This window comes from Argopecten irradians, chromosome 12 (assembly GCF_041381155.1).
Source record: "Argopecten irradians isolate NY chromosome 12, Ai_NY, whole genome shotgun sequence".
In the NCBI taxonomy this organism is placed as follows: domain Eukaryota; kingdom Metazoa; phylum Mollusca; class Bivalvia; order Pectinida; family Pectinidae; genus Argopecten; species Argopecten irradians.
In genome coordinates, this window is record NC_091145.1 from 35462512 (window position 1) to 35606690 (window position 144179).

At 35.9% G+C, this 144179-nt stretch overlaps 9 protein-coding genes across 12 annotated transcripts; 4 read left to right on the forward strand and 5 right to left on the reverse strand.

Annotated features, from left to right (window-relative positions):
* Positions 1-8484: 8484 nt before the first annotated feature.
* LOC138304780 (glutamine--tRNA ligase-like) lies at positions 8485-62264 on the reverse strand. Its single transcript, XM_069245052.1, is given in 24 exon segments — positions 8485-11411; positions 27432-27557; positions 27731-27797; positions 33626-33753; positions 34304-34396; positions 34652-34811; positions 36913-36935; positions 37036-37098; positions 37542-37629; positions 37933-38070; positions 38296-38388; positions 38802-38932; positions 40055-40242; positions 40430-40529; positions 40847-40933; positions 41404-41489; positions 41937-42008; positions 42400-42457; positions 42738-42797; positions 43128-43192; positions 43458-43533; positions 46074-46183; positions 60473-60626; positions 62094-62264. Coding segments are annotated over 24 exon segments (2373 nt in total). The 5' UTR covers positions 62250-62264; the 3' UTR covers positions 8485-11360.
* A 1655-nt stretch (positions 62265-63919) lies between these two features.
* Positions 63920-71236, forward strand: LOC138304782 (E3 ubiquitin-protein ligase TRIM9-like). Of its 2 annotated transcripts, XM_069245054.1 has the most exons (8): positions 63921-64659; positions 65624-65719; positions 67017-67259; positions 68148-68170; positions 68476-68618; positions 68929-68967; positions 69142-69423; positions 69929-71233. In XM_069245054.1, exons 1-8 carry the CDS (start codon positions 64033-64035, stop codon positions 70579-70581), a joined length of 2106 nt encoding a protein of 701 aa, XP_069101155.1. In that variant the 5' UTR covers positions 63921-64032; the 3' UTR covers positions 70582-71233. The 2 variants fall into 2 exon arrangements, with proteins under 2 accessions (XP_069101157.1, XP_069101155.1); XM_069245056.1 differs by lacking the exon at positions 65624-65719 and having other exon boundaries at positions 63920-64659; positions 69929-71236.
* Positions 71237-79573: 8337 nt separating this feature from the next.
* On the forward strand, positions 79574-80449 carry LOC138305080 (zinc-binding protein A33-like). The gene has a single exon (XM_069245481.1). It carries the CDS (start codon positions 79574-79576, stop codon positions 80447-80449), a length of 876 nt encoding a protein of 291 aa, XP_069101582.1.
* Positions 80375-84018, forward strand: LOC138304783 (uncharacterized). The gene has a single exon (XM_069245057.1). It carries the CDS (start codon positions 80521-80523, stop codon positions 81565-81567), a length of 1047 nt encoding a protein of 348 aa, XP_069101158.1. The 5' UTR covers positions 80375-80520; the 3' UTR covers positions 81568-84018.
* On the reverse strand, positions 84009-85960 carry LOC138304784 (uncharacterized). Its single transcript, XM_069245058.1, has one exon. It carries the CDS (start codon positions 85119-85121, stop codon positions 84459-84461), a length of 663 nt encoding a protein of 220 aa, XP_069101159.1. The 5' UTR covers positions 85122-85960; the 3' UTR covers positions 84009-84458.
* Positions 85961-88508: 2548 nt separating this feature from the next.
* LOC138304786 (uncharacterized) lies at positions 88509-110394 on the reverse strand. Of its 3 annotated transcripts, none has more exons than XM_069245061.1 (6): positions 110244-110394; positions 99302-99345; positions 97574-97810; positions 94663-94864; positions 93244-93340; positions 88509-91892 (listed from the first exon to the last, which is right to left on the reverse strand). In XM_069245061.1, the coding sequence occupies exons 2-6, from the start codon at positions 99324-99326 to the stop codon at positions 91575-91577; spliced, it is 879 nt and encodes a 292-aa protein (XP_069101162.1). In that variant the 5' UTR covers positions 99327-99345; positions 110244-110394; the 3' UTR covers positions 88509-91574. The 3 variants fall into 3 exon arrangements, with proteins under 3 accessions (XP_069101162.1, XP_069101161.1, XP_069101163.1); XM_069245060.1 differs by having other exon boundaries at positions 110158-110264; XM_069245062.1 differs by lacking the exon at positions 110244-110394 and adding an exon at positions 110029-110144.
* A 12173-nt stretch (positions 110395-122567) lies between these two features.
* On the forward strand, positions 122568-126949 carry LOC138304787 (uncharacterized). The gene is made up of 2 exons (XM_069245063.1): positions 122568-122725; positions 123880-126949. Exons 1-2 carry the CDS (start codon positions 122661-122663, stop codon positions 126515-126517), a joined length of 2703 nt encoding a protein of 900 aa, XP_069101164.1. The 5' UTR covers positions 122568-122660; the 3' UTR covers positions 126518-126949.
* Positions 126950-130329: 3380 nt separating this feature from the next.
* Positions 130330-135565, reverse strand: LOC138304789 (uncharacterized). The gene is made up of 2 exons (XM_069245064.1): positions 135328-135565; positions 130330-133933 (listed from the first exon to the last, which is right to left on the reverse strand). The coding sequence occupies exons 1-2, from the start codon at positions 135390-135392 to the stop codon at positions 131431-131433; spliced, it is 2568 nt and encodes an 855-aa protein (XP_069101165.1). The 5' UTR covers positions 135393-135565; the 3' UTR covers positions 130330-131430.
* A 4667-nt stretch (positions 135566-140232) lies between these two features.
* Positions 140233-144112, reverse strand: LOC138304790 (uncharacterized). Its single transcript, XM_069245065.1, has 2 exons — positions 143960-144112; positions 140233-143019 (listed from the first exon to the last, which is right to left on the reverse strand). Exons 1-2 carry the CDS (start codon positions 144022-144024, stop codon positions 140526-140528), a joined length of 2559 nt encoding a protein of 852 aa, XP_069101166.1. The 5' UTR covers positions 144025-144112; the 3' UTR covers positions 140233-140525.
* Positions 144113-144179: the final 67 nt, after the last annotated feature.

Consider the following 144179-nt stretch of genomic DNA (forward strand, 5'->3'; position numbering starts at 1 on the left):
ATCCAATTGTTTATAGTTTTGTTTTTATTGCCGTAGAAAAGTTACATATAAATATAAGGTTTCATATTCATAAACAGTTGCAATGCCAACCACAGGATGCGGGGACGAAACCATGTTTTACAGCTCGTTGTCACGTTTTGAACAGGAACATACCACGATTCAACATAACGATAGGTTATGTGTATTCTATATAATACACTGTTAAACACTGCTATATGACAGATCTGGAGCACTACGTGGAACATTTCCAAAACCATGTTAAATATACGTGCCTCTTTCCCGACGAATTAATTGAAACTGGGTTAAAGCAATATTTAATATCATATAAATATTGAAAGCTGCCAAATTCTGTACGTGTGGTAAATATATAATGGCACACGTGTCGTAATAACTGTGTGAAGGATATATCTACTGGCACACGTGTTGGTATAACTGTATGTGGGGGATATATCTACTGGCACACGTGTTGGTATAACTGTGTGTGGGGGATATGCTGGTACACGTTTTGTTATAACTGTGTGGGGAATAAAACACATGCTTATTTCTGAATCCTTCACTTAATTTTTCTTACTCCTACCATGCTTACATCTGAATCTTTTCACTGGACTTTTCTTTACCCCTACCATGCTTACATCTGAATCTTTTCACCTGACTTTCTTTACTCCTACCATGCTTACATCTGAATCTTTTCACCTGACTTTCTTTACCCCTACCATGCTTACATCTGAATCTTTTCACCTGAACTTTCTTTACTCCTACCATGCTTACATCTGAATCTTTTCACTGGACTTTCTTTACTCCTACCATGCTTACATCTGAATCTTTTCACTGGACTTTCTTTACTCCTACCATGCTTACATCTGAATCTTTTCACTGGACTTTCTTTACTCCTACCATGCTTACATCTGAATCTTTTCACTGGACTTTTCTTTACTCCTACCATGCTTACATCTGAATCTTTTCACTGACTTTCTTTACTCCTACCATGCTTACATCTGAATCTTTTCACTGGACTTTTCTTTACTCCTACCATGCTTACATCTGAATCTTTTCACTGGACTTTTCTTTACTCCTACCATGCTTACATCTGAATCTTTTCACTGGACTTTCTTTACTCCTACCATGCTTACATCTGAATCTTTTCACCTGACTTTCTTTACTCCTACCATGCTTACATCTGAATCTTTTCACTGGACTTTTCTTTACCCCTACCATGCTTACATCTGAATCTTTTCACCTGACTTTCTTTACTCCTACCATGCTTACATCTGAATCTTTTCACCTGACTTTCTTTACTCCTACCATGCTTACATCTGAATCTTTTCACCTGACTTTCTTTACTCCTACCATGCTTACATCTGAATCTTTTCACTGGACTTTTCTTTACCCCTACCATGCTTACATCTGAATCTTTTCACCTGACTTTCTTTACTCCTACCATGCTTACATCTGAATCTTTTCACCTGACTTTCTTTACTCCTACCATGCTTACATCTGAATCTTTTCACTGGACTTTCTTTACTCCTACCATGCTTACATCTGAATCTTTTCACTGGACTTTCTTTACTCCTACCATGCTTACATCTGAATCTTTTCACTGGACTTTTCTTTACCCTACCATGCTTACATCTGAATCTTTTCACCTGACTTTCTTTACTCCTACCATGCTTACATCTGAATCTTTTCACTGGACTTTCTTTACCCCTACCATGCTTACATCTGAATCTTTTCACTGACTTTCTTTACTCCTACCATGCTTACATCTGAATCTTTTCACTGGACTTTCTTTACCCCTACCATGCTTACATCTGAATCTTTTCACCTGACTTTCTTTACTCCTACCATGCTTACATCTGAATCTTTTCACTGGACTTTCTTTACTCCTACCATGCTTACATCTGAATCTTTTCACCTGACTTTCTTTACTCCTACCATGCTTACATCTGAATCTTTTCACTGGACTTTCTTTACCCCTACCATGCTTACATCTGAATCTTTTCACCTGACTTTCTTTACTCCTACCATGCTTACATCTGAATCTTTTCACCTGACTTTCTTTACTCCTACCATGCTTACATCTGAATCTTTTCACCTGACTTTCTTTACTCCTACCATGCTTACATCTGAATCTTTTCACTGGACTTTTCTTTACCCCTACCATGCTTACATCTGAATCTTTTCACCTGACTTTCTTTACTCCTACCATGCTTACATCTGAATCTTTTCACCTGACTTTCTTTACTCCTACCATGCTTACATCTGAATCTTTTCACTGGACTTTCTTTACTCCTACCATGCTTACATCTGAATCTTTTCACTGGACTTTCTTTACTCCTACCATGCTTACATCTGAATCTTTTCACTGGACTTTCTTTACTCCTACCATGCTTACATCTGAATCTTTTCACTGGACTTTTCTTTACCCCTACCATGCTTACATCTGAATCTTTTCACCTGACTTTCTTTACTCCTACCATGCTTACATCTGAATCTTTTCACTGGACTTTCTTTACTCCTACCATGCTTACATCTGAATCTTTTCACCTGACTTTCTTTACTCCTACCATGCTTACATCTGAATCTTTTCACCTGACTTTCTTTACTCCTACCATGCTTACATCTGAATCTTTTCACTGGACTTTCTTTACTCCTACCATGCTTACATCTGAATCTTTTCACTGGACTTTCTTTACTCCTACCATGCTTACATCTGAATCTTTTCACTGGACTTTCTTTACTCCTACCATGCTTACATCTGAATCTTTTCACCTGACTTTCTTTACTCCTACCATGCTTACATCTGAATCTTTTCACTGGACTTTCTTTACCCCTACCATGCTTACATCTGAATCTTTTCACCTGACTTTCTTTACTCCTACCATGCTTACATCTGAATCTTTTCACCTGACTTTCTTTACCCCTACCATGCTTACATCTGAATCTTTTCACCTGACTTTCTTTACTCCTACCATGCTTACATCTGAATCTTTTCACTGGACTTTCTTTACTCCTACCATGCTTACATCTGAATCTTTTCACTGGACTTTCTTTACTCCTACCATGCTTACATCTGAATCTTTTCACCTGACTTTCTTTACTCCTACCATGCTTACATCTGAATCTTTTCACTGGACTTTCTTTACCCTACCATGCTTACATCTGAATCTTTTCACCTGACTTTCTTTACTCCTACCATGCTTACATCTGAATCTTTTCACTGGACTTTCTTTACTCCTACCATGCTTACATCTGAATCTTTTCACTGACTTTCTTTACTCCTACCATGCTTACATCTGAATCTTTTCACTGGACTTTCTTTACCCTACCATGCTTACATCTGAATCTTTTCACCTGACTTTCTTTACTCCTACCATGCTTACATCTGAATCTTTTCACTGGACTTTTCTTTACTCCTACCATGCTTACATCTGAATCTTTTCACCTGACTTTCTTTACTCCTACCATGCTTACATCTGAATCTTTTCACTGGACTTTCTTTACTCCTACCATGCTTACATCTGAATCTTTTCACTGGACTTTCTTTACTCCTACCATGCTTACATCTGAATCTTTTCACTGGACTTTCTTTACTCCTACCATGCTTACATCTGAATCTTTTCACTGGACTTTCTTTACTCCTACCATGCTTACATCTGAATCTTTTCACTGGACTTTCTTTACTCCTACCATGCTTACATCTGAATCTTTTCACTGGACTTTTCTTTACTCCTACCATGCTTACATCTGAATCTTTTCACTGGACTTTCTTTACTCCTACCATGCTTACATCTGAATCTTTTCACTGACTTTCTTTACTCCTACCATGCTTACATCTGAATCTTTTCACTGGACTTTCTTTACTCCTACCATGCTTACATCTGAATCTTTTCACTGGACTTTCTTTACTCCTACCATGCTTACATCTGAATCTTTTCACTGGACTTTCTTTACTCCTACCATGCTTACATCTGAATCTTTTCACTGGACTTTCTTTACTCCTACCATGCTTACATCTGAATCTTTTCACTGGACTTTCTTTACTCCTACCATGCTTACATCTGAATCTTTTCACCTGACTTTCTTTACTCCTACCATGCTTACATCTGAATCTTTTCACTGGACTTTCTTTACTCCTACCATGCTTACATCTGAATCTTTTCACCTGACTTTCTTTACTCCTACCATGCTTACATCTGAATCTTTTCACTGGACTTTTCTTTACTCCTACCATGCTTACATCTGAATCTTTTCACTGGACTTTCTTTACTCCTACCATGCTTACATCTGAATCTTTTCACTGGACTTTCTTTACTCCTACCATGCTTACATCTGAATCTTTTCACTGGACTTTCTTTACTCCTACCATGCTTACATCTGAATCTTTTCACTGGACTTTCTTTACTCCTACCATGCTTACATCTGAATCTTTTCACTGACTTTCTTTACCCCTACCATGCTTACATCTGAATCTTTTCACCTGACTTTCTTTACTCCTACCATGCTTACATCTGAATCTTTTCACTGGACTTTCTTTACTCCTACCATGCTTACATCTGAATCTTTTCACTGGACTTTCTTTACTCCTACCATGCTTACATCTGAATCTTTTCACTGGACTTTCTTTACTCCTACCATGCTTACATCTGAATCTTTTCACCTGACTTTCTTTACTCCTACCATGCTTACATCTGAATCTTTTCACTGGACTTTCTTTACTCCTACCATGCTTACATCTGAATCTTTTCACTGGACTTTCTTTACTCCTACCATGCTTACATCTGAATCTTTTCACTGGACTTTCTTTACTCCTACCATGCTTACATCTGAATCTTTTCACCTAACTTTCTTTACCCTACCATGCGTACATCTGAATCTTTTCACCTGACTTTCTTTACTCCTACCATGCTTACATCTGAATCTTTTCACCTGGACTTTCTTTACTCCTACCATGCTTACATCTGAATCTTTTCACCTGACTTTCTTTACTCCTACCATGCTTACATCTGAATCTTTTCACTGGACTTTCTTTACTCCTACCATGCTTACATCTGAATCTTTTCACTGGACTTTCTTTACTCCTACCATGCTTACATCTGAATCTTTTCACTGGACTTTCTTTACTCCTACCATGCTTACATCTGAATCTTTTCACCTGACTTTCTTTACTCCTACCATGCTTACATCTGAATCTTTTCACTGGACTTTCTTTACTCCTACCATGCTTACATCTGAATCTTTTCACCTGACTTTCTTTACTCCTACCATGCTTACATCTGAATCTTTTCACTGGACTTTCTTTACTCCTACCATGCTTACATCTGAATCTTTTCACTGGACTTTCTTTACTCCTACCATGCTTACATCTGAATCTTTTCACTGGACTTTCTTTACCCCTACCATGCTTACATCTGAATCTTTTCACCTGACTTTCTTTACTCCTACCATGCTTACATCTGAATCTTTTCACTGGACTTTCTTTACTCCTACCATGCTTACATCTGAATCTTTTCACCTGACTTTCTTTACTCCTACCATGCTTACATCTGAATCTTTTCACTGGACTTTCTTTACTCCTACCATGCTTACATCTGAATCTTTTCACTGGACTTTCTTTACTCCTACCATGCTTACATCTGAATCTTTTCACCTGACTTTCTTTACTCCTACCATGCTTACATCTGAATCTTTTCACTGGACTTTCTTTACTCCTACCATGCTTACATCTGAATCTTTTCACTGGACTTTCTTTACTCCTACCATGCTTACATCTGAATCTTTTCACCTGACTTTCTTTACTCCTACCATGCTTACATCTGAATCTTTTCACTGGACTTTCTTTACCCCTACCATGCTTACATCTGAATCTTTTCACTGGACTTTCTTTACTCCTACCATGCTTACATCTGAATCTTTTCACTGGACTTTCTTTACCCCTACCATGCTTACATCTGAATCTTTTCACTGGACTTTCTTTACCCCTACCATGCTTACATCTGAATCTTTTCACTGGACTTTTCTTTACCCCTACCATGCTTACATCTGAATCTTTTCACCTGACTTTCTTTACTCCTACCATGCTTACATCTGAATCTTTTCACTGGACTTTCTTTACCCCTACCATGCTTACATCTGAATCTTTTCACTGGACTTTTCTTTACCCCTACCATGCTTACATCTGAATCTTTTCACTGGACTTTCTTTACCCCTACCATGCTTACATCTGAATCTTTTCACTGGACTTTCTTTACCCCTACCATGCTTACATCTGAATCTTTTCACTGGACTTTCTTTACCCCTACCATGCTTACATCTGAATCTTTTCACTGGACTTTTCTTTACTCCTACCATGCTTACATCTGAATCTTTTCACCTGACTTTCTTTACTCCTACCATGCTTACATCTGAATCTTTTCACTGGACTTTCTTTACTCCTACCATGCTTACATCTGAATCTTTTCACTGGACTTTCTTTACTCCTACCATGCTTACATCTGAATCTTTTCACTGGACTTTTCTTTACCCCTACCATGCTTACATCTGAATCTTTTCACTGGACTTTTCTTTACCCCTACCATGCTTACATCTAAATCTTTTCACCTGACTTTCTTTACTCCTACCATGCTTACATCTGAATCTTTTCACCTGACTTTCTTTACTCCTACCATGCTTACATCTGAATCTTTTCACTGGACTTTCTTTACTCCTACCATGCTTACATCTGAATCTTTTCACTGGACTTTCTTTACTCCTACCATGCTTACATCTGAATCTTTTCACTGGACTTTTCTTTACCCCTACCATGCTTACATCTGAATCTTTTCACCTGACTTTCTTTACCCCTACCATGCGTACATCTGAATCTTTTCACCTGACTTTCTTTACTCCTACCATGCTTACATCTAAATCTTTTCACTGGACTTTCTTTACTCGTCCCATGCTCAGTTCTGATTCTTACACTTGATTTTTCTTAACTCCTCCCATGCTTACTTCTGAATCTTTTCACTGGACTTTTCTTTACTCTCTCCATGCTTCTGAATCTTTTCACTTGACTTTCTAAACTCCTCCCATATGCTAACATTAGAATCTGTTCACTTGACTTTTCTTTAATCTCCATGCTTAGTTCTCTGTAGAACCACCTGTACTGATAGGTCATTGCATGACTTTCCATATTACATAGTTCACCATGCATTTATCCGATGACATTGTTCTGCTATGACCATAGGTATTGGTATTGCCAAGACTGTAGTGTTCTGGACAGTGGTAGGTTATATAACTATTCCATATGAAGGTTCTATGAAGGATAGTGTACAGGTTTATTGTCTATCTGACAGAGAGAGATATAAAATAAAGTACGTGTGCTGTGTTCACCTCGTGTTGTTACTGTTCCATGTCCTCCTTGTATTATTGATATAGATGTTCCCTCGACATATATTTGCAATGGTATCTAAAGCGTTCCATTTCTACTACTACATACATTTTTTATGTTTTTATCGTTCCAATGCCGTCCTACTGGTGTTGCTTTTCTTGCACTTTGTTTTGTTTCAAATCGACTGTCATTCGCAGTTTGTCCTTTCGTCGTTAACAATTAATTCTGGTAACTGTTCTATCTCAAAATTAAGTGATCACTGCCTGTTATCAGCTGTTCGGCTAGATGTCTTATCCTCATTGCAAGTACCAACCCCTGGTGGTTTTGCAATCTGATTAAAATACAGATTCTTATAACCACTCAGTTAAATAGAGGATCTGACTACATCCCATCAGGGGTCATTTTCGGATGACCTTTTACCATGTGTACTTCAGATCAAATACATTTTCTACACATTGCTGCGTCCATTGATAACTCCATTTCGTCCCAGTATATATATACATTTAGCTTTGTTGTGCTCTTTGGGCGAGATGACAACGTAGGCGAAAATAACTCGGACAGCTTTTTTCAAACTATTTTGTCCCCTGTCAAGATTCTGGCAGTGCCAATTTGATTGGCCATTTCCATAGGTCATCTGGACGTGACCCCTAATGGGATGTTGTCAGATCCTCATATCAAACGTAATGATATTAAGGATCTGTATTTTAATCAGGTTGGGTGATATTGTTTATTGTGAAGGTGATGTAATGAATTGTATATATTTCCCTTTCCGAGGCTGAGAAGGGAAGGAGGGAACATTTCGCTTCCATTATTTACACTATACATTATGTTGCTTTTTATCCCTCTACTATTTTGTCCTAATGATGAAAACTTTCATCAGGGCATACTGCGTCCATGACCAAATGGGTCTCAAGAGCTCACTTGCTTCTACAAAAGACCAATGAAAGTTGACTATATTTAACACTAGTGATTTTAAATGAAGCTCAATCTTAATTGATCAAACATTGTGGTCCTTTGTCCCAGCATGCTTCAGGTTCAATATCAGGTCTCTAGACCTCTTTGTTATTGAAAAGAAGTCCATGGAACACTTATATCAATTTGACTTCTTTGACCATGAATATATATCTATATATCTAGGTCATTTATTTGGCCAAACTTATTATCCCTTAGAGCCATGATAAATTAGCTAAGTTGATATCTCAATATCGGAAATATACATGACTTAGCAAAAAAAAAAAAAACAAACAAACCAACCGCAAACATAAAACTACAGCTAAAATACGTATGTTTACAGTATCTGGTCACTAGGCTTATTGATAATAAACAAAGACTAGTTTTTTTTTTGTGGCTAACATGACCTTGAATGAAGGGAATGTCATTCATTTAGACACAATTAGAACTCTCAGCAAATTATAGGACAAATATCAGATGTCGACATGCCTACCCTATTATAGATGTCCAGCACTTGTTGAATGACACATGTTCATGTGAAGATCAATGTCATCCATATGTGCATGATACAGGCTCAATTGGAGTTTCCTGGCCTATTAGAATGCTTTTGTTAATTTATAAACCAATATTCTGTGTCTTATGAAGAAGAAAAAATACCAAAATCTTTAGATAGGGTGAGCTATGATGTATTTTTCTTTTGCTCAGTTTGAAGTGAAAATTTAATATATATATAGGAAAACATGATAGATAAGTTAGTACTTAAATAAATCTGTTTGTTTCAATATCACAGCTGACAATCCATAGCTAAACACCAATAACTTATAACAAGAGGCCCTAAGGGCTTTAACGGTCATCTGACTACCTTGGCAATAGTAAAATTAATTTTAAATGGTGTCTCTTTGTCAGGACCATGTCAGGATCATTTTCAATTTCTTTCAACAAATTTTATTTCAAATAAGAGGCTCAAGGGCCATAACATGTAGTAAATTAATTAGATATAGTGTCATGGTAGCCTTCTTCGATTTGGGATCAACCAGAGATGTAACAATACTTTGTCAGGACCATGTCAGGATCATTTCATGCAAGTTTCAGCCAAATCGCACAGGTAGAACTTGAGAAGAAGTTCAAAATGTGTTTTCAAGATGGCGGCTGTGACGGCCATCTTGGATTTCGGATCGACACAAAAATAACAACACTTTGTCAGGACCATATCAGGATCATTTCATGCACGTTTCAGCCAAATCGCACAGGTAGAACTTGAGAAGAAGTTCAAAATGTGTTTTCAAGATGGCGGCTGTGGCAGCCATCTTTGATTTCGGATCGACCCAAAAAATGACAACACTTAGTCGGGACCATGTCAGGATCATTTCATGCAAGTTTCAGTCAAATCGCACTGGTAAAACTTAAAAAGAAGTTCAAAATGTGAAAAGTTAACGCACGGCGGACGGCGCACAGCGGACGACAACGGACGAAACATGACGACTATAGGTCATCCTGACCCTTTGAAGGGTCAGGATGACCTAAAAAGCTGTTTGCCTGTTATTTTATTTCATTTTTTCTTATTCAAACTTATTTTTTGTTCTCTAAATGGATTAGCAATAATAAATGATTTTCCTTCTCTCCATTATTTGATGAAGTTTAGTAGGGTAGAATTCAACACATTCTTTTTCTCTCAATGCATTTACAAGAATAAACAAGAGATCCAAGAGGCACCCATCAAAGAATGATCTATGGCTGACATTGGAAAGAGGGACCTTTTCTCTGCTTTTCAAAGTTCAACTATCAAATTCAAAGATGCTGGATTGACGGCCATCTTGTTGACTAATCGGTTCTAAAATGCATTATGCAAAACTAGGCCTATGTGGAGCCTATACCTATGGAATTTGAGAAAAATCCCTTCAGTACTTTCTGAGAAATAGCAGATGATGGTGGGCTAAAAAGGTATTTTCCTTTTCTCCATAATACCATACAAATTATGTGTAATTTCAGATATAAAGGTTGAGGACAAACATTTCCCACAAGACCTGGCATACCCCCAACATTGAGTAAGACCTTTTAGTATTACCTTTTGGCTATTGAATATAACTTACAAGAAGCAATTTGCATATCTCGGAATTTCCTATGTTTCTGGAATATACACTATTTCAGTAAATACATATACGTCTGCTGTAAAAAAAATGGCTGAAAACATGTTATTCAAATGAAGAGGATGATCTGTTATTTAAATGTCTGCTATGTAGATGTGTATATATCTATACAGAACCAATTTACCCAAGTCAATCAGATGTGAAACGCATCTGTAACGCTGTCTGTACCAAACAAACAAAACTATCAAGGAATAATCATTGTGTATTTGTGTCTGATGCTGTGGAGTACAGATTTTACATGTTACTGTGACAGCCCAGTAATTATGAAGGAATTGTAATATTGTATAGAGACTGAGGAAGATATCATCATGTAGTTTAGAACTGTTGGTGGCCTTCCAAGTCTCCATTACAAATCTCAGGGGCAGGTCCCTAGCCTTCGCTGTGGCTCAGCGTGTCAACAACTTACATAATGGCCATCTAAATGTTCTACAGGCTTGTGTTATGTTTGGTATGTGGTAAGGAAAACAAACAGGCTGATAAGACAGCAGGCAAATCAGTCATTATCAGTGGTAATACACTACACAAATATTGCCGGGTCATATCAACCTAAAAAAACATCTCAAAACAACATGTTCCACCTGAAAATTAGCTGCTTTAAAATAGCACTATAAAAAACACCACTTGCATTTTTTTTAAATGACACACAATGACACACAATAAACAATGACAATGCAATGTCAAGTAGATTGTTCACTCTCCTGATCGTTAGAGGTTGTACATTTAGAGCTATGTTATCTAATTCCTGAATGAGCCTCTTCAGATCTCTGATTAAACTGCTTGTTTTCCTCAACTTCTATCTGATCAAACATCACTAACATGTGTAGCTGTTCACTGGTCGGTGAATGATATTCCTGATGTGTTACGGGAGCCAGCTGTTGATATGGAATACTGACGGATTACTTTTTACCAGGGTCCTCTTTTAGGGTGACAGTTCGGTTAAACACCATCTGTAAAGACAAAATCAAGGATAGACACTTTTTATATCCATATAAACCATAGAAATATAGACTATCACAAAAAAGATGTCAAAAAACATGTATGTGTTATATTTCCAGGTGATATCTGATGAAAACACTCGTACATATTCCAGATATGTAAGTAACAGGAGAGGAGAAAATGTAGCGGCCAGACTGGGATTCGAACCCGGGACCCTCCAAACACTAGCCAAGCGCTCTACTGACTGAGCTACCTGGTCACCGATGATCGACCCAGTTCAATCCCGCTACATGTACAATCTTAAATGTAATTCTACTGATTTCTTTGGTAATCTCCCTTTTAAAAGCCTGTGTTTTCAAACTTGATTTTAAACATCTCCTTTCCTGCAGAACACTTCTACTAGTGATCCATTTCACTAGTTTGACATTTTCTAGTAAATACTATTCAACACCATTGTTAGCTTCCCTAATGTTAAACATCTCTGTGTGCCCCTACTTATATACCAAGTGTTATCTCCCTTATATCAATGTAGCTTCCCCTGATTACAATCTACAGTGCTTATCTCCCTTGATTAAGCCTCTATACAATGCTAATCTAACTGGACTAAGTCTCTATACAGTGCTTATCTCCCTTGAATAAGCCTCTATACAGTGCTAATCTAACTTGACTAAGTCTCTAAACAGTGCTTATCTCTCTTGATTATACCTCTATATACAGTGCTTATCTCCCTTGATTAAGCCTCTATACAGTGCTAATCTCCCTTGAATAAGCCTCTATACAGTGCTAATCTAACTTGACTAAGTCTCTAAACAGTGCTTATCTCTCTTGATTATACCTCTATATACAGTGCTTATCTCCCTTGATTAAGCCACTATACAGTGCTTTTCTCCCTTGAATAAGCCTCTATACAGTGCTAATCTAACTTGACTAAGTCTCTAAACAGTGCTTATCTCTCTTGATTATACCTCTATATACAGTGCTTATCTCCCTTGATTAAGCCTCTATACAGTATTTATCTCCCTTGATTAAGCCTCTTTACAGTGCTTATCTCCCTTGATTAAACCTCTATATAACGTGGTTTTCTCCCTTTTTTAAGCCTTTATACAGTGCTTATCTCCCTTGATTAAGCCTCTATACAGTGCTTATCTCCCTTGATTAAACCTCTATATACCGTGGTTTTCTCCCTTGATTAAGCCTTTATACAGTGCTTATCTCCCTTGATTAAACCTCTATATACCGTGGTTTTCTCCCTTGATTAAGCCTCTATACAGTATTTATCTCCCTTGATTAAGCCTCTATACAGTATTTATCTCCCTTGATTAAGCCTCTATACAGTATTTATCTCCCTTGATTAAACCTCTATATACCGTGGTTTTCTCCCTTGATTAAGCCTTTATACAGTGCTTATCTCCCTTGATTAAGCCTCTATACTGTGCTTAACTCCCTTGATTAAGCCTCTATACAGTTTGGTTTGGTGTGTCAAGTGTGAGGCGCGTGTTCTGAGAGACCGTGGTATATTCATGTTGTGTCTTTTTGTATTGTGAAACTCTTGCTCTTTTTATACGGCTACATCTCTGAAGTATGCTGCCAAAGACACCAAGCAACAACAAACCCCCCCCCCCCCTCCCCCAGTCACATTATACTAACAACGGGCAAACCAGTCGTTCCACTCCCTTAAAGTTGAGTGCTAAAAAGAAGCTGAAACTACCACTTTTATTGACTATGGTGTGTCTCTTGTCAGGGGACAGAACCCTGTATACTAGTGTTATTGGTACATGGAGATCTACAGAATCATGTAGGGTATTTCATTCAATTAGCTGCTTTGTCTTTAATATTTTTTTATAAAGAGTATGTGTCATTGAAATTTACCATGATTCAAATATAATGAAGAATTAAACGGATTCTTAGAGAGATTCTTAAAAATGTTTGAAGTGCCTTGAGAAATAAAAGGCACTTGTTGGTACATGCTATGAATAACCTTCATGGACACAAGCACCTGTGTCGCTGGTTACAGGACCAAATTGGACAACCTTGGAAGCAATTAGGCACATTTGACATCAGAACAACAAGTGCAACAGAGATCTGTAATCAATCTAAAAGAGGGATAAAAAAATCTAGTTTCATTAATCAGGACTTCAAAATAATTTGGTTGTCAATGCTTGCATTAGATTAAAATTGAATGCTTAGTCAGTGCTGCAATTAATTTCCATGTAAAAAGTCCTGAGAATCTCTTCTTGTCAACAGTTAAAAGAGTATTTGGGGAAAATGAAGAGGGCGGAAATCAATGTTATTAGAAAGAGTTATCTGTCCTTGTGTGGAAGTTTGGGAAATATGGAGAGCAAATATCACAAGAATTCCACGGAAATGGATGTGTCGCCTGTACAGCAGTTTAAAACATCACAAAAAATAGTTAATTAGGTGAAGTTATCAAGGCCCGTAACTCTTGCAAATATTCATGGATTTTGACCAGTATCAAACCACTCACTCTGAGATCTCATTAATATAAAGCAATGTACCAAATTTGGTAGAAATGGGATGATAAACACTAAAGTTATTGAGCGAAAACCATGGATTTATCTGGTCTGACGATTTCAAAGTCATGTAACTCTTGTAAATATTGACGGATTTTGACCATTATTGAACTCATCCAAGATCACAATGATATTAAGCAATATATATATACCAAATTTATTTGAAATCGGACAATAAATACTTAAGTTACCACACTGAAACCTTATCCCGGACGCTGACGCAGACGACCTACATAATGACACCTAAGTGTCACCCCATCCTCGATACTCCAGGGGTTTCCATCACTTATGATCTCTACACCCCTGGACTATTTCATAGTGAAATTGAAGGCAACAGAATATAACAGGTAATTTAGTTATTTGATGTACATCAAAAGAGCCGTATAACGGTACACTGTGGTTGACTGTGTGGCTTTGATGTTAGGCGTCGCTCTCTCTGTAGTCTTCAACGGAAGTCTTTGCTAGCCTGTGATTGGTCAAATGTTTTCCGCTGAGCTGCCTTCAATTTTACTATGAGATAGTCCAGGGGTGTAGAGATCGTAAGTGATCGGAAGCCCTGGAGTATCGAGGATGGTGTCGCCCTTGTGTTCCAGGCGACACAAAAATAATGTGTGACAACAATTAATGTTTTGAATGTACAAAATATCTGGTGTAAACAGAATTACTATCAAATAAACATGTCCAATTTCTTATTTATATCTACCATGATTATTATTCATCAATTAAACTAATAAAATTCCTGTAGGCATTTACGTGCCCATCAGAAACAGGAATGTACAAAAAGGTTTACTGAAACACAAGGAACATGTGAACTAGGCATTGGAGACAGGGAGAAATAAGCACCAGGAATGGGCAGTATATATAGCCCAGCCAACATTATAAAACAGAGGTTTATATATGTCATCACACTCACAGCTGACATTCAGGAGCCCTATAAAACATAACATTGAGCTATATACCCAGTAAAATGGCCGCTGTAACCTGTATTTATGTAATAACCAGGTGTAACTGTCAGAGATAGTTTGGTTGGGTAGAGAGAGGTGAGGGCGAGTGTCTGACAGTCATACTGGACAGAACGGAGAGGTTTTAGGTAATCAACATTAAATCAAGAGGAGTTAGGTTCTGACATTGACAGTCACAGCTCACAACCAAGTGTCGGTCTGACCTTGGGAATTTTTCAATTCACAGTTAATGTCAGTTGTGTTAGAAAGATCGCTTTGTATCCTGGGAAGGACTGCCACGACAGCCATCATGTAATGGAGGAGAATATTACCACTTTGGACCCCCAAGGTGGATCCAATTTATATATAATTTAATACATTGGTTACTATAGGTTGTATTATAAAGTCTAGTATACAAATTAATATGGCAGCACTTTTCTGGTTTGGCAATGTTATAAGCTAAACCATTTCAAGACTATGCATCGTTATGAATCAATTTTACAAGGACATTTAGCTGCTGTTTATAGAATTACTATCTTAGATGTCATTCACGAACACTTTTCAGACCTGTATTATTATAATTATACATTTAGTCCAGTTAAAGGTTTTCCAACAAGCATTAGGAACACTGATCTGAGGATGTAAGCCTCCCGCCCTGTAACAGTGACAGAGAGCTGACAGTATACAATGATCTGAGGATGTAAGCCTCCCGCCCTGTAACAGTGACAGAGAGCTGACAGTATACAATGATCTGAGGATGTAAGCCTCCCACCCTGTAACAGTGACAGAGAGCTGACAGTATACAATGATCTGAGGATGTAAGCCTCCCACCCTGTAACAGTGACAGAGAGCTGACAGTATACAATGATCTGAGGATGTAAGCCTCCAGCCCTGTAACAGTGACAGAGAGCTGACAGTATACAATGATCTGAGGATGTAAGCCCCCCCCCCCCGTCCTGTAACATTGACAGAGAGCTGACAGTATACAATGATCTGAGGATGTAAGCCTCCCGCCCTGTAACAGTGACAGAGAGCTGACAGTATACAATGATCTGAGGATGTAAGCCTCCCGCCCTGTAACAGTGACAGAGAGCTGAGAGTATACAATGATCTGAGGATGTAAGCCTCCAGCCCTGTAACAGTGACAGAGAGCTGACAGTATACAATGATCTGAGGATGTAAGCCTCCCGCCCTGTAACAGTGACAGAGAGCTGAGAGTATACAATGATCTGAGGATGTAAGCCCCCCCCACCCCCCCCACCCCCCGTCCTGTAACAGTGACAGAGAGCTGACAGTATACAATGATCTGAGGATGTAAGCCTCCCGCCCTGTAACAGTGACAGAGAGCTGACAGTATACAATGATCTGAGGATGTAAGCCTCCAGCCCTGTAACAGTGACAGAGAGCTGACAGTATACAATGATCTGAGGATGTAAGCCTCCCGCCCTGTAACAGTGACAGAGAGCTGACAGTATACAATGATCTGAGGATGTAAGCCTCCCGCCCTGTAACAGTGACAGAGAGCTGACAGTATACAATGATCTGAGGATGTAAGCCTCCCGCCCTGTAACAGTGACAGAGAGCTGACAGTATACAATGATCTGAGGATGTAAGCCTCCCGCCCTGTAACAATGACAGAGAGCTGACAGTATACACTGATCTGACTAAGTATGGAGATTGATGGGGATGACATGTGGAGAACTTTACACAAACTCTAATGATATGTTGTCAACACACATGGACGCAATAACTTTCAATTACATAACAAGCAGTGTAAACTTGAGGTACAAATGTTTGCCCGCTGGAAGACTTGTTTCATTTCTCACAAGATGAACATGAACGACAGAACTCGGTAGATGTAAGTGCTCTCAGCATTAGAGTACTTCTACTTTAAACAGCCACCCAGAAAAAACTTTCGGCTAATATAGAGGGCGCCACTCACCAACTATGTGGCGGTGAGATAAATTGTCATGTTGATATAAGAGATATGTCACATGTCATTTTCAAACTTCTTCTCCAACACAATGACAGCGTCTAGGTAACATAACAGGTGAAGTCTGTTGTCTCGCCAACCAACCGCTGGCAGCTCCAAGTTTATGCTTTCAAGATTAATATCGAGAGACTTTCAATGAAAAAGAATAATATAAAACCGAGAGACCTTTGAAGAAAAAATCATAGTGTCAAAAACCTGATAGCTTTGTTAATATAGAAATGTCGCTGTGATATGTGTTTTTAACATTGTCTGACAGAGAGAAATGCAAAAATGTTGGTGTTTTGACTAAGAATAATTTTGATAGAGACAGAATTCCTGAAGATAGTGGAGACATACTGGAGTATTTTGTCTGTAATTGTGATGGATGGACAGGAAACTTCATACCGTTGATAGGCAGACTGTATAGACATGGATATATGTCATAATGGAGATAGGTTAGGCATGTTATCAGTATAACCCTGGAAATATTCCTCCATGGGGGGTGACTATTAAAAACTTTTTTTTTTCATGAAACCTTTATAGTTTTGATGAAAGAACACTTTCAAACAATTAACAAAATTCAAGAGAGCATTTCCAGTTTATCAAAGGTAGCTGAAAACAAAATATAACATAATCCTAAGTCAAAGTCATTCATTTGAACGAATTCAGCAGATTTTGATTCATGGTAATATATATATGGGACTAAAGACATACATGTACTATCTCAAGTTTGCAGAATTCTTGGATAGATCCTCACCATTTGGGTGTATTTTATGGTCATGACCTTATATGAAGGAGTAATTGGTAGCCCTTCTTCTGAGCATGGTACAAGTTTAAAATCATACAACTATTGTAAAACTATTCAATAATGAGAAAAAGTTATAAAAGAATGTAAGTCATAAGCTGTTTTACTTTCTGCATTTTTGTACAAATGTCAATATCTTTCTTTTTAACGATTGCAATGGGTAGCTAGCTAGTCTTCTGTCAACTGAATGCTTACACATCTTAAAAAAAAAAAAAAAAAAAAAAAAAAAAGCTAGCTAGTCTTCTGTCAACTGAATGCTTACACATCTTAAAAAAAAAAAAAAAAAAAAGAGTTCTGAATAGAAAAGTTAAAGCCTGATGTACACCTATCTACCAGCAGCATTAGTAAACATTTAGTTAACTGATAGGACTTTGGTGAGGTGCAAGACTGTAGCTTGATGCATACGACTTAAGGATTTGAAGGCTTTTGAGGAAGCTAAATCTAAAACAGAGGATCCAAAAAAGGGGTCATGGCAGACATCTAAAACAGAGGATCCAAAAAAGAGGTCATGGCAGACAATGGCGGTACAATAGAAGTTATTTAGTGTAGATACCATTGTCATTACGGGCAGCTAGATTAACAATTTACCAGGGGGTACTGCACGTCCTTGGAGAGGAATGGATGGGGCTCCCCAATGTGTAGTGCAGTATTTATGGTGATAATAATCCCAGAAAATCAGCGGTATGTTAATTCCTCATATCAGCCTAGGTGGTGCTGATCCATACAGCTTAGGAAGGTGTTGCACACGGGAGATTCATGACTCGGGTTAGTGTCAGAACGATGGAGAATGTCATAAGTACAGACAGATTGGTAACTACAAATATATTTAAACCTCAAACTACAGCCGAGGTATTCCAGATTGGCTGTCAGCCCTCAGAGGCCAGAACCAACAATTTGTTCTGGCTCAAGATTACGGGGCTCATCAGACTGGCGTCGGAAATAAATTTGACACAAATGATGTTTTTAAAGAGACAAGAAAAAGACTTAAGACTGTGAGTGTATTATCAGCAGTGAGCTGGAAATCTATTTAGATCCCAATATCATCACACTAGAAACACATCCAAAACTTCCTCTCTTACGAGGATTTGATTTGGTGGGATTTAATGATGATGGTTCTATTTCTAAGGAATAAAATATTCATAAGCTTTAATGTTGTAAGATAGATATCTCTCATTGGTGGTTGCAACAAAAGTACAATACCATCATCCCAGCCAATTATCCTACCGTTTGTCTAATTGTAGCAGGCCAGTCAAACGACTAATGAATTGCACATTTTTATAAATAGTTTTTGCCAATTACTTCAGCTACTTCATTAGCAGTATGATTAAGCTAATTTAAACTGGTTTGAAGAAAACATTTCATTGTGTTCGTTTCAAATTAAAAAGCTTTAAACTTCTTTTAAGGATCTCATCTAAAATGCAATAAATAATTTCATATTACTTGAAACATTTACTTGTAGATGATCATTGCATTCAATTCCTTAAAATTGTATTATACACTTTGGAAAACAAGAAAAGGCTCTTGTGATAATTTCCGTTCAATTAATGCCATTGCCAACATTTAATCAATTACTTGTCTTCATATAATAGGAGGTATTAATTCCATTTACAAAGTATAACAATGCAATATACCTTTGGTTACCTCCTTTACTTTGAATAGTAATGTTTCACATCTGATTGAAATAAATCTTTCTAACAGTGTATATGTGACACTGTATAATGGTGGCCATAGTGATTCATCTATTTTTCTCAAAGTCAAGGCCCGCGAAACTCTAGGGTCCAGTTTCATCATATCTATATCTGTCTTATTTTTTTCATAATTTAGAAGAATGTTGAAAAACAAATCCTGTTGTAAATCAAGCAGAGATAGGACTAAATTGAAGTCAAGATGAGCGATAATGATTCCGAAACTTTTGATAAAATCAAATAAATATTGAACATCGCTAGGTGGGATCCGATTTAGTCAAACAAGCTGAAGTTAACCGACATTGTAACTTAGTTGTCGAGAACGTCATGTGACTGCCGTAACTACGTAATGTCTGTCCGAACTCTTCCGAGAGCAGGTCATGAGAACTTTCCGACTTCCGTTCAGCAATAATCGTAACTTCTATGGTGACTAGTTTAAAATGAAGGCATGTTTACAAGTATTGACTTTCAACAACTGCTGTACCAAAGTTATTAAAAAATCATTATAAATATTCTTTTATATAACATAACTTCAACTACATCTACAAATACTAACAATATAAGATTAGAATCTAACTTGACGTTTTGTTGATAGTTACATATAGTGTGGCTTTAACTTTAAGGAAATCTGTCAATTAAAACTTTCAGAGCATTATAGAACCTAATCTGAGATTTCCCTACTATTTTTAAAATGCTTTCCTGTCGAGTAATTCCTTAAAGTTAAGGTTGATGAAGAAAGCTGCACAAGGTCAGCCAGGTATTCTAGCTCACCTCCACTACCAGATCTTGTTTGATTTAACCTATTATCTTCAGCCTTTTTGCTGGGTAGTGATCATAATTTAAATAAAGCAAAGTGGTAAAAATTCATCTCCGATTCCTTATCATAAAATATTGGTTTCTCTATCTACAGAATAAAGATTAGTTTATAAAACAAGGTTTGAACAGGAAAAACACTCTAAAAAGATTAGTTGACTGGAGGCCAAGTATCTTACAAATTGATAGAAAACGTACTGGGACGCGACCTTGACAATGCTATAAATAGATCCATTCACCCTTGGCAACATCTCCATAAAGAGTGACATACCTATTACTGACCTTGACCTTGGACTCAGACAGTGTCTGGAGATTTTATATATGTAAAATGACATAAAGCCCTGACCAGAGATATAGGGAGGGAATGATCTAAGTAATGATAGGCCAGATCCAGAACAATAAGGCCCACACAACCAGGATATACGTAATATATAGACCCTAGAACAAGACACACAGCAGACAATTTTCTGACTGGTACCGTATAATCTATGGAATCATCTGAAGCATTGCATGCCATGTATGATTGCTAATTCTATAAAACTTATCTACAGCCCCTCACAGCTTTGATTATGTCAATAGCCTCTAAATGTCTGATGAAAAAGAAGCAGGTTGATAGTGCAGGATGATCTGACAGAAAGATACGAAAAATGTGCATCTTAAGATATCCTCCATACTAAAAACAGCCGAAAGAAATACAATCTAAGAAACATTTCTAAAATAATAATGAAATATTATTTAAGGCCAGAGACAAACAACTAAATTGGAAGGCTGATTAAGGGATTTTGTTTGCATACCAAGTTTTATTGAATGTTCTTGTGTAGCCATAGTGATATATTTCATAAATTGAAAAAAGAATTGAGTTAAAATATTTGATGTATGGGTAGACTGCTATATTACAGCAAGGCTGCTGGGACACCAAAGACCTTTCTGGCTTACACAGGTACATACACATTACATGCTGAGAGGAAAACACCAATGCTCTCTAGTTGATGAGCTTCCCTTTGATTCTAACTCCAAGTTTCTACTGTTAAATCCAAACTCCTATACATCATCCCATTATAGGTTTATACTCATTACATGCTATCCGTATTTCAAACAAACATCGTTAGCCGTCCAGCGTCATTGATGGTTACTGCACAGTATAGCAGTGCTGCAGAATCTGTACCCAATGCCACGTGTACCGGCTTCTATGAAACCATTAAAACATCGCTGACAGAAGCGTCCTCCTCCGATTTTTTATCAGCAAAAAGTGAAAAAGCTTTAGTAACATGAAGATTTAAAAGTACAAGCAACTTATGTACTTATACAAAGAATAATGTACTTGGGATTGCCAGGAATCTCCCTAAATTTATGTTGACTTTAGTCAAGTTCTACACGATGACGTGTGAAGAGCAGGCTCTGTAAATTACTGAAATGTATTTGTTTCTTTTCTGTGGTTAGAAATTATTTTCTCGTTTATTCTATGTTGAAAACAACAATTATCAGAAAGAGTTTGAGTGAGAAATGTTGTTACTTGATTTACACTGCACTGCAGGGATCGGGGATCTCTCAGAATATAAAGAATGTGTTGAGTAACTTCTTTATTCCCTGTATACTGTACTCTATTCACCGTAATTAGCACCCATCACCCCTATAAGAGGCTGTCCCCTCTTCTGGAATCTGGAAAAGGAGTTGAGTTAAACGCCTCCCCCATCCCATTCATTTAATGATGTTTTTTATCTGCATGATCCAAAAAATAACATTGCCAGGTATTGTATCCAATATTACATGAACTTGTGAGTCTCTTAAATGTGAATCACGACGTAATAATGTGACTCAAAAGAAAGAAGTCATTATTGCATGTTTACTGTGAATGATTAATGAGCTATGAGTACAGAAAGAGTTAAAATAAGGCTGACTCTTTTTAGAGTTTTCTTTTTGTCCACAACTGATTCCCACCAAAGTCTCAACCTTTGCTTAATTCTAAAAAGCCGAGGCTTGTAGAACATTTTGTGACCCTCGGGTAGAATATTCCTTTCCTTCATATGAAGTATATTGTATTAACATCTTACAATAAAATATCCTGAGATGAAATGAAAGAGTATATCTTATATCTATCTTGACCATGTGTAAGACAGGCTCAACATGTAATCAAGTTTAAATAAAGTCTATTATTATCTGAAAGAAGGAAAACAGCAGAATTTGTACAAAATATCAACTATAATTTGAAGAGAAGACAAGATTGTATCCTTCCATTTCATGGTAGGGCACGAGAAATAGAAAGATTCTAGGGCACAGCTATCGACTGTCTTTCTTACTTAGAGAAATGTGCATGTTTATTATACAGAGGTTCTGAATTCTAGATCTAGAAGATAACATGAAAACATGCTGTTTATGAATAAATAAATCTTTTTATGCCACGGCTCATATCAAAACCAACGACTCTAACTGTTGCTTATGACAACCATCATAAATATCTGGGAGGTATAAATAAGTTAGATGCAGACCAGGACCAGGGATAGTGACCTTGAGCTGACCTTGAGTCAGCCCTGTTTCCTGTTTAGGAGCTAGGGTTGTGTAGTATCATTTTTAACCCCTAACATTCTGCCATCATAAATCAGATTATGACACAGCAACAGTCACACCAATATGCTGATGTCTGCTATGGTAGTACCCCTATTGTCAGAGCAAGCCTCCTGTAACCTGTAAATATAACCCATCTACACCTGTAGATACAAGATCAGCCTTGTTTATTACAGTCCTGCCAAGGAATATGGGGCCACTCTATATAATCAATACAGATTACCGTTTTGCTTTTTCCATTGAAATCAACGTTATTCATACACTTTGTCTACAAGCCTTGAAATAAAATCTAGGTATTTGTCAGTTCTGACAATCTGACTTATCAAATTTACATGCATGTTTACTCTCTCATAAACAATTGATAACATCAAAGGTTGACATTTAATATACAAATACAAGTCAGTCAAACATCCGAATCTCTGTGTGGTATTGATAGGGGCGATGTTATGATCATTAACTTTGATATTATATCTTTATTTTATCCTTTTGTAATTTTTAAATTTTTCTTGTTGATAATTTAAAGATGAAGGAATGGTGCCATCATAAAGGCACATATCTCTAAATGTTTAGACCAATCACATTGGTATACATTTCTGAATATTTAGACCAATCACATTGGTATACATTTCTGAATGTTTAGACCAATCACATTAGTATATATCACTGAGTATTTAGACCAATCACATTGGTATACAAATTACTGAATATCTAGACCAATCATATTGGCACATACATCTCTGAATCACACACTGCTGACACCTATCACTGACTTAACAGCAGATCATTGCTTCTAAGCTTCAGGTTATGTAAGCATACAGCAAATTTTGTAAAGATACCTTCCATATTTATGAGAAAAAAAATTGTTCTCAGACTGAGATTAGAGTCAGAACAACATGAGGAATATTCAGTGATAATATCTCACTTAATTTATTCATCCCTGAAATTTCATAATGGACTGGTCTGGTCTTTGAATTCAGGCAAGTCTAAATGTGTCTTTAGGGGTGAATGAGTTTATATCATGCTTGGGAGAAAACTGAATCAGACCCCTGGTACTTTGTTGCTCTACTGTATCTTTATTTATCAATAATATGTCACTTGGCAGTCATTTCATGATCTCAATAAATGAAATCAAATGTATTTGTATATTGGTATCAAGTGCTTTGTCTTCTGGCATACAGGTATATATATGCAACAATTGTAATTAAAAGTACAGGTAACATTATAGCTTTATACAGGTGACCTCACAACACCTAGACAAAGATGTGGGATGTTTTAAGATCTAGACAGTGATAAGTATCAGAAACTGAGACCTCTAAAGTTTAAATGTCCAAACAGAGTATAACAGGAGATTCTGAAGCAAGTCAATGGACTTTATCTCCACTGACTCAGAACCCTCTCTGAGGATGTTCGGATATGGATGTTATATAACAATGGAACACACACTATGCAGGAAACAACCAATATCAACAGGCATCAACAAAGGAACCAGTCACAAAGAACAACATTACTGCACCAGCGAGTACTGCTGTATACCTGAACAACACAGTCAACAATAGCTCGAACAATTAAACAAACAATGCACTCTCTGGACAATTTCACACAAAGTGTTTACAATAGTTCTGTATTTAATGGCTACATGTATCACAAAGGTTCAATAGATTTCAACTTTCTATTTCTCTGATGTCCCATTGTATGCCTATTCATCCGATTAGTAAGACCATCACATCAACTGTCTTCTGTCTCAAACTTCTTTTTATCTTCTAACAGTCGTGACAAGGCACTGCCCAAGAGTATCACTAAATTGCACAATTGATGGCTTAATGCAATGAGTCAATGACAATCAAATTTGCAGTTTAATTGGAAATGCTAAATGATGCAACGAGTTATCAATTAAATGAACTATTGTTTCTTTAAAGATGCTCCACCGCTGACAAATGGCATTTTTTCTGTATGAAACATAGGAGCAGACGAATTAGTATTTTTTCTTCAGTTACCAAAGTTACCTACTTTACACCAATACCACCATTGAAAAGTTTGAGCTTCTAATCTTATTTCAAGATAAAAATATTAAAAACAATTTATTGCATCCTGAAAAAATTCCATGACACTATGTCCTAAATGGAATGAAGTTCTGATTCTGAATGCAACAAAAACAAAATAAATTATTTTATATTATTTTTTGTGTTATTTAGACATAAATACCAATTATTGTTCAAATGATAAATATCATTTATGCTCTGTCTGCGGTGGAGCATCTTTAATGATGCAATGGGTTATCAATAAATGAACTATTGCTTTTATAAATGAGGGAAACTCTTGATAGTGGACATACATGGTAAATGATAAAATGAGTAAACCTTTATATAATGATGAATGGAGATAACACATTCATCCCTAAAATTCCATAATGAACTGTTCTAGTCTTTGAATTAGACGGGCCTAAATGTGTCTTGGAGTGTGACTAAGTGAAATCAGTAAACATTGTAATAGCTAGATAATCAACAGAGGGGGCAGCAGCCTTCCCATTTAATGAGGAAACCTCTTACTTCAGCGACATTATATATGTCAATGTCATTTCTAAATTCAAGAATTCAATTAAGAAATATAGAGCCGTTAGGAAGTTTGTTGTATGCATGCAGGTTTTACACAGGATGTTTATTTAATGTATGATTTAATCTAATCTAATTTCAGGCAAGGTTCAGCTACATGTAAATTGCCCGAATAGAACTTGAGAATTTCAAAATAAATTTTCAATTTGGTATACTTTGATTTTGGAATGACCCAACAAATTAAAACACTTGGTCGGAATCATGTCAGAATCATTTCAGAAAAGTTTCAGCTAAATCACACCTGAAGAAGACGTTTATCATAATGCATTTTCAAGATGGCGGCAGTGGTGGCCATTTTCTTTTTAACCAAGGTATATTCCCTCCTTTTTTATTTACTAATTAGAGAGTCCCTCCAACACCAAACTTTGCAGTTTGGGAGTCCCATACTAAAATCTGTCCATCTCAAACTTTTGTAAAGTCAAACTGGTCAAACAAATATGTACATTCTGTAGTGGTCAAACAAAGGTGTACCTTCTGTAGTGGTCAAACAAAGGTGTACCTTCTGTAGTGGTCAAACAACGGTGTACCTTCTATAGTGGTCAAACAAAGGTGTACCTTCTGTAGTGGTCAAACAAAAACAAAGGTGTACCTTCTATAGTGGTCAAACAAAGGTGTACCTTCTGTAGTGGTCAGACAAAGGTGTACCTTCTATAGTGGTCAAACAAAGGTGTACCTTCTGTAGTGGTCAAACAAAAACAAAGGTGTACCTTCTATAGTGGTCAAACAAAGGTGTACCTTCTGTAGTGGTCAAACAAAGGTGTACCTTCTGTAGTGGTCAAACAAAGGTGTACCTTCTGTAGTGGTCAAACAAAGGTGTACCTTCTGTAGTGGTCAAACAAAGGTGTACCTTCTGTAGTGGTCAAACAAAGGTGTACCTTCTGTAGTGGTCAAACTAAGGTGTACCTTCTGTAGTGGTCAAACAAAGGTGTACCTTCTGTAGTGGTCAAACAAAGGTGTACATTCTGTAGTGGTCAAACACAGGTGTACCTTCTGTAGTGATCAAACAAAGGTGTACCTTCTATAGTGGTCAAACAAAGGTGTACCTTCTGTAGTGGTCAAACAACGGTGTACCTTCTATAGTGGTCAAACAAAGGTGTACCTTCTGTAGTGGTCAAACAAAAACAAAGGTGTACCTTCTATAGTGGTCAAACAAAGGTGTACCTACTGTAGTGGTCAGACAAAGTTGTACCTTCTATACAGGTCAAACAAAGGTGTACCTTCTGTAGTGGTCAAACAAAAACAAAGGTGTACCTTCTAGATCTGTAGTGGTCAAACAAAGGTGTACCTTCTGTAGTGGTCAAACAAAGGTGTACCTTCTGTAGTGGTCAAACAAAGGTGTACCTTCTGTAGTGGTCAAACAAAGGTGTAACTTCTGTAGTGGTCAAACTAAGGTGTACCTTCTGTAGTGGTCAAACAAAGGTGTACCTTCTATAGTGGTCAAACAAAGGTGTACATTCTGTAGTGGTCAAACAAAGGTGTACCTTCTATAGAGGTCAAACAAAGGTGTACCTTCTGTAGTGGTCAAACAAAGGTGTACATTCTGTAGTGGTCAAACAAAGGTGTACATTCTGTAGTGGTCAAACTAAGGTGTACCTTCTGTAGTGGTCAAACAAAGGTGTACCTTCTGTAGTGGTCAAACAAAGGTGTACCTTCTGTAGTGATCAAACAATGGTGTACCTTCTAATGTGGTCAAACAAAGGTGTACCTTCTGTAGTGGTCAAACAAAGGTGTACCTGCTATAGTGGTCAAACAAAGGTGTACCTTCTGTAGTGGTCAAACAAAGGTGTACCTTCTGTAGTGGTCAAACAAAGGTGTACCTTCTGTAGTGGTCAAACAAATGTGTACCTTCTATAGTGGTCAAACAAAGGTGTACCTTCTGTAGTGGCCAAACAAAGTTGTACCTTCTGTAGTGATCAAACAAAGGTGTACCTTTTATAGACACAAGTAACCATATTGTCAGGGACAAAAGAAGTGATATACAAACATGCAAAACAGGTTTAACGGAGGCTAAAATCTGTAAGACACTAATTCTCTGATGTCCTTTTATAAGACATCCATGGCCATCATCAGAAATCCTGTTTACATACCAAGTCATTAAAATGAAATCTCTTACCTTAGTTGATGTAGTATCTTTGTCCACTGTGAAAAATCCTACACGTTCAAACTGGAATCTGTTGTAGACCTTAGCACCCTTCACCGAAACATCCACATACGCATGAGGTATAACCTGCATAGAATTCTGAAAGAAAAATACAACTGTATTACATTTTCAAATATTTTTTGGGGTTTTTGTTATAATTTTTTCTCCATTGACTTTTTACTTAATTTATAACAGTTTTGTCTACTCTTGTTAAATTGAGATAAATTTTACTGACAATGGGTTAAAAAGAAAAGAAATGAAAACATAATTACCTTGTTGGTATCTGTAATAAATCCTCCAGGAACAACATTCTTATCCTCAGGATTTTTATGGTTAAACCTGCAAAAAATATTCTTCTGTTAACCAGATAAAATGATTAAAGGGAAGTTACTCCTTTTAAAATCTAACTTTTAAAGCCTTAAAGGTTTGTTTTATTAGTTTAACGTCCTATTTACAGCCAGGGTTATTTAAGGACGTGCCAGGTTTGTTGGTGGAGAAAAGCTGGAGAACCCAAAGAAAAACCACCGACCAGCGGTCAGTACCTGGCAACTGCCCCACATGGGATTCGAACTCGCGACCCAGAGGTGGAGGGCTTGTGGTAATTTGTCGAGACATCTTAACCACTCGGCCACCGCGGCCCCTCATAAAGGTGATATGATGTGCCAAAGGAATTTATAATAGATGAAAGACGAAGTCAGATCAAGAAAAAAGTATGAAAGAGATGGCAAAGATAACCTCCTAATTCAGGAAAAAATACATATTGATTACAACACATTCTTTTGTGGTCTTTTAAAATCCTAACAAGAGCTGTTTGAGAACAGCAAAGCTCACATCTGGCAGCCTTTTATGACCTAATAGCTCAACCATGCCAATACAATTTAAACAAAAAACATTCTTTGGTTCCTCTTAAACCCCTTAAAATGATTGCCAATATTCATAACAGCATATGCCAACATATATCAAGGCATAAATCAATGTCTTCTGTAAAGTACAATTGACCTCTTCTTGAAATTCTAAAAAAATTTTTTAAGCAATCTTAATACAATTCTATAGCAAAACAAAATTATCAAAATCAAGCATTTTTTAATATGCTGGAAACTACCGTTCTTTCATAGTTACTAAATTTTGTGATTTCTATTTTGATACAAGTTCATGAAGACTAATATTCATGGATTTAAATGTTTAATGGTAATCCCTATTGTATAAGCGATGTTTATATTATTTAGCAGAGATTGCAAAATTATTCTTGAAAGTAAATCGCACACAAAAGAAAGTTGGTATACAGTAATTATAATCCTACCATACATCAATGCAGAAATCAGTATCAGTTGTACTTTTGAATTTCATACAACCATAAACAGTATGTATGTCTGTATAAACCTTCATACAACCATAAACAGTATGTATGTGTGTATAAACCTATTACACTGAATACATACAGAATTTCATACAAACGTAAACAGTATGTATGTGTGTATAAACCTGTTACACCAAATACTTACAGAATTTCATACAACCGTAAACAGAATGTATGTGTGTATAAACCTATTACACTGAATACATACAGAATTTCATACAACCGTAAACAGTATGTATGTGTGTATAAACCTGTTACACTGAATACTTACAGAATTTCATACAACTGTAAACAGTATGTATGTGTATAAACCTGTTACACTAAATACTTACAGAATTTCATACAAACGTAAACAGTATGTATGTGTGTATAAACCTGTTACACTAAATACTTACAGAATTTCATACAACTGTAAACAGTATGTATGTGTGTATAAACCTGTTACACTAAATACTTACAGAATTTCATACAACCATAAGCAGTATGTATGTGTGTATAAACCTGTTACACTAAATACTTACAGAATTTCATACAACTGTAAACAGTATGTATGTGTGTATAAACCTGTTACACTAAATACTTACAGAATTTCATACAACCATAAGCAGTATGTATGTGTGTATAAACCTGTTACACTAAATACTTACAGAATTTCATACAACCATAAACAGTATGTATGTGTGTATAAACCTGTTACACTAAATACTTACAGAATTTCATACAACCATAAGCAGTATGTATGTGTGTATAAACCTGTTACACTAAATACTTACAGAATTTCATACAAACGTAAACAGTATGTATGTGTGTATAAACCTGTTACACTAAATACTTACAGAATTTCATACAACCATAAGCAGTATGTATGTGTGTATAAACCTGTTACACTAAATACTTACAGAATTTCATACAAACGTAAACAGTATGTATGTGTGTATAAACCTATTACACTAAATACTTACAGAATTTCATACAACCATAAGCAGTATGTATTGTGTGTATAAACCTGTTACACTAAATACTTACAGAATTTCATACAACTGTAAACAGTATGTATGTGTGTATAAACCTGTTACACTAAATACTTACAGAATTTCATACAAACGTAAACAGTATGTATGTGTGTATAAACCTGTTACACTAAATACTTACAGAATTTCATACAACCATAAGCAGTATGTATGTGTGTATAAACCTGTTACACTAAATACTTACAGAATTTCATACAACTGTAAACAGTATGTATGTGTGTATATAAACCTGTTACACCAAATACTTACAGAATTTCATACAACGTAAACAGTATGTATGTGTGTATAAACCTGTTACACTAAATACTTACAGAATTTCATACAACTGTAAACAGTATGTATGTGTGTATAAACCTGTTACACCAAATACTTACAGAATTTCATACAACCGTAAACAGTATGTATGTGTGTATAAACCTGTTACACTAAATACTTACAGAATTTCATACAAACGTAAACAGTATGTATGTGTGTATAAACCTGTTACACCAAATACTTACAGAATTTCATACAACGTAAACAGTATGTATGTGTGTATAAACCTGTTACACTAAATACTTACAGAATTTCATACAACGTAAACAGTATGTATGTGTGTATAAACCTGTTACACTGAATAATACTTACAGAATTTCATACAAACGTAAACAGTATGTATGTGTGTATAAACCTGTTACACTAAATACTTACAGAATTTCATACAACCATAAGCAGTATGTATGTGTGTATAAACCTGTTACACCAAATACTTACAGAATTTCATACAAACGTAAACAGTATGTATGTGTGTATAAACCTGTTACACTAAATACTTACAGAATTTCATACAACTGTAAACAGTATGTATGTGTGTATAAACCTGTTACACTAAATACTTACAGAATTTCATACAACCATAAGCAGTATGTATGTGTGTATAAACCTGTTACACTAAATACTTACAGAATTTCATACAACCATAAGCAGTATGTATGTGTGTATAAACCTGTTACACTAAATACTTACAGAATTTCATACAACTGTAAACAGTATGTATGTGTGTATAAACCTGTTACACTAAATACTTACAGAATTTCATACAACTGTAAACAGTATGTATGTGTGTATAAACCTGTTACACTAAATACTTACAGAATTTCATACAACTGTAAACAGTATGTATGTGTGTATAAACCTGTTACACTAAATACTTACAGAATTTCATACAACCATAAGCAGTATGTATGTGTGTATAAACCTGTTACACTAAATACTTACAGAATTTCATACAACTGTAAACAGTATGTGTATGTGTGTATAAACCTGTTACACTAAATACTTACAGAATTTCATACAACGTAAACAGTATGTATGTGTGTATAAACCTGTTACACACTACAGAATTCATACTTACAGATTTTACACTTACAGAATTCAACACTGTAAACAGTATGTATGTGTGTATAAACCTGTTACACTAAATACTTACAGAATTTCATACAAACGTAAACAGTATGTATGTGTGTATAAACCTGTTACACGAATACTTACAGAATTTCATACAACTGTAAACAGTATGTATGTGTGTATAAACCTGTTACACTAAATACTTACAGAATTTCATACAACGTAAACAGTATGTATGTGTGTATAAACCTGTTACACTAATACTACAGAATTCAACAACGTAAACAGTATGTATGTGTGTATAAACCTGTTACACTAATACTTACAGAATTTCATACAACGTAAACAGTATGTATGTGTGTATAAACCTGTTACACTAAATACTTACAGAATTCATACAATAAACAGTATGTATGTGTGTATAACCTGTTACACTAATACTTACAGAATTTCATACAACGTAACAGTATGTATGTGTGTATAAACCTGTTACACTAAATACTTACAGAATTTCATACAACGTAAACAGTATGTATGTGTGTATAAACCTGTTACACTAAATACTTACAGAATTTCATACAACTAAACAGTATGTATGTGTGTATAAACCTGTTACACTAAATACTTACAGAATTTCATACAACTGTAAACAGTATGTATGTGTGTATAAACCTGTTACACCAAATACTTACAGAATTTCATACAAACGTAAACAGTATGTATGTGTGTATAAACCTGTTACACTAAATACTTACAGAATTTCATACAAACGTAAACAGTATGTATGTGTGTATAAACCTGTTACACCAAATACTTACAGAATTTCATACAACCGTAAACAGTATGTATGTGTGTATAAACCTGTTACACTGAATACTTACAGAATTTCATACAAACGTAAACAGTATGTATGTGTGTATAAACCTGTTACACTGAATACTTACAGAATTTCATACAACCGTAAACAGTATGTATGTGTGTATAAACCTGTTACACTGAATACTTACAGAATTTCATACAACTGTAAACAGTATGTATGTGTATAAACCTGTTACACTAAATACTTACAGAATTTCATACAAACGTAAACAGTATGTATGTGTGTATAAACCTGTTACACTGAATACTTACAGAATTTCATACAAACGTAAACAGTATGTATGTGTGTATAAACCTGTTACACTGAATACTTACAGAATTTCATACAACCGTAAACAGTATGTATGTGTGTATAAACCTGTTACACTAAATACTTACAGAATTTCATACAAACGTAAACAGTATGTATGTGTGTATAAACCTGTTACACTAAATACTTACAGAATTTCATACAACCGTAAACAGTATGTATGTGTGTATAAACCTGTTACACTGAATACTTACAGAATTTCATACAACCGTAAACAGTATGTATGTGTGTATAAACCTGTTACACTAAATACTTACAGAATTTCATACAAACGTAAACAGTATGTATGTGTGTATAAACCTGTTACACTAAATACTTACAGAATTTCATACAAACGTAAACAGTATGTATGTGTGTATAAACCTGTTACACTGAATACTTACAGAATTTCATACAACCGTAAACAGTATGTATGTGTGTATAAACCTGTTACACTGAATACTTACAGAATTTCATACAACCGTAAACAGTATGTATGTGTGTATAAACCTGTTACACTGAATACTTACAGAATTTCATACAACCGTAAAACAGTATGTATGTGTGTATAAACCTGTTACACTAAATACTTACAGAATTTCATACAACTGTAAACAGTATGTATGTGTGTATAAACCTGTTACACTGAATACTTACAGAATTTCATACAACTGTAAACAGTATGTATGTGTGTATAAACCTGTTACACTGAATACTTACAGAATTTCATACAACCGTAAACAGTATGTATGTGTGTATAAACCTGTTACACTGAATACTTACAGAATTTCATACAACCGTAAACAAGTATGTATGTGTGTATAAACCTGTTACACTGAATACTTACAGAATTTCATACAACCGTAAACAGTATGTATGTGTGTATAAACCTGTTACACTAAATACTTACAGAATTTCATACAAACGTAAACAGTATGTATGTGTGTATAAACCTGTTACACTGAATACTTACAGAATTTCATACAAACGTAAACAGTATGTATGTGTGTATAAACCTGTTACACTAAATACTTACAGAATTTCATACAACCGTAAACAGTATGTATGTGTGTATAAACCTGTTACACTGAATACTTACAGAATTTCATACAACCGTAAACAGTATGTATGTGTGTATAAACCTGTTACACTGAATACTTACAGAATTTCATACAAACGTAAACAGTATGTATGTGTGTATAAACCTGTTACACTGAATACTTACAGAATTTCATACAACCGTACTTCACAAACGAGCGGGTCACACACCCAGTGGATAAAGCCTTTAGGTTTGTCTGTCTCTGTCGATCGTTTACAGGTGGCTAATACCTCACATATATTCCCATCGTCATCCTGGTAAACAGATATCGGCACAACACATTGAATACTCTACAGTTGCTTTTATTCAGGAAATTTTGATTTTTTTGAAAATTTATTCACAGCCAAGTAAATTTCCACAAACTAAAATATTCATGAATAATAGAAAAAGCATGATATATACATGTATAAGATAATCTGTACAACTTGTTATGATGTCAGAAATTGACAAATGCACGAACTTTCCTCCACGCAAATTAGTATCAAAGGGGAGAAAATAAACAACCATTACATACAGTATAAATACTGACTAGGTATGATATGTCTGCAATTAGCAATAATTTACATGAAATTAACAAATTTCTTGTTTTAACACAACTGATATTATTAACATCACATGTATTTAATGACTATTCCGGTAAAATTATCAAAGCCTTTTGGCTGTGCTGGGCGATACCACCTTAGATTTTTTATACAGATTATAAAGAAGTCACAGGAAGGAAATATGTAATTTGTCATGAGAACAAGTGGATATTTTAAACGTAGAGCACTTTAATAGTGGGTCAGGAAATGTATTTGATTTTACCTTTATAACTTTTTCTACTGCTATAACATATCCAGCGTGTCGCAGTCCTACTGGCTGGTCTGTAGAAAACCGCTTGTAGTTTTTATCTGCTGTCTGAAATGTACAATTAAAACTTCATTACTGTAAACCAACTTTATACGAGTGTGATTTACCTTCGCGAATTTCGTGATTCAATGAAATACGCAAAAGTTTATATCTGCCAATTTAACATCTACATTTATATTCCATGAATGTTTATCTTTACAAACTTTTGAAATTCTAATTGCACTATTTAATAGACACAGAAGAAAGATATTTAAGGTAGATTTTAGTGGGACACAAGCTATATAGTCGGTTGATACTACTTACCTCCCTAAAGTCGTCTCTTTCTATAAATACTGTGGCTCCAAAAGGCACTTTATGGCAGCCTTTCCCTTCGTCTGCTGGGAAGTTGGGGACGCTGACTTCCTTAGGGGCATCACCGAGATTCGTTATGGTCACTTTGAGAGGGTCTAAAACTGCCATAGCTCTACAAAGAGATTAAAACTATCAATAGACAGATCTACGAGGAAAATCATTTATTATGTTGTACATAAGTAATTTTTTCAGCAAAAGAACTATGGTTAAACTGTAGCAATTCTGCTTGTGATAATTGAACTTGAACTTAAGTTTTAACTAATGCAACTTATATAGCCATATGTTAACATAAGTGAAAGTCAAGGCAAGGCAGAATTGATGGTTTTAAAAGAAAGAAATACAATATCAAAGTCTATTGCAATGTTAAACAGAGGTTTTTGTGTACAGTACAGTAAACGGGTGGCTCTATAACATCTTTGCCCATTACAGAACCTCCCTTGCAGGTATAGGTATACATTGTGATGTCATCAAATTGTGAGCAAAATTCACATTGTTTCTTCTGAAAAGCATGGCATAATTATAATTATAATGCTTGTAAATACATGATGTCACAATCAATACCTACCCGCAAGGGCAGATAAAATACAGAATAGATTTTGATGTAACGTGACGCTACCCAAATTGGAACACTTTTTGAAGATAATTGTAAAAAATTTCTTACTTGTGGTTGATGTTTTTATTATTAATTTCATGATTTGTTTACTTGTCAGCAGTGCATATATCTATAAATACAGAACTTGTAAGCATGCCCGGTCCAGCCCTGTGTTTCAGCAGGTTTGAGTACCCAAAATGGTACACCTCCTAAATAAAGTTTGATTAATAAATGCCCAGGCATGATAAAAATGTTTCAATTCATTAAAAGAAAGTTCAAACATGTTTTAGTTTATTCAAGTCACATGTCTTTCAAAAATGTTCCATGCAGCATTTACTTTCCTTATTTTAAAATATATGGTGTTTTTAGGGTTGTCGCACAACGTCGTTTCCCGGAGTTTTTCAAAATTTCATTATTTTCATTTTTAAATACAGATAATAAGCAACTGGAAAGAAAATGACAATAGTCACAGTTATTAGTCAGCACCTTATTTTTTGTTCAGGACTGTTATTGTTAGTTTAGATTGCAAACTGAAAATTCTGTATCACATATTTTAAAAGTGTTTCATTTTTGGTAGCGTTCCAAATTGGGTAGCGTCACGTTAATGGTTATCTCTCCAATAGTGCTGCAATGATAAACCGTGGGACGATATATCACGGTATAAACTACACGGTTCAGGTCAAGGTATTTTTTTCCTATATCACAGTACGCCTCAACAGTTTCTGGATAGGGCAAAATCAGGAATTTTTGAACGGTTAGCAGTACTTTCTACTAAAGATATTCGCCATTGATCCACATCGTTTCTGTAGTTGTAGATTCTAATTCAATCTAAAGAAACTTTACATTTCGGCTGCCATGATGCAATTTTGTTTACGCAGTCAGTATAGCCGCAAGTTTCATATTTTACTGTGGCTACAAAACATACTTTCTACGGTGTTTTAATGCAGTTAATACTTGCATTAAACTTTGAAATACTATCAAACTTTCGTCATATCAATAACAATACCGATCAAATTCCCAAATATGACCAAATGTTAAAGTGGGAAAGCATGGCTTGTGTACGATGTTACAAACAACTACAGGTCGGCACGTTGAAGTTTTATCATGATCATTTGCTCATTTGGACACTCTGCTGTTTATGACCGAGATTGTTATGTAAACACTGAAAATATAATAAGGAGTCTGAACGGTGATCATCTTTCCGATTCACCGCGATTGATTCATGTGTTTACTAAGACGGACAGTAACCTATTTAATACTTTAAAATAACAATACAATTATCAAAACTTTTGGATTCAAATTAATACAGATTAATGAATTATCAAGCTTGTACATTTCAGTCTCTCCTAATTCTGTTGGCACTGCTTACTAATATTAAAATAATGATGTTTGGTAGCTTTCCATGTTTTTTTCTGAAAGTACATTCTTAAATCCTCTCTCTTTTAATTATTGTAAAAAATACCGTGATATGTATCGTATCGTCAGACAAGTATCGCGATATATATCGTATCGTGGGGGAAGCGTACCGTTGCAGCACTACTCTCCAATGACCACAGATTACACATAGCTACGTGATAATATTTTGAGAGAAGATTCTGCTACTGAAGGACCAGTTTCTTACCTGGGGGCCGTCACATTGAGCTACTGAAGGACCAGTTTCTTACCTGGGGGGGGCTGAAGGACCAGTGGGGCCGTCACATTGAGCTACTGAAGGACCAGTTTCTTACCTGGGGGCGTCCGTCACCTCTCGTACACAGGCATCTAACATGGACGGGTGGAGTGTCGTCTGGGACATGGTAACACCCACCTACAACATACATGTCTCTCTTCAGCAACACAGTAATGGTCACATCAAGTACAGGTGAAACCAGTAAACTCAAACTGATCCTATTTAATTGTTCCTTTGGTCCAAACTTTTCTTTTCACTATATATTCACGTTTACTTAATTCCAATACAAAATAGCTCAAAGTGAACTTGATCAAATGAGATTTGACTGTATGTAATGTATTTGTTGCTACAACTGATGAAAGAACAATTAGTCATTCATTGAAATGAAAATGTAATTTGCAAATTATTCAGTATCATAAATATGATTATGTTCACATATTCTATAGACAAATTTGTACTGTACACAATTTAAATTGCATCTAAATAGGAGTAGTATTTGTTCTATTTTATTTTTAGTTTATTTTTGCTGTTTTTTTCCCTGATTAATACCTGGAACTGATGTTCCTGAAATGATGTTATACCTTAGCACAGAAGTAGTTGATGGCCTCAGGTGGGAATCCTCTCCTTCTCAGGGCGGTCAGTGTAAACAGACGAGGGTCGTCCCAATCTCTGTACAATCACAACATAAATACATTACATAGTCTTCATTTGATTTTGTTTATTTTTCGTAACATCTAATAAACATTTCAAAATGGCACTAAAATTTTATTGACAGCAAAGGTAATATATTAACGAATAATTTTTTACTATTTTCATAATATTGCAAAGCAAAATACTACCATTAGCTGAAGAAAGTTTGATGATACTGTTAACAAAAGGAAATAACCGTATGATTAAGTGATATGTCAAAGAAAACATAATATTTTTAATTCATACTTTGAAATTTTCCATTGAATGATATTATAGTCTTACCTGACAATGCCTTCTGTGATGAGCTTTCCAATTTTTCGTTTTGAGACGACAGTGTAGTTGAGATTGAGGCGGCCATATTCCCACTGTACAGGACAATAGGCATCCACCATGTTACAGAGCCAGTAGTAGGACGACCGTCTGAAATACAATATATATCAAAGAGTTGTCTCCCCTGGTACCAATTATCTCCCTTAATACAAATTTTTCTCTCCATCTTAATTAACAGATAACCAGATAAAGAATTGATTAATATTAGAAGTATATAACTATTATTTTTTTTTAATTGTAATTTGAATAAATCCACAAGATTTACATTGAAGTAAATGAGTACATTAAATCTGTAATTTGATTGAGCCTACAAACCTGGACTGGAACTCCTTGGTACAGAGTGAATGTGTGATGTTCTCTAGGGAATCACACAGACAATGTGTGAAGTCATAGGTAGGGTAAATACACCTGTAATCATAACAGTACCGTAAACAATTTCTAAAGTACCTTTATAATAAACAGTAAGCACTCAATCTATCAAAAGTTTGTTGAGAGTAAAAAATATAGTGTAATTATATAATGAATAGAATTACAGATAAGAATAGGCAAAACATGAAGTATTACATGTGTTCCTGTAACTTTAACCCTTGACCTATGTGTAGCGGGATTGGACTGGCTTGGTCATCGGTAACCAGGTAGTTCAGTCGGTAGAGCACTCGGCTAGTGTTGGATGTTCCCGGGTTCGAATCCTAGTCTGGCCGCTACATTTTCTCCTCTCCTGTTACACCTGTAACTTTAACCCATGACCTATTTTCCTGTAAATTTATCCCTTGACTGATTTACCAATATTTCCATCGTCATCGCCCACTAACAAAACTTACCACTTATCCCCAGTTCTATGATGAGGTGTAAACTTGATCCTATAGGCCACAGGATCCTTCTTCCCCTCCTCCAATATATGCTTCATCCTGAGAGTGGCCTCCCCTTCACCTATTTTACCAGCCTTCATATCCTGTAGACAAGAACTGCTCATTTGATATTATGCATTTTGCACTCGGGATATATAACATGCCTTGGGTAAACATATTGTCATGTTTCCCTACTACCAGGCAATAAATTGTTTATTATACTGAAAAAATAAAACATTAAACATTGTGTGAACATGTGTGATATTTGTGTCTTTTATCATAAGAACATTACTAATTTCCTCGGTCAAAGACAGACAGAAGTGTCGTCTGTCATCCATTTTATTTTATTATATGAACACCTTGGAGAGTTCTACTACACAAAGAATAACTCTTGCAAAACGTACAAGGGGCTATGCATGGGGAAACATGATGTTACAAGGGATACACAATGTTTCGTTACCCTCAGAAGTGACTTCCCTCGACCAATCAGTGACTGTGATTCATTGGTGAGGTATATCTTCCCTTGAATTTTATTGAATGTCACCATAGTGAGAAGGTAATGAAAATGTATTCAGGGGTTTAAGACTATCACAACAGACCACAACAGATCCCAGAGGGATCTTGGCACCAATCAACACAGAATGACAATTATGTCTGACAATTTAAAGTGGGATCTTTTCTCTGCTTTTCAAACTATGACTATAAAAATCCAAGATGGTGGACTGTCAGCCATCTTGTTAACCAATTGACCCTGAAAATGCAGTAAGCAAATCTAGAGCCTATATGGAGCCTTTACATATGAAATTTGAAAATGAGCTCATCAGTTCTCTCTGAGAAATAGCGGTAACAAAAATTGTTAACGGACAGACGGACGGACAGAGGATGAACTTTGGACAAAAGACAATTTGAATAGCCCACATCATCAAATGGTGGGCTAAAAATATTAACTACTATGTAAAGTAATGTGCATGTAGTTCCGAGAACTTTCAATGTAAATAAGTTCGCTCCAATATATATACAATGTATATATTTTTTTATTCCATTTCTCTGTACTCTCAACTTTTGAGAAATAAAGAATGATGATGTTTATTTTCATGATTCCTTTGCCATTTTGGTTTAATTTGTTTAATTTTGAAATATGTTGAAACACTAAAGAGAATATTATATTATGCTATTCAAACTTTGAAATAAATTGTAAATTACATTCTGTGAAGTGTATGTTTTACCTCGAACAGCTGTAGAGATTCCTCCTTTGGCCGATCTCTCCAGGGAGAATCAGGGGGGTTAAATCCCTTGATATCCTCCGACTTCATGTGACACACATAGGCAAACCCTTTCTTAATGAGGACAACAGCAAAGTCATACAACTCCTGGAAGTAGTCCGAGGCATGTGTCACCTTAAATGGCTGGTAACCTGGTAAAACCGAGCAGTTGTCAATAAACCACAAAATCATTTATATCAATGGTTATACACTGTAAATAAACCACAAAATCACTTATATCAATAGTTATAAATAAACGACAAAATCATTTATATCAATAGTTATAAATAAACCACAAACTCCAGTTTTTTTAGGATATGACTAAATGTAACATCTCACCTAGCCACTGAACCATGTCCAATATAGCTGTAAAGAATTTCTCCTCTTCTTTCTCCGGGTTTGTATCATCGTACCGGAGATATGTGTTACCACCCATCGCCTGTCAACATCAATACAACTAGTGATGGAAACATCAAAATTTAATATATTACAAAATTAATACTCGTCAGAAACAGTTTTTATTTACAATCCTCGGCTGGCGATCTATATATAACTGTCATACTCATAATGCTTGAAATAGGCTTTGTAAAGTTGCCAAATTTTCAACAGGAGTTGAAAATGTATCAATCAATATATCAATGCAGTTCACAAACAAGGACCCTCTAAAAACTGGACAAAACATCTACAAAATGAGATTTCTTATCACTTATTATCAATCAAGTCCAGTCTCGCAACACAAAAACTTAATTGAAATACCTTTGCAAATCCGAAGTTGAAGTTGATGGCCTTGGCATGTCCTATGTGGAGAATACCATTGGGCTCTGGTGGGAATCGTGAGTGAACCTTTATCAGAAAATGAAAAATTTTAATGGATTTAATTTTCATCACAACATATAGAAAGGTACATACATACTTCAGAACAGAAATAGCAAAACAATCATACATACTTTCGCTTGATAGTGATTCATTCTCTACACATGCTTTCTGGAAACAGCATTTGCATGTATCACATTGAAATCTTTCTAGAAATAATGGATATGATATTTTGCCTTTTAAATTAATGGTATGTACTGCAGTCTAAGATATAAGGTCCAATAACCTGCCATGATAATAATGTCTAATTCTTAGTATAGATTAGTACATAGATAATAAATATTATGCAAAGATATGATTTTTTTTCTTTCTGTAACTCACTGACCCCTGTAGACACATTTAAACCCTTCTAAAACTAAAGCTGGAACAGTTCATTATGAAGTTACAGGGGTGAATGAGTTTAACAATGAAACAGCGTCCAATATACCATAGTGAGATACCTTTCCATTAATGGCCTCCACATGTTTTTTCAGGCGGTCCATGGTGTGTTCATTGATCACATAACCATCAGTTTTGTAGTTCTCACCTGTCGTAACGAGTAACACAGGTGTATCAGGTATTTATACAACATGTATGTAAAATCTGTACACATTGACTTAACACAAAATCACTTATTGCAGAAACAATAATACAAATGAAGATTGTTTTAATTTTAAAATTATATTTTAAGATTTATATTATGTTTTCAAATAATCAATTATAGTTCCCAAGAAAAGACTAAGTTATGTACTTTATGTGAAAGTATACAGGAAAAAAAACAAACAAAAAACACAAGTACACTGCAAATATTTTGACAACAATTTTTGGTAATAAGAGTTATCCACTTCTTGTATGAAGAGTTATTTACATTAAGATGGTAGCAATCTTCCCTTTTTTTCTTTTTTTCTTTGGAAGCGGGAGAAGGTAGGAAAGGGAGAAGAAATAAAGTACAGAAGTTCTGTAGAGTGAATTGTTACACACATATTATACTCACCAACTTTATGGAAGTGTACGGCCTCTCCTGCTACTTGCATAAAGCTCTTTACTGATCCATCAGGGTTCATGACTGGAATGAAAACACAGATTTTAATACATGCGTGTCTTAAGGATTCGATCACTAAATTAACTGCTAATTCAACTGGAACTGACAAAGGGAAGTAAATACATGATATGTCAGGGTGATATTCGATAGCAAACTGTATTTTTTTAATCACTTGTGTCTCAAAATTATTTAAATTAGGGATAGGGTATACTGTTACCATTGGAAATTTTTAACATCTTGTCCTTAGAATCAAAATGTATAACTTTTTTAATTCCCTTTTATACAATCTCTAGTACACCAGCTGTCCTTGATCTAAACATGGCATTTCCTTTAAAAATCCCTGGCTTTTAATGGGAAATTGCAAAACAAAATCTACCCCAATCCTAGAACTAACGTATCAATTAATGTAGCTTACAGGTTTCTGTCTGGGGGGCCTCCTTAGCCTGGGCTTCATTCTGTTTGGTCTTTTCCACCTGGAAACAATCACATAAAGTGTCTAGGAAAATGTGTAATACGATTTGTAAAGTGTGTGTTTCTGTAATATTTCACTGTGTATGAAGCACAGTGGCATACAAATATTTCAGTATAGTTTTTGTTAAATTTGTTTCTACAGCTATGCTGTAACCCTATTCTGCCTGAATTATCTACCCTTGTTACATAAATAGTATCTAACTACTGTGCAAAATTACATTGCTTTTTTTCTAAAAACTTTACCATTACATTCACAATTCGTTAATGCTAAATTTATAATACCTTCTTTGTAGCTGGTTTCTGTCTGTCTGCTTCTGTCTTCGGCCCTAGTAGATGTAGTACCTAAGGTCAAAGGCAACTTGCGTTAATGAAAACCATCTGTAGTTTTAGCAAGACAAAGCATTAAAGCTTAATTTCCCTTTCAAATCATTATAATTTACGCAGAATTCACAAGAGTACTGTAACAGGTATGCTAATGGAACACTGTCATAAACTTTGGGCTAGATCGATATTTACCTCATTGTCAAGTCACGGTTATATCTTAATTAATGGAGTGCTCATCATATCAAGTTTTATGTAAATCTTAAAAAAAAATCGGTATTCAAAGATATATTAGCAGGAAAGTGGGCTACCAAAATTAACCATGAACATGGATTAGACAGTTCTTAATACCTGCATATCCACTTCATTTTTTATCATTTTTCCATCAGCAAACTTTAATTTATTCCTTGCCTCACCTGGAAAGGATATCAAATCATTGTATTATCTATGCATTGTAGTAATTTCAGTAAAAATCAATTAAAATACTTGGTAGGTTATTCAAATAAAGTTATTTTATTTTGAGAAATCACAAGAGACATATTTTTATTTATTTTTCTTTATCATTACTTTGAAGTTTATGAGAATCCAGAGATAATTACCGCATGCACTTACAATGATGATACCTGAGGCTTAATACCGCTCCTATAACCACTATAACTATACACATATATAACTGCTTACCCATTAGAATGCCTGTACTGAAGTTGTAACGTTTCTCCAGTAATTCTGATTTGTATTTCTCCATCACTTCTTCTACCTGTAGTGAGAAAGGCAACATGTTTAGTTGTTTTGACTCATTAAATGAAAATTGTTATCGTTGGTGTAGAAATTCCTCAATACAGACTACGTTATTTTGAAATACCTGACAACCAAGTCCTATACAATGCATCTTGAAATCTTATATATTTTACCTCTGAATACTAGACAGGTTCTCTACTAATTGAAGATACACGACACTGAATACCAGACAGGTGCTCTACTGATAGAAGATACATGACAATGACATACAACAACAGTAGTGAGTATTTGGTAAGCACCAAATTTTGTAACAGGAGAGGAAAAAATAAAGTTATATAAATATAGCAGATTGGGGCTCGAACCCTGCACCTGCTTACACTAGCCAGATGCTCTACTGATTTGAACTACCTGGTCAATGATATTTGACCAAGTTCAGGTGGAATAGCCCACTCTACCCGGTATTCTCCTGTTCTAGTTGAATAGCCCCTTCCACACCCCCATCCCCCAAGGACAGACAATAAACCAGATACTCACAGCTTCCTCCACCTGTTCAGGTGTGATAGCCCACTCTATTCTCCTGTTCTAGTTGAATAGCCCCTTCCACACCCCCATCCCCCAAGGACAGACAATAAACCAGATACTCACAGCTTCCTCCACCTGTTCAGGTATTATAGCCAACTCTATTCTCCTGTTCTAGTTGAATAGCCCCTTCCACACCCCCATCCCCCAAGGACAGACAATAAACCAGATACTCACAGCTTCCTCCACCTGTTTAGGTGTTATAGCCAACTCTATTCTCCTGTTCTAGTTGAATAGCCCCTTCCACAACCCCATCCCACAAGGACAGACAATAAACCAGATACTCACAGCTTCCTCCACCTGTTCAGGTTTGATAGCCCACTCTATTCTCCTGTTTTAGTTGAGTACCCCCTTTCAAACCCCCATCCCACAAGGACAGACTATAAATCAGATACTCACAGCTTCCTCCAACTGTTCAGGTGTGATAGCCCACTCTATTCTCCTGTTCTAGTTGAGTACCCCCTTCCACACCCCCCACCCCCAAGGACAGACAATAAACCAGATACTCACAGCTTCCTCCACCTGTTCAGGTATTATAGCCAACTCTATTCTCCTGTTCTAGTTGAATAGCCCCTTCCACACCCCCATCCCCCAAGGACAGACAATAAACCAGATACTCACAGCTTCCTCCACCTGTTCAGGTGTGATAGCCCACTCTATTCTCCTGTTCTAGTTGAATAGCCCCTTCCACACCCCCATCCCCCAAGGACAGACAATAAACCAGATACTCACAGCTTCCTCCACCTGTTCAGGTATTATAGCCAACTCTATTTCTCTGTTCTAGCTCTAGTTGAGTACCCCCTTCCACAGCCCCATCCCACAAGGACAGACTATAAATCAGATACTCACAGCTTCCTCCACCTGTTCAGGATTATAGCCAACTCTATTCTCCTGTTCTAGTTGAATAGCCCCTTCCACACCCCCATCCCCCAAGGACAGACAATAAACCAGATACTCACAGCTTCCTCCACCTGTTTAGGTGTTATAGCCAACTCTATTCTCCTGTTCTAGTTGATATAGCCCCTTCCACAGCCCCATCCCACAAGGACAGACAATAAACCAGATACTCACAGCTTCCTCCACCTGTTCAGGTGTGATAGCCCACTCTATTCTCCTGTTCTAGTTGAGTACCCCCTTCCACACCCCCATCCCACAAGGACAGACTATAAATCAGATACTCACAGCTTCCTCCACCTGTTCAGGTGTGATAGCCCACTCTATTCTCCTGTTCTAGTTGAGTACCCCCTTTCACACCCCCATCCCACAAGGACAGACTATAAATCAGATACTCACAGCTTCCTCCACCTGTTCAGGTGTGATAGCCTACTCTATTCTCCTGTTCTAGTTGAGTACCCCCTTCCACCCCCATCAGGACACACCCCCATCCCCCAAGGATCCCAGACAGACTATAAATCAGATACTCACAGCTTCCTCCACCTGTTTAGGTATTATAGCCAACTCTATTCTCCTGTTCTAGTTGAATAGCCCCTTCCACACCCCCATCCCACAAGGACAGACTATAAATCAGATACTCACAGCTTCCTCCACCTGTTCAGGTGTGATAGCCTACTCTATTCTCCTGTTCTAGTTGAGTACCCCCTTCCACAGCCCCATCCCACAAGGACAGACAATAAATCAGATACTCACAGCTTCCTCCACCTGTTCAGGTGTGATAGCCTACTCTATTCTCCTGTTCTAGTTGAGTACCCCCTTCCACACCCCCATCCCACAAGGACAGACAATAAACCAGATACTCACAGCTTCCTCCACCTGTTCAGGTGTGATAGCCTACTCTATTCTCCTGTTCTAGTTGAGTACCCCCTTTCACAACCCCATCCCACAAGGACAGACAATAAATCAGATACTCACAGCTTCCTCCACCTGTTCAGGTGTGATAGCCAACTCTATTCTCCTGTTCTAGTTGAGTACCCCCTTTCAAACCCCCATCCCACAAGGACAGACAATAAATCAGATACTCACAGCTTCCTCCACTTGTTCAGGTGTGATAGCCACGCCCACTCCACTCTCCTTTTCTAGGCGTACAGTATCCACAGGAGGAAGGGGATTATGTAACAGGTAGTCCATGGCAGCTGACAAAGTTATCATCTATTAGCGCAGCATGAAAAATATTTCTCATATGGCATATACATGTATATTATAAAAAGTTATGTATGTCTATAGAGCTCATCTGCAGACTATAGATGGAAAGACAGAAACTTTGTTTACCGGGTAGTTTATTGTTTTGTATAGGGATATATATTTACAAGTGGCCCACAGGCTGTGTATCACTCACTTGTTTTTTTTAGTAATTATCACAAAGACCAACTGATGTTTTTTGTTCAAGAAACAGGAACATACAACTAAAAGGTCTACCTACAAAGTTTCATTAAGTTTGGTGCATATATATATATATATTTACTCACATAACCGTGTTCACAAGGTTCTTTAATTATTATTGGAAAGGTATAAATAATTATATAACTCCGTAAATAAGCTAAAGTCGAATCAAGCTTCGATACTTGAAGCTTGAACCTTGTTCAAGTTACTTCCAATGTTAGCTATATACATGTAGTCTATATGCAATTTTTCATTAAGCTCGAATCATATTTACTCAATTTATCATATTCACAAGATTAAATAATTATAAATTGCAAAGAGCAATAACTCTGTAAGTTACAATTGAATCAAGCTGATTGCCAACTAGTCTGAGATCTTTCCAATGTAAGTCTACATATACAAAGTATTATTAAGCTTGATGCATATTTACTTAAGTTATCATTACCACACAAAATTTAACAGCTATAATTGCAAAGGGCAATAACACCGTAAGTTAAGATCTTATCAGGATGATTTTCCAAATTGTTCGAGATCTTTCCAATTTTAGTCTAAATACAAAGTTTCATGAAGCTGAGTGCATAGTTATCATATTCACAAGCTTCAATAATAATTATTAGTGCAAAGGGTAATAACTCAGTAAAATATTGTCTGATCAAGCTGCTTTTCTAACTCGTTCGAGATCTTTCCAATGTTAGTCTACATACATAAATTTCAGTAAGCTCAGTTCCTATTTTCTCAAGTTATCATGTTCACAATGTCCAATAGTAATTATTAGTGCAAAGGCAGTAACTCCATAAATTACTGTTGAATCAAGCTGATTTTAGAACTCATCTGAGATCCTTCCAATGTTAGTTTACACACAAAGTTTCATTAAGCTCAGTTTCTATTTACTAAAGTTATCGCATTCAAGAGGTCCAAAAATAATTAAACGTGCAAAGGGCAATAACTCCTTAAAGTACAGTCGAATCAAGCTGATTTTTGCACTTGTCCGAGATCTTTCCAATGCTAGTCTACATTCAAAGTTTCTTTAAGCTTGGTTCATATTTACTCAAGTTATTACGTTCACAAGGTCCATCAAGTAATTATTATGGCACAGGGCAATCACTCTGTAAATTACCGTTGAATCAAGCTGATTTTTGAACTCGTCTGAGATCATTCCAATGTTAGTATACATACAAAGTTTCATTAAGCTCAGTTTATATTTACTAAAGTTAATTCGTTCACAAGGTCCAATAATAGTTATTGGTGCAAAGGGCAATAACTCAGTAAATTACTGACGAATCATCTTTCCAATGTAAGTCTACATACAAAGTTTCATTAAGCCCAGTTTATATTTACTAAAGTAACACCAGCTGGTGACCTTAAAAGCAGGTGACCTAAAAATAGCAAAATTGACCCTACGATTTGTTTAATTTTGAATCCCAACCACATAATGATGTTACAAAGATACCATACAAATATACTATCTAAGACATACATAGTGTCAGAGAGGAAGTAATTTATATGAAAATAGTAGCCTGAATGACCCTTTTGAACCCACACCTCAGACCCCAGGGGTCAGTCCTATCATTTGTACAATTTTTAATCCCAACCCATAAGGATGCTACAAATGCATTATGAGTGCTCTCCTATGCTTATATCAGTTGCAGAGAAGAAGTTGTTAATATGAAAATAGCTTAATTGACCCTTTTGGTCCTGTCCATCAGGCCACCGGGGGTCAGCCCTATCATTTGTACAATTTTGAATCCCCACCCTATAGGGATGCTACCATTGCATTATGAGTGCTCTCCTATGCTTAGTTACAGAGAAGAAGTTGTTAATATGAAAATTGCTTTATTGACCCCTTTGGGCCCGTCCCTCAGGCCCCCGGGGGTCAGCCCTATCATTTGTACAATTTTGAATCCCCACCCTATATGGATATTACCAATGCATTATGAGTGTTATCCAATAATTAGTTTCAGAGAAGAAGTCATTTATATGACAAGAGATCCCAGAGGGATCTTGGCGCCCACCAAAGAATGATCTGGGTCTGACAATGGAAAGAGGGATCTTTTCCCTGCTTTTCAAACTTTTTCAAACACACTATATATAAAATTTGAGACATATCGCTATAGTACTTTCTAAGAAATAGCGATAACAAGTATCAAAATCCAAGATCGGTTCACAGATCGGTCCCAAAATGCAATATGCACAACTAGGGTCCTAGGGGAACCTGTATATGAAATTTGAGAAAGATCCCTTCAGCACTTTTTGAGAAATAGCGGTAACAAACTTCAACTATCAAAATCCAAGATGGCCGCCTGTCGGCCATCTTGTTGATCGATCAGTCCCAAAATGCAATAAGCACAACTAGGGTCCTTGGGGAACCTACCTATGAAATTTGAGACACATCCCTTCAGCACTTTTTGAGAAATAGCGGTAACAAACTTTATCTATCAAAATCCAAGATGGCCGTCTGTTGGCCATCTTGTTCACCGATCGGTCCCAAAATGCAATATGCACAACTAGGGTCCTAGGGGAACCTGTATATGAAATTTGAGAAAGATCCCTTCAGCACTTTTTGAGAAATAGCGGTAACAAACTTCAACTATCAAAATCCAAGATGGCCGCCTGTCGGCCATCTTGTTGATCGATCGGTCCCAAAATGCAATATGCACAACTAGGGTCCTAGGGGAACCTGTATATGAAATTTGAGAAAGATCCCTTCAGCACTTTTTGAGAAATACGGTAACAAACTTTATCTATCAAAATCCAAGATGGCCGTCTGTTGGCCATCTTGTTCACCGATCGGTCCCAAAATGCAATATGCACAACTAGGGTCCTAGGGGAACCTGTATATGAAATTTGAGAAAGATCCCTTCAGCACTTTTTGAGAAATAGCGGTAACAAACTTCAACTATCAAAATCCAAGATGGCTGACTGTCGGCCATCTTGTTGATCGATCGGTCCCAAAATGCAATATGCACAACTAGGGTCCTAGGGGAACCTGTATATGAAATTTGAGAAAGATCCCTTCAGCACTTTTTGAGAAATAGCGGTAACAAACTTCAACTATCAAAATCCAAGATGGCCGACTGTCGGCCATCTTGTTGACCGATCTGTCCCAAAATGCAATATGCACAACTAGGGTCCTAAGGGAACCTACATATGAAATTTGAGAAAGATCCCTTCAGCACTTTTTGAGAAATAGCGGTAACAAACTTCAACTATCAAAATCCAAGATGGCTGACTGTCGGCCATCTTGTTGACCGATCGGTCCCAAAATGCAATATGCAAAACTAGGGTCCTAGGGGAACCTACTATGAAATTTGAGACACATCCCTTCTAAGCACTTTTTGAGAAATAGCGGTAACAAACTTTAACTATCAAAATCCAAGATGGCCGACTGTCGGCCATCTTTGTTGACCGATTGGTCCCAAAATGCAATATGCACAACTAGGGTCCTAGGGGAACCTGTATATGAAATTTGAGAAAGATCCCTTCAGCACTTTTTGAGAAATAGCGGTAACAAACTTTAACTATCAAAATCCAAGATGGCCGACTGTCGGCCATCTTGTTGACCGATCTGTCCCAAAATGCAATATGCACAACTAGGGTCCTAGGGGAACCTGTATATGAAATTTGAGAAAGATCCCTTCAGCACTTTTTGAGAAATAGCGGTAACAAACTTCAACTATCAAAATCCAAGATGGCCGACTGTCGGCCATCTTGTTGATCGATCGGTCCCAAAATGCAATATGCACAACTAGGGTCCTAGGGGGAACCTACCTATGAAATTTGAGAAAGATCCCTTCAGCACTTTTTGAGAAATAGCGGTAACAAACTTCAACTATCAAAATCCAAGATGGCCAACTGTCGGCCATCTTGTTGATCGCTCAGTCTAAAAATGCAATATGCACAACTAGGATCCTAGGGGAACCTACCTATGAAATTTGAGAAAGATCCCTTCAGCACTTTTTGAGAAATAGTGGTAACAAACTTTAACTATCAAAATCCAAGATGGCCGCCTGTTGGCCATCTTGTTGACCGATCGGTCCCAAAATGCAATATGCACAACTAGGTCCTAGGGGAACCTTGTATGAAATTTGAGAAAGATCCCTTCTAAACTTTTTGAGAAATAGCGGTAACAAACTTAGCTATCAAAATCCAAGATGGCCACTGTCGGCCATCTTGTTGATCGATTGGTCCCAAAAATGCAATATGCACAACTAGGGTCCTAGGGGAACCTGTATATGAAATTTGAGAAAGATCCCTTCAGCACTTTTTGAGAAATAGCGGTAACAAACTTCAACTATCAAAATCCAAGATGGCCTGGACTGTCGGCCATCTTGTTGATCGATTGGTCCCAAAATGCAATATGCACAACTAGGGTCCTAGGGGAACCTACCTATGAAATTTGAGAAAGATCCCTTCAGCACTTTTTGAGAAATAGCGGTAACAAACTTCAACTATCAAAATCCAAGATGGCCAACTGTCGGCCATCTTGTTGACCTCGATCTAGGGTCCTAGGGGAAAATGCAATGAGAAATGCACAACTAGGGTCCTAAGGGAACCTACATATGAAATTTGAGAAAGATCCTAATTTCAGCCTGTTGCACTTTCTGAGGATAGCGGTAACTTTTTGAGAAATAGCGGTAAAAACTTCAATTAACAAAATCCAAGATGGCCGCCTGTCGGCCATCTTGTTGACCGATTGGTCCCAAAATGCAATATGTACAACTAGGGTCCTAGGGGAACCTGTATATGAAATATTGAGAAAGATACCCCTTCAGCACTTTTTGAGAAATAGCGGTAACAAACTTTAAATAATCAAAATCAAAGATGGCCGTCTGTTGCCATCTTCTTGTTCACCGCTATCGGTCCCAAAAAAATGCAATATGCCACAACTTGGGTCCTAGGGGAACCTGTATATGAAATTTGAGAAAGATCCCCTTCAGCACTTTTTGAGAAATAGCTGGTAACAAACTTCAACTATCAAAATCCAAGATGGCTGACTGTCGGCCATCTTGTTGATCGATCGGTCCCAAAATGCAATATGCACAACTAGGGTCCTAGGGGAACCTACTTATGAAATTTGAGAAAGATCCCTTCAGCACTTTTTGAGAAATAGCGGTAACAAACTTCAACTATCAAAATCCAAGATGGTGACTGTCGGCCATCTTGTGATCGATCGGTCCCAAAATGCAATATGCACAACTAGGGTCCTAGGGGAACCTGTATATGAAATTTGAGAAAGATCCCTTCAGCACTTTTTGAGAAATAGCGGTAACAAAACTTCAACTATCAAAATCCAAGATGGCTGACTGTCGGCCATCTTGGTTGAATCGATCGGTCCCAAAATGCAATATGCACAACTAGGGTCCTAGGGGAACCTATTTATGAAATTTGAGAAATATCCCTTCAGCACTTTTTGAGAAATAGCGGGGTAACAAACTTTCAAGCTAGATAGTCAAAAATCCAAGATGGCCGACTGTCGGCCATCTTGTTTAACCGATCTGTCCCAAAAAGCAAAATGCACAACTAGGTCCTAAGGGAACCTACATAGGAAATTTTAGGAAAGATCCTTTCCCCAGCACTTTCTGAGGAATATGCGGTAACAAGAATTGTTAACTGACGGGGACGGAGGGACGACGGACCACACAGACGCAAAAGGGCCGATTTGAATAGCCCACCCATCTGATGGTGGCTAAAAATGGCCAAATTGACCCCTCCCTCCCCCACCCATAAAGATGTTTATAACAAGAGATCCCAGTAGGGATCACCTTGTCTGGCTCACCAAAGAATGAAATCTATGTCTGAGACAATTCAAAAATGGTTCTTTTACTCTGCCTTTGTAAAACATTTTCGTCAAACATACTACATATAAAATTTGAGTCAAATCTCTTCAGTACTTTCTGAGAAATTAGTGTACCATGTGATGGCTGCCCTAGGGGGGGGGGGGGCCCAGGCCATCTTGTTGACCGATCCGTTCAAAATGCAATATGCACAACTAGTATCTCGTAGTGGAAACCTACATATAGAAATATTGAGAAAGATCCTTTCAGTAACTTTCTGACGAATTAGGAACTCTAGGGGAATCCTACTGAATGTACATATGAAATTTGAGAAATGATCTTTCCTGATTCTTCATCTGAGAATTAGCGGACCAATAGAAAATAAGTCCCCCACAAACTTTCAGGTATCAGGTGGTAACTATCAAAATCCAAGATTCATGATCTGCACTGACATTGGCCATGCCAGTGTTTGTTTTGATTGAACATGGGGAAAAAGTGCAATCGTTATTCCTGTTAGTCTGTTTGTAAAATTTTTCAGTAAGGTGCCCCTTTAGGATGCTACTAGTTCTATTGGGGGAAACATTCGTTAAATTGAGTAGAGGTTAAGAAGAAAAAGGTCAATTGTTGATGGACAGAAGGACGGACCATGTGAGCTATGTTTGGAAAAACGTAAAACTTGGTGCACTGTTTTATTTAGAGATACTTGGTGGCTTTAAAAGAAACCACAAAAACAAGGAAACGTTTCCACACAGAGAATCAGTAGTTTTGCTATATATGAGTATAGCCAGCTGTGACTTTTCAGTAGAACATATTATTTGTTATCATATTACCCTTATACTATTTGGATAGTTTAACTAATGCAGACTACTATAATTGCAATAGTATTGCATTCTGAATTCTATTTAATTCAGTCTATGAATTAGACATCATGTTGTACATCTTGTGCAGTGTCCGTTCAGAGTTACTTCCCTTTGCTAGTGTCAGTGACAATGGGATTAATTCATGTTCCACTTGATACCAAATAATGGTCGTGTTGAAATGACTTTTAGCACAGGATGTCATCTTTTGACATCATCCATCACCAATAGAAACAATAGTCGCACACACCTTGTCAGGCATCACATGGTACATGAATTTAAAAGTCCCATTCATGATCAAACGCACTGACATTGAGAACAATGTCAGTTTTTGTTTTTGATTGAATAGCATGGGGGAAAAAGTGACTTTTAATTAATAGTCTGTTTTCATATCAAACCTTTGCAAGTACTTCATTTAAGACCAGTTCAATCCATTTCTGGTAATCTTGACTGGTGTTCAATGGTACATGTAGGAATACTACTGCAATACTATTTCTATTGAGGGAAACACTACTGAGATAGTTTAACTAATGCAGGCTACAATTGCAATAGTATTGCAGTCTGATTTCTATTAAATTCAGTCTATGAATTGGACTTCATGTCATTCATCTGGAGAAGTTTTGGTTTAAAGTTACTTCCCTTTGCTAGTGTCAGTGACAATGGAACTAATTCACGTACAATGTGATACCCGATAATGGCGTTAAAATGGCGTTAGCACATGATATTCGACGTCATTCCATCACCAATAGAAACAATAGTCCCACAAACCTTGTCAGGTATCACATGGTACATGAATTTAAAAGTCCCATTCATGATCAAACACACTGACATTGAGAACAATGTCAGTTTTGTTTTTGATTGAATAGCATGGGGAAAAAGTGACTTTTAATTAATAGTCTAGATCTGTTGTCATATCAAACCTTTGTACATGTAAGTACTTCATTTAAGTCCAGTTCAATCCATTTCTGGTAATCTTGACTTTTGTTCAATGGTACATGTTGGATTACTACTGCAATACTATTATTATTGAGGGAAACACTACTGGAATAGTTTAACTAATGCATACTACTATTGCAATAGTATTGCAGTCTGAATTCTATTAAATTCAGTCTATGAATTGAACTTCATGTCATTCATCTGGAGAAGTTTTGGTTTAAAGTTACTTCCCTTTGCTAGTGTCAGTGACAATGGAACTAATTTACTTACAATGTGATACCCATCAAATTTGTGCGGGACCAGTATCTCTGGTGGTAATTGAACATAACTCTTTGTAATCTTTTCACTGAAATAACGATAGCACAGGATATCATCTTTTGACGTCACGGCCATCACCAACAGAAATATAAGTCCCTCACAAACGTTATCAGGTATCAGGTGGTATGTGAATTAGTCCCATTCATGATCAAACACACTGACATTGAGAACAATGTCAGTGTTTGTTTTTGATTGAATAGCATAGGGAAAAAGTGACTTTTGTTAACAAATGTTAGTCTGTTATCGTACCAAACCTTGATTTTCATTTCGGTCCAGTTCCTACAATTTTAGCTATCGCAATACTATTTCTATTGGGGGAAACTATTGGGATAGTTTAAATATGTAGATAGTATTGTAATGGTATTGCATTCTGAATTCTACTTAATTCCAGTCTATGATTTGGACGTCATGTCGTACATCTGGTGCAGTGTTCTTTTAGAGTTACTTCCCTTTGCTGTGTCAGTGACAATTCATCATCAAACACACTGACCATTGTGATTAAGAACAATGTCTGTGTTTGTTTTTGATTGAATAGCATGGGAAAAAAGTGACTTTTGATAACGACTTTTAGTCTATTATCATATTAACCCTCTGCAAGTACTTCATTTTAGTCCAGTTGAGTTCGTTTCAGGTAATTCTAACTGGTGTTCAATTGTAGGGGGACTATTCCCTACTATTTTAACTATTGCAATACTATTGTGTAACAGGGTACAAGATTTATAAACATTCAATCACTGCCTCTTCCAGAGATCAAACGCGGGACCTCTGGATTACTACTCTGACACACAACCGATCAAGTTAAAGAGAAGTTCTCTCTAGCAGAGTGGTATATTGTTGCTAGTACTGACCAGGGTTACAACTGCTATTGCGAGGGGTAAAAACACTATTGGGATAGTTTAACTAATGCAGACTACTATAATTGCAATAGTATTGCATTCTGAATTCTATTTAATTCAGTCTATGAATTGGACATCATGTTGTACAGCTTGTGCAGTGTCTGTTTAGAGTTACTTCCCTTTGCTAGTGTCAGTGACAATGGGATTAATTCATGTTCCACTTGATACCAAATAATGGTGTTGAAATGACTTTTAGCACAGGATGTCATCTTTTGACATCATTCCATCACCAATAGAAACAATAGTCCCGCAAACACCTTGTCAGGTATCACATGGTACAAGAATTTAAAAGTCCCATTCATGATCAAACGCACTGACATTGAGAACAATGTCAGTTTTGTTTTTGATTGAATAGCATGGGGGAAAAAGTGACTTTTAATTAATAGTCTGTTGTCATATCAAACCTTTGCAAGTACTTCATTAAGTCCAGTTCAATCCATTTCTGGTAATCTTGACTGGTGTTCATTGGTACATGTAGAATTACTACTGCAATACTATTTCTAATGCTGGGATAGTTTAACTAATGCAGGCTACAATTGCAATAGTATTGCAGTCTGAATTCTATAAAATTCAGTCTATGAATTGAACTTCATGTCATTCATCTGGAGAAGTTTTGGTTTAAAGTTACTTCCCTTTGCTAGTGTCAGTGACAATGGAGCTAATTCACGTACAATGTGATACCCGATAATGGCGTTAAAATGACGTTAGCACAGGATATTCGACGTCATTCCATCACCAATAGAAACAATAGTCCCACAAACCTTGTCAGGTATCACATGGTACATGAATTTAAAAGTCCCATTCATGATCAAACACACTGACATTGAGAACAATGTCAGTTTTTGTTTTTGATTGAATAGCATGGGGGAAAAAGTGACTTTTAATTAATAGTCTAGATCTGTTGTCATATCAAACCTTTGTACATGTAAGTACTTCATTTAAGTCCAGTTCAATCCATTTCTGGTAATCTTGACTTTTGTTCAATGGTACATGTTGGATTACTACTGCAATACTATTATTATTGAGGGAAACACTACTGGAATAGTTTAACTAATGCATACTACTATTGCAATAGTATTGCAGTCTGAATTCTATTAAATTCAGTCTATGAATTGAACTTCATGTCATTCATCTGGAGCAGTATCCATTTAGAGTTACTTCCCTTTGCTAGTGTCAGTGACGACATAACTAATTCACGTACCATGTGATGACCGTTAACATATGTGCAGGACTAGTATCTCTGGTGGTAATTGAACGTAACTCTTTGTAATCTTTTCACTGAAATAACGATAGCATGGGATATCATCTTTTGATGTCATTCCATTACCAATAGAAACATAAGTCCCCCACAAACATTATCAGGTATCAGGTGGTATGTGAATTAGTCCCATTCATGATCAAACACACTGACATTGAGAACAATGCCAGTGTTTGTTTTTGATTGAATAGCATGGGGAAAAAGTGACTTTTGTTATCAACTGTTAGTCTGTTATCGTACCAAACCTTGATTTTCATTTCGGTCCAGTTCCTACAATTTTAACTATCGCAATACTATTTCTATTGGGGGAAACTATTGAGATAGTTAAATATGTAGATAGTATTGTAAAGGTAATGCATTCTGAATTCTACTTAATTCCAGTCTATGATTTGGATGTCATGTCGTACATCTGGTGCAGTGTTTTTTAGAGATACTTCCCTTTGCTGACAATTCATCATCAAACACACTGACCATTGCGATTAAGAACAATGTCCGTGTTTGTTTTTGATTGAATAGCATGAGAAAAAAGTGACTTTTGATAACGACTTTTAGTCTATTATCATATTAACCCTCTGCAAGTACTTCATTTTAGTCCAGTTGAGTTCGTTTCAGGTAATTCTAACTGGTGTTCAATTGTAGGAGGACTATTCCCTACTATTTTAACTATTGCAATACTATTCTGTAACAGGGTGCAAGATTTATAAACAATTCAATCACTGCCTCTTCCAGAGATCAAACGCAGGACCTCTGGATTACTAGTCTGACACACAACCGATTGAACTAAAGAGAAGTTCTCTCTAGCGGAGTGGTATATTGTTACTAGTATTGACCAGGGTTACACTACTGTTGCGAAGCCAAAAAACACTATTTGGATAGTTTAACTAATGCAGACTACTATAATTGCAATAGTATTGCATTCTGAATTCTATTTAATTCAGTCTATGAATTAGACATCATGTTGTACATCTTGTGCAGTGTCCGTTCAGAGTTACTTCCCTTTGCTAGTGTCAGTGACAATGGGATTAATTCATGTTCCACTTGATACCAAATAATGGTGTTGAAATGACTTTTAGCACAGGATGTCATCTTTTGACATCATTCCATCACCAATAGAAACAATAGTCGCACACACCTTGTCAGGCATCACATGGTACATGAATTTAAAAGTCCCATTCATGATCAAACGCACTGACATTGAGAACAATGTCAGTTTTTGTTTTTGATTGAATAGCATGGGGGAACTTTTAATTAATAGTCTGTTGTCATATCAAACCTTTGCAAGTACTTCATTTAAGACCAGTTCAATCCATTTCTGGTAATCTTGACTGGTGTTCAATGGTACATGTAGGAATACTACTGCAATACTATTTCTATTGAGGGAAACACTACTGGGATAAATTAACTAATGCAGACTACTATTGCAATAGTATTACATTCTGATTTCTATTAAATTCAGTCTATGAATTGGACTTCATGTCATTCATCTGGAGAAGTTTTGGTTTAAAGTTACTTCCCTTTGCTAGTGTCAGTGACAATGGAACTAATTCACGTACAATGTGATACCCGATAATGGCGTTAAAATGACGTTAGCACATGATATTCGACGTCATTCCATCACCAATAGAAACAATAGTCCCACAAACCTTGTCAGGTATCACATGGTACATGAATTTAAAAGTCCCATTCATGATCAAACACACTGACATTGAGAACAATGTCAGTTTTGTTTTTGATTGAATAGCATGGGGAAAAAGTGACTTTTAATTAATAGTCTAGATCTGTTGTCATATCAAACCTTTGTACATGTAAGTACTTCATTTAAGTCCAGTTCAATCCATTTCTGGTAATCTTGACTTTTGTTCAATGGTACATGTTGGATTACTACTGCAATACTATTATTACTGAGGGAAACACTACTGGAATAGTTTAACTAATGCATACTACTATTGCAATAGTATTGCAGTCTGAATTCTATTAAATTCAGTCTATGAATTGAACTTCATGTCATTCATCTGGAGCAGTATTGGTTTAAAGTTACTTCCCTTTGCTTGTGTCAGTGACAATGGAACTAATTAACTTACCATGTGATGACCGTTAACATTTGTGCAGGACTAGTATCTCTGGTGTAATTGAACATAACTCTTTGTAATCTTTCCGCTGAAATAACGATAGCACGGGATATCATCTTTTGACGTCACGGCCATCACCAACAGAAACATCAGTCCCTCACAAACGTTATCAGGTATCAGGTGGTATGTGAATTAGTCCCATTCATGATCAAACACACTGACATTGAGAACAATGACAGTGTTTGTTTTTGATTGAATAGCATGGGGAAAAAGAGACTTTTGTTAACAACTGTTAGTCTGTTATCATACGGTACCAAACCTTGATTTTCATTTCAGTCCAGTTCCTACAATTTTAACTATCGCAATACTATTTCTATTGGGGGAAACTATTGGGATAGTTTAAATATGTAGATAGTATTGTAATGGTATTGCATTCTGAATTCTACTTAATTCCAGTCTATGATTTGGACGTCATGTCGTACATCTGGTGCAGTGTTCGTTTAGAGTTACTTCCCTTTGCTGTGTCAGTGACAATTCATCATCAAACACTGACATTTGCGATTAAGAACAATGTCAGTGTTTGTTTTTGATTGAATAGCATTGGGAAAAAATGACTTTTGATAACTGTTAGTCTATTATCATATCTCTGCCAGTTCTTCGCTTTAGTCTAGTTCAGTCCGTTTCAGGTAATTCTACCTGGTGTTCAATGATAGGAGGGCTATCCCCTACAATTTTAACTATTGCAAAACTAATGTGTAATAGGGTACAGGATTTATAATAAATTCAATCACTGCCTCTTCCAAGAATCAAATACTGGACCTCTGGATTACTAGGCTGATGCTCAACTGATCAAGCTAAGGAGAAGTTCTGTCTAGCGGAGTGGTTTATTGTTGCTTGTATTGACCAGGGTTACAAAATTGTCAATGTGTCTATTTCCTTTGTACAATTTTGAATCCCCGCCCTATAAGGATGCTACCATTGCAATATGAGTGCTATCCCATACTTAGTTTCTGAGAAGAAGTCCTTGATGTGGAATTAGCAAAATTGACCCCTTTTGTCCCCGCACCTCAGGGGTCAGTCGACCATTTGTACAACTTTCAGTCAGTATCTCGTAAGGATGCTACCAGTCAAATTTTGTTAAATAATTTTGACCAGTGGTTATGGAGAAGAAGTCTATTGTTGACAGACGGACGGCGGACACCACGGTATCACATAAGCTCACCTTGGTCCATGTATATTTGCAATTGGCATTGTTTCCCCTTCTTCTAATCAATATAAAGGAAATAAAAAATTATCCTTGCCAATCATAGATTGACATGCAACCTGCAAATTTCAATTAGCAAATCCAATTTTTGACCAAGAGCTAGCCCTGTCTGTCATTTGAAAGTAAACTTGAAGATTGATTATGTCATACACATTCAATAGGATGTGAAGTTGTTAATCGTAGTCATGAAACTTCATATTTTCTTTCATATTTACAAGACATAAGAAAATTAAAAAAAATATTAAAGATGCTACACCGCTGACAAACGGAATTTTTTCACTATCAATGACATGAGCAGACGATTTAGTATTTTTCTTTAGTTACAAAAGTTACTTAGTTTACACCATTACCATCATTGAAAAGTTTGAGCTTCTAATTTAACTTTAATTTAAAGATATGAAAAATAATTAATTGCATCCCGAAAAAAATCCATGTCACTATATCCTATATGGAATGAAATACTGATTGTACATGCACCAAACGCAAAATAGATTATTTCATTACAATTTTTATGCTTATTAGACATATATATACACGATTAAACACCAATAACTGTTCAAATGATGAATGTCATTTATGCTCTGTCTGCGGTGGAGCATTTTTAACTTATATATATTTTAAACATTTAATGTTCCTTGTAGCAATTACTTTGCGACTATACTTAACTTACCATTTAGCTGAATTTCGGTGGTGATTTTTTTCGTAGCGATGTAACCGACGAGGAGACCCTGATGGGACTGGATCTGTTTCTTGAGACGAGTGGCCACATTGTAGAGCAACTTGCCTACATCCTTGTCCACTGTCGAAAGTCCACATCTTTTTGCCTTAAAATAAAGTGGAACTGATATCATATTGCTGCAGTGTTCAGTACATACACATACATGTAATAATATGGGGGTTTCAAGATACCAAAAGTACATGGGTAAATTTAATATGAGTTTCTGCTGAGTAATCCCATCTTCTGTTGATATCATATTTTGACGTGATTCTTGTACTATTACAATCACTGGATGGTGGGATTACTTGATGGTAATTAATCATACTTTCACTCGATCTATCCACATCATTTAGGTACAGTATCAAAACCTTGAACATGTATTGATGGTTATATTCTGTTTACTACTAAAGTGTTATCTATGAAAAGTTAAAAGGAAATGCGTCTATATGAGTGTAGGGGGATTGGACTGGGTTGATCATCGCGATTGGTGACCAGGTAGCTCAGTGGTAGAGCATTCGCCTAGTGTTCGGAGGTTCCCTGTTTGAATCCTGGTCTGCAATGACCGTTAAATTTTCTCCTCTCCAGTTACAAAATTGGTGCCCATCTAAATAACCCACAGTGGTTGTATAAGGGTCTGGTATGTCTTCGAGGGTGAAAACTTTGAAAAAGGGAGGAGTATATACAAAAAATATAGCGAAATTGGACTGGGTTGATCAACAGTGACCACGTAGATCAGCGGTAGAGCGTTCGGCTAATGTTTTAGAGGTCTTATCGAATCCAGTCTGCCCGCTTCATTTTCTCCGTTACTTTTACACGAAAATAGACTTAAATTCTCCATAAAAAAATATTTCCAGCGCCAAACATAAATATGAATGTATTACAAGAACTAGCTGCAATATTGTAGCTCAAAAGACTTTTTGACAGAAAATTGTGTCGTCTTTAGAGCTACAATTGGTGCCTATTACTACTAATGGAGCAAAGTAATGATTATGCAAAGCATTATAAAACGTTTGTTTGCATTTTATCGTACTTGTTTGATATCGCTTACCTTCTAGGGAATAAAACTGAACCACATAAAATATCAAATTCTCATCGAGGCATTATTTTTTACATAATACATACGAAGGTCTTTCTGAAGGAAATTTATACGGCAAGTCCACAAATTGTGAATTTGACGTCTTGTGAGCGGTACGGTAGGTATTAAAAATGGTAATTATGTTTGTTTTGGACAAAAATCATATGTAAATGCATGTATACGCATAAAATATCTGAAAACCTACAAAAATGTAAAGAAAGGTATAGTAGGCCGGGCACGTATATTCGTTCAATACAAGAACATGAACAGATTTTTTCATGCGGGAGTTTTCAAAATGTTTTCAACTTTTAATCAAGTACTAATTCTACAGTAAAGCGTACAATTTAAGAAAAATAAAAAATATATTGTGTTCACAAATATGCAATGTAAAACATCCAAAACAGTTTGTAAACATAACAGGTAAAACATTGCATCATTACTTGACTTTCGTTTTGACGATTACCAAGTTTGGACATTGTATCAGAAAAAATCCCACACCTGTTCTATGGCTTGTTTGAGAAGCTGTGAAACTTGTTCATTTTTTATCGTTTCCTTCGCTTTCTGCTCACTGAGACCGATACCGGTAAACAGTGAAACGTCGACAGCAGCCATGTCGGTGGTCTTAGACAACGTGCTTCCTGTTTTAGCACGCATGCGTGTTATGGCAAGTCATGATAACTTTTGAGGATTACCTCCCTTTACACAGGTAGCTAAAACATTGCATCATATCGACATTAGTAGAGATAAAAAATTTAGTGATGAAACAACTAAGAAATAATTTCTTTTTTTTTCTCTGAACTGTTTCATCCTGTTTTCATTTTCTTATCATTTTCATATAATTCGCTTCGCTTTTATAAAAGCGGATGTAATTCTTTTTTTATCAAATTCACCATTTTTTTCTTAGTTTTAACCATGCAATAGATTGCACAGGTAGCTAAAACATTGCATCATATCGATATTAGTGGAGATAAAAAATTTAGTGATGAAACAACTAGAATCTAATAAATATTTTTTCTCTGAACTGTTTCATCCTGTTTTCATTTTCTTATCATTTTCATATAATGTGCTTCGCTTTTATAAAAGCGGATGTAATTCTATTTTTATTAAAATTAAAATTCTATGACAAATTCTATGACCAAATAATTTCCCCTTTAATTCTTATAGAACAACATATTTGGCGTGGCAGGGATAAGGCACAAGATAAATTAAATTTGCGTGAAATTCATTTGCATAACATTGAAGATGAAAGTAATATAATTAATATAACTACATGCACATGCACATGCACATGTACATGTATATAATTATTCTAACATGACTGGGAACAAATCAAATACTTCATGATTGCTGCGGTAAAAATATATAATGTACGTGTAGTTCACTATTTTATAGCAAACTTCTCTTAAACTCACCATGTTGTGCATGTGGATCAATGTAGATAGAAGATACATTTCTTTTGATTTGTATGTCCTTGTATCAACCTATGTGGCATCAGTCAATATATTTCTTAAATTCTAACATGTTTACCAAATGTAAATTATCGAAGATTATGTATCCTTTTATTGGTTGATATTTTGCGTAAAATGATGAAAAGATAACAAAGAGATATTTCTTTCCATACATAAGTCATTTATTATAAAAGAAGCTTTTGATAAAATTGTGATTACTTTTCGAGTATGTACATTAGGCCTACGTCACCAATACTATTTTAGAACATCTAAAACAATCATACTTATTTTCTGTGAATGAAAAAAAAAAGATTAAAAAATGATGAGATAATTATCCTTTTAGGGAAAGATACATATGCTATTAGACAAAACATATCAATATTACGAATCGATACAAAATGTACGTAGACTAGGAATGTAGATATCTTCCTGTGCATGAAAAGAAAAAGCAAAGCAGTGTCAGTGAAAAGAAAAAGCAAAGCAGTGTCAGTTTAAAAAAAAGGTCAAAATATATGAAAAATATTCATTTGTTATTCCGACAATCAAGCCATGCAGTTGGCTTTGTAATAAAGAGAACGCTCATTTTGTACGTTACGTCAAGATTGACTGTACATTATCATGCATTTTACAGATACCGTAGGAATATTGTGTGTTCATGAAATGAAATCGGGTATTTTACAAGTACATCTTGCGTTTTTAGAACGAATATTTCCAATTATTGACATCGAGAATGATTTTGAAACTAGAAAAACCCTAATCGTATTGATCACAAAGGTCATGGTAGATGTAGCTGCTTGTGCTGCCAAGAATCCATATTTCCAAGTGAAAATGACGCGTCTTAATCACATGACGTTACCTACCTCATTCGATTATGACGTCACAAAGAGGTTTCCAAAGAGACATAATGTTATTGACGACAGATCTAGATCAGTGTTAGGTTTTTTTTCAGAGACGTGCGTGTTTTTCGCCCGTCTAAATTTTAGGAGGCCATGGACGAGTCGCTATTGACCTGTCCAGTTTGTTTGGACTTATTCCAGGACCCTGTCAACTTACCGTGCGCTCACACTTACTGTCGACCATGCCTGAAGGACTTGTACAACAAAAAATATCCCGATGGTAAAAAGAATCAAAACAACCAGGCAGAAAGCCAGAAAAAGAAGCCACACACACTTGATTGTCCGGAATGCAGACAGACCGCAGTACTGGACGACAAAGGTATCGATAGTCTACCAAAGAACTATCTCATTGCTAGCATAGTACTGAACTTTTCCTCCGAACAGAAGGTAATAAGTGTTACGCCGTCTGTGCCATGTGACGCCTGCGAGACGGTTCCGCCTAGGAACGCCGTCAGGTCGTGCGCCCAATGTCAAACGTCGTATTGCAAGTTCTGCTGCGAGGAACTCCATCCCATGCGCGGGGCCTTGGCCAAGCACGAACTTTTTGACCCCAGGGAAAAGAAAATGGACCAGCAAATTACCTCTGCCAAAGCAAGAGATAATCTGTTCTGTGAACAATGTCTTATTTTGATCCAACGGGAGTCGGAATTGGTCGTGACCAGTCACAAGAGTATGGGTCATAAACTTGTCGGCGTCAATCAGGCTCTGACACAACAGATGGTAAGGCTCTAACGACAAACTGTTCGATAGTGTTCTATGTAAAAATGTGGGGTTATCAAATAAAGGTTCGCCAATACAGGAAAGGTTGGAAAATCGAATGAAAAAATCAACTTTCAGACAAATTTTAGCTATCATATAATGCATGCTAGCTTTCACTTAGTTTTTAGTGGATCTTCATTGGCATATGTACGTTGGCTGGGAAAGGACGCGACAAGAAAAAAGTTGTTGCGCGTGAACACAATGGTATTGCGTGCGATTATTTATATCACTGAGTTATTTATGATTAATTTACAAGCAGTACTATCGGGTTACTATTGCGTTTACACGCAATACACTCGCGTCCACTCACACGCAGTAGTATTCTATTCGCACGCAATGACTTTTTATTTTCCATGTCCTTTCCCAGCTACCGTACAGTCTGATTTATATCTTGTGTAATTACGTCCAGAATCCTTTTAAATACAGTCGGTAGGACGACTTTCTATCTCCCTTCTTTAGTAAACTTTTATACAGTCGGTAGGGCGACTTTCTATCTCCCTTCTTACAGTCGGTAGACGACTTTCTATCTCCCTTCTTTAGTCAACTTTTATACAGCCGGTAGGATGACTTTCTATCTCCCTTCTTTAGTCAACTTTTATACAGTCGGTAGGACGACTTTCTATCTCCCTTCTTACAGTCGGTAGACGACTTTCTATCTCCCTTCTTTAGTCAACTTTTATACAGTCTGTAGGACGACTTTCTATCTCCCTTCATTAGTCTACTGGTATGGGATGTTGGTGTTGGTTTTCCACAATATTGTCTTGAATGTTGGCGTAATTTCTTCCCTTCCGCTATGGCGTCCCGGTTGGCCTTCTTGTAGATCGAGATTCTTCTGAATGTCACTCTCACTGCTGTCGTATTCACAACATTCACGTACAAATCCTCAGTTCAATTTATTAACTTTACCATTCATTTCTTCGTGCAGACGGGTTTAAAATGCAGAGTAAGCGATATGGAGAGGCTGAAACGCGACATGGCTAAAAAGATAGCTGGCAAGGAGAACGAGTTTCAGGTTACAAAGGTAAATGCAACTTCGCTAGCCAAGGGTATTAGTCCGATTCTCTTTCTATTACCCTTGGCTTATCTGACTTCAGAACGGGTGGTCCCGCACTGCGCCACCTGCTGGATCACCGCAGTTGCGCCCCTTCCATTTACGTAATAAGCAACCAATTAAAAAGCTCGTATCATTGTTGTATGGTTGAAAAAATGGCAGCGCCCTATGAAACACGCGTGTTGTTTGCGACAGATTCAAAATACCAAAGATGAACATGTGTGTGAGTCATTTGTTTATTAGTTAGTTCGGACACCAGTTTTTGCGTTTCAAGCAGAAGTTATGCAGTGTCCAATTTTGTAACGAGATCGTAGTATATCTTTTAATTGTTTAATTTGTGAAACATAAACCATGCACGTACTTTCCAATCTGTTTGGAGAGCAACGTCTCCAAGACGTTCATTTAGCTGGGATAATAATATAACTTCGCTAGGAGTTGATGTTGACAGACATGCCTGATGCCTCATTATGCAAATGTAGGTCACTATATATACTACCCCTTCAGTTCAGTTTTGTTGACAAATCAAAGCTGCGTTTTCATTGGTCGCCTGAACCTAGCCGCATCCAATCACAATTTGAAAGCAAAAACACCTGTTCTGAAGTGAGATATGCCAAGGGTAATAGAAAGAGAATCGGATTAATACCCTTGGCTAGCGAAGTTGAGGTAAATGATATTTGCAAATCTGCCGATACAACATTAATAAACTACAAAAAATAAATGTTTATTTCTACAATAACTTAACACAGACATTGAGAATACCTTAAGTACGATTACATCTCCATGGTTTGGTTTGTCTTTTAATATGCTAATTAAAAGTTGTCTAACACCATCTTACGTCCGAAAATAAAATTCAATATCAGCGATTTAATAAAATCGAAGTTCTAGATCCGGTTAAAAATCCCTAAACATAGATGTCCTTGATACATTTATAAACTTAGTATTTTGTGGCGAATTTACCTGCGTTATTGCATAAGCTTTTTTTTTTTTTTTTTTTTTTTTTTTTTTTTTTAAAAGGATGGAAAATTAACTTAAGTTGTCTGTTTGCAATTTACAACAATGTGCACGAATTCGAAACACAATTTTGATAAAAAGTCATATTGTGGCTTTGTGCATGTCAGCCACATATTATCACACACAAGCATACACTACATTTATTTTTCGGATGTCGTTTTGAAAAAAAACCCTACATTTGGTATATACATTGTTAACGCCGTTCGTTAAACAATTGCTCCGTTTTTAGACCACCATATTGTGATTTACCCCACAGGACGCCGAAAACTGTAAGCTGAAGGAAATTAACAGGGAAATGGATAGAATCACCAAATTTGTACAAGATAGGCAGACCAAACTTCAAACAGACACCAAAATGGGGTTCGCTGGGTACTTTATACAGGCTGAATCTGAACTTGACAAGGCTCGAGATAACCAGCTCGAGATATCGGGACTGATAGGGGAGGCACAAACCCTTCTGGACGCCAGATACCAGGGCACACAGTGCGAACAACTTATGGTAAGTCGAGATATTGTGACTGAAAGGGAGTCACAGATCTTCCTGGAAACCAGATACTGGGGCACACAGACCTAAACCTACCTATATTAATAGACTTTTTATTATTTTTTGTTTCCTAATCTATATTAGGCAAAATACATAAATAAATAATTGAATAAATAAAGTCTTATAATATAGGCAGGTTTATTGGACTTACCAGATATTAGGGCACACAGTGCGAACATCTTACGGTAGGTAAAGATGTCGTGACAGATAGGGGAGGCACAGACCATCCTGGATACCAGATACTGGGTCCACAGACTGAACATCTTACGGTAGGTCGAGATATCAGGACTGAAAGAGGAGGCATAGACCCTTAGATAGATACCAGAGCACGCAGACCGAACATCTTACGGTAGGTCGAGATATCAGGATTGAAAGAGGCATAGACCCTTCTAGATACCAGAGCACGCAGACTGAACATCTTACGATAAGCTGTCTTACTTACTCGTATGGCGACATTATCTGCTACGGCATGGTGTTTGCACTGATGCTGATAAAAGTAGATATCAACTTTGTCCATTTACAAGGTAGCTGACATTCTGCCACTAGCCTCCAAATTGAGTGGTTAGGTGTCCTACCATGAGCTCTCCAGATTTTTTAATGAAGGATCTGGCGATAAAAAGGTTTACTCTCTACTTTCCTAATCCATCTTGGTTGTTATTTTTGGGACATTCACAAAAAAAATCACACATTAGAAAATCGGTAGAACGGTTAAAATCTAACGTAAATTTCGATCACACTCGGCTCGGATCTCCTCACATAACTTTTATTTTGTTATTTTCTAACTTTTATGTTAAAGTTAATACTTTTAATTACGTATTGATACATAGGTATCTTTTATTTCAGAGTATAGTATCACTGAAGAAAAGGTAAGTATCTCACATATTTCTTACATGTTTTTCTTTTGCGGCTTTGTAAAGTCTAGCTGTTAGCGTATAAACAGTCTATTTAGCCTATCAGCCACGGCGATGGTACTTACCAGTTTTTTGCTGTTTATACCCAAAACAGTGATGTAATTTTATAACGCGCTCAATAGACGTTGTCATAGCTCGTTGCCAACTGGATTCAAATGCCGTACACACAGCCAAATTGAAGATCAATCCATGTTTGAATATCAAAATAACCTTATCTTACCTGCGACGATCCATCTATTTCTTCTTTCCTCCCCTTACAGGATGGTACATACCCGGACCACGTTAGCCAAGTTTTCATTCCCAGACACCGTGAGAGTCGCCCAACAACTGCCAGGCACTGCGGACGCTGTCCTCAGACGGATCCAGACATTGCTGACAGAAGCAATGTCGGCCGCCCAGATGGGTATATATACTTATATTAACATTTTCACTGGAATCTTACGAAGCGCAGTCTATGAACTGCCATCCGCTGATTATACAATTACATATCGTGTCAGCGATCACTGAAGATGGATGCTCAAATGGTTGTTCCGTCTTTGACGATAATGAAGTATTTATTCATTATACATAGTAAGGAGTGAACACATTTTCTTATAAACTGTAAAGTGAATACCCTTCACCCTCTTAACTTTATATAGAGAGTTGTCTATCCTCACTTCTAACATATAATGCACGGTTCATCGTATGATTGTTTGTTTTCTTCACTGTTACAGATGGAGTGGTCCGCGATGCTATGTTAGTGGACCCCAAATGTAAGTTATAGCTCCAATTACACTCTAGACGTCATTAGTGCCAATAGTTAACGTTGAATTAAGCTAGTCGTGCAAATTTCCAAATGTGGCAACCTCAATATTGTAAGATCTTCTAATAAATGAAAGTGGCAGATGAACTAACGTTCTACCCTTCAATGACCTTGTTTTAACCAGGTGAGGAGCGTGTTCAGATCACGAGCGTTCAGCGGAAGTGGTGTGAGAACGGAGGATGTATCATACTGGAATGGTCACACACTGACGGGCAGGTGTTCGATATCCAGCTACAGTGCGACGAAGGCAAAGAACGCTCCACGCGCGAGATCTTTGGTCTGCGTGACACCTGTGTGGCAGTGAATCGTCTGTGGCACGACACTGCGTACAGAGTATCGGTGTGTGTACAAGGTAGACCCGGGACAAAAGCCGTCCTCGATGTGTCCACTGTTCCGGAAATAACGAGTAAGTATGATTTGAGCCTTTGACCCGGGACAAAAGCCGTCCTCGACGTGTCCACTGTTCCGGAAATAACGAGTAAGTATGATTTGAGCCTTTGACCGGGGACGAAGGACGTCCTCGATGTGCCAACAGTTCTTGAAATCACAAGTAAGTATGATTTAAGCCTTTGACTAGGAGCAAATAGCGTCTTCGATATATCGACTGTTCCCGAAATAACGAGTAAGTATGCTTTGAACCTTGGTCCGAGAACAAAGGACGTCCACGATTTGGCCACTGTTCTTGAAATCACGAGTAAGTATACTTCAAATTTTTGACCGAGAACAAAGGACGTATTCGATGTGTCCACTGTTCCTGAAATCATGAGTATGCATGTACTAGGCACTTTCACTACAGACCTGTACTTAATGCTGTAATGTGGTCAGTATATCATCGTGAATTTTCGCTTCATCATTCCTTGGTATTGCTGACGTAAAATTGGCACTCAGTCGCCAGAACTCTCTTCTTGCAGGTGACGTGCAGTTTGATGAGAAGAGTGCCTCTAAGGATATCATTGTTTACAATGAAGGACTGAGGTTGGCCGAAAAAGGAACCGACGTGGATATCACGAGCTCAAAAGCACGTGTAACCCAGGTAAACCATCCCAACATTGTCTGTGGGACGTTTGGACAGAGTGAACTGGCGGGGTTGTACAACTACTGGGAGGTCAAAATCAAGTACCGAATGAGTCATCTACACAAAACATCCACGGATTGGGCATTCGATTTAGGGATCTACTGCTCCCGTAAGCCAAACAAAGCTGACAGGACCAGCCCTATGGTTACGACCTACACGTGCAGAGCCGTGAAATACGGTAAGAAAGCCGCCAGGCTCATGTTCGGCATGGACGGTAACATGAAGATACAGTCAGCGCTTGATCTAGCATGGACAAACGATCACTTCTACTCCTATCTCGGCTTCTTCCTAAACCTGAAGACCATGACATTTTCGGTCCTGGACAAGGCGAAGGATAGGACTCTGTACACATTCCGTGACATCCGATCCACAGACAACTATCTGGCCATGTTCGCCCTGTCGGGTAAAAAGCAAATGGTCAAGGAAATGCACCTAGGGGAGACAACTCAGGCTTCCGTCCCGAACATAGTGTACGAAATGTTAGTGTGACGAGCTCCAGGGCCAAGCTGGTTGTTTACAAGTCAAAAGAATTTAAAACTAAAAGATAATTGAAATTCATGTTTAAAATACGACAAAAATGCTATACTTATCTTTAAAATCTACTTTAAGATGGAAGGTCAAGGTTATCGTCAACACATGTTTAGCCAATGTAATTAAAACCTCGGGAAAACTTGTGTTGTTGTACCCTACAAAGCAGGAATTAAACAGAGGAAAAATGATATTTTAGTGTATGTTGACGTTCAATCAGGTGAATTCTTCGCTTTACTTCGGAATGAAACCGTTAGTGTCGTAGAGAAATTCTGTCCAATATTTAGTTTCGTACCCAGGTTTTAATATCAAGATCCTATCAATATTACCGTCTGTAACTTCAGCTATAATAAGAAGTACTATTTTTTTTAAATACCATCAAGTCATGTTTATATATCATTTCAATAAATCTCAACCATTGTATCATTGTCTCCATCCTTAAATAACATCGCAACACAATGTTGAATTTGAAATGCGTACATACTGTATATTTGTTTTATATAAGTAAAAATGTAGCATGACCTTGTAATGGTTAACAAATATTTAAAAAAAAACATCAATAAAACAGTTTAGTTTCTCCCAAGCGCTTTCAAAGCTCTTGCCGTTCTCCAGGGGTTTGAATATACTAGAACTTAGGCCTACCCGTGTATCCTCGTGTAACATACACGATTAGCCTGTGGTATTCTGTGCTGCTTAAAAACAAGGGCATTGTTTACCACTGAGTCATATATGCTTTTATTACATACTTTGTTTACACCAAACTATATATGAAGTAATATAATATTTTCAACTATTACACCGACCGTTCAATAAAACCTTGTTATATTGCACGGTTCGAAGTTATATTGCACGCTCCCATGGAAACGTTATATTGCACGGTTCGAGATGTTATATTGCACGGCTTTAGGAACACCTCGCTGTTGTTGTCTAGTTTTGTAGAAAACCTCCGAGGAATCGCGCGTAACAGTGAGTTACGTTATTATGACGTCACAAAGGTTCACGTTCAATTTCGCGCTAGCTTTATAGATCTCGAAACAAGCACGTCATGTAGACGTTTATCGAGTAGAGGACGGACACGGCGAATGTATTAGATCAAAAGGCTGCATGCAGGTCTAATATTGTTAAAAAAGACAATAAGACATCCAAACCGGAGTTACAACGTGACGTACGTGGTTTATATGTCAATCTTCAATAGGATTTGAAGCTTTTCCGTACGGTACGGTGCTGATGATTTTGTTAAGTGATTGTCGTATTCATTTTATAATAATATTCAACTGAAAAACTGGTGATTATGTAATAAAACAAATATTTCATGGGTTACTGTGCTCTAGTTCATAATATTTACCCCTCGGTGATGGTAATCAACAAATATTATATTGCACTCGGCCTTCGGCCTCGTGCAATATAACATTTGTTGATTACCACCACCTCGGGTTAAATATTATGAACTAGAGCACAGTAGGCCATGAAATATTTGTATAATATTCTTACATTATGATACAAGAATAGGAACCTGAAAACGGCTGTCTGATGGTACTTTGGAACAACGACATCAGTGACTGGCGTACTTGATTCGGTTTTATTTCATAAAAATAGCTTAGTGTTTACATTTACAATATTTACGCATTGTACGGGTCTCTGTTTTAAAACTGCTGTGGTTAGACCAAGGCCGCCATAAGACAACCATTATGACGGTGATCAGCTGACGTGTCCACGTTAATATAACTTACGTCATAATGGTTAGGTTTGGGATATAAAGACAACAAACTAGACTGAAAAAAACATGGCAACAACGGCGAGGTTTTCGTAAACCTGTGCAATATAACAAGGTTTTATTGAATGTTGGGATAATAGTCGGACACTTGAAGCTGTAAGTTTCTGATACATTTGATGACTATGATTGTAACAGTAGGTCAAGGACATTTATTTTCGCAAACTTGGTAGCCCTTCATCCTAGTATGCTACCGGCCCAAAATCAGTACTCTAAGCCTCTTAATTATTCACAACAAGTAATTTCAAGATTTTAGCCTATTTGACCTCTGTGACCTTGATTGTAGGTCAAGGTCATTCATTTGAACAAACTTGTAGCCCTTCATTCCAGCATACGTAACTGTTTTTAGTGCAAGTGTAATATTTTTCTATGCAAAGGTTGTATTAATTTTCAATGTTAATACAGCTCTATATTTATTTATTTTCGTGCAATAGAAACTACTTTATGATAAAAGGCACACAATTTATCATGATTTTAGTAAACTCTTCAAAATGCCGCGAGTGAGATTTTGTGTACCAAATGTTAGCGATTGGGATTCAATATGTTTTAGGAAACACCCTTATATCGAGAAAATACTTCACCAATAAACAGCTACCAAATTGTAGTTTATAGTCAATATGAGTACTATTTGGGTAACAGATAAATTGAATGTCGCCCGTTCAACAGACTTTTTATTGTTAATTTACACAGAAATTTATATACTATACTACATCTCTGATATACCAATGTATCAATGGTAATTTTTTACAATCATGAACATATATTATATTTAAACGCCAATATTGAAAGTATAGTTATATGTGCTGTGATGTTAATACTCACGAATACTCAAGAAGAGCCTTATTTATTTTATTGATCACAGAAACTGCCAACATTTTGAGAACTAAGATTCTTACAGTGCATAGATTTTGATAAGTACAAATAAAGACTGAAATCATTTTTGAAAGTACTGTCAAAATCATTATGAGTGCATACGTTCACACCATGAATCTAAAGTTGTGGTCTACACTTTCATTTCACTTTTTTACGGTGTTATGCATTTATGGCCCCGATGGCAGTGTGATATGAAGGTTTATTTACTCGAATGTGTAATATTTCCCGAGGGCTTATTACTTCAATTAGCTACTTTGAGTTAAATATATGTGCAGTAAGTAAAAAATGAAGTTTTACTCTTCGTCCGTCATTGCTGTACGATCGGAAGGGGAGATAACTCCGTGTGAAAGACGGGTGGTCACCATAGGGGCACGTGCCCCAGGGTAATACGATGTTTTATTTTCCTGTCATGCAAGGTGTTTCAACTAATCACAGACATTGTTATAAACATGAGGCATAATAATAGTAATTATAAGTGATAAGTGATTTCTGCGGGTGTGTTTCCATCCAAACATGCATAAGACATAAAACAAAAAAATATACAGTGCATAAATTCTGTGTAGGTTTTGTAACTAATGTTTGTAAAGCATCATAATATTGGTTTGTCTAATTGAATGGTTTCACAGCTTAATTCATTATTAATTCATAAACCTGGTGGTTTTCAATAGATTACGGAAGGAACAAAAAAGTCAAATTCGCCAGGTTATGGCACATTAAAATTTAAAAAGTTTCAGTAATAAACACAATCTTCCAATTTTACAAGAATTTCATGAAGGTATCTTGGAAAAAACTATTAAAAAATTCTGAGGGAGGCCGAGACCCTAACATGTGGGAGGCCCCTCCCACACTTTCCCCCTTTAGTGCTGTGCACCTCGTGGTCTTTGTCACACGTGCTCGCAATTGTAAATGGTATTATACTGAAAACATAAATTCATATAGCATGTTTGAACCATACGAGACAGCTATAGCTAGCATTCCATTAGAACGCAACATTTTTTTTTATAATTTTCGTTTGTCTTGTCCGTTGTAAAGCCGTTTGGCTTCTGACACAACACACATGGATCTGAGAATGAATTTTACAGATTTTTTATCTAGACCTCTAAAACGTCTAAAATGGTCTTGGGACACTCTGGTGGGTCCATTATTATATAAACTGTAGCTTGTTCTCGGATCCCTGTGACAGAACATATATACATGTACCCGGGAACGGCTATACCCAATCAATCATTTCGAAACAATTTCTGTGATTACTTCCTTTCCTCTTTACAATGTTTCCGGTTATATTTTGATTTTTTTTACACAAGAATATATGATAAAGTATGCATGTGGAGGTTCCGGATCGGAGTTGACGGTATATCTCGCACTCCGGTTTTTGACTTAGATTCACAAGGACATTGCACAGTAATTATAAAGGTCGATGCACGTGATATATATAGGCCTACCTAGCCTGTGGTTACGGAGATTGGAAAGGTGAGTAGGATTCAGCCTGAACGAAGGAGCCTTTTCATACTTCTACTTTATGTGTGGATCATTTAGATGTAAACGACTACCTTTACTTGTATACACGGAGTATACGCAAGTTTAAAACATTTTAAAACGTGTTCGTTTTTGAGAATTTGCTATCTTTAAAAAATTAATTATAGTTGATTTACAACTCACAAATGTTGATTTGTGTTGATTTGATAAGGTTCTTTGTAATTTACCAGATTATTACAAAATAAAGCAAATATCATTACATAACATAACTTTTCGGTCCATTGAGCCGTCTTGAAATTCTCAAAATCCAAGCATTTTGCTCATTTAAATGATTTTCAAACCAATCACAACAATTATAAAATGATTGTAGAAATTCATGCCAATTGTTGGACGGATAGCACTATGACAACACTTGCACCAAAACCTTAACCTGGGATCTTCGAGGAACGCCGACGCAAAGTGATTCCATAAATCTCCTCTCTTCTAGAGCAGGCCAAAAATGACATGGATAATGGGAAATAGTGATGTAATAGCAAACACTTTGGACAGTCTTTTCTTTCCGAAACAATAATAAGACATTTACAAAGTTTTTAACTTTTAATTATCCCCGCCTTGCACCCGAACACAGGGGACTATTGATGAAATTTTAATTGCTCCGTCCATTTGTCTGTTTCATTTTTTGTAAATCCGCTTCCCAGATTAACTGTTTTGCTCATAACGGTTTATTCTACATTTATTGACTTTTAATTAGGACACAAAACAGTGTCATGTTTTCCAATTAAAACCACATGGGACCATTTTCAAGATCATTACCATATAAGTAATAACACATATATCATAAATACCACGAACATTGGCGCAGTCTCACCAAAAACAAACACCTCGCACTTCACAACACGACCATACGCACTGCTATCACGGGGAGGCCACACTTTCATGACCTTGGCTGTTAAAAGGGACGTTAAAAATAATTCAATCAAACAAACAAACAAAACATACTAAAAAAATGCAATTAAATATGTTTAACTTTATAATAGGGATTGGGATTTCATTTTTATGTTAACCATGCTTGTATGGAGCAATTCTTCTAAGAATATATTCAATATGGGGGCGCGTAATCTAAGAATATATTCCATGGGGCGCTTACCGCGCCCCATATTGAATATATTCTTAGAGGAATTTGCTCCATACAAGCATGGTTAACATAAAAACGAAATCCAATCTCTATATTTACACTCACTGCAACGACTTTTATTTATATTTTATGCAATAAAATCGTCCATTTGAAAGTGACGTAATTATTCAATACAACTGGTGTGTAAAACTGCATTTTTTTGTACATGATATTTCAACATGAACGCGCAGCGCGTCATTTAAAATATCTGTACAAAAATGCAGTTTACACACAAGTAAACAACAAAAAATAAAAATCATCTCCTTAAATCGCCCATCGATGAAAGATGAAACAAATTCACTTGTCATATGTAAACTGCAAATTACACAAAGCATATACCTACATCTAATAGCATTGCATGGTAATTTCTTAATGATTCTTAACCCATATTTCCATATTGAAGCAATCCGAACGGAGAATGAGTTCTTCCTAATCGATTTTTAGTATGCTGAGGGAATATTTTCAACGAGTTTATCCTAGTGCTAGATCTCTCTGATGTGTCGGACCACAGTTCTTTATGAACTGGTTGTATGGTTGTAGTTTCTGGTGTGGTTTTACCATGGATTATAATTTTGGTTTTAGTTTCTTGTCTTATCATGGATTATAATTGGTTGTAGTTTCTGGTCTGGGATTACTACAGATTATAATTGGTTGTAGTTTCTGGTCTGGTGTTACCATAAATTATAATTGGTTGTAGTTTCTGATCTGGTATTACCATGAATTATAATTGGTTGTAGTTTCTGGTCTGGTATTACCATGGATTATAATTGGTTGTAGTTTCTGGTCTGGTATTACCATGGATTATAATTGGTTGTAGTTTCTGGTCTGGGTTTACCAAATTATAATTGGTTGTAGTTTCTGGTCTGGTATTACCACAATTATAATTGGTTGTAGTTTCTGGTCTGGTATTACCATGAATTATAATTGGTTGTAGTTTCTGGTCTGGTATTACCATGGATTATAATTGGTTGTTGTTTCTGGTCTGGTATTACCATGAATTATAATTGTTTGTAGTTTCTGGTCTGGTATTACCATGAATTATAATTGGTTGTAGTTTCTGGTCTGGTATTACCATGAATTATAATTGGTTGTAGTTTCTGATCTGGTATTACCATGAATTATAATTGGTTGTAGTTTCTGGTCTGGTATTACCATGGATTATAATTGGTTGTTGTTTCTGGTCTGGTATTACCATGGATTATAATTGGTTGTAGTTTCTGGTCTGGTTTTACCACAAATTATAATTGGTTGTAGTTTCTGATCTGGTATTACCACAGATTATAATTGGTTGTAGTTTCTGGTCTGGTATTACCATGAATTATAATTGGTTGTGGTTTCTGGTCTGGTATTACCATGAATTATAATTGGTTGTAGTTTCTGGTCTGGTATTACCATGAATTATAATTGGTTGTGGTTTCTGGTCTGGTATTACCACAGATTATAATTGTTTGTAGTTTCTGATCTGGTATTACCTTGAATTATAATTGGTTGTAGTTTCTGATCTGGTATTACCTTGAATTATAATTGGTTGTAGTTTCTGGTCTGGTATTACCACATATTATAATTGGTTGTAGTTTCTGGTCTTGTATTACCACAGATTATAATTGGTTGTAGTTTCTGGTCTGGTATTACCACAGATTATAATTGGTTGTAGTTTCTGGTCTGGTTTTACCACATATTATAATTGGTTGTAGTATCTGATCTGGTATTATTACAGATTATAATTGGTTGTAGTATCTGATCTGGTATTACCACATATTTTTATTGGTTGCAGTGTCTGGTCTGGTATTACCACATATTATAATTGGTTGTAGTTTCTGGTTTGGTATTAACCACATATTATAATTGGTTGTAATTTTTGGTTGGTATTACCACATATTATAATTGGTTGTAGTTTCTGGTTGGTATTACCACATATTATAATTGGTTGTAGTTTCTGGTCTTGTATTACCACAGATTATAATTGGTTGTAGTTTCTGGTCTGGTATTACCACATATTATAATTGGTTGTAGTTTCTGGTCTGGTATTACCACATATTATAATTGGTTGTAGTTTCTGGTTTGGTATTACCACATATTATAATTGGTTGTAGTTTCTGGTCTGGTATTACCACATATTATAATTGGTTGTAGTTTCTGGTCTGGTATTACCACATATTATAATTGGTTGTAGTTTCTTGTTTGGTATTACCACATATTATAATTGGTTGTAGTTTCTGGTCTGGTATTACCACATATTATAATTGGTTGTAGTTTCTTGTTTGGTATTACCACATATTATAATTGGTTGTAGTTTCTTGTTTGGTATTACCACATATTATAATTGGTTGTAGTTTCTTGTCTGGTATTACCACATATTATAATTGGTTGTAGTTTCTGGTCAGGTATTACCACATATTATAATTGGTTGTAGTTTCTTGTTTGGTATTACCACATATTATAATTGGTTGTAGTTTCTGGTCAGGTATTACCATGGATTACATTACCATGCATTTTGATTTTATATGGTTTACGCAATTTGTTGTTTAAACACATTGTATGCAAGTGAAGGAAGCCGGTGTGTTTTCATTGTAACACACCATAGCTACATGTATTACTGATACCAACTCTAAACTTGGAACCTTAAAACGGTGGCGGAATCTAATTCCGGAACACTGTTTTTATGTTCTATGAGCGCATCCACAGTTATAGAATAGATTGTAGAATGTCCTGTTATATATTCAGTCATATTAGTGCATATAACACATATATTAGTCCACATGTTTTAGAGAAGTTTCTAATATATAATAGATATATCAGCTTGCATGTAGACCTATATTACTTAAAAACTCTATCGCTTCTGATATCTGCTAGAATAGTTAAGCCTATATATTCCATCGGGGTTATTCGAAATGCTTGTAGGATGGATTTTATCTGTGATATACACAGTCCATATATTTTCAGTGTAAAGAAAATTCAATTTGATGTGGAATTCAGCAGAAAATGGCATGAACAAAATCTTCATGTGAAATTCAGGTTAATTTCATGTCAAGGTTTTGGACTGAATTAACTTTTTTACGCATAGGACATTTTTACTAGTTCTGATTTGGAACATTATCAACAAACAATTTTGTGTTTCTATGCATTTTTAGTCCAAAAGTTTGTATTTGCTCCTTAAATACTCCAAGTTATTTGGTAGGACCCAACTCTGTATCTGTGGTATCTTTGCGCAGTGTTACGATTGGTTAACTAAAAAGAGGCCGAAATTCCACGAAAACTTTTTTTTCTGCAGTGGAATAGCTATATGTCTTACTGTAAGATGATTTTACATGTAATTTGAAAACCAGATGAAACGTCTTAATTGTTTGACAATTTTTATCTGACGACAATTATCGTCAATAAATAGAAAAAAATATAATTGCTTCCGGATATGTTGTATAAACCCGCCCAATTCCGCTGATGTTTACCAGGTTTTTGTCCTAAAAGCGATAGAAATGAGTAAAACAATGGTGCTGATAGTGAGTAAAACAAACGAAAACTAACAACTTTATCGGGAATTTTTCAACCTTTCTTTCAACAATGAATTATGCATCTTAATTTCCTTGGTATTGCCAAAGTCAAACTCGTTGTATTGGTATATTTCAGGAAATAACAAAACCCAGACACAGCTCTAATTGGACATGGCAGAAAGCAAACCATACTCTTCGTCGTCGACAGAAAGCATAGGACAACATTCCCTAGAATCTCCCCATGTAGAGTGCCCTATATGCCTGGAGCAATTTCAACACCCCAAATCCTTACCATGCTCACATTCCTTTTGTAAGGAATGTTTAGGAAGCTACATAGTTAAGGAGATGTCAGGGAAAATGACGCCAGCGTTTTCCTGCCCCGTGTGTCGAAAGGTCACTGAACCACCAAACCTAACAGAAGCAGTGGATAAATGGGCCGAACAGTTCCCAAACTATGGAATAGCCGAGAGCAAGATCGGGATGTCACAGAGGATTGATGTTTTTAAATCATGTAGACCATACGAGAAACAGGGAAAACTTGATGTAAGGGCAAACTTCTGGTGCAAGCAATACAATACATTCTTCTGTTTTGACTGCAAAATAAATCGTCACGATATGTTTCATGAAGATTGCGATCTTGAGGAAATTTCAGGCATGGCCATTCCAGATATAAGCCCCTCACGTGACTCCATGGTCAATGTATGTAGAAAGCACGACGAAAAGATAGATTACTTCTGCGACACCCATCAGCTCCTTGGATGTAGCAGATGTATTATACTGGATCACAGAAAGTGCGAGGTGGTGATGTCCGCGAAGGAGGCGGAAGATAAACTTAGAAATGGCGTGGAGCTCGACGCTTTAATGTCCTCATTGCAATATTACGCATCAGCCATGACTGCTGTGATTAAGGATATTGATGAACATATTACAAAACTGGCACGTGACCAGGATACGGCATTGAGAAGTATATCTGATTTGCGAGATAAAATAAACGCGAGATTTGATAAACTACAAAAGGGACTTACTGACTTCATTATGGAAAATTAAAAGAAAGCAAGGAAAGTCTGGTAATCTCAAGGCAGGAATGTGAACGTCTGAAGCTCGCAGTGAATAAAACTATGGCGTCATCTAAGGATGAATTCTCTATGGAGGATAGCGTAGGAACGATTATTCTGTTTCAGAAAGGGCAGGCGGAAGTGGCCTCCTGTATGAGACTGATAACGAAACTCGATGAATCGTCAAGTACCACGATCACACATGGGTATGACACTTCCGATTTCGATACGGCCAGCAATCTGATCATGGGGAAGTTAGTAGTACACAAACAACGTATGACTCTGCCCTCAGCCAAATATGTACCCCTTCCCCTACGCCACTTGAAGGCAATAGGATGGTTTAACATCAGACTTCCTTCAGATAGATTTGCGTGCAGTTCATGTGGTATCGTGTTCCTACCTGGCGGATGTATCGCTGTTGCTGACAAAGAAAATAAGAATATCAAGCTGTACAAAGAGGACGGTGATTTCTTAGACGCGATTGATCTAAGTGGGAAACCTTGCGAACTTTGCCGCGTTGATAACTGTACCGTGGCGGCGATAGTTTCAACAGGTACCATCAACGTTTTCAAAGTTAGTAACTCAAAGTTGAGCCTTACGTCATCTATTAAGGTTGATATAACTGCTGGAACCAAATGCCATGGAATCACGTGCTGTAACGACGCATTTGTTGTCGGTACAAGCACATCCTTGTTCTATGTCAGACAGAATGGTAGAAAAGAACACATTCACAAAATTGGATCTAGTTGCTTGCATCTCGCTTCCGACCAGAGGTCAGGGAACATCTTTTTCAGTCTCGAAGGCAACATGCCTAACTGGCCGGCAGTTAGCAGACTGTATAGTCGCACTATTACAAACATCCTGCCGACCGGAACTTTAAAGGAGGCACGGGGAATAGATGTGGACAGAGAAAAGAACGTGTACGTTTGTGGTTTCGTATCTAACAACGTCATACAGATGTCACAGGACGGGTCACACGTCAGAGAGCTACTGACGTCATCGGACGGGATAAATAAGCCACGGGCGATTTCCGTATGGGAAGACAAGGTCGTGATCACCAACCAATCACCGAATCAGCGGAATACGGTCAAGCTATTTCGATTGGTTTGAGTCGTAACAGAACTTAAGACCACGTGCGTGATTTAACAGTGAGGAACAAAGCCTTTTTTTTACAATCTTCACTGAAACACATTTTAAAAAAAAACCTAACCATGAATAACAACAGAAAAACTCCATTAATACAAAGATAAGAAAGTTTTGGTACCAATGTCTGAAGTAAGATGAGGTGGATATCTAATTGAACGATTACTTTTTTAATTAATGTTATAGTTGGACCAATCAAAACTCTCCCCAGTAAGAGCTGATTGCATTTTATGGTCAGGGCCCAGTTTTCATGAACATTCCTTAACTGTAAGGAATTCCTTAACTTAAATTTCCCCATATTTAAAATTAAGGGGAAAAACTAGGAGCCTTCCTTAACATATGTAATAATTTCCTATGGAATATTTCAAGTTAAGGATTTCCTTAAATTTAAGGAATGTTTGTGAAACTGGGCCCAGGTCGTTTCGAATTTACCTCCCACCGTAAACAAGAAAAAACCAAATCATAATTTAAGCTGAGTGGTTTGTCTATACTCGTAGTGGTGGTGGTGTACCAGGACGAGTTATCTACATTGATGGTGTAATATTTGCTGAATTTGAACTAATTGATAAAAAGTAGATTAGAGACTGGTAGACTTTGATGTAAATCATCCGCTCTATTTACTTCTGAACTTAAAAAGGAAAAGAACATGTTGTTTATACGGCACTTATAACCAGTTATACGGCACTTATAACCAGTCAGACTTAATGGCTAAAGCGTGTACATCTATGTTAAATCAAAACAAACAGACAGTGCACACAGGATAACATTAGGGTACTGTGTGTATCGACAGTCGCCAAGTCAGTAGTCATGGTACGCCTGTATGTAGTGCCTTTTATAAAAAAAATATGTTGAGTTTATATTTAATACCGTACAGCCGGTTATTTTCACGGATCAAATTTTCGCGATTTAAACTAAAAATAAAAACCTTTATGTTATCATTTAAAAATTTTCGCTATATTGCTATAAGGGTTTTGTATAAATGATTCAACCATTTGTCAGCATTCTACGGATCAACTTTGCGCTATCATTGCAATAAGTCGCAAAATGGCGAAAATGTGCCCGCGACAATAACTCTAAACAGTATAAACCGTGAACGAGTACCAAATGCATGATAACGTTTATTGTTTTATAGAAAAATAAAATGGGACATGCTTAAAATTCATAAAATATTTGGCATTCGGGTGCATGTCAATAGATGTTTTAATGACTAAATCCATAACACTTGTTTAATATCTTATATCTTGTTATTTTTGCGGATAAAATCACGATATCAAATAAAGATAAGAAAAAAAAGATTTAAGCAGTTTTAAATTTTGGCTATCTTGCTATAAACGTTTATAAATAATTCAACCATTTCTCAACTGTTCGCAGATCAAATTTTCGCTGTCATAGCAACGTGACGCGAAATCGTGAAAACATCATCCCCGCGAAAGTAACCGGCCACAAAGTACACAATCTACACCGTGAATGAGATCATAATGATTGTGGTACCAAAGAACACTTTGATGATATATATATTTTACTTCAAATTTAATTTACAAGAGGATTAATATACTTTGACATGTGTAATCTGGAAGCAAAATAAACATTTTGACAAATAAACTCTCTATAATAGACGTGTTCAAATTAAAATAAAATTGAGTTATTGGGTTAAGTATTTTAAAATATTATCTATAAATGATAGCGAGATTATCATCAGTTTTGCGCATATATGATTCTCACTTTTATCCACCAAAGAATTCTGGAAACATATTTGAATAACTCTCATATAACTAATATGATTTTATAACACTTGTGAGTGATGAGTGTAAATCTCACAGCTATTATGCATCATGATATATTCTAAAACGAAATCACTCGATGGTCAGTCTTAATCGTAAAGACAGAAACATAGATTTAATACACATGTTTCTGGTAAAGATTCTTATTTCAAGTTTAAAGTAATCACTTAAGTAAGATTTTGATAAAACAATACCTTTATATCTTTGTAATCCAGAAGGATTACGACGATTGGTTCAATTGGTGACAGAACAATGCCCATTGTAATTGGTTTTAAGATCTTATTCCAATGCATATGTTTTGATATTGATCAAATCTAGACCATCTTTTAAAACAACTGCAAATGATTCATCGCTACATGTACAATGTATTATCTATCTAAATTCAATTTGACACCTTCAAAATTATTGGTAGAGTGAATTTGTTCAGGATTTGTGATAAACAAGTTATGTGAATTTTTGTAATGATATTATGAGTAACATTGTAAAGCCGTTTAACATTTACAAAGTAACTGAGTGTTATCACTGGAACAGATACTGTACTGCTTTACACCAGAGATCTTAATGGGATTGGGCGCAGGAACTGATTGTGACTTCAATAATGTGTTCTCTATCGACACAAACAAAAAGAAGGCAAGTAGATGCTGTATTGGAAGCAATACATAAATAGTCATGTCCATTTCCATTATATAACGCATTGCCATTAGCTCTCAATATCATGATTATTTATCTTGTTTTGATTAAGTTTCTTAATCACTCACCTACACGTTTATAGTCATATATATTTATAGTAACATAAAGAATAAATGCTTTAGAATTGCAATTGAACTATTAAAAATGTCAATTATTGTTCATATTTTGTCAAAACTGCAAAACTCTGCTTATCATTAAACATGTAAAAATCAAACTATTTTAAAACTAGATTTCGTTATTTTTTCCATTCCGACTAACATACATTAGCGAAATACCAGTATTTTTACGTATTACATAGACTGTATATTTTCCTCAAGCGTTGGACCATTTCTATAATTACCACTTAGATAATATACAAACGATGCATAAATACGTTTCTGCGATTGCTTATATTGTCATGGCATCATCGTTGTCATTCATCGCCTCTCTGTCCTCTGCGACGATTGGAGGTACAAGCCCCGCTGCAAGGAAATTGTCACTGGCACTTAGTCCCCTGGACATGAGCAGGACCACCCGCCTGTTTACAGCGTGCGGAGGAAGCCCCAAATGCCGGTACATGGATCTGGACGGTTTAGGTATATCCTTGTACCATTTGGCTTTTGTAGGCAGATGATGTGAGAAGAATCGGCCACAGAATGGGTTGTTATCCTTTTCAGCCGGAATACCTTTAATTTCCCTGGGCGTCGTTGTGAATCCCACAGGTGTATGTACGTGACACTGAACATGACGTAGTGTCTTAATCTGTTTGCTTGTTTCCATGCTGGGATGGAAGTCGGCCATATTTGGAAGTCTCCGCTGAACTTTCCTCAGTTCCTGACTCACCCTTTGTTTCTGTCTCTTGTGATATACCTCTGCCTGGTGCTGGTATTTATTGAGGACTTTCTCTTGCACAAGGAGACGCTTGTCCAGCATCGCGTTGACCACCCGAGTGCGTTCGATTACATCAGCGTCCAGTTTATTGTAAATGTCCGGTACACAGGCATTGTTTACAGGCGGTGCTTCCCTCTTGGCATGAACGTTTAGTTCATCTAGGAAAGCGTCCTTCGTCATGGTTGACTATTTTAGCATATCACATCTTTAAAGATCCCTTGAAACAAATAGTTGAAATTAAATACTAATTCGCCAGACACAAATTTTATATTTTGTTACAAAAAACTCCACATAATATATATTCCTTTGTTCCCCTAGGAGCAGCAATACACAAATCGGGTTGTCATGAGAGAAAACACTGGGAAAGCACAATAATGTAAATTGATTTACACACCTACGGTAATAGAAGTCATGTTAAGTAGTGCTAATTGGCTTGGTGCGCTAGGTAGGGTATTACGGTTATGATATTACCATTAACACCGTGTATTAATTACATCCCATGTCGACTCGCAGTTACAACGGCGATGGTCTCTCGAGGCAGTCATCCAGTAAATTGAAAGCCTACTCACACAGCTCGGATGTTTGTCGTTACGAGCACATATCCCAGGTGACAATCACGCTAATTTACTGGAGGTCCATATCCGTAGGAACACCTAATGGAATAGCTCTATAGCTGATACACACCCTGAATGTTGACATTGTCTAGTCGTCCACTTCACATACATATATTAGTATGCTCTCTGCACACGCAGTCACACCGCCTTTTTGGTTAAGGTACCAACCATCTGTATAGGCGTTTTACTTCAAAAGCGATGGACGATTTGTTCAGGTGAAAAATAATGATATGAAAGAGTTACGTTTTAGATGACTTTCTACGGCTGTCTCCTAGACAAGTGGATACTCTCTGAATATGACTGTAATTGTGACTTTTTACGGTTGTCCCTTCGACGTGTGGACATTGTCGGTGAATGTGTATGGCCTTGCACGTCCAGATCTCAACTTCTGACCCCAATATACGTTATAAGGAGGCGAGGGTTGTTTGGAGTGGCCAGTTACCGCTAGTCACAACTAATGGCTGTTCGATGGGATGGTGTATTGAAAGTGAATAGCTAGATCCCACTTAAGATATGATAAATAGGTTTACCTTTAGGATATATTTGGATATTAATCCACGTAATGTGGTCATTTATACAGTGACAGAGCTAATAAGCCGGCCATTTCCCCTCCCAAATACCCATTCTTTCTGTCAATGTCTGTGTTTGCACAACAGAGACCGTCAGAGTTGTGGTGTTATAGTCCACCTCTCGAGACAAACTGGATTTTGAATCCACATCAATTGTGCGTAACACAGCAGTGGTTTCCCATGCTCCTTATCTCGATATACAGCTCATGTTTGGTTTGAATGATCGATTTTATGAATTGTATGAATTTGACATGCAAGGTAAAATTAATTTACTTCAGACAAAATTTGTATTGATGTCATGGAATATGTCTAAAACGATATCTTAACATCTACACTATATGATAAAGAATACTAAATAAACAAGATAACCCTGATCCTAGTAACATATCAAATGTCCATATGTTATATTTCCGAACCTCCCAGAGTTGAGATGCATTGTTATGATATAGACATCAACATACCATGCCTCTGTTCATAGATATTATGAATGTCAATTATCAGAATATTTTATTAATTTGGTAATTTCTTATCACGTGCAGGTGCGATATAAATCCTAATCATCAGAATACTTTATTAATTTGGTAACGCCTAACAGGTCAGTCATTAGATTAACTTTTGAAGCAGAAATAAATTTATTCAGAAGTTTGATATCCATTTATTATCACATATGAGGTATCTATCATTATGCGTTAATACTTACTGTATATTGTGATACACGTAGCGTCTAGTCCAGCTACGTAGTTACTTAGACAGTTAATTGAGATATAACACTTATCTCTAGGAAAGTGATACGATAACATTATTTTTTATAGTTTAATATTTCACCATGACGACATCTAAGGTAGGACAATTATTTTTATTTCACCAAATGCAAACAAAATAGTATACACGTAAAAGGTTCATTACATTACATACATTCACAAACTCAATTGGCAAAATGGTAAAAAAAAACCCCAAAAAAACCCCAAAAAACAAAAAACACAACACATTTTGTTCGTAAGATGTCAAAGTTATTTTCTTTTGTAGACCTGTACTAAGAATCCGTAATGATTGAACATTTTTTGCACGTGAACACTTGAAAACTAAAATAATGACAATAGCAATATGGGCCAATGCATTTTTATACACGTGAGTTATACCCTATCTCTAATAGAATTATTTTTTAACCAAAGTAACAAAGACTGTTTTATAATTACTGTATACGATACTACATTAATTGATGGAGTATTACCGGGAATATTTCATATTCTTTGCAGGAAGGCGCATATATATCTATGACACTGTACAAGGTTTAGTAAGTACTACAAAACTAATGTATATTAAGAGCTGGTAGATCATTATGTATTCAGTATGTTCAGACTGTTAATGAGAACTTAAGTACACGTTCAAAGGACTTTTAACGAAACTGTCGCGTTATCGTTATTGCATTATAAATTTACATTTAGATGGTTTTATCAGTGGTACGATAAAGCTTTGGATACACAAGCCTAATATCAAAGGTTTTCGATTGAATTAGCTTTTACTGCTCTGTTTCTGAATCTGATGGTATATTCTAGAGGATACATTAGTAATTTATTGTTTTTAAATATATATGACCCAGATAATCTTGTTTTGAATAGTGACATATTTACAATATACAGTTCGCGGTTAAAACTGTTATAGTGACGAGCATGGTTAACTCCCATTATCATATTGTGTCTGATTAGGAGCTAAGGTATTGTTTTTGAGAAAACAGGAGGTAGACACCGCTGGTGTATTCACTAGTCCAAATGGTTGATTGTTTCATGCTTGCTAAGCTATAATTCATTGGAAGAGTAACAAGTCATTGATAACGAGGTCCTTCTTCTGTTTCTATATAGTTACACAAATCCATCAAATATCGATAATTATTTTGTGGTGGATTGGTAGGGGCGTGCATAAATTGTGCAAGAAGCTAAATTATACACGGTGAAGGTGCCGGTTATTTCTTTTTCCCTTTTAAAGGTTTTAGTTATAACTTAAAATATGGTATGGAGTTTAGGAAGGTTCATTATCACGCCCAATATAAATACAAAAAATTCAAAACATCAACTTAAATGTATCACAAAATTTCCATTCCTTTGCCTATTTTTCGTTTCCCCAGTTGTTACCATAAGCATTTTTTGTTATAGTTTAAAATAAAAGATATGAAAATAAAACCATTAAAAATAATAAAGCTAATACATCATTACATTATTTACGTTTACTAACACGTTAAGCTTTATGGGTTAATGCTTTTAGACTTGTTATAAAACTTTAATGTCACAAACAGTTATATGAATTTCTGAGTAGATTTGATAAGCGTTTATGAAGACTTTGTAATGTTACTCATATAAGAAGAGAAAAATTAAAATAAAATGTCAAAGTAAGTTATAAAATCATATTTATTTCTGAAATGATACAACAAAATCATAAACACAATTGTATAAATACAAATATCTTCACATGATTTTTAACAAAGTTCTAGGGAAAGAACCCATTTCTCCTCTCACAACTATAAGAAAGCGAATTTGCCATTTTGAAGCTAAATATAGGTATATCTATTGTATATATTTTCATACAACCACCAACAACATCGGATGTTTACTTGGAAAGTTATGAAGGTCACACAACTGTTAAATCTTAGTTTAATGATTAAAGATGGATTCCCGCTAAACTTCCATTATCCATTATCTGAAAACATATTTTATTTGTATAAGTTTTCTAGGTTGTAAAAAGTTATTAGCTTTACATTGACGGCAAATGTTAATATAACTTGAAGTATCAGTAAGAAAGTGTGATATATATTTCAAACCCATAATGAATACAAAACTAATTAATTGAAAGTTAACATATTATACTGCAAGTTACTTTGTACATGGTCTAAAATTTATGACTTTTACAACCCAGGGAAAGACACAAAAGTCAAGATGTATGTGGAGAACAAAACATGAGCTCGAGAGGACAAATACATCCCTTATAACGAATATTCAATGTAAGTATCCGGCATACTATGCTTTACACCCGAAAAAAAAAACGACACAAAGGTTTATTTTTTGAGGTACAATATTGCAGCAAGGGAACCAATTTAAATACATCTGTACTATGGAAGTGTTACAGTTAAATTCCTGTTTACAGATTAGAGGTAGACGAATGTTTCTCTTTTGTTGATGAGATGTCCATCAGACAATTTCTATTATCTTTACTTTTTTATATCTATACACAAGAAAAACATAAAACATTGTTTTGATATGAAACAAGAAAGGAACATTTGCAACGATATAGCATATTGCAGTATAAATGGTATATATATATATATTTGAACACTTGCAAAACATATTGATGGCTAACGTTTTGTGAACAAAGGTTTTCTATAAAATATCTTTTTTTTTTTTGCCTATTGGCCAAAAATGAGTTAACGACATTTCAACATCAATAAGAAAACGCACCTTCAAAATATGAGAGAACAAATAATTGGCAGAATGAAGTATACTTCATAACCTTTAAATCTGCTTGATAGAGGCGATATCAGTGAAGGGCACAGCCTTGTTTAATCTGATGAGCCAATATCAAATTATAACATTTATATCGACGCACTTACACATACATATATGTTTGCCTTAGGCAGGTAGCACTTAGCACTTCCATACTGTAACTATCTGGAATTAATGAATTATACATCATTCATGCAAGCAAATTCATTTTGCTAAAATTAATTAATTTAATGCACTTTATAACTAACTCGCAATCCTGGCTGATATTTCTGGTTTGTAAACGCTTAATTTTTACACTAAATTGATCAACAACTTTATATTCTTATTTTATCGCATATTATAAAAAAAGTATAGGCAAATGTTTTAAATTTATCGGATTATTTTGTTTGAGTCGTTGACTTAAAATTTAAAGTAGATTGCATGTATGTTGTATACCACTGTAGACCACATTATTTCTGCAGCGTCTTACCTTTGCGCTTTTGGTTTGTGCCACAAAGCGTAATGACAAAATGTTTTTACCATTTGTGTTCGCAGGAGCTAATTTTTGCTCTAAACACGACATTCGTGAACTACAATCGCAAGCGAAAGTAATCTGGTTTACAGAAAGCTTATCAAATACCCAGTTATGTGTATTTAGACATCCTGCATTCTTCAGAATCCATTTCTACCATCACACCATGTACACGTACTACAAAGCACTAGTCTCGGCGATGACAATCATTCGGAATGTGTGAACCATGAAGCACGTTTGTGACGCTATGCTTATCGTACCTTTTCATTTTCGCGGGGTAGAAATTTCGCGATTATCACTTAATCAAAGAAAACGATCTTGCCTAAAATTTAAAATTCATTTATTTAGACTTATATAATTCCATGCTGATCACGCCGATGTCCCAAAAAAATGCAAAATAACATAATCCTCGTGAAAACAACTGGCTGTACTGTATATTATTGCACAGTGTACATTTAATAGCGAATATGAGAAGGATATTTCAAATATACAGCGCAGTTGAACATGTCTGATGTTTAACAGTTACAAATATCGGCACTAAACGGCACAAACTGCAATAAAATCATTCAATAGTAATAGTGAAATGTCAGCCTTGTTTTCCTACATACATAATAACAATTGTCTCTCGACATCATCACTTTACAACATAGAAACGCAAGCTATAATTGCATTATCAAAACACGTCTCATATTACGCCTCATTCTAATCTGTCTGGGTTATTTCCCATTACTTGCATCGTCGTTACGGAGTGCAACGAAGGGAAATAACTCCGACAGATCAAAATGACGATGTATGACCTTATTTGTAAACGACATCATAGGATATCATATATCCTATAGCATCAAAAACCTCTGTAACTGCTGATTACATCATCAATGTACACTACAGAGACTTAAACATCATATAATGAAATATCACACGTTATTGTTTATATAATAAATATCTATCAATACGTATTATGCAAAAATTGGACAATATCCTCTCCTCCTGTGTGACGAGTAACGGACACATTTATAATGCCTGTCCAATAACACCAGGTGTCAGTATTATATATGTGAATGTGTGAAGTGGTTTACTGTGGTCTTTTTACCGCACAAATAAAAATATTCGAGTAAAGGTAAGTTTAGTCCCGGTAAAGCCTACATGAACAAGTCAACATGCTTCTATCAATGTTAAATGCAACAATTTACAAACAAATTTGTCTTGAAGGGAGAAATTTATGAACTTTAAACCATTTCTTACTAACTTTTAAATTCATCAATTACAATTTCTGACAGCAATGCTCTCCTCCCAATGGTCCGTTTAGCAAATGAGTTAATTGTCTTTTTCCTCCAATATAACCCCCAATATAACAGATATATGTATATAAGAAGAAAGAACATAGGAAAGGTTGGCGATAATAAAATCCGAGTATTTCTTTAAGTGCTTCCTTTGTCAGATCCTTGGTACTACATTTGCCATGAGTTGTCGTAAGGGGAAGCCGTGTCCTCATTAGCTGGCTCTGAAGGTTCTGGTTCCAAAATATCGGTATACTCAGAATCGGTTCTAGAATCCGTTGTGTTCGATTTTTTCATCAACTTTGGGACGTGACCACTTTCTGAAGGTTCCACATATACACTCTCCAGATCGAGAACACGTGGGTCCTTGCCATTCACATCGAGGCTTATTATGCCACTAGCTGTCGACGACTGGGAGGATGGAGGTCTGTTCCCGGGAAGAGGGGGCCGTGTGCTGGATAACGTGTTGGAGTTGTATACCGGACTGTTCTGTAGAAAAGGAAAAGGGTAGTGTTTGTCATTATTGAACCGATGCATTTAAAAGATGGCTTCGAAAGAAAACCAAAGTAGATAAAACAAAGATTTTCGTAAGACCCAGCAGCTCTATAAGAAACCAAGATAGGGTTCCAAAAGCTAGCCAATTTCATAAATGTTAAATTCATCGTGAATGTCTTTGTTATAACTTTGATAAACATGTGAAAATTGGTTTCGGTAGTCACTTTGAGCCAAAAATGAATATCCTTATTTTCTTAAAGGGACAATTCAATGATGCTAATTCTTTACATAACCATGAAGCAAAATATGACATAAATGTATTGTTCTACATTCCTTATGAAACATATGAAAAGAAATAGTGACAAATTCCACAACATTGTTAAGTATTTTGATTAATACCATTGAAATTCCAAATCGTTGATCAATACGATTACATAATGTAAGCAGGTACAACATGTACGCTGTACCCTTACCCGAGTCAAAGTCACCCACGTAAAACAAATGCAATACATAACCACTGAGGAGTTGATAAAATTATTTATTAACAGGAACGTGCATTTAATAATGTTAACACAACTGTAAGGGCGTTTTGAGTAGTTCTAGACAAAAAATTCTTTACTGCACAGGCAAGGGTCAGGGTTCGGCATACAAGGCTAAGTGTAATGGCGATTGAACATTTCACATACATTTGACTACTGTGGGCGTTTCTGACACATCACAGTTAAACCAACTAATCTAATTACCATTAGAACTGGTTTGTTTCCGAAATATGTGCAAGTATTTATGTACTCTTAAATCGAATTGTCCCTTTAATGTAAATATCCTATCTTTCAATTATTTCATCTGTTGAACCATTAGCCCTTTACAAAATGGTATTCGAAGACATAGGCCAAAAACTAGAAACTACGTATAAAAATGTAAGGAGTTATTTCTTTTTGAACGAGTGTAATACAAAAAGCAAAAAGTATCCATGGAGCGTTTTAATCTAAACGGGCGTTTTCTAGGTGATTTTGTTTTATTTCTTTATCGAATTTCATTACCATGCTTCGTACAGAATTTGGTCAATGTAACTTAAGCTTACTAATACATACATGTATCTGATTTCTTTTTTACTGTTCGCGAAAAGTGAACAAACATCAGTTTTTTTAACCCGGAAAAATCAGATAAATACTCTTTCTATGAATTACCGATGTTTATAATCATGCCTGCAATTGATAACGTTTTTAATGAGGGCTGATAGCTTTTTCATCAAACATGCCCTGATTTAAACGGGTGTTGGACGACTAGATGATAAGGATAGGATAGACATGTCACTGTTTCCTATATATAATGTATAACTATTTACCATATTATCGTCGATCTGTGCATACACACTCTCTATACGTTCTGGCTTGTTAAAATAACTCGGGTTGTTGATACTGTCCTTGTGGTCTTTCAGATTTCTGTAAATACAAGTACCTCGACATTACAACATCACAAATCTAGCAATGGTCTGAGGCAAAGCAAAAGCATCAAGATCTGATATATATACATTGTATCCACTTAATCGATCATGATTCCATTGGTTTTATCACACAAGTTGTTCTATAGTGAAGAAAGTTTAGCCTTTTTATTTTCATTTATTCATTAAAAATATTATTTTTTTTTTTCAGTCAAAATATAACAATGTATTCGTCAAATTGCAAATGAGATTTAAAACTGTTCAATTCTTACAATGGAAAAGCCAATAATTCTTTAACCTTTACATGTTTCAAACCCTTCTTATCCCTATCCAAAAACTACAATCATTAGGAATATGAAATCCAAATAAATAAACTTGTTCTGAAATTTTTCTATTAAAAATAAAATTGGAGTTATCCCCCTTTAAATTATTAAAATTAATATTATTATCACTATGCTGTAACTGAATTCAATTTATTTGTATATATAAATATATGTATTAATGAATTGCAGAATGAATTCATGTATATACTTTAAAATATGATCTGGAGAGGACTTAAATAGGCGTAGCCTGATGTCCAATCCTATCGATATACATAATATCAATAAAATATTGTTGAAATTGAAATTGTTTCAAACCCTAAAAGATGCTAATTAAACTAAATTATCAAATGTTTCATTTTGTTCTTAATCAAAAGTAACTAGAATTAATTAATGCATCATCACATTTCTACTTTGATATCTGTATGTATAGAGCTATAGGACTTGTTTTATGAAATTCATTGAATAAGTTTGTTTTAATGTTCCACAAAATACGTAATATATACATAAGCTGTCCGAATGAAAATAAATTAGAATTTAATGAATAGCCTTACATGCAAAGTGAATTGAATTGACAAGAATTTTGGGTATTCATTCGGAAGATGATATTGATAAAGAGGCATCGGTATATCTATATTTTTTTCCTACGCGGTTTCACAAAGTTTGCAAACTAAATTCTTTCATACCCTGATGAAATTGAAACATAGTGACATCAATGCTTAAAAGATGTATAGATATGCAGTGGATGTGCGTGAGGGCTGCAGGGGCTACGTGGGGAATGAGTGTTTCGATGTCCTCGAGTGTGGTGCATTGTGCTGCTGCCACAGGGAGGAGATTATTGTTATTGTTCATATGGACGAGTGTGTCAGGTTCTATGGTCTGCTGGTATGAGTATGTGTTCGACGGATACTACATTTGTATGTTGTGAATTATTTTGAAGAAAAATAAACTGGATATAGTCGAGTACAACATGAAGATGATCAATATTACAGAGGATACCTACCTGGCCGTGCCTGTATTTTGACGTTTGTACCAACAGTATACAAGGATGGCGAGGACGACCACTAACAGAGTACAGGCCACTACTACACCTACAATTAGGCCAGTGTTATCTCCCCCTGACTCTCCGCCTGGGGGCGCTGCAGTAGATGTCATGGATGGAATGTGAACGCCTCCGCATCTCTGTGCCAGTTTTCCAAGGTCAGCTGGAATACGAGGGCAAAGCGAGGAATCAACAGAGATAATATCAAATAATTGCATCTTTAGGAAATAGTTATTTCATTTACAATATATACCGTTTTTTGTTTGTCTTATAATGAACATACCGATTATAATGAAAGCTCTTCAGTTAAACGTTTTGATTACGTGTTTCAAAACAAGTTTTACTTTGTCAACTCTTACAGATCTAGACCGCTTCACTCATTCATGAACTACAGAGAAAACATTTCAGTATCTGTCGTTAATGTCAGTTTCTACATTAATTTCATATGATGGATGTTAAAATTGTTATTGGATATCGAAAATGAAACATTCCATGTATCGTTACCTTTCATTTTTGTATATTAAATACAGATATTCAAATTTAGGTTAAAGCCATATCAAGCAACTTTAAAACAACCTAAAGAGAATTTATGTACACATATCGCAGACGGCTTAATTCAACTCTATAAATATCAAGTAATTATTGCAATTATTGGATCAAATTCTGGTTTTACATCACATAGAATAGACTCTTCTGATTTGATGACAACATGACCGTTGACTATGACTTACAGATCTTATAAATCAATGAGTGAATTGAGAGAACATAAAGTCCACAATCAACTTGATTATAAAGGCTGAGTGAATTGAGAGAACATAAAGTCCACAATCAACTTGATTATAAAGGCTGAGTGAATTGAGAGAACATAAAGTCCACAATCAACTTGATTATAAAGGCTGAGTGAATTGAGAGAACATAAAGTCCACAATCAACTTGATTATAAAGGCTGAGTGAATTGAGAGAACATAAAGTCCACAATCAACTTGATTATAAAGGCTGAGTGAATTGAGAGAACATAAAGTCCACAATCAACTTGATTATAAAGGCTGAGTGAATTGAGAGAACATAAAGTCCACAATCAACTTGATTATAAAGGCTGAGTGAATTGAGAGAACATAAAGTCCACAATCAACTTGATTATAAAGGCTGAGTGAATTGAGAGAACATAAAGTCCACAATCAACTTGATTATAAAGGCTGTTTTTTATTTCTTTCACAGTACAGACCGGATGTCAACATTTGACATAGGTAAGGATGACGTAGTTTCCTTTATTTCTTTCATAGTTTCCTAAGTTGTTATAACTCCCCCCCCCCCCCCCCCCCCCCCCGTGAATTTCAATTTATAGTGCTATTCTACAAAAGCCGATTCGGCTCATTTTTGAAGAAGACACTTTCGACGTTATTACGCGAAACTTTGGCGTTATAACGCGAAAAATACTATATATAATTACACTGTTTGAGCCCTCGGAAGCCACATTTAAATTCCGGAAGCCACAAATATGGACGAGAAAATAAATGTTGAAACATCGTTTAAATCTGACATCTTGTTAATGCCAATTGATCTAGATACCGCTTTACAGTTGATTTGCTTTTAATAACTTCCGATTATGAAAATCGGGTTGGTATAACATCATAAAACAAAATATTACTTGTTTAAACGTTTCGCGTAATAACGCCAAATGTTTTGCGAAAGTTTCGCGTTATAACTCCAAACATTAACGTAATATCGCCAAAAGTTTAGCGTAATAACGCATTTTTTTCTTCCAAAATGAGCCCAATCGGCTTTCGTACTATTCTTGCGCATCAATAAAACGAAATAGTAATTTTGGGGACAAAAAATACGATGTATTTCTTTTATAAATATATATATATATTATATATATACAGTATATAGTTTATTTTCATAATAAATGCACTACTAAATTCTCTGACGTACAAAGCTTGAATGAAAATGTACTGTAGTATTTGTGAAACTATCCTGTATATTGTCAAAAAAATTCTTAACACATTTAGGGGTTTTTACTAGTACTCGGAATTTGGCTATTCATAAGCCTGGTGGAATGATAAGGTGAATTTAATCAAATGAATGGTTGACGTGGATTGGCAACCAGAGTTTCTGACTTATCCGATTCCATACACCTTCACATGCGTTTAGAAATATTTTTGTCGATATGTAATTAATTATGTAGTTAAAGAAATATTTCTGTGTTTCCATTACTGATATATTCGATAATTTCATTTTACATATATTCTAAACAGGTAAATATACTAAATCACACTATTTGCCTCCAAACCTATTTTGGAAGTAATGATAGTTGTATTACGGGTTTCTTTGTTGATAAATGAAGCACTTTGTTTTTACAAATATCAAGAAAAATTTCGGTGAAATAAAGCATGTGTCGTTGTTAACAGAAAATTATACTTTTTGACCCCAAACTTGTTTTGGAAGTAATGATACAATTTTTGTATGGGGTTTATGAAATGGACATCTGATGAAATGGTAAACTTTACCATCGAGTTCCTATTGAAGTAGTAATTATATGTTTGCAATTTAATCTTCAATGTACACCTCCTAAGTTTTAAGAAATGAAAATTGATTAATCTTTAAAACTATTGTGAAATACCATAAAACGAACCGAATGGGTATCTTTAGCTTACCTGTACGTATAACTAGTTTACATCTCGTAGCATGTGGATACCATCATCTACATTTCTTATTACTATCAGGGTGATTTTCTGTCAATACAGTGGTTTCTGACTCTTTATATGTATGATTAAAAAAGACAATTAATAGTACATAATACAAAGCAAAGGTTTCTGATTTTTTAAGATTAATATTTTTATTTCCTTTTCTCGTGACATATACGACTTACCGCCCGTAACGTTTTGGCATTGTATCCATGGTGTCGAGTTTCTACATATGTCGTTAATTTCCACTTTGATCTGCGTATCACATGCATTTTTGGTGTGGTCATAGAAAGTTCCTCCTGCGCATGTCTGGTTGATAACAGCATAGTTCGTATTACACACAAAATAGGATTGGCACGTGCAGGGGTTGATAAGGTGAGTTCCGACAGGACACTCCTTTCTATTAATTGGTACACACGATCCTGTCAATACAAAAAATATCATTTAGATAAGCTCCATAACATAGACATATGAATCAGTGAAATTTCAAATTTTTTGAGTGACTATTTTTCTATGAAATTGCGCCGCCGTTGTTTTAGCCAATCAGAGACGGCGTTGCAAACGTCAACGTCATTTGTTACGTCATGAGACGAAACGCTAGAACATAATGTTCAAACTAATAAACATGCTTCTTACAAGCGTAATAATATATCTATATTATAAAGTAAACATGGTTTGAACATTTACAGATAACAACAAATTACAGACATAAAGATTCTGTTTATGGGTTATGTAATGATATTTGTTACACAGGAAATGTTAAATGTGTGACGTTTCGATGGCTAGTACAAAGTTTACACTGTTGCCTTCTTTAGACAATTGTTCATTCAGGTATCATAAGCTGGCTTCGAAATGAAAGTTAAAACTACCTAGATGTGCGATGTCGAATTCGGCGCTGCTGATTATACAACACCATTCTATAGCATTGTAATATTTGAGCAATGTCTTCCTAGAAAACACAGTAAGGACCAGAAGAAGTGAGATCAGACGAGACCAATGGAAATCTGACGAGAACGAGGGAGATCAGACGAAGACAAGGGAGATCAGACGAGAACGAGGGATATCAGACGAGAACAAGGGAGATCAGACGATAACAAGTGAGATCAGACGAGAACAAAGCTCTGCTTTATTAAAGAAACCTTCCAATCAAATCTGGGTCATATCAGGGTTAAATTACAGAAGAGTGTCAAGTGGAAGTCAGATAAAGATAAGGAATCTCAAAACGTTGAACAACTTTGATTGGTAGTCTTACATTATTTGTAGTTGTATTCAAAATTGGCTAAATTCAGTGACATTTTATTAGTTTTATAACATTAACATTTATATACAGTTAATGCCAACAATATTATCTGCAGTCTCGCGGAAAGGGAGACAACTCATGTTGTTTCATACAGACGCTAAATACCAATCTAGAACAAAATGTTCTATAATAAACAAAACAGTGTTGCTTGGTAAAATAAGTGTAAAGAACTAAGGGAAAATTTTGCAGCCCGTAGCAGAAAACTTCCACTATGGTTGTTTAAAAAATTTACCTCCTGATTGACAAGCGAAACGTTTTGAAAATGGAAAATAATAGGAACATTAAATCATCTATTAAAATAATAACGACTACATATATACTGTATATAATATATTTACATTGCATTCATTTTTACCGTGGTTAATGTTCTAAATAACCCAATTAATGTGTTTTTACATTGAATTCTTTGTTACACTACCTAAATAAAGCTATACAGACCCATAAAACATATTTATGATGGCATTTTAATTTAATCCATTTGTATGCAAGTAATCCCAACATAGCGACATACTTGGGTTACATTCATCTAGGCAAAGCACTTAATTGAAATAATATGATAAAATTACAGCAGACTTAAAATGTATTATTTTATTGTAACAAATAAAGCACTTACCTGTGAACATTAATTCTGTTCCCATTGTTTCACTTCCAGCTTCCCTGAATACAAAGTAAACATGACATTAACACATTACAAGGGATATCCAGAATAATCTACATGTCAGTTGACATGTTGAAGTAACATCACATGTCGTGTTTAGACCGTCCATTTCTCGTTAGTTTCCGTCGGTAAGATTTTGTATAAGTACACTGTACAACACCACAGGTAAATAACTATATCTATAAGGACGGCGGGCAGCTCCCCCCACAGTCGGACTAACGTCTGGCAGGGTATTAGGCCACTTATTTGATAAATTAGAACAAGTATATCACGCCAGAGGTTAAAATAAACATAGAAAATGGACATAACATCTACTTTTATCAGTTAACAGCTATCATCGAAGGTCATCGATTCAAAAATTCTTGGAGTGCGGTGGCCATTGTTTGCCCTGGTATCAAGCACTTGAGTTTTCCCAACACATAAACAGTTTCATATGGTTAAAATCCCGACCCGGTGATAGAGAACACCAGGTAATATTCATTTGATTTTCAGGTACTGCTTTTATTAATGTCGTTTGGTAAATCCCAAACAAACACTCATATGATATTTTATTTGGTTCTATATCCAGCGCACACCGGTATGTGCCTGCCTTGACAACTCTGCCATCTTTTGAGGACACGCTGTAAGGTGTTCCTTAGCTGGGGGTAATCAAGTTCTGACTTTTAATCAATAGAAACGGAACAGTTTGTTATTACTTATTAATTTTAAAATCTAGTTTTGTGTTTGAAATTTGTTTTGTAGTTTTTCAATATAATACTAAAACCACTTTCCTTTTCTTGAAGAAAAGGTGACCATACAAACCCCTTTTAATCGAAGCTAATCATCATGGGATGTATGATTATATAAATATAAACACATATAATTAAAAAAAGATCACTATGGTAATGAACTATCAGTATTATTCAATGAAATAGATACCAACACAGATTAAGTAGTTAATTTACATTAAATAGTATGGGTATGCATGCTAGCGACAAGAAAACCTAATAAAAACAGTTCCCAACATTTGGTTTACATTCATTACTCCTTCGAGGGACAATACATATCCTCAATTTTCTCAAGGTAATATACAAACGAGCTGGTACTAACGAAAACACAATCAATACCCCTTCAATCGGATTAAAATCAAATCTTAAATGAAATAATAATAAAATCATCCCCAAACAACAAAAAGAATAGTATCACCAATTAAGAATTTGCACTAACATTACCGAAAAAACAACACGACTCAAAGATAATAGAACCATGGGTAATGCGAAAGCTATATAAATATGAATATATCAAGTGGTTAAAAGAAACGACATGTATCTTTTTAAGTATGAACAGTTTTTAACTTCGAATTAAGTACATTTTGTATGTGAAAAATAATGAGTGTATGTGCAACCAATGAGATACTGCATCAAGTGGCTCAAGTCTAAGTTGAGGTGGTCAAAAGGTATTGATGCCTATATAGACCGAAGGTCAGGAACCCAATGTCCAGTATAGTCAGCGTTATGAGTCTTAAAACCTTAATTACATGAAACCACCTTATCTTAAGAATGCCCAGTACACTTGTACTGCTAATGGATTTATAATAGGTTCATCATGTTGGTATAACGAGTGACCTGTAGCCCTGATAGCTGTGGCGATTAAAACACGAGTTGTTTGCAGAGTTGAAGAAGTCGGATATTATACATTAGGTTCCTCTTATTGTTAGGCAACACCGGCGCGCAACCAAGGAATTACAGCGACATTGGCAGTAAGTGTCCGACAAAACTAAAAAGAGAGTCAGTCAAAACTGAAAAATATATTTTTTTCTTTTATTTATTTCAACAAAATTGGGTGTAAGTGTCAATAATTTAATCAATCGTTACGTTTGTTAATTTGAAAAGCATATTATATTCAAATAAACACCGAGGATAGATAGCAACATCACATTTAAGTTTTGATGATTTTTTTTTTGTAATAGCGTAAAATACAGATTGGAGTGCGGTCGTGGTTTTATAATATGATGTACATAACTGTTGATATGAGAAAGTATTTTTAAACGACTCCAAACTAGAGACAAATAGACAAAACTTTAATGAACCAAACATATGGAAGCAAAGAAGAAAATCAGAAAATACGATGGTAACCTAACTCTGCATGTGTTGGTTATAGGAAAATTTACGGTAGTCTTTGTCTGTAAACAGTCGTGTGAGCTGGTATGTGTTGGTTATAGGAAGATTAACGGTAGTCTTTGTCTGTAAACAATCGCGTGAGCAGGTGTGTGTTGGTTATAGGGAGATTTACGTCAGTGTTTGTCTGTAAACAGTCGTGTGAGTGAGTATGTGTTGCTTATAGGGAGATTTACGGTAGTCTTTGTTTGTAAACAGCTGTGTGAGCGGGTATGTGTTGATTATAGGGAGATTTACAGTAGTCTTTGTCTGTGAACAGTCGTGTGAGCGGGTATGTGTTGGTTATAGGGAGATTTACGGTAGTCTTTGTAAACAGTCGTGTGAGCGGGTATGTGTTGGTTATAGGGAGATTTACGGTAGTCTTTGTAAACAGTCGTGTGAGCGGGTATGTGTTGGTTATAGGGAGATTTACGGTAGTCTTTGTAAACAGTCGTGTGAGCGGGTATGTGTTGGTTATAGGGAGATTTACGGTAGTCTTTGTAAACAGTCGTGTGAGCGGGTATGTGTTGGTTATAGGGAGATTAACGGTAGTCTTTGTAAACAGTCGTGTGACGTAGTGTTGTATAGGATTTACGGTATCTTTGTGTAACAGTTGTGGGTAGTTTGTTATAGGGAGATTTACGGTAGTCTTTGTCTGTAACAGTCGTGTGAGCGGGTATGTCTTGGTTATAGGGAGATTTACGGTAGTCTTTGTCTGTAAACAGTCGTGTGAGCGGGTATGTGTTGGTTATAGGGAGATTTACGGTAGTCTTTGTCTGTGAACAGTCGTGTGAGCGGGTATGTGTTCGTTATAGGGATTTATTGTGTTGTGTTTAAACTTCACAGTTGTGTGCGGTATGTGTTCGTTAATATTTACGGTAGTGTTTATCTTTCACATGTGTGCAGGTATTTGTTCGTTTAGTATATTACGTAGTATTTGTCTTTCAGCAGTCATGTGTGCATGTATTTGTTCGTTATAAGTATATGTACGGTAGTGTTTGTCTTTCAGCAGTCATGTGTGCAGGTATTTGTTCGTTATAAGTATATTTACGGTAGTGTTTGTCTTTCAGCAGTCATGTGTGCATGTATTTGTTCGTTATAAGTATATTTACGGTAGTGTTTGTCTTTCAGCAGTCATGTGTGCAGGTATTTGTTCGTTATAATTTTATTTACGGTAGTGTTTATCTTTCAGCAGTCATGTGTGCATGTATTTATTCGTTATAAGTATATTTACGGTAGTTGTTTTTCAGCAGTCAGTGTGCATGTATTTGTTCGTTATAAGTATATTACGGTAGTGTTTGTCTTCAGCAGTCATGTGTGCATGTATTTTTCGTTATAAGTTATTTACGGTAGTGTTTGTCTTTCAGCAGTTATGTGTGCAGGTATTTGTTCGTTATAATTTTATTTACGGTAGTGTTTATCTTTCAGCAGTTATGTGTGTGTATTTGTCGTTATAAGTATATTTACGATAGTGTTTGTCTTTGCAGTCATGTGTGCAGTATTAGTGTTTATCTTTCAGCATCATGTGTGCAGGTATTTGTTCGTTATAAGTATATTTACGGTAGTGTTTGTCTTTCAACAGTCATGTGTGCGGGTATGTTTGTACAAACTGTGCTGTGTAAGTGTCGGTAGGACGGCAGAAGCACCCGGTTATGGCCCGTGACAATAACTGTGTCGACCCCGAATTCTTATCTCCGCTTTTCAACACAGACCCTCGAACTGTCAACGCCAGATTTAGTCATTTCACAGACATACCAGTCATAGGCCAAAGCATTATATATCGATCAAAGGTTCTTCCAACTGTTACTTTGTTCAACGTTATCATTTTGTTCTGGGCTTCAAGACATAAAATCCAAACCTTTCTATGTCTTTAAAATACATGTATGCATGTAAAAATATGTAGATATTTCTTGGTCTTTCCCATGATTCGATATATTAGTATAAGCATTTTGGTCATGATCGAAAGTTAATTAATATGGCTATAGAAATATAAAAGCACACCCATGCAATAATTTTTTTTATTGATATTAGATTTACAAACATGCATTACCTTGACAGATCATTGTATACTGATACTGTTCTATATTAACACAGACTGTCTTCGTTAAAGCAGAAGACGTTTACCTTCCAGATCACCTGGTCGGAAACTCATATGTCTGATGACTCAATGGAAGGTAAGTGAGATCATTCAACAAAGTCTACAGATGTCGGAGGAATATGTACATTTTCAAATATTTTTAAATGCTATTCAGACTTGGTTGACAATCAAACTATTTTCCACTGTATTACAATGCATACCAGAAAGAATATTAACACCAAATCCATGATATCGTCAATGTATACGGCGTAGTGTTTATAAAGGGAGGGGTTGATAGCAACAGGTAAATACTCAAGGATTGTTCGAGATTATATCTCGCCATTAATGCATAAGCAGAAATCAAAAGTGCAATCTAAACAAACAAGGGAATGATTCATAATGTGACTCCCTGTGGGTTACAGCCTGTACATTGATCGACTTAATGGATATGACTCTCCATTCTTATAGTTAAGCTTGAACCGTATTAATCAACAGTATTTCGAAAGCATATAAGTCAAACCTGTTTGCAAAATACACCAAAGGGACATAGCAAAAATTAAATGGAAAAAAGCACCTAATAGCGTTGATGAGTCTGTCCTTTATAGACGGGTGTCCTTTATATAGAGGTGTCCTTTATAGACGGGTGTCCTTTGTAGACGGGTGTCCTTTATAGCAGGTTAGACTGTGCAGTGTTTTGATTAAGACTCTCGCTAAGCCGTCAGCATTTGTCCCCTTATTTAGAACTCATCGGCTATAATATATTAACTTGGAGGTCAATATTGTTGTGTCTAGACCAACTATTTTTATAATAAACTTATTTACCATTATTTTCAAAGATACTTTGAAATAATAGTATGCCAATATTTGTGTAAGTAGATTTCATTTCTGCTATTTATGAATATATATCTAATTAGAGTTTGGAATATAAATCGATCCTATGAATGTTTTTTGACAAGAAATATGAAAAAAATAATGAACAAATTTGTTTTGTGGACAATTGAGACATAAATACCAAAGTTCTGGTGATACTTACTGTCAGTCCGTCACACAAGGGGATTCATATGCTGCTCATGTATTTTTGTTCAAAAGATGAAAAGTTGCAATTGTCGATAACCAATGTTATCCGATCGTTGAAATTGTGTCGATGAAAGTACAATTCATACCATCAGCCAATTTCTGTATATGGGTAAGCTTATTTTTAACATACTTTTTATACGTTAATTCATTATGTTTTTTTTATCATTATCGAAGTTAATACACGGTTATGATATCATTTTGGTAAATTGCGATATTCATCTTAACCACCGGCCTGAAATAATGAAAACAATTAATTCGTAAATATTTTTTAATTGTCTTAGTATATGTTCACCAGAAAACAAAACACAAAGTTGATTTTTCTGAGTTAGAAGCGCTAAGTATCTTCTATATTCATTTAAATAATTAAATTTTTTCTGACACTGATTTTATTCTTGATACTTGTGAAAACAATTTAGGAAAGAAATAAAAATAAGAGTAGTTATCCGATTAAAGATTGCTTCAATTTATTTCTTAACTATCCTCTTTATAATAATGAAACAATCCTCCCTACTCTCAGTGATCACCAACTCATAGAAAATCGAAGTCAGAAATGTACTATCAATACCAGACGATTCACTTAGATAATTAAAGTATATACTTTGCATTTAGAAATATTTGTTTTCCCTATGCAATTACTATTCCATTTGTTTGTATGAGAAACTATAAAATATACTGTTTATATCTTTTACAAGATGATAGTTTTTATTGGCACGACCTGTTGTAAATTATACATTCAAGAAAAATTAATTTTCAACATAAATACTTGGTTATTATGTGTTTTCAATTTCACAATCAAGCTATATATGTTTTATCACACAGTTTTGGTATGTATGTGCCTTGTTTAATGATTCAGTGAAAGGAAACAATCCCACTATTACAAGGGGACATAACACGAACATACTGCAGTCTCCCAAAACAAACACACATTTCACGCACACAACACGAACATACTGCAGTCTCCCAAAACATACACACATTTCACACACACAACACGAACATACTGCAGTCTCCCAAAACATACACACATTTCACACACACAACACGAACATACTGCAGTCTCCCAAAACATACACACATTTCACACACACAACACGAACATACTGCAGTCTCCCAAAACATACACATATTTCACACACACAACACGAACATACTGCAGTCTCCCAAAACAAACACACATTTCACACACACAACACGAACATACTGCAGTCTCCCAAAACAACACACATTCCCACACACAACACGAACATACTGCAGTCCCAAAAAACACACATTTCACACACACAACACGAACATACTACAGTCTCCCAAAACAAACATTTCACACACACAACACGAACATACTCAGTCTCCCAAAACATACACACATTTCCCACACACAACACGAACATACTGCAGTCTCCCAAAACATACACACATTTCACACACACAACACGAACATACTGCAGTCTCCCAAAACATACACACATTTCACACACACAACACGAACATACTGCAGTCTCCCAAAACATACACACATTTCACACACACAACACGAACATACTGCAGTCTCCCAAAACATACACACATTTCACACACACAACACGAACATACTGCAGTCTCCCAAAACATACACACATTTCACACACCAACAACCAGTTTCTTAATCTATTCTCTATTTTTGCCCAAAGTTTTGGATGCTGGCAATCATTCAAGAGAAAAGCCTTACACTATGATAATGCATGGAACACAATTGAAAAATCAACATTTTAGTCAAAGATGTAGTGCCATGGCTTTGTCTTCCACAATTGAGGTTAGTAAATTATATAAAGATGCTCCACCGCTGACGATTGGTACTTTTTCTCTATAAAAACAGGAGCAGACGAATTGATTTTTTTTCTTCAGTTACAAAAGTTACTTACTTTACATTATTACCACCATTGAAAAGTTTGAGCTTCCCATTTTACTTCCAGATGAAAATATCAAAAATAATTAATTGCATCCCGAAAAAAATCTGTGGTCCTATTTCCAATATGGAATGAAGTACTGATTGCGCATGCATCAAAAGCAAAATAAAATATTTTTTCATTTTTTTTTTGTTAATTAGACGTACATATACACGATTAAAAACCAATTATTGTTCAAATAATGAGTATCGTTTATGCTCTGTCGGAGGTGGAGCATCTTTAATAAGTCCCAATACCTCCCTCTGCCTTTATTATTTTATACTACGCTGTCATTGTCAGGGGAGATAATTGATAGTAAATCACTAAATATTACATTATCAGAGTTTTCAGAATGAAATAATCATGTGTGGTTGTGTACGCCTTTGGACAAGGTCTCGCTTGGTCTAACGACTCATCGTGTACATCAATATATATGAAGATTATATCTACTTCGTAACAAAGCTTTTAACAAATTGTTTATACAATCTACACCTATTATTAATGCTTTTACATACTGAGGATAAATGCTATTTTGAACATGTAAAATGTTTTGTGTTAATGCAAATCGGTAGAGCTCTCTTGACTAGTTATTACATTATATCCCAATTATTTCTAAGAAATATTGGCTAAACACTGTTTATTTGATTGTGTTATCGATAAAAAGTCTTTAGACAATATACTGAAATCAGTAATCGAACATAATTGAATAAGCAGTCTTTAGCCAATATTTCTTTTTTCCAAGAGTATTAAGTATTTTGATGGATATGGTAGATCTTATTTTTCAATATATCAATGAACAATATTGAACCCAGAATTTGATATATTAAATTCTGTGAAACACAAACGATGTTCCACGACTATAAAACAACTACTAGCGCTGACGGAAAACTGAATGTTAGTAAAAATCATTTGGAAACCACAAATTAGTTTTCATTCTTGCATAGTGGATGTGTGGCCATAAATCCCTATACAACAGTGGTTATACCACAGGTGGATGTTACCTGTAGATGTCCAGTCTAAATCAAGTGGTGGCTTTGTGTCAGATACCAGGTCGACAGACTCAAGTATCCTTATCAGACCCGTGAGGGTAGCGTGTGGCAGTAAATACTGGTTATTTACAGGGTTAAATATCATCTCCTGGTCCACCTTTATAGTTTTATAATGTAACCGGCGTGAGAATAATGCGTCTACCCAGCTTTGTGTATGGTTTCCATACAGCTGCCAATAGCTTGCCCGCCAGTACATATAATATGATTGTCAAATACAATTATCTATTTCACTTCTGTGCTTCAACATCACGAAATATAAACAGGAAGATCTTACCTTAATGACATGTAGGAAAGAATTGATATGCTACTGAACATAATAGTTAAAAAGCAAACGATTTGTATCAGGGTTGAATAGCCAGCAGCTTAGCTAAAGCACTAAAAGTACAAAAATGCATTTGTACATCAGTGAATATCACAACTACTAAATATAATAAATTTGTAATGACATATTTATGTATATGGGATTTTCAATCCGTCATGCATTATCATAAACTTGGTAAACGGACACAACATTCTTTCTTATAGATATAAAACCCAACAAAAGTTCACATACAAAGCAGAGACGGTTCATATCTAAAGGATTTGCAAACAATGATACAGGGTATACAGACTTGTTCATGGCACAGGGTATACAGACTTGTTCATGGTACAGGATATACAGGCTTGTTCATGGTACAGGGTATACAGACTTGTTCATGGTACAGGGTATACAGGCTTGTTCATGGTACAGGGTATACAGACTTGTTCATGGTACAGGGTATACAGACTTGTTCATGGTACAGGGTATACAGACTTGTTCATGGTACAGGGTATACAGACTTGTTCATGGTACAGGGTATACAGACTTGTTCATGGTACAGGGTATACAGACTTGTTCATGGCACAGGGTATACAGATTTGTTCATGGTACAGGGTATACAGACTTGTTCATGGTACAGGGTATACAGATTTGTTCATGATTCAAGATATACAGACTTGTTCATAGTACACGGTATACAGAATAATTCAGATACGGGATTTATCGCTCAATGAATCTTTCATAACAGAGATTTGTTAAAGAAAATAATAGTTATTTTAACAGGGACCAACGCATAAATCAATAAAAAACTATTACTTAAATCATCTGATAGAGAGGGTCATACAAACACGTCTTTACAGAGAGAATCAAGAGGAACAACATTTTTTAAAATATGCATCGTAACAGACCTACATTAATTGTACACACACAATTTGAACCATCTATCTTAACAGAATGGCACTCACAATTTATACACAACACGATTAGCATCTATCATCGATTATATATGATTATAAGTGTTTAAAAGGAAATCCTGTAATGCAGATTTTACTTTTAACGCAGTGTCTACGCATTCTATGGATACCAGAAATAGATATTAACTAAATCACTTTTTGATTTTTTGGTTATATCTTCCATTATGGGTCTTAGAAAACTTTTATTTAAACGTGATGTTTTGTTGATTGTCATGGTATACGTGTCAATAGGCACATGTTTATTTCAGACAGGGTAAACATATATAGAATAAATACAACAGAAAAATAGCAGGGTAAATAGTTAAATAGAATAGACATACATAATAGAAAAAATCTAACCAAGATACGACACGATGTTTATGTTATGTTCAATATTTTATCGGTAGTGTAAAACTAAGCTTTCCTTTGTATAAAAAATAGTAAAATCCGGTTATGTGGTTTAACACTGGCGTTGGTATAGCCAGTCAAACTAGATATAAAATTTACCTGAATTATTCTTTGTTCTCCCTCGAATTACCAGCAATACAAACAGGTAAGTCAGGACAACCAGTACTGTTGGTGGGTTAACATTCATAAGGAAATTCGATTCGTACCACACTCTGACAAGTTGGGTGATCGAATTACGTAGGGGTAGGGTGAGGAGAAGATGTCTTATGTTAGATCAGTTTCTGTATGGCCAGATAATGGGAAATATCAATGGAAATTAAGGTATACAAATGTATACAAAGGTATACAGAGCCCAGCGAAAACAATGGAGAACATTACTAACACTAACACATATATTTGGCATTCTATCAAAATTGGGGTATGGATATTCAGTATAATATCGTCCCAAGGTGTATCTCTATCTACCAGCCACCTTTCGTATGGAATAAGGCTTAATGACTATTTAACATATAACGATGTTATCATAAATTATCTCTATAGAAAGTATCCTAATAATCAGTTATTTAGAATTAAAGCTTATAAAAGTGGGTCGTCTCTGTTTATGTACACCATACCATCACCCCATCAAAACCTCGGGTCCTCCTAGGTGTGTACTACTGTATCCGGTAGTAATTTTAATGGCATATACACACTAGTTAATCATAATAGTAGTAAGACATATACATATATTGTTGTTCAGATTAAATCAGATGTACAAGCTTACCTTTATTTCCCACATCGTCTATAAAACCATCCTCCATTTTGTGTCTACCTGTGCACTAACAGACAGGTAGACATACCTTTGTTTCTTGGCCAGGTATATTCCCTGTCAGTGATAAATACCCCGACTCACCTTCCCATCTCTGGCACGCTGGTTACATCCTCAGCCTGACCAACTATTCTCCTCCCATCTAGAGATAAATGTCCCGAAAATCTTACCTGCGTAATCCGACAATGCCAAAGTCCTGATACTGTACACAGACGGCAGACCAAACAGTAAAACCAATAAGTGAATACAGTCTGACTGTATTACCAGGGATATATTTAGACCCGCGCGACACGACAAAAGCAACCTAAACCTTACCCCGGAAGTTATTTGCATCAATGAGTTTGATTTTTGTGGTACCCGTTTAAGATAGTACTGTTTTTTGTTATTTTGTGTTGACATTTGAGGATCGTGTCAAATTTTCTATATCATAATGAGAAATGAAAAGTGCTACTACATAAATTAACGATATTCGGGGTTTTCCATTTTCGTTTTAATTCATGTTAGAATGTCACTACATTGATACATCTCATTATAAAATATGATGTTATTTATGATAATCCTGCATGTTCATATGAACTTAAACTATGAAAATGGCCCTTCCAAATAATGCAGAAAAAATAGAAATAGCAAACAAATATATGCAAACATTCACAAAACTTTAGCAAACTAATACAAAAGCTGCGACAATGATACACAAAACCAAAATTATGCATTTAACTATTACATCTAATTCTTGCAAAATAATAATAACGTACAGTTAACAAAACAATGATAATCATACACAAAACAAGAATCATTAAAAACAAAAACTATAAAAAGCATATGTAGAACCAAACTAAAGGCAATCAAATAATCACTGTTGTCGTAATTTGTACTAGGATGTGATCTGTTTTACGTATTTATGACTGCTTACGGCAGAATACGCTTATAAGGATGCTTTAAAATAGGAAAATGTTTTTAAAATGTGATGCATTGTTGCAATAAAAACACTCAAATAACAAACCAAACAAGCAAACAAAATCTAAAAAAAAACGAAACAAAAACTATTTTGAAAAATGAAATAATAACAAACACGAAACAAAAATGATTTTATAAATCCCTAACGCTCTCTACTGGACATATTTTTCAATTTCATTGGATTATGAAAATAAAATGTCCGCATGTGAATCTGCGTACCGAATTTCCACAAAAGTTTGCAGACAAAATTTATTGAACTCGATGAATTCAAATATAGTCACATCAATGGTTATAATACATTACTACCTATAGACTACTTGATGTGATAAAATACTTTAATTGTTCAATTGTATTCTATTGATTTTCCAAGGGATTAGTTTTCCAGCTCAATCTTGTATCTCTGCTTGGCTTTGCATATAACGTAGTGAGTATGGAAGTGGGCCTTCTTAGATATCGTGTGGATTTAACTGAGGTTCGATGGATGTAACGTAATCTTTGAGTGAATAGAACTGAAGCTCTTTGTCCTCGATATAGACCTGCATTAACATACTAGTATATAATTCAGTTGTATTGGTCTCGAAAACAAAGTCAGTATTCTCATCTAATATAAAAACACAATAATTCAGGATCAAATTCGTTCTGCACAAAAGTAGTGTTCAGTCTAGAGGTTTAAGTTCTGAGTCAGTCTGGAGAAAGTCTTACGGAAAATAGGAGGAAAGTGGTTTCAACAATTTGGTTAAATGTTTAATGTTTAACAACGAGACTTATTGTGCTAAAAGTTTAAAGACTTAAAGACTTAATAAATTACAACTTATCGAAACTTGTTTAGTTAAAAGATTTTGTTTTTGTTTAATGTGTTAAGACATCTGGATCTTATATAAAGTAAAAGTTATTGACTTATAATGTTTATTAAGATAAAACCTTTAAAGCATCCCATTTAACAATTATTATTTGACATCAAGACTTACTTGAACCTATTAAGACGTATCTTGTTTACACCTATGTTGTCTCCTAAAAGGCCCTAGACCTTCGGAGCCTAAGCAGACGAAGCCAGGAATGAATCAAAGTGGATGCAATGTTTTTCTATGCCAAATCCAGGCACCGCCACTCTATCAAATAATGAAGATGAGTTTTCTCGGTGTCGATATTCTTGTATTCTGAGAGGGGATTTACTTTTCTTTTGTCTTGAAAATTTACTTAGCATGAAGTTGAATAATTGTAAATGAAAATGGGCACTCAAGTATACCATGGTGAGCATGATATATAATATGGTATAATGAGAGAAAAATCCGCGACTTTCAGATTAAGATACCAACAATTCAATGCAGTTGGATTTCCAACAATAAATTTAAGCAAACAAACCTAAAACTTATAGATGCTCCACCGCCGATAGATATAAACGTTATTCATGATTTCACAAAAAAAAAAAAATCTTTTGGTTTTGGTGGATGCGCAATTAGTTTTAATTCTGTATGGAGCAAAGTATTATGGATGTTTTCGGGACGCAATTAGTTATTTTTAATCGTTTTATCTTAATGTAAATTAAAACGTTCAAACTTTACAAAAGTGGTAATGGTGTAGAGTAACTTTCGTAACTGAAGAAAACTTAAAATTCACTTGCTTCTGTTTTTTATTAAGAACCGATACCACCTTAAATATAGAGAATGATGATTTTCTGTTGGACCTAAAAGTCTTACCATAAGTAGCCATCATACGTTCTTAGAGCTGGTGCCCAATTCTTTTGTTGGAGCAATACAATATGTTTAACGTAGCTAAACAATTACTTTTTGGCCATGGGCCTAATCTTTCTTCCAAACCGAACACTCATGATTGTTTCATAGGGTTTATAGGAGTTCAAATTCTAGCTTAAAATAACGCAGTGAAAGGACATGAATTTCTAACATCAACTCAATGCATAATGGCACATCTATTTGAAACATTGACTCAGTTGAAAAGTGCAGTTTTCCTTGTCGTCTGTATGTAGAAGAATTGTACAGTTAACAGCGGCGAACATTGTCTGCAGATGTAAATAATGTGTGTTACCAGTTGATCTCTGATAATCCCTTCCTTTCCAAGCTATTACACATTATTTCAAAAAGTAAGTTTTCTTATCGTCATATCCATTCACGTCACCAGGTAAATCCACGTCAAATATCTCTGGTTTGTTTTGTGCATTTTTCACAGCCTATCAACACAAAAACCAATAAGAAGGTCACGAGATAAAGCGGGAGCTCTCCACCACGCGAGATACAGAGGGGGCACTTTAATCTAGTGTAATGTCTGCATCTTAATTAATCTTATAACGTTTTATCCTATCACTAGTAGGTAGGCTACGTTTGCTTACCACATCTGCACCTAAACTTTGATTGTCATTATTCTGCATCTACGTCACATATTGTTTTATACTCTGCCTGATCATCACCTCTGCCTTGTCATCACCTCTGCTTTGTCATCACCTCTGCCTCGTCATCAGGTTTTTTTTTTTTTTTTTTTTTTTCATTTCCCAGATTTCATCATCACTTAAAATGGAAGCGCGGGTCTATTTCTCCCATACTTCACAGGGATATCCCGTGGTTGCTAGGGAAAAGATATCTCTATCTTACACAAGGGGTGTAAGACAGCTCAACGCGCTAGACAATAACGTGACGTCATCAATACATGTGGCGTAACTGCGCGGCGCGCATTGTAGATGACGTCATCAATTTTGACGCATAACGACGTTCCTGCGATAATGGCGCGATGAAACCAAGTGGAATTTCATCATTTTTCTACTAAGTATGGGAGAAAAAGAATCAAACATTGGTCTGTGAAGTGGACAGGGATATCTCAACCCTCGTGAAAGATTTTGGCCGTCAACCCTCGGCAAGCCTCGGGTTGACCGGCCAAAATCTTTCACGAGGGTTGACTTAAGACTTAGACTTAGCCAATCAGATATGACGTAACGTTTTGCAACGTCATTTGTGATTGGCTATGTCTAAACGTAAGACACTAGTAGGTAGGCTACGTTTGCTTACCACATCTGCACCTAAACTTTGATTGTCATTATTCTGCATCTACGTCACATATTGTTTTATACCTCTGCCTGATCATCACCTCTGCCTTGTCATCACCTCTGCTTTGTCATCCCCTCTGCCTCGTCATCAGGTTTTTTTTTTTTTTTTTCATTTCCCAGATTTCATCATCACTTAAAATGGAAGCGCGGGTCTATTTCTCCCATACTTCACAGGGATATCCCGTGGTTGCTAGGGAAAAGATATCTCTATCTTACACAAGGGGTGTAAGACAGCTCACACGCGCTAGACAATAACGTGACGTCATCAATACATGTGGCGTAACTGCGGCGCGCATTGTAGATGACGTCATCAATTTTGACGCATAACGACGTTCCTGCGATAATGGCGCGATGAAACCAAGTGGAATTTCATCATTTTTCTACTAAGTATGGGAGAAAAAGAATCAAACATGGGTCTGTGAAGTGGACAGGGATATCTCAACCCTCGTGAAAGATTTTGAAAAAGAATCAAACGGCAAGCCTCGGGTTGACCGGCCAAAATCTTTCACGAGGGTTGACTTAAGACTTAGACTTAGCCAATCAGATATGACGTAACGTTTTGCAACGTCATTTGTGATTGGATATGTCTAAACGTAAGACTGTTTTAGTCTTAAGTCTTTTTTGTAATCCTGGGGTCAGGTCTTTATCTGTAAAATAAAATGTATCTTTTTTATATCCGTAAAATGCATCAGAACGTGTTCATTCGATCAACAACGAGATAATTTATTCCATTTCATTATACATTAAGTAGGAATGTGTTGGTTCGTCTTAATCCAAAACGGTTACACTTTTACTCATAGGTTTTCTGTCAATAAATGTAATACGCCATGAATCAGCTAACCAAATTATGTGTTTTCACTACTGAAGACGGATATATTATAAGTGTCCGAATCCTGTTAAAATTATTACAATTGTGATGTATGATGTATGGGTTATATTGTTACAGATGAATGAAATAAAGTATATATGAGTTCACACATTGTGTTATATGTATTAGTGTATTTAATGGGAATCACTCGTCACTTTAGACCACAATAGTCTGTCACGGATCTGGTTGTAACAATCTAAGTCAGACCTCTCAACATGTAAGTTGACTTGTGACATGTAGATATTTCAACAAATTGTGTTATATATCTTGTCGACATAATTATCTCGGCAAAGTTGAGTTACCGTAACGTGACCAAGAGTAACATGATAACAGATATATGCCACCTTTAATTAACATCTGACCGGTATGTGTAAGTACTAAATAATCATCTTAATTTTAATATTCCCACGATATTTCCCAAGTAATAAATGCGACTAGAAATTTATTATAATTATCCGCGTTCGCGTGACATAGCAAACGTTGAGATTATTTCAAACTTAAAAATAATTGCTTTCCTCTAAATGATGTTGTCTACCAAATTAAAGAATTCCTGGACTGTGGGCGCCTATCCACGGTTACCAGTGTATTTACCAATTATACAAACACACCAAAATCAAGTTTTTACAATGGCCGATCTTTGAGCCAAACAACCCAATAGCGGATTAAAACATACACAGCTTCCAGCCCACGAGTACTGGGAAAAGTAGCTTTGTCACCGGAACATCAAGTTCCGACATCGAGGGCAATATATATTGAGTCATAATCACACATGCAAAGGTTTTACTAATTAGACATATACAAATTAAAAATGGATTGCTGTAATTTCGCAGAGTTACTATAAAAGAAAAATATCGTAAATAGGTTTCCAGGAGAGAATTGTTTCGTGTGTGTGAGAAGCCGACTATGCGGAATGGATATGTACATTACGAGGTCTATGGGAGTGGAGTTTCCGCAGATATGGCGGACCTAATACCAATCATATCTCCATTTATCCTATACCTTTGACCAAAGAAAATCTACTTCTCGTGGCGATACGATGGAATGTTGTCGCGCGACTAGTAGCGGTCCGAACCGACCAATGAATCATCGCGGTATTGATTAAATTAATTTCCGGTATAGATAACGTATTGTACCACTGTCATCAAAACAAGCTTACAGTAAGTGTTGCAAGCAACACACGTCCCTGTCGTCAATTACATTTGTCCAATCTATGGCCAGTTATTATTGCTTAGTTATGCTATCATTGTATGAAGTTTGAACAAATTCTGTCTCAAGTTATGCTCCGGAAACGAAAATTTGTGAAACAATAAGAATATTTTTTTATTAACAGTGGCGTTTGACCCCAAATTCAATCCCAAGCTATGTTATCCCTTATGTTACCATTGTATGAAGCTTAAACAAATTCCGTTGATGTGTTCTCAGCTTATCATCCGGAAACTAAAATTTGTAAAACAATCTATTTTTAGTAACAGTGACCGTTGTAGTTGACTTTTTGACCCCTAATTCAATCCAAATCTGTATTTTCTTATATGCTACCATTGTGTGAAGTTTGATCAAATACGTTGGTGTTTTCTCAAGTTATCATCCGGAAACTAAAATTTGTAAAACAATCTATTTTTAGTAACAGTGACCGTTGTAGTTGACTTTTTGACCCCTAATTCAATCCAAATCTGTATTTTCTTATATGCTACCATTGTGTGAAGTTTGATCAAATACGTTGGTGTTTTCTCAAGTTATTGTGTGGAAACGAATATTTTGTGAAAAGAACTATTTTTAATAACGGTGACCTTTGTAGTTGACCTTTTGACCCCAAATTCAATTGCGGAGGTCACTAACTTTCAGCCAATGGGAAATATCTAATAGGCTTCAAAACAACAAAACACCTAAAATACATACAGGTGTATGGACACCTCCTCTCTCAATAACATTGTCATTATAACAAGATATCAGCTTAATTGTGGTGATAAATTTAAAATTTAACCACATAATAAAACTGTTAATACGGTAGTGTAATAAATATCGTTAGACCCTTATTTAATTATTATGTAATAACACTATTGTAACATCACAGGTAATTTTGGCGTCATAGTTCAAATTAGCCCGCTAAAACTGACCATAATCGCAGTCTCAAAATTCTGACTGATCGCCTAGTACAAATCTAGCGACAACAATTATGGGAATTCTACATGTTGGTTTGGGGTCAAATATGCGTTTACAGTTAAAAGAAAACGTTTGGAACTCACTTTAGTACATGTCACATCCCAACGAATCATTTTAACGATGCTATGTCCCTAGTTATGTTCGAGACGTCCAAGAATCAGTGTTTCGGTAGCCATCTTTGAAGACGAACAGTTCATTTTAACATCCAATCAGAATCGCCGAATTTCACCGGAAATCGATCCCAGCTGTCTGATTGGGTGTTAAATTATTATTTTAGGATAAAGTGAATTTGAGATCTGTAAGGTGCTACTGCGAGTTGCCGTCCTTGGGTCTTATTTGTTACGAGTTACCGCCCTTGGTTGGCATCTCTAATCCTGTAAGTTAGTTTTGCTATGTCTACGCACGCTGCAGGCCATGTGCCTTTTTTGCTCTAAATTTTGCTCCCGCCACACCCTCCCATGGTTTTAGCATTTTTCAATACTTGGGTAGGGTCATTTGCTTTCTACAGCATTTTTACATGCTTGCTCTCTGCCATAGCTCAGTATATTACTAGATGGTCAGTAATTACCTCACTGCAATATTAATGCTAAAATAATTGTTTCAAATGTACAATACATGTTGTATTCTTACCAGTATATTTGTAATTTTGTTTGTGTGTGGAGATTATTTTTTGTACTATTATTTTCTATAAACTCATTTTATGTCATGTTTTTGTATACTTGTTAGGTCCTTGCCGGACCAATAAAATTTGCCAATGTTCCATGTTGGGTTTTGCTTAATATATGCTTGATCACCACATGTAAGTCTCAAAATTAACTTTCAGTCTTCAAAGATGGCTACCCAAATATTTATTCTAGGACATCTTGAACATAACTAAGGACACATTATCATCAAAGTGATGAGTTGGGATGTAACATATAAAAAAGTGAGTGTCAAATGTTTTCTTTTAATTGTCAAGACCTCTTTGGTCCCAATTAAACCTACAGAAGTCCCACAATCGCTGTCGCCAGATTTGTACTACAACCCCCGGCTTTACAAGAGCAGTAGGTAGCGTATCATAAACAGGTGGTAAGTCAGAATTTTGAGCCTACGATTATGGTCAGTTTTAGCGGACTAAGTTCATATATGATGGTCTCGGTAGATGGAAACTGCAAATTCAGTCACAATTTCGTCTTTCTTATATAGAGACGACATTGAAAAATTTGCTTTTTCCATTGAAATCATTCATGAATAGAATCTTCCACTAAAGGCTATGTAATATTAATTTCATTAAACTCTTGATTGTGTTTAATGAACTCGTTTAATATATTGCATAAATAAAAAATGATAAGATTGTGCGAAAAACCTAATTCAATTTTCATTTTTAATACAATTTTGAATAAATAGATAAATAATCAATGTAATAACAGCAAACCATTGGGCCTTACCAGTCCACTAATAGTTACTAACATCTTCTCCTTGGCTTCTGGCGTACTATTAGTTATCAAAGTTGTATGCAAGCAATGTCTCCTAGTATATGAAAGACTTTAAACCATTGTATGATGTTATCAATAGTAGTAGCCTCTCTGCTGGTTAAGCGAACTTCTTGCAATCACGGGCGTTATGGGTTCAACGAAATCATCTCACTTTCATGATCAATATCCAAATTTTATCTGATGATGAGGGCTTGAGTTCAGGCATAACCAGTTCAACGGAATCATTTCACTCTCAGCATCTCAGTGTCTGTTGGTGATGCAGTCTTCATGGAGTTCCAGAAAATATCGGCTTACTGAGTTTCAAGAAATGCCTCATTTACAACATCGCTGCTTCTCCTGGCGATGTCCGCTTAATAAGTTCCAGAATATCTTGACTTGAAATATCATTCATATATCTCATCGACATTTTCCCTTTGATGTGACTTAACGAGTTACACCAAAGTAGCTCCCTCTGTTTCTCCCGGAATTGCTGATCTACGAAATTATCACTTTCTCATGTTTTCCTTAATTATGTTGGCATTCTACGAAATCATCCTAGCCCCTATGACTTTCTCTTGGCGACGAAGATTTAAGGAGATAAAGGAAATATCTCATTCACAGCATAATTGTTTCTCGTGACAATGTATTCTGAACAAGTTTAACGAAATGATGTCACTCTCCGTAGCGATGTTTCTGATGGTGATGGAGACCTAGAGATTCAGGAGTTTCGTGAAATACCTCATTCACAACTTCAGAGAATAGCAATATAAATAATTTCGTTATGTGAATCAACAACAATTTTAAACGAACCTGATAATGTTGGTATAAAAACCAGTTTTCTTTCTCATGATGCTTTGCTACCCCTCTCTCTCCTAAAGATATTGTGTTGTGCATTTTTTGTCTTACTTTGTTATCATAACGTTATGTTTGTATACTATATCATTTTGCATCATTAGGGAAAACCCAATTCCGTTGTAACTTGAACTCTCAGAAGCCAGGTTGGTATTTTAGCTCTAATCTTTCAACTCCAGATTACGAATTCGGATTTCACCTCATGCCAGGTACCTAGAGTAGATCAGCGGTTTCTTTCCATCTATCCATATAATACCCAAGCTATTAGTTAAGAAAGTATCTAAATAAAACTTACTTTTTGTTGTTTTTTCTTCGCGATACAAAGGCATCAATGACCTGGCAAGCTAGAGAGCAGACTGATAAGAAAGAGTTCTACAAGATACTATCCTTTTAGCAACCAACATGATGTGATAAAAATATCTAAGCCACTATTACTTCCATAACGTGTGCCGGTAGATATGACAAAATTTCGTAAAAAGGGAGACAACTGCTACCGCAAAGACTTGGTTTGTAGTTTCAAATGCACAACGAAGCCGACATTTTTGAAAATGTCAAAATACCTAAAAATGATACATATATATGTCTGAATCTGTAAAAATGAAGAGAAAACAAGTAATACCATTCCTAAAACACACTGATGGAGTACCTAATGGCTAGCAAATCCAACCGAAGTCATAATTAATGGTCACGATCAAGTTTTGTTCAGTCAGGTCCATCTACATACCCATACATGTTAAGTTTTGTTCAGTCAGGCCCATCTACATACCCATACATGTCAAGTTATGTTACGTTGAAATGTAGAATCAATTTACTTTTATCTTTAAAAAACACTAACTCGTTACAATCCTTACATCTGCGCGACCACGACCTAGGTATCTATTTTAAAAATCGTTTCAGAATTTAAAATCTCATCAATTTTGCATCCATATAAATGGATGTTTTCAGTTAAAAATATACATTATTATATATATATATATGATGACTTTAAACCGTCGCAAATTACTTCTATAAGTTTGTTAAAACTTGTTTTACTAGCATACTTTGTTATGCATGAGAAGTATGGGTAAAGATATTTATAAAGTATATTTTGTGTTTATTTCATATCTTTTTCCTACCTTTATCTTCACGTAAAGTGAGTGAGAAAAATAAATGTGTCAAGCAAGGGCGCAAACCAGTTAATAGTGCATTAAGTCTTTTTATAAAATTATTGGGTTTATATATTAATCATTTTAATCAATATATGTACTTTGTAAATAATGGATGGTGTTAAAAAAAGGGGATACCGTAGTATAACTGATGACGTCCCTTTAGTGCAGTGTTGCTTGCGCTTTCGCACTACATCTCAGAACCACTTTTTGCGTTTAATGTTAATCATAAAGCCAATGATCAATTCAAACGATGTTAAGAGCTAAGAAATATCCTTTAAATGAATTGTTATATTCAAGGAACTAAAAGGAATATGTAAAATTTTAGGAAGATGTGAAATAAGGAATAAAAATAGACAAAGAAAGAATGAAAATAGATAACAAATTATTATTAAAGTATGGTTTAATTTAACAGTGTAAGATAACAAAAAGTCATTTTCTACCTCAAGCGCTGTAATGTAACGGAAAACCCATGTGAGGAACGAGGACAAAGTCCATGTTACATGTAACAATAAGTCTTTTTCTACCTCAAGCGCTGTAATGTAGGAGAAAATCCCCGTGAGGAACAAGGACAAAGTCCATGTTTCATGTAACAATAAGTCATTTTCTACCTCAAGCGCTGTAATGTAGCAGAAAATCCCCGTGAGGAACAAGGACAAAGTAGACGTCTGTAGCAGTGTGTTACTTAATTATCACATAATTCATCAATTGGAATAAAAGAACAAAGAGAAGAAAACTGAAAATAGATCTGATCTTAACAAATAAATTAGCATGCAGCACCAGACAATCTAAACATAAAGGAAGAATATCATTCATCACCTTTATCATAAAGATACCAGGTATTTTATATACTATCATAAAAATCTGAATACTTTTTAACCTTCACGAGGTAGCGTGATTGATATCATTTCTATCAACATAAACAGACTTATACTATTTTCTGATTTATGTCAACTTTATTAAATAAAAGGGCTCATTATATCATATATTCGTACGTTAAATTATCATTTCAGGTCAGACCTGCATGAAAGAAAAAAATTTGAAATGTGCATGTAATCAGACATAGTATGCATTTGCACAAACCAAATCTATGTAATTAATCGCCCCTTGCCCCCACAGTTACTTAAGGTAATACAATAACTTGTGCATGTATATCAGGGGCCACTTCCATGCACATGCCTTTATTAAAGATGCTCCATCGAGTCAAATGGTAATTTTTCTCTATCAAAAACAGGAGCAGACGATTTAGTATTTTTCGTCAGTTACAAAAGTTACTTACTTTACACCATTACCACTTTTGAAAAGTTTGAGCTTCTAATTTTACTTCAAGATAAAAATATCAAAAATAATTAATTGCATCCAGAAAAAAATCCGTGGTACTATGTCCTATATGGAATACAGTACTGGCCCCGATTTCTCGAAATAAAAGCGCAGACTTATCACACAACTTAAGTATTTCTCCTTTATGTAACTTAAGTAAAATATTTTGACTTAAGTCATTTTTTGACTTAAGTTTGTTTCGAGAAATCGGGGCCTGATTGCGTATGCACCGAATGCAAAATAAATTATTCTAAATTACTTTTTGTGTTAATAAGACATATATATACACGATAAAACACCAATTATTACTTAAATGATGGGTATCATTTATGCTCTATCGGCGGTGAAGCATTTTTAAGGAATTTGCTTCACTAAAAATGTTCCATGTGAAAGCATTACAGAATTAAGAAAAGTTCATTGAATAAAATAAATAAATGAAAATGAATAGATCTATGAGATGAAATAAATAAATAAATAACGTATATATAAAATTGTTATCTGAATGATCTTTTCTAGGTAGTGAGTTACACCATTCACTGTGACGTGTGGCAATCGTACCACTATGTAAACTATAAATCTCCGCACTTTACTCTTTGTCGTAAGCGCAGTGTTCATATAGGTCCTGATTGCGACTGGATTACACAGGTTAGTGATAATGAAAGACGTCTATATATAGACGCTTAGTATTGCACCACCCGACGTAAACAAAGTGTATATAGAGGACACAGGCCTAAGGTCGGTATCACAGGCTGATCATCGATACTCCAACAACAACAATAATGGTGTTCAAGATTGACAAACGTCGAGTTTACTCTGGAAACACCCTCAGGGCGTCCAACTCAAGGTAAGGCAGCGTTTTATATTGTATTATAAGTATGGTGCAATGAGTTATAATTTATAATTAGCACGCTTTAAGTCTATTATCACTTACATCTGTAAACATTAAATAGCGATATGTGTGTGTTACTGTTTTAAAAATATTAAAAAAAAACACCATTACATGATATAGAGAAATATCTTAATGAACTTAAAAAGGTAATTTATTGACTTCACTTACATGATTATAAATACTTTTTTGTTTCAACGTTTTATTTATTTTTTTTTTATTTACGGTCGGCGTACAAAAATACATGTGTTTTCTCTATCCAAGTTAATTGTTGCACGTGTAATAACTGATATATTTAAAATCAAACATATATATTTTATCATATTTCTTCAGTGACGTATGTATCATGTTAAATATCAGACCGGCGAACAGGAACTATAAGTTAATGTCCTGGGAATTTTATATATTCTATACTATAAACATATAACGTTATCGCTGGTATTAGGTATAACGGTATTCTGGCTGTGGTATTCTGACCTAGCATTTGCATGTTGCCCTTATGGTGACACGTATCACCATTCTATGAATTCTTTTGCGGTATACTCAATCATTTACCGCCAGGCGAATCTCAATATAATTATACATATCGTGGTGCAGTATTACTAGTTTATGCCCTCGGATGTTGTCATTAGAGGTAGAAATTATCCTACTAATATTCTCATCAAATTCATTACCCATGTTTTACCCTATAATGTACTTCGATACATTTTCTAACATTATGATATTTCAATCCAATTATTGTCCGTGTTTTATGCTATCATATATTAAAGATGATCCACCGTCGAAAGAGCATAACTAATATTTACCATTTGCGCAATAATTGATGATTAAGCGTGTATATATACATGTATGTCAAATTAAAAAAATACAAATAACATCAATTATTTTACTTTTGTGATCTGTGGAATTAATACCTCATTCCATATAAGGCATAGTATCATGTAATTTGTTTCGAGATACACTTAATTATAATAAATACATTTAATCTACCCCTATTTGATAGATAAAAATTAGCATTAGTCGTCAGTGTAACATCTTTAATATTTCAATATATCCTTACTTTGTAATAAGTTTTGAAGTTATGTAGTTATATGCTGTTTATATAATTATAGGTACAATCGCCAGTACAGACGACAGTCCTGCCTGGTACGACAATCCCAGAACGCCACCAATGTAGCCGGGATATTCCAGGAACTAGGACTGGACAGGGATGACGTCGTATACTCATTCAATAAGAAAGCACGATGGCTAGTACCACAAATCCTTAAACACGAACTCTTTGTGGACAGCAAAGAACTCGGTGGTGTTAAAGTGGATCTGGTGGAGTCCCATAAGTTAAAGAAGCAAGGAAAATGTACCGGATACTATTCTAATAAGGGACTTGTTCAAAGAGTATTGCCAAAGAAAACATACTTCAATGTCGCAAGTTTACAAGGTCCAAAAACAACAGAATCTACCACTAGCACCATACCTCACGTGACGATGAACGTGCTGTATCCTTGCCCGGCGACGAGTTCCATTGCTCACAATCCTAAGTACATCCGGTATGAAAACCTACCGACCGACGAAGTTGATCCAGATAACGTTGACCGTCCTCAACAAAGCAGTCCGATAAAAAGTAAAGCGAGGAAGCAAAGGAGGAAAATAGGAACGAAACAATGGATCGACAGCTATTTAGACGAAGAAGAGTACCAAGATGACGATGACGAATTCGATGGATATGAAAATGACGCGGAGAACGATCTACCCGTTTCCGTATCTGTTGAGGATATCTTAATTCATTCTAGAAAAATGCAAGATATTTTGGCTGGGAGAGAAAAGACATCGAAATCCTCTTCGGCCAGAAAGGAAACAAAGGACAGAGTTGTATACATGACTAAAGAAGAAGAAACAGAGGGAGATTATGGGAAGAAAGAAGAGAAGATAAAGACTGAAGACGTAAAGGATGGGGAGATACAGTCTACTAATCCTATGGAATGTATCCGTGCAAGTATCCCAGCCCATGAAGTAACTGAAGAATCATTGAGGCGAATGTTTGGTGAGAACTACAGTGAATGCCGGTGTTCCCCCAGAAAATTCGTGATAAACATCACAGAGACTGTTCAGAGTACTTTGGTAAAGTCCAAAGCTTTCCGCGACATGAACATCATGAGCACTGACCTCGCATCAGCACTGGTATTTGTCTACGACATGTTCGGCAGTTTGGACAACAATGATGCTGATATGTTTAAAATTTTCCTGAACATGAAAACAAAGAAGATGTCCACCAGAATTAACACCTTCTCTGATGGCTCCATCTGTGGTGTACAAGACATTGTCAACCGAACTGTAGCTTACATAGAAACTATTCCCATGGATGAACTCGTTCACAGAGATTCAATTCTGCCATACTCCAGACAAGCCCGCACACCATTTGAGATTCTAGCAGAGAGTAGGGGAACACCATGTATGTCCCACGACGCCATAAACCATCGTGCAACCGTCAAAAACATCCTTCAGAATAAAGACAAAGACATAGACAATGCGGACTTACTTATAACCCTGGAGTTTGAGTCGCTACCGCCAGAAATGTGTTCCATCTGCTGTGAAGCCATTGCCGAGAATGCTGCCACTGCTTTACAGACGTGTGGACATTGGTTCTGTGACAGATGCTGGACTGACCATCTACTATCAGTAGCGAACAGTGGATCAGGGCGCATTACATGTCCGGAGTTCAAGTGCCAGAGTACTGTTGATTATGACATCTTGCTCACAACTTCAAACATACGAATCGTTCAGAAGGTTTTCCAGCGGAGATTGACTATGGAAGTCGAACTCAAAGCGAATACTAAATGGTGTCCAAACAAGCACTGTGGTCGTGCAATAGAATGTAAGGAAAATGCTGTTGGGAAACAAGCAAGTGTCGCATGTTCATGTGGAACAAACATTTGTTTTGACTGTTTGAAACCTGCACACTGGCCTCTGGCTTGTGATCATTTTGCGTTCTATTCAAACACGCTTAAAAACAATGGAGAGGAAGTGGAGCCGAGTGAAAATTATATCCGTTTTGCACAAGGAAAAGAGTGTCCAAAATGCAAGCAATTCATGGAGAAGAATGGCGGCTGCTTCTTCATGACATGTATATGTGGATGCAACTTCTGCTGGGGCTGTGGAAAAGCCTTTTCCAATAATCATATCTACACGGCATACTGCAGGCCAAACAAAAACAAGAACGGAGATTTATACAAAACTACAAAGAGGGTTTTGCGTGAAGTTGAAAACAGCGCTGATAAAAGTAAAGGATACAAAAAGGCCTTGGAGTATCGAGAGCTTCGTGGTCTGGAACATTCCAGGATTATGTTGCCTGCTATTCACAAAATGACAACGTCACTGAAAATGCTTCATCGTCGTCATGGTAACAGTGTAGGAGAGGAGTTAACAGATTTCACAGCTCCCAACCTGGCTGTTGACGTACCAGTGATAGACAAGATTAAGCCGTTTCTGAAGAGCATGGTAGGCGTTTACATGGAAATCAGTCACATATGTGAGCTGACGACAGTGCTCCTAGACACGCCTGGGTATCAGCTCAGTAAATCGTCCAGACAGGCTGTTGAAACAACCACGGACCGCCTGGCATTTATTGGTGGCGAAATATTACACGTATTTAGGTCTTCAGACAACCGGAACAGGAAAGACAATATTTCTCAGCTTTGGAAACTTCGATTTCAATGCAAGAAGGCGTCAGATAATCTTGTCAGACTTTTGAAATAATTTTTCTCAATAATGTTCCGACTGCTTGTTAACCCGAGAGAACATTATATGACGTTGATATAACTCTAGAGAAATATATGTATATATATGTTATAGAAGACCTATATGTTATTTTATAAGTAACGAGCGTCAAATTATGAATACAACCTCATGTAAATAAAATATTATGTGTTATATATTTAAGTTTTTGGAATTTATGAATATACTTGTGCTTGTAAACTAAAAAGTAAGCTGTTATTTTCTTATCATATTTCGTCTGGATAAATGAAGGTAGACATGAACAATAAGAAAATTGTAACTAGTCTAAGAACGATGATCGAAAATGTGTCTCGTCTTTAGATTTAATTTATTTTCATTATTCATTATGTATACGTGTCTTACGAGTGTTATCAGCACTCATGTCAAATATACAAAAATAAAATGTGAACAGAAGTTTCGGGAATTATTGTCTTTTTGATACATATATCTATGTATGACTAAGGCCGTTTTCGTTTATTCAGAACAACGGGTTCGACTGTTTGTTAAAGTCGTTATTTTAAGTGAATCCTGACAGACCTGCAGTTTTTTATACAGGCTTGTAAAGACTTTATCAAAGCTCGTCTGAAAATAATATAAAATCACAAGATCTGCCTTTAATACATAAACGAACAACTAGGTTAACCTGTCAAACCGTATAATCGAAATCGGCCTCATTGAGAAACACATACAGATCAGCTTGAGGTAATATACATTTCAGAGTTACTTCCCTTTGTCCTACCACAGATGCTAATCAGGCTCACAGGGGGCCAACTCAATGAAAATTTGGAGCATGGACTGATGAGTATATATGACAGTCATGTGATTTTTTTTTTTTTTTTTAAATACGAGATTTGAAAAATTAATCTCTGTTTTATAGTAAATATCTCGATTTTTTAATAATTTTTCAAATCTCGTATTTTTAAAAAGAAATCACATGACTGTCATATATACTCATCAATCCATCCTCCAAATACAAAAAATGTATGACAACATCCATTTTCATTGAGTTGGCCCCCTGTGATCAGGCTAACTTTATATTCCGAAAGGTTTGTGGAAAAAGGAATTACGCTCAAATAGATAATTCATTACTATCGTAGTTAACAGTGTATTATTTATCTTAATTTATCAACCTCGCCGGTAACAGAGAGCAACCCACCTCACATATCTAAACTTTATGACAATAGACATGTAAACTATAGCAATGGGCTGCCTAATAAGTGCATTACACGTATCACGTTTCTGATTAGTCTAGCTTATCTTTGGCGCATTGTCGAGCTGTCGCATGGCACACTGTTGCATTGTTACATTGTCGTTTGGCTACATGGCCGATATCAGCTACCATACAAGGTAATGTACTGACAGAGACACGTGTCGTAAGCCTACACCACAAATGAATAGTTTGCTGTGAAATATGTCCAGGTGAAACTGAATTGAAATTAGAAACATGTATAACTAAAAGTGCCTTTATGAATACTTCACATAAAACTCAACACTTTGTGAATTGAAAATTATGGTGGCTGATATCCGCCATGTCGCACTGTTACATTGGCGACTTCGCCATGCGACAGTGCGACAATGCGATAGTGCAGCAATGCGTTAATGCGACAATACGAAAATGCGACAAGCTTGGCGCATTGTCACACTGTCACATGGCGTACTTGTTGCACTGTCGCTTTCATTGGCGCACTGTCACATTGTCGCACTGTCGCTTGGCGGGGACGATATCAGCAACCATACCTTGGCTAGACTGAACCTCAGGTAAAAGATATTTTAGAAATCTTAGGTTTGGTACTGCATTTGTATACAAATATGCGAAGAGAAGGCAATGTAAAATATCGACACAGACACGAGTCGTAAGCCTTCCACACAAATAAAAAAAATTGCTGAGGAAAATAGATTATATTCTTTATTTTGTAATAATGTGTAGCCGTCTCAACGTCTCAAGGTTCTGTGTAACAATTTAATATTGGACGCTAGGAAGGAGACTGCAAATAATATATATATGTACACGTTTCATGCAAGCGAAATAATTATTCAGAATGCTTCATGAAAATAATACGGAATATATATACGGACATGAATATAGGTTTCATTTATATGTAGGACACTTACCAGGTAAGCAGGTGCTCTGGGTTGTTATTTGGTATGGCGCAGAGTGACTGGAAAAGGGTACGTGTACGGATGGATAGACTTTCGCGCATGAGTCCCTAACACTCTGACTTGGCACTCACAATCTCTCACAGCACGCGCAGCATACTCGCGCGCCGGCGACACCGTGTACCACAAGTACACCCAGTTGCAATGATTTCGTTTATTAATCAATATTGTTTTTATCATCATCTTTTTATATTTAATTGCAATTACAGTAAAACATGCAGACAATGTTTTATAATGGTTTTAACAACAAATATGAAGGTTGTATTCAACAGAATGTCAAGTGATTTCAATTTTCATAATCTAAAGATGTTGAAAGGGAAAAAATAAGGGCGGGAAAAGCATTTAGTATAGTAGTTCCAAAGCTTCCTTATAAGCTCCACCATTTTGGATTTTTCACCATAGTGACCGCTATTGTCAAAGTCGATTCAATAAAACACATTTATCACGAACTCGCTTACAACAAATTCATGTTTATATACATAGTGATTTAGTTGGTCCTCTGAGGTTCGTTATTACTGTGTTATACTGTATTCTTTTTGTCGATAAAACAATCGGTTTCTCCCATACTTCGCAGGATTATCTTGTGGTTGCTAGGAAAGAGACGTGACTTCTATATCTGACAAAGGTAGTGTTGGACAACTCGAACGCGCTGGACAATGACGTCATCACTACCTTTTCATCAAGTTATTAATCTTGACGTATAACGGCGTTCCTTTGGTGATGATCTAATGGACAATTTTATCAAAAACATTATTTGTTAGTATTGGAGAAAGATAATCTTCCATGATATGTCAAGTAAACCAGGATATCTCGACTCTTGTTTAGGATTTCGGCTGGCCAACGTTTGGCAAGTCTCTTCCTGATCTGTCAAAATTTTACACCATGTTCACTTGACAGACTTATTAAATTTTACATTAATCCGCCTTTAGCGATTAAGTATCAAACATTGATCAAAAATTGTTTCATTAATTTGATTAAGCCATCAAATATAGTTAAAACATTAAATGCTAGGAAGCAATTTGGTCTTAAAGCTAATGAAATATGCTTTTTGAACTTGGTTTGTTAAGGATGAAATGCTGGGCCTTTCTTTTTTAAGTGGTTCGACCATTAAAAACATTATTCAATAGAATACATGACACTTAATTTTGCTAAATGGCAAATTATTTTTAAGAGTTTGGTTAATGTAGATATTTGAGCTCATGGTGGGAATGAAAATTTACAAATTTGCCAGAAAAAATGTCCAATAAATTTTGGATTGATGTTTATAAAGCATGGAATACACTGATCAAGATGAATGATAAGAAGACCGCTAAAGAGGTATCTATTCTAAAAACCCATATTTGGTTTAATAAAAATATAACTGTTGATAAGAAGTTCATTAATGTAAAAAATCTTTTGAAAAAAAATGTAATTACAACTAATGATCTATTAAGAGACGGTACAAAGAGGTTTTACACTTGCAATAAGTTTCTTCACAGGTACAATGTTAATACAAATGTACCAAATTTCTTCATTATCATAGTATCATATCGGCTGTTAAAAAGTTATCATCGGCTGTAATTCCTCAATCAAAACTTCAGCATCCAATTGTATCAATAACGTTGATTTTTTTTCTGAAGGAAAGAAAATGGACTAAAGATTTTTTTTTTTTTTTATATTTTAATCCATAGTGAAGCTGTGCCTTCTGGTAAAGTGAAGTGGAACAAAGACTTTGATCTTGATGATGCAACTTGGTCTCAAATTTACAAAATTCCATTCCATTTTACGAAGAACACATAGTTACAGTGGTACATATATAACAGTCCAGAATAAATCACCACATCTTACCAACAAACACTTTTCTGTTTAATGCACATCTTAAAAATATTTTAAAAAATCATTACAATTTGGCTTGAATATTTTGTTTTTACTACATGCCTGATTCTAGTTTTAAACTAGGGGGAGATAATCTAGTAAAAAAAACTCTGCTGAGAAAGTCTTATCAGCAACTTAGGGTCTGGTGGCCAGTCTAAGCCAAGGAAAAGGAGCAAAAAGACTGGAAAACTTTATATTCGTACTCCTTATCCTGAAATATTCACAATATAGTAATCATAGATGTACACATTTTTTAATTTTCGTTTTTCTTCTCTCTCTGTGTATGTTAGATAGTATAAGGTGTGTGTGTGTGTGTGTGTGTGTGTGTGTGTGTGTATGTGAAGAATGAAAGTGTCTTTGTGTGTCATGTCAAATGTGTTACAAAATTTGAAAAATAAAAAAATACAAAATGACACTCAATTTTGCATATTTTATTTTTTTTTAATTATTATTATTTCCCAGAAATGTGCTTTAAATGAAGGAATAAGACATTCGATGTTCACATTTTCTTATTGAAAAAGTTACTCAATTACAAAATCAATTTCAGAAGGAAAAAACACTTTTGTTTTTACTCTTTGCAACTTAAACGAATCAAGACATTAACCTATTGTTCAAAGGATGATTAGCTTAATCATATTGATTAGTGAAATTTTTATTTTCATTTGCTGCAATATTTGTGATTATATATTCGTATCAACTGAAATCATTTAATCTTGATTTGTAAATTGTCGTTATACTGGGTTTAGCCTAATCACTTTTTGAACAACTAGGTCTGGTGTTTTAATTATTGTCTTGTAAATTTCCTTCATCATCACTAACATTAGATTTAGAATTTATATCAGATATGAGCTGAGTAGGTTTGAAGAATGTTTAACGGTGTTCTTTTACTCCAAAGCAGTCACCACCATCTCGAATACTTTGTTACATTCAAGTCGCAGCTGAAAAAGACGCGAGATTGATGATTTTAGGTCTAAAATGTGAGAGGAATGTGCAGCGATGAATATGGAGAACATTTCCTCAATCAGACTCTGAAGACGATCCCTGAGCTGGACCAGGCTTTGGTCATGGCATTTCTCTAAAATAACGGATATGTATTCACAAACGGGAGATAACTCTACATAAAGAGTGACCATACTTGTAAGGAATGAGTGGATTTTATCCTGTAAAGAGACGGGGCTGTGTAACTCGGGTACTTCAAAGTTCTCCAGGTCGGCAGCGATGTCGGTATCAGGACGGTGTTTATATAATCGTAGTGCTGTTTTACACATGGACCTTACAGAAGATACAAGCAGCTTTACTTTAGAAGGGTTACGTAAAGCACGAACTTCGACAGCACGTTTGTACCAGGTGGGTTTATCGTAGTCAGGGCCATGGATGGTGGCTATAATCCGCCTTTTTCTGGTGTTGTACCTATCGCCACTTACACTATACATATCCCCTTTGTAACAAGGCTGTGGGGGATGATTTCTGATTTCTATGCGGCATCCCCAGCAGAATAGCGCACCACATATACAAGTAATGGTGAAACATCCACCATTCTTCTCCATGAAGATGTTACAAACAGGACAGCGCTTGCCTTGGACGTTAAACGTAAACACTTCTTCAGATTTTAATGCTTTATCTACATGACCGTATTTTACTAGTTTCTCTCTGTATTTTTCATAGTCTCTGCAAGAGAGGGGCCAATGTACTGGTTGTAAACATCTAAAACAGAAAACAGTTCCACACTCACAGCTAACGTTGGTACTCAGTCCAGCTCTATCGTACGTCACAACGCGTCCACATGTTTTATTTGGACACCACTGGGAATTTGGATCTTTTTCAATATCCATGTTAATATGTCGCCGAAACAATCCCTCGACGATTTGAAGGTTTGCAATTGTGAGTAAAATGCCATAATCTACTGGGCACTGACATTTGTATTGCGGGCATGTAATCTGTCCGGACCGTACACTGCCAGAACTGGTCACGTGGTCGTTCCAGCAACGATCACAAAACCAATGACCACATGTTTGTAGGGCAGTGGCCGCACCTTCTTGGACGGAGTCGAAACAGATCGGACAGGTATCGGGGAAACTCAAGTTCATTGCTCCGTCTGATTCATACCGTTTTGAACGGTTTTCTGTCAGTTTGTCCTTAATGGTGATGTTTGCAGGAGCGAATACGGTAGCTTCTGTTGTGCACAATTTTAGGATGTTACGGTTGTTATTGGTCGGATTAGCCTGGGTCTTTGCTGAATTTCGAGAGATGAAACTGTCGTGTGAGAGGGATGCTATGTATGACACAGCACATTGAACGATTCCTTCAACCCCCATAACACTGTTTTCCGGAAAAGCGTCCATTTTGAGACATCTTTGTGTGGTTTTCATGTTAATGGAAACCTTAAACGAGTCAATATCCGTAAGATCGAGACTACCGATCATATTGTAGGTAAATACCAATATAGCTGATAAATCAATTCGTCTGTTATCTCTGTTTTGGAAAGCTTTTGATTTCGAGATGGTTCTGGTAACTCTGTCTGTAATGTCTATGAGGAACTTCCGGGGGAGGCAGCGGCACTCGGTATAGTCTTCACCAAAAGCTTCTTTAAGATGGTCAGCCACCACTTCTGTGTTTGGGATCAGGACAGTGGTGTGACTCGTCTCTTCCTCCTCAAATCGCACTTCATTTACAAAAGATGATTGACTCTCTGTTATTCCAAAGGCATCGGAAGGTCCAGATCCGGCAAGTTCTCTGAAGAGAAGTTCCTGCATGTCATTGGAATGAACCAGCACGTCACCAAGGTATATGTCATTTGGTCTCCTGTTCATGTCCTCGTATGATGGATCATCATCTTCGTCCTCGGAAAAATCAATGTCGAGATAATCATCTATTGTGTTGTTCATGAACGTCTTCTTTCTGCGGACGTTTTTTCTGCTATTGGGAGGGTTGGACTCTTCATGGGTAGCGGCGTCTGTGTCATTTCTCCCTACAGGTGTAGGCGAGTAGTCGAGATATTTAGGATTGTGAGCAAGTGAACTTGTTCTCGGACATGGCGTTACTATATCAACGGTAACCTTCGGGTCAACGGTCTGGCTATTGACGCTGCTTGCGTTGAAATAAGTTTTCTTTGGTAAAACCTTTCTCGGGAAACCGTCATTGGAATAAAACCCCGTGCATTTATTTTTTCGTTTCAATTTATGTGATTCAACAATGTCGACTTTTACATCTTCTTCTCCAAGAATAACTTCATGTTTTAGGATCTGTGGCACCAGCCATCGTCCTTTCTTGTTGAGGGAGTAAGCAACATGGTCCCTGTCCAGGCCGAGCTCGTCCAGAGGTGTAATGGTACTGTCTTTCTTGGACTGACGGATCAGGTAGGACTGGCGTCGGTATAGCTTACTGTCCCTGACGATAAAAATAATAATACTAAAGGTAATTAAGATATAAATTTTACCCTTCACTTATACTCCATCCTACTTTTTACAGATTTGTTAAACGTGACGCTACCGAAATAGTTTTTTTCAATTGAATTAAGGAACATATCTGTTTCACAACTTCAACATTTTCATGTTTAAAGATGTTCCACCGTCGACAGAGCATAAACGATACCTGTCATTTGAACAACAACTAATGTTTAGTTGTATATACATGTCTAATTAACACAAAAATACATGCACAAAAATATTTTGCTTTTGGTACATGCACAATCAGTACTTCATTCAGTAGACCATAGTGCCACGGAATTTTTTCGGGATGCAATTAATTACTTTTAACATTTTTATCTTGAAGTAAAATAAGAAGCTCAACTATTCAATGGTGGTAACGGTGTAAAGTAAGTAATTTTTGTAACTGAATCTTCCATAACGCAATATGGTATTCATATTCAATAACACCTTATGGTATTCATCTTCCATAACGCATCATAGTATTCATCTTCCATAACGCATAATGGTATTCATAGTAGAGCGAGTGACTTAACGATCCAATACAGTGAATTATGAAATGTTCATGTACTTTCTGCCGTAATCTATAGCTATCAGTAGTTCGTGAGTAGTGTTATTTGTAGTAACTTACAGGACAATAAATATGCACGATTTTTAATGAAAATAAATAAATAAATTGAATAAATATGTAAAGGATTTTAATTTCATTTTGCAGCGTCACTATGTATATTTTTATTAGATCCTTTAGCCCCATCTTTTCTTTTACCATGACATACACCTACCACAAGTTGAAAACAAAGGTTTGCATATAAATATCGGAGGGTTAATTAAAACGTTTTGAAAATTTATTGATTTAAATCATGGTTAAGTTTAAATCTAAATCGTGAAAGTAAATTTTAGAACATTTGAAAGGTTTTTCGGTTTTCATACCTAATGAATGATTTCTAACTTCGGATTACCTCCCTTAGATAATGTACAAACAATTTATTTGATAGTGTGGAAGCATAGATAAAATAATTACACGCAGCTTTTTTAATAGAACTACCATTTGTAACAGTTTTAGAAGGAAGTGAGAACAAAATGTATTAACGACGTTGGATTACCAACCTTCTTCTACAAAAACCGAAACTCTGTAATGTAATATAGTTATTGGTTTGGTTAATATCATTAGTTAGAATTTATACCAAAAATGTGAATCTGTGTATCTTCAGCATATATACGCGAGTGATTCCTAGCTATATTATAGATGTAGACACTAACGGAAAAGGTACCAATATACTGTAGTTATTTCTTACATGCTTTATCGTTTCATTTTGTAGTTAGAAAATTAAGATAAAATTATTCTTTGGTACCTACCTTGTATTAGAAGCTCTGAGAGTGTTTCCTGAGTGGACACTACGTTTAGAATTCTTGTTAACCATGGTAGGTTTAGGGACGAGTCGTACACCCAGGTGAGAGCAGGTAGGTCTATGTGGCAGGCGAGACGGCTCTCTGCTACTACATGTACTACACCGGCCGGCCACTGTGTTTATAAACACTGTGCTGTGTTTACACTCGGTGGTGAAATACCCTCGTACCGCGATTTCATTGGTTAAATGCGCTGTAATGTTCTATATATAGAAGAATCCTTATACACATATGTCTAGGCAGCGAAACGTTATAATATGTTGTTGAATAAAAAAAACCAGTGGTTCTATATTTAGATTAAAGTTGGTGGATACTGGTCATACTGTCGTTATTGTAGGAAAATAAAATGGAAAGATTTATCGATCTCTGTTAATGTAGGCTTTTGTAAAGATATAACTATAATTCTCTAAAAAGATTTTTATATAACATACCAAGCATAACCAGAATAGTAAATGTGTATGCTGTCATTGTTTTTAACATATCTTTGCTTTATCATATTAAAGATATCAAGGTTTTGTTTTTCTGATAATCGAATAATTCTTAATATTGTGTTTTTTATATAATCTTATTTTAAAAGATGTATGTGCCACCGAATGGACGAAAATTTTGACGCGTTATTGTAATATATTGAAAATTCTTGATTCGTCAGCATGTCACATCTAGCTTTAATGTCCATTTGTGGAACATAATATGCCATTCAAAACGTAGTGAAATGAAGGGTTAAATCAAGCTATTGATTTTGGATTGAAACATTGTGCAGTAGTTTTAAATATTGCACAAAATTATGACACTGTTGTCGTCAATGGGTACACACATAAACCGTTGGTATTGTCATAGTCTGACAGATACCCAAGTAATATCATTTAACCAGAACAAAGGGTTATAGATACCAAGAGGTAAATTAAGAGAGCAAATATTCATTAACATAGTCTAGTAAATTTGTGTATTTACAAATCAATAAACAAGACAATTATTTTCTGATGTATATTACATCAGGAGGATGTATATATTACATCAGGAGGCTTATGTGTTTACTAATGAAGACTTCTGTCATCCTGTATTTATTTATTTCTGTTCATTGTATCAACCAGGTAGTTTAGTAGAAATTCTACCATTATAACTATTATGTACCAGGGATATTTGTTGACATCATACATTTGCAAATGAAAAAAGTCTTCAAGTTTCCGGTTGTAAATCACACCATCATGTTGTAATTTAAATGTCGTCAGGAGATGAAGTAGTCTGTAAATTGTAAAGCATTTTAACTCAAGTTTCAGCCAAATTTTACTGTGTTAATCATGGACACCCAATACTAGAAAAAAACTAGTTCATATCATACATCATATAAAAATATCCAACAAGAAATGTTATGTTTTAGAGAAAACAAATACTATATTTAAGGTAGACCGTCCCTTCTAGTTTCCTCTCAGGTATTTCGTTTATTTTTTGATATTTTGATTTTAGGTATACCCTGATCACAAAAACCATTAATTTAACTTTGTAAGATTTCTATATTTATTATATTATTGGAGCATACAAAATAACATAATAATTACATATTTTCATGATTTTATTTATCTATTATATAAAATATAACAAACCAGTTTGCAAGCTACATGTAGGCGTGACCTCAAACTTTCAAAAAAAGTCTAATTCAGCAGGAAATATATAAGATTTTTCTGAGACAAATATTTTGCTCTGTGTGATACTGCATTAAAATGGATTATTTTCCGTTATAGCATCTTTCAAATAATAGGTAAAGATTTTAACAAAAAATAAAATGAAAATATGTTCCAGCAATTTTAATTCCGTATATTGTTTGTCCGTTTCCGGACGAAAATTAGTATACAGGTATCTATAGAAGCACAAAACTCGAATGTTTGCATTTAAAACATCGCTAACTTCCTTTAGCATTGATATACTGTGGGAATTAGATCTATCCTGCAAAAACATAGGTACATAGCATGACGGTCATTCTGATGTTCAGTTATTAGGCCTAACTGATGCGAAGTTTTACGTTTTGGGTCCCCGTCAATCCGTGTATTCCATGTGATTGTTTAGCGACCATTATGATTCTTTGAATTTACTTCATGCACAAATCTTCAACATTATAAAGGCGCAGCCCTTCTTGCCCAGGGCACGAAGTGCGAAGCACTTCTAAAAAAAAAATTCAATCCTACACACTGACAGCTTCAGTTTGCGGCCTCCATTTTTTATCCACTGTAAAAATCTCATTAGCGTGAATGCGATGCTTGAAGTCAGCTCATTATTAATCAAGCGATTCAAACGCTTTTAAGAGCCGACGAACGTAATCTTCATCCGGCAGAAGCTCAGTGCTGTTGCTTTTTTCGCAAGCGTTCAAGTGATAAAGCTACCATCCAATATAATCAGCTGATCAAAAACGGCATATCTGTTACGGAAATAAAAGTTTCTTTCTTCTCTTATGTGGGTTTTGGGACAAAGATAGAGTGTGAATATTGCATAATTTATGCTTACTGAAACATCTGGCGGCGCCCTTTAAGGCCTTGTCACAGATCACACCTTTAGATTGGTACACGTCAAGCAAACACTCGGAAAGCTGGCAGACGAACTATTTGTGGATATCCGAAGCGAGTTATAATATGTGGGTACGGAGAAATAAAATATGTTTGCCGGGATCGGGAAAGCGACGTTACAAACGTATGGCGTCACAGAAGGGACGGTCTACGTTAATACATGGAAATTGAATCATAGATCCACATGAAGGTTTTTTTATGGACATACTTGGTATTCTATTCATGTATAGAGTACCACTCGGTGGCATATTTTTTTTTATAAAATTGTAGTTAACTTTGCATAAAGGTCCTCTCATTTCAAATTGACATAGATTGATATTGTTTATGCAGCAATCTTGGTAAGAATCCTGAGAGCACATCTAATTGATACTTTCGTACTGAACATATCTAATTATAATAGTGCGCATGTCTTAAGACAAAAGGCGGTATTAACATAACTATCTTAAGACGTTTTATTCATTAACAAGAAAATGTGTTCCATTGTGGCATATATGGAAATAGGCATGGCAAGATGGACATAAAAATTAACATAAATAACTATCAATTGTAAGCAGTATCATCATCATTCTTAGAAAAAGTGCAAAATTGTTCATAATTTGAATATTTCAAATATTCAATTGACGTTCTAATTTTACCGAGCAAAATGTTTTCTCTAATAGCTGTAATTTAGGCATTTTCACATTTGAAAAGAAAAAACAATTCATCACCGATATCAACACCAATTTCAGCTAATGTTTTCAGCTATGAATTACAAAATGCACGCCAGTGTCATAAATAAGGGGTATGGTAATGAGAGGTAATGTATCATTCACTCCTCGCAACATTAGGACTTGTTCCGATCATGTGTTGGCAGCCATAATGCCAGTCCATGCTTTGTACCAATGGTTATCCGTACTAGGTATCGGATTCTGAAGGTGGAGCAATCTAAAGTAACGCTAGGGAATTAATTTTTATTAAGTTTTATACCGTTTATGGGTTCCTTCCTCTTTCTTCCACATTTTGAAATTATCACGAATGAAGTTATGTTGTGAAAACACTTATCCTTTACCTGCATTTTACTTGTGTTTTCCAGAATTTCATTAATTGCTTTTACACGTGTTCTCCTAAATTTCATGATACTGTAAATGTGGATATTTTCTTCGCGAGTACTTAATTTCGCGATTGTCATACATAAAACTTTCACGGTGTTGTTATTTTCGTGATATGTATACTTTAATACTTTTAACAATAAAGTTTATACATGCGTAAATTTCCACGTTCATAGTCTTAATTATGTTTAAAGTTGTCTAATTTGTTTAAAGGCTCACATCATAAACTTGACTGTTTATTTAATTTGTTTTCATGTATAAAGTCTGCATGTAAACATGTGTACATGTAATGATAACTTATATTTCAGACTGTTACCTGGCCAAGGTAGGACTAATAATGGTCTACATTTGTACATCTATTTAAAATAATTATGACAATGTCTCTTTTTTATAAACATCACAGTCAAAAAAATATTTGCTTTTATAATATGTGCTCAACAGTTTTTGGTTGTATCGAATCTACTACCAATTTCAGGTATATACAGGTATTGTCCGCCAACTTCCTGAGAAACTATGGCCAATATATAGGGATCATCTGCAAACCATTTGAAATTCAACACGAATGTTTTAACTGCGATTCTTTTGATTAAAAGATCTTGTCAAGAAAATTATTTGAGACGAGTTTCAATAATTCCTGTTTTTTATGCAAAACAACATCTCAATGTAATTCATCTTTGCGATTTATAGTAATTTGCTTCTACTTAAATAAAAACAATTTCACAGCTATCAAATGTTGTGGTTCGTAGTCGCCCACGAATTACCTTAATTACTTTGCACGCGAAAATCCTTTGGTTTACAGTAATTGAACGGTTATACTTCCAACTTACATTGGGTTTAGGTTTATGTCTGAAGGTAACGTCCTATTAACAGCCGGGGTCATGTAAGGACGTGCCAGGTTTGTTGGTGGAGGAAAGCCGGAACACCCGGAAAAAACAACCGACCGGCGGTCAGTACCTGGCAATTACCCCAAGTGGGATTCGAACTCCGACTATCCGACCCAAAGGTGGAGGGCTTGTGGTAATGTGTCGAGATATCGTAACCACTCGGTCAACCTACATACCGTCATCGATACAATGAACGCTCCTGCCACTTTCAGAGCCTTTCAACCTTTTAGGGGTTCACCAATTCGTATATGACAGGCAGTATTCAAGATAGGAAACGACATTTCCTAACTTCTTTAACTGAAAATACTAAAACCGAACATGAAAATAAATTTTTACATATTTATTTTTGTCATCTTAGTTTCCACAATGCATATTCTTTCGATTCAAGTAAGTTATGTTATCAAATAAAATGCATTACAGATGGATTCCTGCATATACAATGTACACATATATACACACACGTACACATTTTCCCCTCCAGTCTCCCTGCACTCAACATTGTCAACATTGATGTTTAAAACAGAAATTGTTAAAAAACATAATTGCAATACATCAAAACCGATATCCCGTAATCCGAAATGACTGACCACCGACTATTAGATATTTGTCATTGTTATTATCTAATTAACAGTTTCCACCAATGTCTGGAACACTTCTTCACACTCCCGGCGCAGATAAAACAGGCGTGAGATGGACGATTTTAAGTAGAGATTGTGTGAATGCAGAAGAATAGATTGAATTCCTTCGACCAGACGTTGGAGACGATATCGGAGGTGTTCAAGACTATCATCATCGGAGTTCGCTAAGAATACAGATGTGTATTCACAAACGGGAGATAACTCTAGGACCAGAGTAATCATACTAGTGAGAAACGGATATATTTTATCATGAATAGAGCTATATGACTCGGATACCTGAAGGTTCGCCAGCTCGGTACTAACTTCTGCATCCTTACTGTACAACCTCAGTGTTCTGCATATGGATCTGAGAGCAGACGACATCAGCTTTACTTTAGAGGTTTTACGTAATTCACGGGACTCGACCGCACGTTTGTACCAAGTCGGTTTGTCGTGATCGGGGCCAGGAAGGATTGTATAAACTCTTTTTCTTTTTGTTTTGTACATGTCACCTTCTAAACTAGCCATGTTACCGGAGTAACAAGGCGTTCTGGAATGGTATTGCACCTCTTTGAGACATCCCCAACAGAACAAAGTCCCACATATGCAGGCTATTTCGAAGCATCCACCATCCTTTTCAATAAAGATATGGCATTTTGGACAGTTTTTTCCATGCAAATCAAACGATATCACTTCTTTAGATTTTAGGGCCTTTTCTATGTGACCATATTCTTTAAGCTTTTCTAAGTACTTTTGGTGATCTCGACACGATAGTGGCCAATGGATTGGTTGCAAGCAGTCATAGCAGAATTCCGTTCCACAGTCGCACCTGATATTTGTACTCAGACCTGTCCTGTTATACGTAACAACGCGCCCACAAGTGTTGTTAGGACACCATTTGGAATTTGGATCCTTTTCTATGTCCTGGTTTATTCTTCGGCGGAACAAACCCTCGACGATTTGAAGCTTTGAAAAAGTGAGTAAAACGTCATAATCTACAGGGCACCCACAATTGTATTCCGGGCACGTGATATGTCCAGATCTTCCACTACCTGCACTTGTCACGTGGTCGTTCCAGCAGCGATCACAGAAATAATGACCACATGATTGAAGAGCGGTTGCAGAAACTTCGACGAGTGATGCGAAACAAATGGAACACGTCCCGGGCGGGACAAACTCAAACTCAGCATTTCCTTCGATTTCATGATCAGAGAGTTTTGTACGGGTTTTTTGTAGTATGTCTTTGATGGTGATACTTTCAGGGGCGAACACGGCTGCTGTTGTCGTGCACAATTTCAGAGTATTATGGCTGCTGTTTGATGGTCCGGATTTGGAAACTTTGGAAGAAATTCGAGAGATGAAACTGTCAAATGGGAGGGATGCTATATACGATACAGCACGCTGAACTATCCCTTCAACACCCATTACACTGTTTTCTGGAATATTGTCAATAATGAGACAACTTTGTATGGTTTTCATGTTGATGGAGACATTAAACGAGTCAACATCAGTATTACTGAGATTACCGATCATATCATAGGCAAACACTAAGACAGATGACAGGCCAATTGGCTTGATATCCCTTGTGTGAAAAGCTTTCGATTTCGAAATGGTTCTTGTAACTCTGTCTGTGATATCAATGATGAACTTCCTTGGAAGACAGCGGCATTCGATATAGTCTTCACCAAAGGCTTCTTTAAGATGGTCAGCCACCACTTCTGTGTTTGGGATCAGGACAGTTGTGTGACTCGTCTCTTCCTCCTCAAATCGCATTTCAGTTACAGAGGATGATTGACTGTCTGTTGTTTCAAAAGCGTCTGAAGGTCCAGATCCGGCAAGTTCTTTGAAGAGAAGTTCCTGCATGTCATTGGAATGAACCAGTACGTCACCAAGGTATATGTCATTTGGTCTCCTGTACATGTCCTCAAATAGTGGGTCATAATATTCGTCCTCGGAAAAATCAATGTCGAGATATTCATCTATTATGTTTTTCATGGACGTCTTCTTTCTGTGGACGTGTTTTCTGCGATTAGGAGGGTTGGACATTTCAACAGTAGCGGCGTCTGTGTCACTCCTCCCTATAGGTGTAGGCGAGTAGTCGAGATATTTAGGATTGTGAGCAAGTGAACTTGTTCGTGGACATGGCGTTACTATATCAACAGTTACTTCCGGACCAAAGGGCTTTCTATCAACACTGCTGATATCGAAGTACGTTTTCTTTGGTAAAATTTTTCTCGGGAAACCATTATTGGAATAAAATCCTGTGCAGTTATTTCGTCTTTTCAATTTATGTGATTCAACAATGTCGACTTTTACATCTTCTTCTCCATGAATAACTTCATGTTTTAGGATCTGTGGCACCAGCCATCGTCCTTTCTTGTTGAGGGAGTAAGCGACATGGTCCCTGTCCAGGCCGAGCTCGTCCAGAGGTGTAATGGTACTGTCTTTCTTGGACTGACGGATCAGGTAGGACTGCTGTCGGTACAGTTTACTGTCCCTGGTAATGGAAAAACATACACAGTTAGTTTACTTATTCTTTGCGAAATCCAAACTACCAGTCACATGGGTTTTTTTTTTAATTTACGAAATTGACGAAATGCTGAAGGATACCTATTTTAAGCCATTTTAGAACTTCTGTAAGGTATTCATATAATAATGCATATATTGTTTGACTGTTAACCATTGTTCAAGTCTATTGTTTGACTGTTAACCAGTGTTCAAGTCTATTGTTTGACTGTTAACCAGTGTTCAAGTCTATTGTTTGACTGTTAACCAGTGTTCAAGTCTATTGTTTGACTGTTAACCAGTGTTCAAGTCTATTGTTTTCTTATTCTGTTGACCTTTTTATATCATGAAAAACATAAGCAATCATTTGTGTAAAAATCTACTTCTTATAATAAAAAGTAATTTTCAACGAAATATTGTATACAAAAGGCAAGCCAGAAATACAATTAAGAATCTATATGACGGCATACAAGTGATAAACTTATAAATACGCACACAAATACTTTATCAAAATTATACGATTACTAGTATCCTGATATCACAAGCGTCAGTAATGAAATAGGAAATCTAGATAATCAAAGGTTCTAGTATCCTAATATCACAAGCGTCAGTTATAAAATAGGAAATCTAGATAATTAAAGGTTCTAGTATCCTAATATCACAAGCGTCAGTTATAAAATAGGAAATCTAGATAATTAAAGGTTCTAGTATCCTAATATCACAAGCGTCAGTAATAAAATAGGAAACCTAGATAATCAAATGTTCAGTCTGCGGGTTTATTAATATCTCGTTTTGTAAACAAACCACGGAAGTATATAGTAAAAATAGCATATACATTCTGTGTATATTATACAGCTACGAGATTTAACAGTTGCACTATTATAAGATAAATAGAGGGAAAATATCCGGAAATATATATCTAGGCAACGTACCTTGTATTAGAAGCTCTGAGAGTGTTTCCTGAGTGGACACTACGTTTAGAATTCTTGTTAACCATGGTAGGTTTAGGGACGAAGCGTACACCCAGTTGAGAACGGGTAACTCTGATGGTACAATACCACCCGGCGTATTTATAACCCGTATACTCTATGCTTACATGTGATTGTGAAATACCGTTACAACACGATTTCATTGGTTCGTTCCGTTGTAATG

What these genes read in the sequence shown, in the direction of transcription:
- LOC138304783 (XM_069245057.1), top strand. Translation starts at nt 80,521, where the DNA reads ATGGCGTCATCTAAGGATGAATTCTCTATGGAGGATAGCGTAGGAACG.
- LOC138304786 (XM_069245060.1), bottom strand. An exon ending in ATGCCAAAACGTTACGGGCG is followed by an intron (nt 94,865 to 97,573) that starts GTAAGTCGTATA and finishes CTCGTATTCCAG; the next exon opens with CTGACCTTGGAAAACTGGCA. An exon ending in CAAAATACAGGCACGGCCAG is followed by an intron (nt 93,341 to 94,662) that starts GTAGGTATCCTC and finishes TTGTATTTACAG; the next exon opens with AAATCTGAAAGACCACAAGG.
- LOC138304787 (XM_069245063.1), top strand. Translation starts at nt 122,661, where the DNA reads ATGGTGTTCAAGATTGACAAACGTCGAGTTTACTCTGGAAACACCCTC. An exon ending in CTCAGGGCGTCCAACTCAAG is followed by an intron (nt 122,726 to 123,879) that starts GTAAGGCAGCGT and finishes ATATAATTATAG; the next exon opens with GTACAATCGCCAGTACAGAC.
- LOC138304782 (XM_069245054.1), top strand. Translation starts at nt 64,033, where the DNA reads ATGGACGAGTCGCTATTGACCTGTCCAGTTTGTTTGGACTTATTCCAG. An exon ending in AGGCTCTGACACAACAGATG is followed by an intron (nt 64,660 to 65,623) that starts GTAAGGCTCTAA and finishes TTCTTCGTGCAG; the next exon opens with ACGGGTTTAAAATGCAGAGT. An exon ending in ACGAGTTTCAGGTTACAAAG is followed by an intron (nt 65,720 to 67,016) that starts GTAAATGCAACT and finishes TTTACCCCACAG; the next exon opens with GACGCCGAAAACTGTAAGCT.
- LOC138305080 (XM_069245481.1), top strand. Translation starts at nt 79,574, where the DNA reads ATGGCAGAAAGCAAACCATACTCTTCGTCGTCGACAGAAAGCATAGGA.
- LOC138304784 (XM_069245058.1), bottom strand. Translation starts at nt 85,121, where the DNA reads ATGACGAAGGACGCTTTCCTAGATGAACTAAACGTTCATGCCAAGAGG.
- LOC138304789 (XM_069245064.1), bottom strand. Translation starts at nt 135,392, where the DNA reads ATGGTTAACAAGAATTCTAAACGTAGTGTCCACTCAGGAAACACTCTC. An exon ending in CTCAGAGCTTCTAATACAAG is followed by an intron (nt 133,934 to 135,327) that starts GTAGGTACCAAA and finishes TTTTATCGTCAG; the next exon opens with GGACAGTAAGCTATACCGAC.
- LOC138304790 (XM_069245065.1), bottom strand. Translation starts at nt 144,024, where the DNA reads ATGGTTAACAAGAATTCTAAACGTAGTGTCCACTCAGGAAACACTCTC. An exon ending in CTCAGAGCTTCTAATACAAG is followed by an intron (nt 143,020 to 143,959) that starts GTACGTTGCCTA and finishes TTCCATTACCAG; the next exon opens with GGACAGTAAACTGTACCGAC.